The sequence below is a fragment of the Helicoverpa zea genome, chromosome 11 (assembly GCF_022581195.2).
Source record: "Helicoverpa zea isolate HzStark_Cry1AcR chromosome 11, ilHelZeax1.1, whole genome shotgun sequence".
In the NCBI taxonomy this organism is placed as follows: domain Eukaryota; kingdom Metazoa; phylum Arthropoda; class Insecta; order Lepidoptera; family Noctuidae; genus Helicoverpa; species Helicoverpa zea.
The window spans coordinates 12,786,409-12,930,587 of NC_061462.1; the positions used below are offsets into that span (position 1 = coordinate 12,786,409).

At 40.2% G+C, this 144,179-nt stretch overlaps 8 protein-coding genes and 1 non-coding gene across 14 annotated transcripts; 5 read left to right on the plus strand and 4 right to left on the minus strand.

Moving 5' to 3' along the window:
* Positions 1-2,235: 2,235 nt before the first annotated feature.
* On the plus strand, positions 2,236-23,258 carry LOC124634395 (pro-resilin). Its single transcript, XM_047169964.1, has 4 exons — positions 2,236-2,390; positions 3,869-3,910; positions 21,071-21,137; positions 21,324-23,258. Exons 2-4 carry the CDS (start codon positions 3,890-3,892, stop codon positions 22,784-22,786), a joined length of 1,551 nt encoding a protein of 516 aa, XP_047025920.1. The 5' UTR covers positions 2,236-2,390; positions 3,869-3,889; the 3' UTR covers positions 22,787-23,258.
* A 475-nt stretch (positions 23,259-23,733) lies between these two features.
* LOC124634394 (high-affinity choline transporter 1) lies at positions 23,734-56,899 on the minus strand. The gene is made up of 11 exons (XM_047169963.1): positions 56,364-56,899; positions 54,268-54,455; positions 51,445-51,552; positions 48,855-49,010; positions 36,510-36,653; positions 35,989-36,143; positions 35,606-35,735; positions 35,070-35,268; positions 34,741-34,875; positions 29,788-30,060; positions 23,734-26,356 (listed from the first exon to the last, which is right to left on the minus strand). Exons 2-11 carry the CDS (start codon positions 54,431-54,433, stop codon positions 26,038-26,040), a joined length of 1,785 nt encoding a protein of 594 aa, XP_047025919.1. The 5' UTR covers positions 54,434-54,455; positions 56,364-56,899; the 3' UTR covers positions 23,734-26,037.
* Positions 56,900-57,600: 701 nt separating this feature from the next.
* LOC124634719 lies at positions 57,601-67,395 on the plus strand. Its single transcript, XM_047170380.1, has 14 exons — positions 57,601-57,612; positions 58,043-58,166; positions 58,367-58,513; positions 60,541-60,716; positions 60,826-61,020; positions 61,300-61,515; positions 61,795-61,975; positions 62,217-62,433; positions 62,925-63,069; positions 63,960-64,088; positions 65,241-65,389; positions 65,747-65,987; positions 66,341-66,487; positions 67,110-67,395. Exons 1-14 carry the CDS (start codon positions 57,601-57,603, stop codon positions 67,176-67,178), a joined length of 2,148 nt encoding a protein of 715 aa, XP_047026336.1. The 3' UTR covers positions 67,179-67,395.
* LOC124634615 (salivary glue protein Sgs-3) lies at positions 67,225-69,765 on the minus strand. Its single transcript, XM_047170265.1, has 2 exons — positions 69,647-69,765; positions 67,225-68,078 (listed from the first exon to the last, which is right to left on the minus strand). Exons 1-2 carry the CDS (start codon positions 69,748-69,750, stop codon positions 67,505-67,507), a joined length of 678 nt encoding a protein of 225 aa, XP_047026221.1. The 5' UTR covers positions 69,751-69,765; the 3' UTR covers positions 67,225-67,504.
* Positions 69,766-85,275: 15,510 nt separating this feature from the next.
* LOC124634222 (RNA-binding protein squid) lies at positions 85,276-90,812 on the minus strand. 4 transcript variants are annotated; one of them, XM_047169667.1, is made up of 8 exons: positions 90,576-90,812; positions 89,510-89,550; positions 88,968-89,242; positions 88,641-88,772; positions 88,292-88,556; positions 86,955-87,017; positions 86,081-86,197; positions 85,276-85,918 (listed from the first exon to the last, which is right to left on the minus strand). In XM_047169667.1, the coding sequence occupies exons 1-7, from the start codon at positions 90,698-90,700 to the stop codon at positions 86,121-86,123; spliced, it is 978 nt and encodes a 325-aa protein (XP_047025623.1). In that variant the 5' UTR covers positions 90,701-90,812; the 3' UTR covers positions 85,276-85,918; positions 86,081-86,120. The 4 variants fall into 4 exon arrangements, with proteins under 4 accessions (XP_047025623.1, XP_047025622.1, XP_047025625.1 ...); XM_047169666.1 differs by having other exon boundaries at positions 86,081-86,209; XM_047169669.1 differs by lacking the exon at positions 86,955-87,017 and having other exon boundaries at positions 90,576-90,811.
* Positions 89,315-89,387, minus strand: LOC124634795. Its single transcript, XR_006984929.1, has one exon. It is a non-coding gene; the product is annotated as a small nucleolar RNA snR61/Z1/Z11 (small nucleolar RNA).
* Positions 90,813-92,110: 1,298 nt separating the features above from the next.
* On the plus strand, positions 92,111-102,667 carry LOC124634339 (ras GTPase-activating protein-binding protein 2). Of its 3 annotated transcripts, none has more exons than XM_047169882.1 (10): positions 92,111-92,264; positions 95,291-95,435; positions 97,576-97,717; positions 97,908-98,066; positions 98,136-98,358; positions 98,442-98,480; positions 98,586-98,657; positions 99,053-99,172; positions 99,333-99,598; positions 99,927-102,667. In XM_047169882.1, exons 2-10 carry the CDS (start codon positions 95,338-95,340, stop codon positions 100,065-100,067), a joined length of 1,260 nt encoding a protein of 419 aa, XP_047025838.1. In that variant the 5' UTR covers positions 92,111-92,264; positions 95,291-95,337; the 3' UTR covers positions 100,068-102,667. The 3 variants fall into 3 exon arrangements, with proteins under 3 accessions (XP_047025838.1, XP_047025841.1, XP_047025840.1); XM_047169885.1 differs by having other exon boundaries at positions 99,372-99,598; XM_047169884.1 differs by lacking the exon at positions 92,111-92,264 and adding an exon at positions 92,675-92,788.
* A 6,145-nt stretch (positions 102,668-108,812) lies between these two features.
* LOC124634544 (SPARC) lies at positions 108,813-125,228 on the plus strand. The gene is made up of 9 exons (XM_047170157.1): positions 108,813-108,964; positions 118,360-118,435; positions 118,535-118,681; positions 118,786-118,876; positions 120,000-120,115; positions 120,382-120,528; positions 124,381-124,583; positions 124,727-124,874; positions 124,950-125,228. Exons 2-9 carry the CDS (start codon positions 118,376-118,378, stop codon positions 125,004-125,006), a joined length of 969 nt encoding a protein of 322 aa, XP_047026113.1. The 5' UTR covers positions 108,813-108,964; positions 118,360-118,375; the 3' UTR covers positions 125,007-125,228.
* A 241-nt stretch (positions 125,229-125,469) lies between these two features.
* LOC124634729 (flocculation protein FLO11-like) lies at positions 125,470-135,407 on the plus strand. Its single transcript, XM_047170389.1, has 2 exons — positions 125,470-125,565; positions 134,207-135,407. Exons 1-2 carry the CDS (start codon positions 125,510-125,512, stop codon positions 135,285-135,287), a joined length of 1,137 nt encoding a protein of 378 aa, XP_047026345.1. The 5' UTR covers positions 125,470-125,509; the 3' UTR covers positions 135,288-135,407.
* The last annotated feature ends 8,772 nt before the right edge of the window (positions 135,408-144,179 follow it).

Sequence of the window (144,179 nt, forward strand, 5' to 3'; positions counted from 1 at the left end):
TTTTTAATATACGTCATAGTGTCTGTGAAGTTTTGTCATTTGATGCAGTTTGGCGTATGTATCGACTTATTAACATAATGCAGATGCAACCAGTGACGTCAATAGTACAGTTAATTCTTTAATATACATAATTAAAGTGACGTATTTCGAATGTATTTGGGTTAAGTTACTAGCACGTTCTTCAGCGAGAGACTCTTAATAATCATAATTCATTATTGTATTAAACCTCGCGGAGGGATGGTATCACAAAATCCAATCGTAGCGTATCCCTATTTGATTTTTGATTTTGATTCTGACTCTTTGCCCAGGCTGATTAGTTTAATACGAAATTTAAAACTTAGTTTTTCTAATAATGACCAAGGACGAGTTGCCATATAACTATAACGATAATGAATCCATAACCAGCCGTGAAATTGACGCCCATTAGTGAAATGGGGTAAGTATTTGACAACTGAATATGGTTCGGTTTTCGGTTATTCAAGTTAAATGGTGCAGCTCACCAAATTGAATTAGGTATGTAATAACAATCTGGACTCACTCAATTTCGATGCAATATAGGGCATATCTACACAAGACTTCATAGTCATATTGACCTCCAGATAAAAGTATATGTATTGAGAGGCTGTACATTTTTCTACGAAATGCATTGATTGCTTCACAGCATCAAATTCAATTGTTTTAGGTATCGGGTATTTTGCAAACCCACGAGTAGTTATTTTGCCATTACTTACAGAATCCACTTCATAAGGAAATCCCAAAGAAATCACGTGCATTCAGCTAATTCTACGTGATTTCTTATTTTGCAAGAAAACATTATATTTCCCGCAAACTAATGATAAGTATAGGCTGGTTTTATTGATAATTAGGCTCGAATATATTAGAACCAGGAAAATAATTAAATAACCACAACAAGGAGATAGAAATCTGCACGACTCAAAATATTGAAATTACTGAAGTGTTTTCATTGTATGCTTCGAAAAGGATGTGTTTTTAGGACTAACTGCTTACCGTGGCTTTGCTTGATACTTTAACTGTAAGGTTCAAGCAAAGACATGGTAAGCTAAACTGTCAGCCGACAGTTGGCTCGAGGGTTGTGTTTGAAGGTTGAGAATCCTATCAACGTTTGCAGTCGGTCTGATCTGATCTTCATAATGATATATGAGCCCAAACAAACTATCGGCTGACTAAAAGTTTGCAGTGTGTTCGAGCTCTTATAATTTCAACTCTTTGGACTGTCCACTGAAACAAAGCTTACCTAACGTTAATATGTTTTAAAGCCCATTCATTACCAACTGAACGTTAAAAGCGTTGACAAATATAATTGAATATAGGAACTAGCAGTCAAGAGTTGGACTATGCAAGACAAGCAGAGTTGCGTCACAATGGGCAGTGCAATCCACTGTGGACATAACGCGAGCTGGTCAGAATGGACTCCTTATCTCTTACCGAGAACTCTGACTTTGTAGGAGTTGCCCAATGAGCGGGAAAGTGTTCCTTGTATATACTTTGTTTTCAATTTGTTGCTTGTTACATAGTTTCCTTATCTAGCCATTAGAAGTCGAAATACTTTTATTTAAAAAATGCCTAAGTATGTCCTTTCTTCGGCTCTAGATGGTGTACCAGAGTTCATTTAAATCGGTACAGCAGTTCTGGCGTGAATGCCGTACATACAGACATAGAGTTACTTTTTGCATGTATGATAGTAAGGATTTGAAACTGGCTTCCACCCGCGTACCATGGGAATTACTTACTCTGCGAAATTATCTAGGGATAGATAAATCTATAGTTTCATTCACCTTAGATTAAACACTAAGCAGGCATAAAATCCGTAACATTTCAAGAGGAAGATACTAATTGTAGTATCTTCCTATGTATTGACATAAGACAATATGCTTCCGAAAAACGCAATTAATAGATTTAGGTGAAAATGCATTTTCGAGGTTTTCACACAAGATGACAAGACAAAGCACTCCTTGATGATGAAGATACGTCATGTAATAAGGAACCTCTACATGTCTTACCAAGAATGTTAGACTGTTCAGTGCAAAGACCTACCAAAGATACCATCAGAACCAAATAAATAGTGAAGAAGATTTCTCAAGAAAACTATCTGAAAATGATCTAAGAGTCTACCCGGTGACCTTTCACTTCCCTTGAAGCTTGGATCCCATCATCGAAGCACCATTAGGCCAATTATTAGAGCATATTTAGTGGCATTACCTATCCTCGCGGGAGGGGGGCTGCGTATAAAGCGAAGATGCGCGCGCAGCCCACAGCACAGCATCGGCGCGAGCGCACGTCACGCCGCGACAGTTACACGAACATTTTGCGAACTTTGTGAATTTCATCTGTTGACGTTTACTGTGATTTAAGGATTCTGTGAACTTTTGGTAAGTTCGTGTTGTGTTATTAATTAGTAGGTTTTTATTATTAGGGTTTAGGACTTAAGGGTTTAGGAGTAATTGTTACCAATTACTCCAAGCTCAGGAAAAGCTTATTTTCATGATAGTAATTGAGTTTTCCTTAAAATACTTACTGATATATTTTTAAAACATATAACTTTCCAAGTAATAAGTTATTTTTGTGTAATTTACTTTAGATAAATATTTGTTTTACATTGTAACAAACAACAAAAGCTTAAGAAACCATTTGTTTACAATTATAACTATTAAACATTGCAGCATGCGCCCGCGCAGACAACTTACCGCAAATTACTTTAAAATAATTTATTTTGTTTACTTATCTTTATGTAAAGTGTCACCACAATGTTATAGTGCCTAGTTGTAAAACCTGTAAGGGCTAAGTATAAAAGACAAGTTTTTTACGAAAGTAAACAAAGTTAAGCTCATCGTAATAGAAAATAGTTTCTTATCAAAATTCAATAGGTATATCTACGTATAGCTTTAACTTATAATTTTATTTAAAAGTAAGTTGGAAGTAAATTATTAAACGAATGTTTTTACAACTTGCTGCTACATTGTTTACTCCATCAATAATTAAGTTTATCATTTATATTGAATTATTAATTATTGCTAAATATTAATATTATTAATTGCTATTCAAAAGATATGAAAATCAAGAACATTTTAGCGTAAAATCTGAAAACGTCTTTCTTAGAATTAATTACTTAGATAGACAATATTAACGTTCAGTAGAACGGTAGGGAAAATTACAAAGAACATTTTTCGCGAAGATATTACGAGCTTAAAATTACACTGGATTTAATATCACGAAGCAACGTCTTATAAAGTAAACGAATAATTATCCTATATTAATAGTATATAATTTTCTTCTCAAAAATATACTGTGATTTTCTTTTAGTCTTCTGAAATATAATATTAAATAATATAATGCATATAAAATTAAATATTGTCCCTTCACGATACTAAAATACCTACTTAAAACTTAGTTTACTACAAAATATTATAACACTGATGTACCGTTAATTACTAGTGACTATCGTATTAATAACTGAAATTAAAGATAGAAATATAATATTGGTATAATTTTGTTTCCGTACCAATCGCCCATTGTCACTGAGCTTTTTGATCTAAGCCAAACAATGACAAACGATCACATAAACGTGACTTCATTAAGTTTAAACTAAAGCTAAGTATAAATAACATTGCCTTCACCTAATCCATTTTAATAAAACAACAGTTAAGTTGTTTCTAAGCTTAGTGTTACTTTATAAAAGTGAAACACGAGTACATTAAGCTGGGGTTAAGTGAGTGCTTGGGGCTTAATTCTCGGCCACGTGAGAGCTTCGCACTAATTAGCAACATGACTTAACTTAGTAATTACTTAGATGTAAGCTTTCAAGGTACTAGGTTTACGTTTGTTCATTTTGAATAATATTTTCTTTCAGACGGAGTCGCTGGCCACCAAGATGGTTCACTTTAAGTTGGCGGTAAGTAAACTGAAACTTGTAATAAGCTTTCTTAATGAACTTAATAATAAAATTACCTAATTGATGGGCCTGAAAAAAAACAAGAGTCAAAAAGCGCGACAATTACAAAGATGTTAACTTTCCAATGTAACTTCTTTAGATACTTAGCTTAATACGTTCATATGTAGGTACATCCAATATTTTTATTTTCCTAAAGCTAAAGCAGAGAAGGCTGGAGATATCAGTGAGAAATTCTATCTCTCAAACTGGTAAAAAGCTTTAACTTCACACATACGTCGTAATTCTCATCCCTGCAGTAATTTTTCACAATCCCAAGTTAGACACGAACGCCTGAAAGATCGAAGGAAAGATAATAAAACTTCCTCACAGTTCCATCAGGCTGTAAACATGTAGTATTAAAAGTTCGTAAAATTATGTAAAAATGTAAAAGGTTTTTTTCGGTTTTCCATACTTCGCACGTTTATGAGACAATATCCAAATGGCTTATAAATATGTTTCACACTGAAAGCTTTTAACCAAACCGTAAAATATTTACACTTTGTTGGCAGAAATTCGGTTACCAATACCTATCGAAAATTAATGATTGAATGTGCGAGTGATAAGACCACGTTCAGTGGTGTTCCCGACTGTCATCGCCTAGTTGACGGTTAGACATGCGGTAATGTTAATTGACATAGCGATTATCTTTACAATATAACTAACAAGTGAATAACCTGTATGTTGTAATAAACACACAACACATGCGGGTGACTCTCTCTGCAATCTAATCATAATTAGTGAATTAATTGCTTTCCTTTGATGCCGCGGTGAGCGCACTCACTCTACAAGCTGTTGATTTGCATCCGTGCCATATTCAAGGAGGTAATTATGCTAATGATTCTCGACCCAAATCAATAAAAAAATTGGTACGTAATTTTTTTTCTTTAATTTTTTTTTCGGAATTCCGTAAATGTCATCTAGCCTTATTTAAACTTGGCGCGTATGTTACTGGCCTTAAAACCGTGCTGCACCCTCAGACAAACGCAAACACAAAGCATACGCAACGATCACTCATAAATTTCATTCATAAAATTGGATTACTTCTGAAATACCACGACATTACAATGACAAAAAAAGCACTGCATATTACTTATTTCCCATCTACTGTAATTCCAATCGATTATTTACGTATTGTATGTCCTCCTCCTGAACTATGGCACAAATGCAAATCAACGCCTTGTATTGCTGTGCGGAATTCTACGACAACTTGTTGTCTCGGTTTTGATAGGAATAAAATACTTTATGCATCAAGTAAAGAATACAATTTCAGCTTGAAAAAAATTTGAACCTGGAAAGAAAATTTTCTAAGTATCTTTGTAAGATAGTAGCTTTCCTACATCCGAACATAGGGCCATAGGAGGATAATAGAGCTGCTATTACAGAATTATTAAAACATAAATACGTATTATAGTTTCCGAAGAACGTATTCGGTAAAATGTAGTTTGATTCATAAACATAAGGACGACGTCCCACTGCGGCAAGCAAGTTGCATCACAATCATTTGCTATCCGCACCGCACAAATAGCGAACTAGGGCTGTCTACAGAAATACCGTTTTGGATAAAAACATAAGATTGGATAAAAGTATCTAATCTAAGTACCTAATGGTCACTTTAACTGTAATTTAGAAAGAAAATGCATTAGGTTTAGGTAAACTCGTTGAGTTTTTTAAAGCCGAGGAAAATATTGCGAGCATCCCAATATATCGCTAAAGGCAGAACAGAAAGAGCTTAGCTTTTAAAAGCCCTTTAGTAACATCTTACACACTTCATACAGTAGTACAGTTTTCGACCATGACTTACATCAAAACAGTCTTAAGTACATGAGTACTAGACAGCATACCATAAGACACAAATACTATTTTGCCAACCCTGCTGTGACCGCAGCGTTGCATCACGTCACTTACCGGCACAAGACGCAAACACTCGCAGCCATTCATCTCTAGCGCACAACCCTAGCACAATACGAACACAAACCGTTTGACTCTCTTTACAAAACGCCTGTTTTCACACAAGCTATTGTCCGCGCGGTTTTTTACACACATTAAGCGTTTACGCGTTCTTAGTCAAATCTTAGTTAATTTATCAAAATATAAGTGTTTTGTTACAGTTTCGTAATGTTGATGTTTTTTTGCACTTATTTGGAATATTTCGGTTTTCTATTTGGCGAAATTATACTGACGTTTTAACTTTTCCCTTATTCTTACAAAGGTAGACAATTTTACCTAGAGATATTTTTTTAAACGCAGCTTTTTTCTTACTTTTTCGAAAATCACTCAAAATGCCTACCTTACATGTATCATAAAATCATAACATACATAAGTAATATTCACATAACAGCTGTAATCCAGATAAAAAACTATAAAACTAACAAAAACCTGACCACTAATTTCGCACGCCATTAACATAGAAAACTATGCAATTATCATAAAAGGCATATAAAATGCAAATGTTTGGCGCGTACTTGCGTCTCCGAGCGCGTGACGTAAGCGCGCGCGCCGGTAGAAAGCGTCAATAAGGTCAAGGTCGAATCTCTTCCGCGGTTTGCGTCACGCGGGTGAGTTAGGGATGACACGTCATTAGATGTGTGGTTGGAGATATATTTAAAAATAGTCTTTGTATCTAGTTCTGTTCTGGGCTTGCGATGATGACCATTCTTGAGTATATAATTGTGATTTTGAACGAAAGGAATGTCCCAAATACGTACCCAGTAAAAGGAATGTAAACAAGTGATTAATACGAAGAAGAAAGAAGAAGTTTTTGTTACAAAGTTGCATTCATAAAAATATGTAAAATGTATATTTTTAATAAATACATTTTGGCACTTAGACATTAAAATTCTTAGCCCTTTCTCCTTGCAATTGAAATTAGTAACATAATTTGATGACCTCATAGTCAACCCTATCTTTATAATGCGTATACGCATGTTAATAGCAATCTTTTGTTTGTTAGCTAAACCTTAAAGTACCGTATAGTACCGTGTAGTGCCACTTATAACAGTTATATAACTAGTTTTGTGAATAGGTGCAATAACCCATTGAGTTGCAAAACGGTTATGTCAATTGATGTCAGAGTTATTATTATCGAAGTTATTTGCTATTTACAACATACATGTTACCTAAATCTTGTAAGATGCGGGTCAACAATATCGTGGGTATGAGTTCAATCTTTATTTTTTCGTATAAACATATGAAAAAAATCTTTTACGCGAGATAAAAATGTTATCTTGCTTTCTCCAACCCACATCGTGTAATTTACACGTTCAGAACGCTATATATCGCAGTAATTTTTAGGTATATAAAAGTAAAAAGATTAAAGATTAACTTCAGCTTAATAAATCTTATTAAAAAGTCGTTCATAAAAAGTTCGTGTTAATAAATGTCTGTCAAGTGTCACCAACCTCATTGAACAATGGAAGACAAACGACATAAGTGCCACAACCCTGACAGCTGCTCGTCATAATGAACTCGTAACTATAATAACGTAGTAACTAAAGCTATTAACTAGTAACTATTAAGATTGTGCTAATTGAAGCTCCACCCCGCCGCGGTGCACACCGAACTGAAACATAATATAGGGCACAAGAGATCTAGTGCCAGTTACAAAGTGATACATGCAGGTTTAGGGGCTAGGATGATCTATATTGCCTTATTTATCATTTCAATTATAGTTAAGTAAATACTTAGTAAATTTTTTTAAAAAAAGCTTTACATTTTCTATCAACTCTTATTGCCCCTTCAATCATAAAAAAATAATACCCTCTTTTTTCTGAATAAGTAAGTGATAAGTAGATTTCAAAATTACCTATAATAAATTAGAGTACTATAGGTAAGTCTATAGTGAAAGAAAAAAATACTGGACTTCTAAATATTAAATTAATAACGAATGCACGGTGTGACACACAGCACAGACATATCGGTCAACTCATGCGCAGACATAATGACCGTGTGACCGGCGCGCTTTATGCCGCGTCGACGCACGCGCAGGCAACTGCCGGTGAATGGGAAGTGGAGACAAACAATTCGCTTTACTTATTGTTGCATCATTTCTATATCTTCGACTTTATGTTTTTTGTTGAACTTTCGATTACCTACCTATATTGTTTGGAAAGCTTCGACAAAATATTTACGTAGCTTTTGTTATGATTTTTTAAATCTTCTCAGTGGTCGGATTTACCTTATTTATTTAACGCCTTAGGCGTTTTCTACCTGTCTACCTTTGGGTGGTGGAGAAATAGCAGTGGTAGGTAGAGATGGGTAACTCAGGAGTGATAGATACAAATGATATGAATCATTCCATTTGAATCAATCACTCTTCATATCTTTACATATCCGAATGTGTCAGTAGTTCAGTATATCTTTCTTTACACCTCACTCACTCGTCGGTCATCGCGTCGGGTACTAACTAGGAGTGGGTGATACAAAACGTATATAGATATTGAATCTATATATTGGTGCAATATCTAAAATCCGATATCGGCTTAATCTGAATCTATATATCGGGCGAAACACTATATTGCTCCAAAACGTATCCGAGGGCGAGTATGAGCTTGTCGTACGTATCGTATTAAACCGATTTACCGAATAAAGACCGAGTATACACGATGTGACACGATCTCTAGTCTCTACACCGACGAAATAACTTAGCAGCCGGCCGAGAGAGGGAGCGCGTGATTAATAAAACCAACGTAGAACGTAGCTTAATAATCCGTAGGTACTATTCTGAACCTTATGTCAAATGCAATAAGTCTGTTTGAAGAATTGTTTTAGTATTTTGGCAAGATTGTTAAAGGAATTTCAACTTTCTTTTAAAGTAATAATGATGCATATTACATTACATAATTTGCAAGGATTTATTAACTTCGCGCATGACGCTTGTTGTCCTCTGGCCTTGAACTAGAAAGCAAAGAAATTTTAAAATTCTATTTTTTAGTTTCGTGCTAGCAATTATTGAGTGAGCGCATTATTGTTGTTCCTCATTATTACTTACTTACGATTTGATTTTCTGTTAATTTGTGTTAGTTTAGTATTTAAAATAGTTTAATTTCTTAACTTGAGTATTAATGTGTGTAGGTATTAAGGTGTAAATAAAATTTAAGTGTAAAAATTAGAGTAGGTTAGGTACTTATATTGAAACATTTTGTGACTCGTGTTAAAAACTATTTTTAAAAATGTCTCGTATAAATTCGAGTATTTTATGGGACTATTTTGACAAAACAAATTTAGTGGACAAAAAAGCCAAATGTCGTGTTTGTGGTGACAGTTATAGTTATAAAGGTACGACAGGCAATCTAAAGGCACATTTAAAAAAAAAGCATTTAGATGCATATACGAGAGTTGCTACCGGGCAGCAAGATATTACGACTTTCCAAACTGCCTCAGCAAGTCAGATTATTGCCGCAGATTCATCTGCAACACCGTCAACATCGGCTACAATAACTACGTTAGCAAACCCAATCGCCTCAACTTCAACAGCAGCGAATCCAACAGTTTCACCCCCACGTCACGTAAGACAACAAGGTATAGAAAGATATGGCGCCACTAAAAAAATATCAGGTGACTTGAAAAGAAAGATCGACAATGATGTACTAGACTTATTCATAGATAGTTATCACCCCTTTACATTAGTAGAGGAACGAGCTTTTAAAAAAGTTATGCGCTGGATCCCTGGCTATCAACTCCCGACTAGAAAAACTATTTCTAACGTCATGATTCCTGCCTTGTACAATAAAAACGAAGAAACTTTAAAAACGACATTGGGTAGCATTGAACATTTGTGTCTTACAGCTGACTTATGGACGTCAAGAGCCAATGAATCGTATTTGGCTGTTACCGGTCATTTTATCACGGAGGAGTTCGAGCTAAAGACCATCTTGCTGGACTGTTCTAATTTCGAAGATTCTCATACGAGTGAAAACATTCAGAGTGTGTTAAATGATGTAATGAGTAAATATGAATTAACATTAAACAAAATTAATTTTATAGTAACTGATAATGCGGCCAATATTCAAAGAGCGGTTACTAACATCGGTTGGAAGCATTATGGATGCTATGGACACACGCTTAATTTGATTTTACAGAATGCCATTACAAGAGAGCAGACTCTACAGTCCGTATTAGATAAAGTAAAAAAAATTGTGCGCTTTTTTAAAAAAAACAGTACCGCCTTAGAGAAATTATTAAAAGCACAAACTAATGATCAGCCAAACTGCGTACCAAAACGTTTGATTCAAGAAGTTCCGACGCGCTGGAACTCCAGCTTTCACATGATACGGCGCTTCGTGGAACTGGAACATTGCATTAGGTCTACAGTTGCAGTCATCAGAAAAGACCTTCCCATTATTACCAACGAAGAGTGGTTGCTACTTGCCGAAGTCACAAAAATATTGAAACCGTTCGAGGACGCGACAGAATCGATGAGCGGCGAAAAGTATATGACTGGTAGTTCAGTCATAGTCATGACACGGTGTCTAATATCATCATGTGATAAACTCCTGGACGAAGAATTCTGTGATGTATCTAAAGAGCTAATTTACACTTTAAGGACAGGACTAATAACCAGATTCTCCAATCTTGAAAGAAGTGGAACATTTTCGGTATGTACATTTTTAGATCCTCGATACAAACTGGCTGTCTTTTCTGACGAAAATGAAATTATAAATACTAAGAAACGAGTCCAGGACTTAGTAAGTGGTATTATAGCGCAGGAGAGAGCGCGAGAAGAGGCACCCGTCTCGGCATCTGAGGACCACAATGCTGATAAGTTTTCACCATGGACAATTTTAAACGAAATAGTGGGAAAAAAGCAAAATGTCGGGACACCGGTGTCAAAAGCCATTAAAGAAATAGATGGCTATTTGAATGACGACCTGTTGCCAGTTTTCACAGGAACTACGTGGAACTGCCCTCTCGAATGGTGGCGCAAACATAAGTTTACATATCCATACTTGGCGAAACTATTAAAAAGATATGGAAACATCATGGCGACGTCAGTTCCATGCGAGAGGATCTTTAGCAAAACGGGACTAATTATAAATGATCGTCGCACTCGGCTGACAACATCAAAAGTAAACCAGCTCGTATCTTTGAACGTAAATCTAGATGAAAACAGATTTAAATAAATGCTGAACAAACAACGTAAATAGTTGAAAATGTAAAAAGACAATGTAAATAGTGTAAATATAAAAAGTTTGTATATATCATCAAATGAACTGTTAAATACGCCTGCATTATTTTATCGTTCGGCACCTACATTTAGGTATAATTTATTATAAAACTTTTCATAACAGACAATAATGCAGCCAGTCCTAAGCCTGGTAAAAGTATGAAGGACAGTTCATTGATGATGACGATTGTATGTTTTCTCTAACTACGTAATAGGCTTTTTCATCACGTGAAATTAGTGATGTTTAAACTTCAGCTAAGTATCTAGACAAAACCGTTGTTTGTAATTTAGCTCCTTAGAGATACATCGTATTACGATATTTACAATATCGCATGCCTAGGTGGTTCTCACTCACAATACGCTTTATGGAATGATACAACATCATGAGACGGATTACGCGTATCTGTTAATATATAGTTTCAGAAAATATATAGTTTCGAAATCCGATATCAAATATCAATATATAGTTTCGATTTGATATTGTGAAAAAGCTATATTACCCACTCCTAGTACTAACTAATCTGTGGCGTCGGATAGCTTCGTCGCGCGCCATTGGTTGAACGTCAGGCGAGCCGTCTCGCTCGCACCCATACGATTACGAATATCGTTACTTTGACCACAATAAGTTGATAAGTTGTTAACTCTATTGCTGACGCATAAGGCTTATAATTGTTTGTCCTTAGTGAATATTTCGGTATTATAATCTTGTCAACCGAACAAACATGTTTTGACTCGAAATACACATTTTGAACTAAAATTTAATTTTCACGTAAATAATTACGTAGGTAGACAGTCCTAAGCCTGTGTAAAGTATGAAGGGAAATCAGAAGGCTATTTCCATTTTTATTTTCTAATACTTACTAAACTAATGCTTATACTCAATACTAGATTGCGATTGACTATTCATTGAACTAATTAATATAAAAGAAGTAGGTTGTACCTACAGTCATAAGAATAGTATATTTTTTAATTAGAAAAAAGTTGTTAAATCGCAACCGCTCAATATATCAGAAAGATGCAAACAACCAACCTATCACTATATCTGAATGATCTATTTGAATGAGTGAGCCGCACACGAGTTTCGAGTTTAAACGAGCTACTGAGTTATACTGAGCTACTGATATAAAGATATGAAAGAGTGATTCATATCCCAGTGATTGAAAGATGCATATCTATCTTTTCTTTTCAATGACACATTTTGCCCATGTCTAGTGGTAGGTGCTAAAGGTTATATATTATGATATTTAGTGTAAAAAAATAAATAATAATATATATTATACATACACAAACTATACATACCTACATACTTAACTATTATGTCGCCTTATATCCCTTGCTTGTTTAGAATATTAGTATAGATAGTATTTTTCCCTCAAAAACATTTCCGAGGTCACGTTTCACAAATACTTTCACAAATACTTATATGATTACACGAGTATCTTGACTGTGACCTATTGCACACATACTTAGGCCTCCAAATACAGAAGCGAAATTACTCTCAAATTATATACAAACAAACAATAGTAACCTCCATACTTGACAAGTTACAACAACCGCTTGTGCAAACTACACTTCAGTTCAATTAGTCTGACATACCAATTGAGTGACTTTGTGACCCACATCATGTTAACAAATATATAATTTGATAATGATGTGACATGGTCACGGAATAGTTCTTTGTGTTTTATTCAGAAATGAGGAATTCATCAGAACTTGGGAAAGCAGAAAGCTCTAAATACAGAACTATAGATTTTTCAAAAGTTACTATTGCTGAAGAAATGTGATCGTCGATTTGATTTGTAAGCCTTAGGTATTATATTGAATCAATCATTCACCAACCCTAAAATGAAAATTCAATTTAAAATTGCTGTTCTTGATATTCATTCATCCCCAATTATCATAGCAAGCTAGTCATTCTACCACAAGCCCTACAATCGGTTTAATTTCTGGTAGGTACCTATCTGCGTGATGTCCTAAATAACTAGATTCCACAATACGATGGTACTGATAGCATCAGATGAGCCATCATGGCGAAACTGTAGCAAACTTCGTGAGAATTCGTGACCACTCGTAGGTATTCGGCCGATTGAACACAAGTTAGTTTTGTTAGAGATGATTATCGGAAGGAACTTACAAGTATATCACGTTTATTATTTTGTTAGGTACAAGGGTATTAATATTATGTAATTGTTAAGCTCATCTTGTTTTCCTTGTAGAGCAAATTAACTGGTACAGAGCTCGTACAAAAATACCAGACTGGGTAAAAGACAGACCACAAGATATACATACGTTAATTAGGTTAAATAAGTTCATCAGATTGATGTTTAAAATATGGAAACGTAAAAATTGAAAATGAAAGCAAACTCCACTTTTCTAGTTATTTGATAGACTAATTGTTTTTTATAAATAAAGATAATAGCCCCGAAGAGATTTCACGCCTCCATTGTGTCGCTTGTCTCATTGTAACTATTATGTCGCCCGGTTTCACTCGCTTTCCTTCACAAGGCACTGATTATAGAGGTAACCTGCGTTTATAAGCTTTTTGTTTATTTACAGCTGGATTGGAAAACTCTAATAATTACGCTTATAGAAGAGACAATCCATCGCAAAACATGATCTGTCATATCGCTATTGTAGTTTATTTATAGCCAATTTCTTAAGAAAGGGGGAACTTACTGTCATACTCCACAGTTACTTATTATTTATTTATTCTTCTTATTGATTCACACTGCTTTAAAAGCCAACTACAACAACAAGACTAATAGTTCTGCGTACATTACAATCGAAACAAAACCTCTAAGTAAGTGCGATACAGGTCGTCTCCACAAAACATCGGGTCGCGATACCTTACATAACACACGTCACTAACGCTAACAGCGATATACATTGCTGGTTTACTTCTCCAACTGTTAAGCAATATGGCAGTGAGCCGGCAATGGACGCTGCGGTTACATTTCAAATGTATGACTTTTACTTTCGCTGTGGGAAATGTGTTTGTATGATGATTATTATGACTGAGTTATGCTGATGGAGGAACCAAATTAATGGCTTCCTTTTTTACTAGCGTCTGTGGCTCTTGAGACTAGTAGAGGCACTTCTATTTTGTAGTACTAAAATTATATTTTTAAACTGAAGTTACCGATTCGAAATTTTCTTTCATAGTTTCATACGTTTCAGTGTTACATAGTAAAATCGAAGGAGGCTATAGGCTAAAAAACTCAGTACACATATAGCTTCTTATGTTAATTTATCTTGATCAATAAGGCAATTAGACAGTGCCCTAATTAAAACGAATTACAATTTTACAGTAATTTGACCTGCATACAAATGTTTGAGCGATCGTGAGCTATGCTAATGTGTAATGTAAATTGCAATAGATGTTAAAAACTTAAATCATTGACACGAATACGTCAGCTATCACCCGCTGATCACCTAGTATTTAATAACAATTTGATTATCATTCATAGGTACATCAGTTACTGGAATTTATGGTCTATATGTCTGTTTATGATGTGTTTATGGTAACAAGTTTCTTCGGCATTGACTTTTATTGAATTTCACACATTTTATGCGAGCTAAATATAGCAAACCAGCCTGGCAGCATTATCACATTATGTACGTAACATATAAAAAAATGCCACAAATAAACAATCGATATTGACATAACGAAAATGGCGCGAACTTTTTATACAAAACATAAAGATAAATATTGTAGAAATCGGCCGCAGTGGTTGCTTTCCTCGCGAACTCAAATATTAAGTATTTATTACATAAAACTATAAGATCAGTGACAAATGTGCTCGCATAAGTTGTAAGTCGCCATTCCAAGGTGACAGGCCGCAGTATTACTTGTGACAGGCGATTTAAATGGATTACCTGCAAGAATGTTGACTTAAATACTGATGGCCTTACTACAAAAACTTTAACAACTGTTTTACACTGGTCTAAAAAAAATGTGGCTCCAAAATGAACCTTATGTCAACGTCATAATTTGACATTTTTTTAGACAAGTCTTAAACTGACGTTAAAAAGTTTTTGTGGTAAGATGGTCAAAGTCTCGTTTATGTTAAAAGTCGCATGACTTAAAGCTTAAATGAGCGCGTATTTATGCTTCAAAACTAACTACTATTTACTTTCGTACTTTACTGTAATCGACATTTGTGTTATCTGTTCGTAATATCGTCGATTCCAATAAGTAAAAGGTCACGCAGCTCTTATTTATGTTACGCTTCCAAATTCTGCCGAAAATATTTAACTCTTTTATTTCTTACACAGATTTCTCTTTTGATATAACATCGGGATATGAGGCGTGAAATTATTGCAAAATATTACGCGTAAATATAACAAAATAAATAAAGAACCACATTATATTTGCTTTACCTACTTATTTAATGGCAGCATTAACCGTTACATTTGTATGGGCAATTTGAACTTCCAACTGTGAGCCGATGAACTAGTAATAATATTGAGTCACAAGTGATAGGTCGCCTGTAGCCCGTCACCTATAAATAATACAGTCACCCATTTGCGTGAGAAGCGAATATGAAGCATTCTAATTCATTCCCACAAGTTAACGCATTTGCAACTTCGGTATTTCGGCTTTTTACGAAGAGTAAAGTGTGTAAACGTTCAACGCCTCAGCTCATCCTGCATCGTTCCAGATGCACGAGAACACGAACAGCCTATTAGCCTAGACATGCAACTTATCAACAACAACTCATTATTATAATTGCGTAACCTCCGCGGTGAAAATGGGCGGGAAAAACGTTGCCTCCATGTTGTATTCGAAAGTGTCATGGCGCGCACCGCGTCTTCCTCTGGGTCAGAAAAACCACTATTAATGAGGCAGACAATGAGGCGTGTGAAGTTTAAAAACGCCTTTTAAGATTAATAGATTAGTTTTTTGGCGAATCTCGTGAGGAAGTTTGTATAAGAATTAATTTTGCATCATTAACTTTTCGCGCGGTTATTAGTGGCTTTCAAATGTCAGGAAAGTACAATGAAAAATTGATTAATCTCTTCAAAGTTCACAATGCTGTGTAATTATGATTGAAAGCCGCATTCATAGTCGAAGCATCGGAAATTGTTCCGTATTAGCTAAAGATCTACGTGGACAATAACAATAAACACCAATTTCTGCTGTAGTTGTATTACGTAATGTGAAATACAATTCTTCACTCGTACAATTCCATATTCCAGGTATAGTGTTTTACACGCATATGTATCTTCTTACTAGATGCAAAAATACTTCAATGGGAGTAGCTATGATAGTAAGCGTGGTGCAGGCATCACTTGTAAAGTTTACTTCGCGCGTAATTAATCGTGTATACCTATGTATATATATAGCCCATATTATTGTACAATATAATTCCATTGATCTTGTATTTAGATTATATTCAATTAATGAATGAGAACAATTAACATATTCACACAAATAAAGCTTACCTGAACATGTTGAAACCATGGGGCGATTAACAATTGCGAATTAAAAATCCCATCAGAAATAATCATAGATGGATCTCCATCAAGTTGGCCAAGATCCTGGCTGTTGCAACCGGAGACGAGCAGCTGGTGTTCGCACCATTTTCTCGAGAACAATATGCTTGTTGCACAGTCGTATTGTCGCGTCGTGTTCCCGCGCAAAGTTCCCGTGACCCTTATGACGTATATGTGCCGCCATGTTGGTTTAGGGTTGCCAAATTATAGGCGGTTATTGGTGGTGTAAGATATTTGCATGTGGAACAACTCTGTTGTAAATAATTTTTTTTATGCTGTCCATTGTATAGTATAGCTGAATTGGTACTTATATATCTGGGTTGACTTAACATTTGTTAATGCGTCGAATGCATGTATTATGATAATATCTTATACCTGTAGATAAACTTGCTTATTTAATTTGCCAAAAGCTTTCAACTGAACTAGCTTGGACGACATGAAATGCTTCCTAATATAAACATTACCCTTGCCTTTCTTTATATCAAATAGCAAACTTGTCAGTAACAGCCCTAGTTCACAATCTGACAGATTGATATCCAATAAACGTCAGTCGCTCCGATACGTATAAGCGAGCGAAGTAACGAGTATCAGGCTAAGTGGAACTCATTTCCGTGACTTTGTGCCCGAGGGGAAGTCAATGACACATTCATGTTGCGCTGAGAAGACGGACGGTTAGGTACCTACATATTGGAAGCTGGTGATGATAGGATAAGGGGTGGATTGCTAAGAAATTATTGCTATCCTTTCAGAATAAAAAAATGATTGTTAGGTACTATTTCTGAGTACCTACAACTCAATTTGATAATTGGCACTGAGTTATGGATAGATTTTCCGTACCAGTAGCTAAAGTTTAGAATTCACTGTTTTGGGATAATCTTAAATTTTCCCTTATTAATTATTTCCTAGATTAAATAATGTAAGAACTACTTCGAATTAGGGATACCTGTATATATTATATAGATCGGTAATGGAGATATAGTTTTAATGCGACCTTTCCTCATATCTTTCAACGTGCAGTAAAAAGTAACAGTGAACTGTTGGCCATTACTCTCGCTGTCAGTCTACAGTGGACATCATTACCGCACATTATATCATATAACGCAATTATGGCCATTGTCGATTACATCATAATATTACTCTTTTATAACGTCTAGATCAACTGATAGTGAGGGTGCTGCACTCGACAACACGAATTTGATGCACCTAAGTGATTAACTTGTTTTGAGTTAGACAATAGAGTTAGTATACATGTTATTATGAATTGTTAAACGAAGCGGATAGAGGCTGTGAAACAGGTGAATTAAAAAGTGAAAAATTCATATAATGAATTACTTAAACAGGTAATGATGCAATATTAATAAAAGTACAGTCATTATTCCACATGAACGTAATTTCCGATTTCATAAAACGAAATTGTAACAATAAAATGTGATCCATTCATCTAATTAATGAGTTAACCACACTACATTACTAGCGTTAATAACCAACGCTAAACAGAAACAGTGTACACACGACACGGTAGTCACGTCAACACTCAGCGTGTTTGTACGTCACGTCAGACATTGTTGACGCGAACATAGTGACACGTCAGTGTACATATAACTGGACAGGTTTATTAACACCGTATGTAATTGTGTATTGTTTTACAATGCCAATGGAATTTGGTAATGAAATATTTTATTATTGTAGTTTTATATGTGAAGTATTACCTATATCTGGCGGCTCAGAACAGTCAGGCTATATTTTTTATCTGTCACGCATTGCCGATCTATCACGATAGTGAAATCATCAGTCCTATGTTATTTTGACTGAAATTTTACATAGAAATAAAGATCTAGTTAACATTTTCTTTGTAGATAAAAACTCACACCTCTCTTTATTCAAACAAGTTCCCGACCCGCTTGCCCACAAGCTGTGAAACCTAACGTTTAGCATAAACCACAATTAATGATATAATTAGATTAGTCGGTGAAAGTGCATTCATTAGTGCAGGATTATCTCGTGCTTATGTTACGTCAAGTGTCTTAATAGAACAGACGAGCACATAAAACAACTTAAAGGTTTATTCAGTACAAATACATGTTTGTAACTTTGTAGTTAAGATTTAGATGTCCTACTTACCTTTTTCAAAACTTGAAATGTTTATATCCTATGTTTATTTTTCTTGAAAATGAATATAATTTCTAAGTCAAAGCGAAAGATAACTTTTGAAGAACTTCAAGGTTTTGAAAAAAATGCCAAAATGGACCATCGCACTTCGGCTTAGCATTCGGGTGATGTCGGGTTCTTTACTCTACAAGACCGTGACATTATTACCTATTGCCTCTGTTTCAGTTAGCCAACCAACTCACTTGTATACAAACAGCGTACAGCTTCATTTGCTAGTAATAATGCTAATTACTAACATTGAGACGGCGACTCTTTCGTGTACCAAATTTTTTTAGTCTTTTTTGTAAACCAGCAGCAAAAGAGCATTTTTTCAAGATCTGTCTCATCGACTTGATATTCTCAGGATAAAGATACTTTAGTTGACCATAGATTTCAAAACGAAACTAATCACGGTAACCCATCACGGACCGACCTCACTAACGCCTTAACCTCATTACCTGACCAGAAATGACATGTTTAGCAAAAAGTACATATGAGTAGGTACATATGCCAGCTTTCCCTGACAGGTCAATACTCATCGCAGATGAGAGCACGTGCCCGCGTTATGTCATCTGTCGTTACATGCGCGCGCGCAAGTTTATTGTTAATCTCTTCCGGAAGATGGAAAATCATCGTAAATTATATGTCTGCTATGATTTGCTTGAGAAGGATACGAAATCTATACACATAATGTAAGAAGTTACAATTTGTATGTTTACGAGTATGGGGTAGGCAGTCCAGGACAACTGATACCCTGATGGGAGCCTCATGCTGCAGGTAAACGCAGTCATAGTAAGAATATTTTTCAGCAGAAGCTTAGTTAAAAGAACTGCACATAAACGGATAGAACCCTTACTTTTACCTAAACAACTTTACATTTAAAAGTGACAGGACTTATATGCAAAGGTGCTGCCTATTGAAAATACAGTAACATCGGTAAACAAGCACAAACTATTTCAGTAATCCTAACATGAATAAATCAACTGAAGCTATAATTACTTAGTAATGACGAGTGTGAATTACATGTCACGTGCATACACGGCTATATCCTATGATTAGTATGTGATATTACTGTAATTATCAGTAGTAATGTATGCGCATGTTCACGAATTCATTACTTATGTGTACAGAACAAGAAATAGTTTGTATGTTTAGTTAATGTCGATTTGCTGCTGTTGAGGTCAGCGAAATAAAACATAGGTCATGTTGGCAGTTGAGCAATGGGCAGATGACATATGGTGTCCATAATTAACTAACTTTAGTACACGTTTATTTGAATACTTACCATGCTTTCACTAGCGAAACGTTTCATCTCATTTTACCCGGTATATCGTAGAGGTACATAATATGATATAGAAAGACATGCTATTCAGGCTATGGATGAATCAGTTTAATAAGTGAAGTTCATACGCATGTCCCTATGTAAATAGATTGAAAGTAGCACCCAAATGCACGGAGATAACATCAGTGTGCGTGAAAGTGAACATACGACGAGTATTTACTGCGCACGCGCACCGACTGTGACATCTCTCGCCAGATTATCTATGCGCGGAGGATTTCGACCTCTCGCCGTGAGGAGGGAACCAAATCACCGGTTAAGAGTTATTTCGTACCAAATTGCTACATTGTGGAGGTTTATGATCAAAAGTTGGTTAAAACGTATGATTCGTAAGACTGTCACGAAATTCAGAGTCGTCACGTCGGAAGAATAACCATAAACTGTTTTATATCCACTGTCACTGTAAATACCTAAAGTAGAACGATCATTTCGGTTAAATTCGACATAAAATACTTGGACCAGGATCTGACCTAAACTTTTTAAAAATAAAGGACCTCAATAAACAATACGTTACACAATCCAAAGCCATCTTAACAAGGTACCAAATGCAATTAAAGGCCCAAGGTTCGCCACTGTTTGCCAACGAAACCGCGTCATTTAATTCAATTGCTAGGCCGGTGATTTGTCGCAAATCCTCGAGTACTAGGAGTGAGGCAACGTAACGACCACGGTGGGAAAGTGAAGCAATGCGGCTAAACGATGGAACATATTGTCTTGCAGCACACGTCCAACGTGTGATGGCTCTCCTTGGGCGAAGGAATTAGAATAGCTCGTGTTTTTATAATTGTATGTTAATGTATGACTATGTGGCTACAACTATGTACTCGTAGTACCGGCAGCGTCTGTGTGGTCTTTTTTTAGGTGAAGTTTTTCTTCTTAGTAGGTAGAACCAACTTAGGAAATATAGATAAGGATATAGAGAAGTAACTTGTTTACTTATATGCCTGTGTCTGACAGTATTCTTGTGTTGTTCCAGGTGGCGTCAGCGGTCCTGCTGCTGTCGCTGGCTGCAGCCACTCCGAGGAAGACGTACAAACGTGAAGGTAACAGTCTACCCATTACTATGGTAAACTAATGTCGATAGAGCTTCTGCACTGAAGCCTACTTAATCGATGACAATCAATGAATCTTATCAATAAACTTTGTAATGATGTATACTTTATTGCAGAGGCTCTATATGGGAGTTTTACTCACAATATGAAATAAAGCACCAATACCATTGTTCGCAGCTCCGCTGAGTTCTTCTTACCTTCCACCCTCGCGAGGCGGTGGTGGTGGCGGTCACGGAGGAGGTGGCCATGGAGGTGGTGGTCACGGAGGCGGTGGCGGCGGCGGTGGCTACGGAGGCGGCCGCCCATCCTCTACATACGGAGCCCCCAAGCCTTCCTACGGCCCACCGAAACCCAGCTACGGCCCCCCGAAACCGTCAAACAGCTACGGACCTCCTCCATCGTCGAGCTACGGCCCCCCGTCCCAAAGCTACGGACCTCCACCATCAAAGCCTTCAAGTACTTACGGAGCCCCCTCTAAGCCTTCAAGCACTTACGGAGCGCCTTCCAAGCCTTCCAGCACCTATGGAGCCCCGGCGAGACCCCCTGCGACTAGCTACGGCGTGCCAACCGGACCTTCTACGACATACGGCGCGCCTAAACCTTCGAAACCATCGAGCACATACGGCGCTCCTTCAAGCTCATATGGAGCCCCCGCACCATCCAGTTCATATGGTGCCCCAGCTCCCTCCAGTACGTACGGTGCACCGTCGTCCGGTCCATCCAGCTCATACGGCGCGCCTGCCCCATCCAGCACGTATGGTGCCCCCTCGTCCGGCCCCTCTAGCTCGTACGGCGCTCCCGCTCCTTCCAGTTCCTACGGCGCTCCCGCCTCTCCACCATCTAGCTCTTACGGTGCTCCCGCCGCAGTTCCTTCCTCCTCTTACGGTGCCCCATCCTCATCCTACGGTGCTCCTGCCGCTGTCCCATCCTCATCTTACGGTGCTCCCTCATCCGGCGGCGGTGGCGGCGGATTCGGTAGCAGCGGCTTCGGCAGCAGTGGTTTTGGAAGCAGCGGATTTGGCTCTAGCGGTCCTTCATCCAGTTACGGCGCCCCAGCCAGCTCCCCATCCAGTTCATACGGCGCTCCGTCCAGTACTTATGGCGCTCCTAGCAGCGGCGGCGGCGGCCACGGCTCTGGCGGCGGACACTCATCAGGCGGTGGCGGTGGATACTCTTCAGGCGGATCAGGTGGTTACTCGTCTGGCGGATCCGGTGGTTACTCAGGCGGATCTGGTTTCGGCGGCGGTTCCGGCGGCCATGGAAGTGGCTCGGGAGGCTACTCGTCTGGAGGCGGTGGTGGCTACTCGTCTGGCGGCGGCGGCGGTGGCTATTCGTCCGGAGGTAGCGGCGGCCACTCTTCGGGAGGCGGTGGATACTCGTCCGGCGGCGGACACTCATCCGGAGGTGGTGGATACTCGTCTGGCGGCGGTCACTCTTCGGGCGGCGGTGGATACTCATCCGGCGGTGGTCACTCGTCCGGAGGTGGTGGCTACTCATCAGGCGGTAGCGGAGGGTACCCGTCAGGTGGCGGCGGAGGCTACTCCTCGGGCGGTGGCTCGGGAGGCTACTCGTCGGGCGGCGGCAGCGTGCCGGCAACCATCAGCCAGGGCTATGACTCCAACGGTGGCTATGTGTACTAGGCCCTGTAGGCTCTTAGCATCCTAGCACTAATATACAATAGTCAATTATTAAGTTATCGCAGTATCTTCAGTAATCGTTACCAATGTCACAAATTATGTATGTATTGAAGTAGGGCTCTAGTGAAAACTATATATGTATTAGATATTAAAACTGACGGAGTACATGGAACACTTCGGAAACTCACTGAATGTGTGAAGCAATAGGAAATACAAAGGCTGCATTACTAAGAGATCGAAGCTTTCCGTGTATTCTGGTAATAAATTGTGATCTGCAATCGGTAAAATATTTGTGAACAGAGTAAGAGGAGCAGGATGTCTCTCTACGAGTCGTGTCGCACGCTGCTTACCGAGTAAGCGACGCTTGAAAGTATTACCATTTAATTTAACTAATTAATTATTTTGTACAAAAATTTAATTTTAAGGTCTGACTAATTATACTTTTTTGTATAAATTAAACGTTTTGTAAATATTATTTTTGTCATTTTATTTCAAACTCCGAAGAGCAACCTTAACCTTATATTATCTGGCAGCCTACTCATACATACACATTACCTATATTGTAGGTAAAGGTAAGAGTGTAGGAAAAGAATTTTCGCAATGAAACTCTTATAGCTTAGAACAGTTGAAACAAACTTCGATTTCCATGTCGTGTTTTTGTTCAACAATTTAGTTTGAATTGTGAATGTGGCAGTGAACCACCAGTAAACATTGAATCGATAAATCAATACCTAAATACCTACGAAATCAAGGTAATGAGTCCACGAAATCGAATAATTCTTGGAAACAACACTGCCACTAGCGAGTCGCAACTATAATCGTGTATGTGATTTGTATGTTAGTTGTTCGTACTGAAAGTGAACAGATTACGAACACGTACTTTCTTACCTGCGAGCCTTGGTCTCAGCTAAAAATGGAACAATAGGGTTGACAAAAACAAAAGAACCACGTCAACATACTATATGTTTTATTTTGATGTCGCTGAAGCGACCGCGGAATTCACAACGTTACACATTTTTTTACACATTTTTCTTTTTCAAAATATTCAACAAGAACTAGGAATAAGTCAATAGTAGGTATATCTACTAGCTAACAGTGGGGAGCCGCTGTCTGACCAACTGTCTAATGTAAACAACAAACAATATATCTTTCTTTATATTACAGATAATATTATATTACAGTAAAGGTTACAACATAATTAATGTAAACTTTTCATTAAATATGAAATAATTTATAGATATTTTTTAATTTTAATATACCTAATTATATACTTTCAATAAAGCATCTGATATGTCATATTTCATGAATAGCACTTAGTGCCTTAATACGATAATAAAATGTATATACTCTTATGCAATATAAAATTAAACAAATCTAATACATTCATCTGAATCTCAATATGCAAATATATTTGGAGTAATCAATATACGACTTAATATATCGATATATATAATATTGCGTAGTGAGACAGCGGCGCCGAAGAACAACAACGACCTATGCTACACTTACAGTAATGATATGTACCAGTTCACACTAAACTAAGATATCTTGTAAGTCACAGAGATGATATGTATCGAGTCCGTAGTCTTAGCAAAGGTTAGGCAGGTGGATATCACATCATATACTTTATATTCGCAACATATACACTAAATATATCCAACTTTATACTTTAAAACGATTTATATGTAAACCTTATTATCAAAAAACAATTCGAAAGCTTGGTTAAGTATCAAGTTTAGCAACTCTATCTTATATTAGTTTGTCGTCAAAGACGTGATATGTATCGATATATTTCTATTGCTTCTATAAACGTTACGTTTCTTTCCAAAAGGATAAAAGTTGCCAAAATTGACAATATTATCTACCCGCAAGATACACCTTGATATATTTAGAAACAGTACATCAAAAAGCTTCAAATATGGACATAGACACGCACATCGGGTTGCTCCGGGGAGGCCGGGGGGAACAAACACGATAATATATTGTGAACACCAATACATTTATAATTCCAAAAAGATTTTTAATATCAGCGATGCTGGCCACACCGGCTGCATCGCGAAGCTCTTTATTATTAAGTACCATAGTACACGTATAGTAATATACAGCATAATGTGAAGAAACTTCCACTTTGTGACTATAACTTGTTGCGCTTCGATAGTAACTCAGCTGATATTAGGCCAGTCCTCATCTTGTTCACACTTCGTGCCATTAAACCGTTCCCAACAGTGTATTCGTCTATATCTGGACATATGCATACGTATACATATAACATAGCGTGGGTTTACCTCACTCCACGCACATAACTGCTCTAAATTATATGATATAGGTATATATTTACTACATAAATATTTCGCGCTAGTAAATAAAACTATATAAACACATCTCCCACTAGATTGCATTAATTCTTAGTAAAACAATTCAAATATATATTTAGCGCGGACTTTTTTATATAAATAATCTGGATTACGTAGACTATGTTCGAGCCGTATAATTTGTGTATATATCAGGTAATGGTAATGCTTCTCAAGCGATATGTCTCATATAATAGTTTACACTCGTACGATGATATATAATGTTTGGTCAACATTGGCTACTACACGCACACATTTGCACTGTGTCACTATAAGCACATGAACGTGTGTGCTCTTCTCTCTACGTTAATTGACTTAAATAAGGAATCGTCATCAATATAAATTATATAATTATTATAGTACACATATATTTTTCTCTAACAACGAATATAATTCACATTTTGATATGTATGAGTTGCAACACTTCGTTATATTATTTATAATATTTTTCACTACAAAATAATACAGCTTAATTCATTTTTACATCGACTATTAAACATACATCTATTGCTTTTATGCATTTATTACTACACGATAATATTTATTCATTAAATATATATCAGTTTGCGCTTACGTCGTCATTAGTAAGAGTTAAAGAAATCGTTCGTTTCTACTGTCGTATGAAATATGTGACATTTACAAAATGGTTTGTTTATATAGGAAGATACGGATGATGAAGGTATTTCGTTTCGATCGTCTTGAGCATAACATTCTAGTCGTTATTTGGAAAAATACTGAAGTTAACTGTTCCACACTTCGATGTAACGATCTTACCGAATTTATTTAAATGAAAAAATAAGAAATATAGTAAAATTTTCGGAAAATATAATCCCGCTATGTCGCGAGCCCACTGTGGCAGCGTGGCTTGAAGACCGACAAAGAACTAAAAGTTTACTTATCGTCTCAGAAAGCCGTTTGCTTGCCGAAGGGTTGCACGGGGGGGGGCGCGCTGGAGCTGCCGAACAGCGGCGTGGGCCCGTCGTTGGGGTCGTCCAGGTCGTCGTCATCCGGCTCCAGCGCCGGGTTGATGCGGCCGCACTTCTCGTCCGGCCCCACCAGCGTGGACGCGGCGCCGTACAGCCGCCCCGGCACGCCGCCCAGCACCGACATCTGCTCGCCGGCCTCGGAGGGCTCGTCAACACGACGTATATCCTCGGGGATGTTCACAACACAGTTGAAGTAGTCCGACTCCGGACTCAGGTAGCCGCCGTTGAACAGGAACCTGCAACAAACAACACCTGATACTCCACTCTACTCAGACAAAAGCTCGTGAAATGATGTGTGATGTCCGCAACGAATAGCGCATTGACATTATTCGATAGGAAATGTAATACATTCTGTGGTAGATTGCTTCCTAATTGTTTGAAAGTCAATCAAACATCAATGCGAGCTGGTCTGTAGATAAATGTAATATACACGTAACAAATATATATATATATATATATATGTTATGTCCGAAGGGTGTTTATTGGTATTAAGATAAGAACTTGATCAATAGATATTTACAACACAAAAAGAAAACTATCCTAGTAGAACAATAAAAAAACTAAAATATATACACTATATCTAAAAGGCGTCAAAAAATTCATCCCCATCGCTGTCAACTGGGAGCGTACCCAAGAGGCTGGCAGCATTACCTCGTTGGATGGCCATGCTGATCCTTTGTCCGAGGTAATAGCCAGCCTTTTGGTCACGAGAAGCGTCAACCAGCCGCCTAGACAGGTCTTTAAATAGGGTATGCGCATTCGGACCCCACGACCCGAGGGTTGTATGTCCGAATAACTTTTCAAGTTACTTTGTTTTTTTAATCCCGAAATACGAGAGGTCACACTGATTAGTAATATCGAAAATATTGTATTGAAGTTGTCACTTAACGCTAACCCACAATCTGTAAGCCAAGTAATTTATATCGCTTAAACTTCGAAAACGAAATCTATCAACTTTACGAAATGTAAGGACAAGCCAATAAGCAATAAAACTATTTATGTTCAGAGGAAGCTGTAAATTAATATAAATAATGAGTACAGTGCAACAGTAACGTCTATTATAAATATCTATAAATTACATTACAGATTTCAAACTCTTAAGTTTTATTGCAATCCCCTTCATTAAATTCATCATATTCTCATTCGTTAATTGAACAAACTTACAAATGAGATTCAATTATTAAGCTATTTACACTACGTAATGGCTTTAAATGTCATACTCAATTAATGAATCATTTATCGTAGTAAAGCAGCCAGTCCAATTTCTATAATTCCAAAAATCATTACATCATCGAGATAAACGTGTTCCAAATAAGTAGACAATGCAGTAATGTGGTGCAGCATCATACAAGTCGTGATACACAATCACTTTCCCGTCATTACAAATGATTGTGAGCGTCCGTCTGTATGTCACGACTCCCAGCTGATGTACCGAACTGTCGATGATTTACTAATGGACATTTGGTGATATACCTTCCCTGTGTCGAATGGATATGGATTCGATTTGAAAGCACTGTTATATGATATCTACCGATTTCAGTTAATAGGACCGAAACCGAACATGGGTAAGGTTAATCCTTATTTATGCTGTCTGTTTATAGCCTAGTACTTGAGAAAGAAAGTAGGCTACTTTTTACCCGAATGCATGTAGTGGTTGCCCCTTGACGAGAGCCAACGAACAGCTAGTAGTTAATAAAGCTTGTCTCTACCCCTTCCGGAAAACAGAAAGAATGACTAAACGTCATAAGACTAAACCAGTAAATATTCGAGTAGCCATAAACCTAGAAACCCTAATAGCTAACAAACAAACTGAACACTCAAATAACATAACTGTCCAAAGTGATAATTATATTATTTCGAAATATTCCTCTGCATTGAAGTTTTAACACCACTGTTATGACACAGATTATGTAATTCTTTTCATTGTAATTATAATCTGTGAATGAATAGATTCCAATAGCTTTAATGACACCGCTATTTGGGTGGCCGGTGATTTAAAGAATTATACGAATTCGTTTTTATAGCACACTTCAAGCATGAATCAAATTCACTTTATGGGAAACTAAACTAACAAAGACAGCATTAAAATAAAAGCCCTTTTTCTGACTAAGACTATCATCCTTTCACGAAATAGAATATACATGTTATTATCCAAAGACAATTTACCAATGCTTGTAATTTAACCGAACCATAAATTACCCAGCTATTGATTATTTTGCATTACTCAAAATATCCAATTAATTATGAAAAGCACTGTAGTTAATTATTACCAGGCGGATGTCTAAAGTTACTTTAAGATGCTAGATCCCACAATATTGGCCTCATTACTGCGACCCTCTTATTCCCTGAATACGTAATTCAGAAGGCCTGAGCTGGCCTTAATACGGGCCACTCATATGACGGCCCAACAAGACGTATGTAATATGTGACGGATGACAGACGCGGCTAGCTCAAGAGGTACTTCATGAGGAAGACAAGTTTAAAGATGATGAATAATATAGATAATAAAGTATAAGAAAAGGAAAATTTACACAGCAGATTATTTTTTGACTCAGATTGACAGATTCAAAGACAAAGAAAATATTGAATTGAAATCGAAGGAAGAATTTTCGTAACACCAATAAGAGGTTTTTCGTGGATGTCTAAAATATTTTAAATACACTACAGTAAAGAGCAACTTCAAGAGTGTTCAAACTACGTAAATAATTTATGCCCTTCAAAAGCTCTGACCCACTTCGACGAATATTTGATAACTTCTCAAACATTTTGAGGCAACGCTTTCCTGGACATAAAGTCTTTATTCGTTAATAATTTAGTTGACGAACCCTCTATAGTAAACTTGTTAATTTTTACCTGGAGTATTATCTCAAAAGAGCATATTTAAGTATTTATATCGGTTATGTCAATACAGATTTATCCCGTCCATTCCCGTTGAAATTGGAACTGAGCTAACGTTTCGGACCAGAATATTAAACACGGGATGGAAGCTATATCCGTGCCGGGCATTATTCTCTCGTTTTATCTCGAACGAGAATAACCTGTATCAATAAAATATAAGCTACATCCAAGATAACCGCTGAAACAATCTGTGTTGTGTTTACGAAACTAGGGAAGTAGGTACATAGGTAATGGTAAAAAAATACTGAAGTTTTAAACTATGTACACAATAATATGAAAGTAACCTGTTAACAACAAGAAACATCAACAACATTTTATGAAATACGCCACAAATGCAGTAACATCTTCGTTTTGGAAAATATAATTCCATAAAGTGTGTGTCTGTTAGAATATTACATATGTCGGCAACTTCATAAAATACTCGAGGTACAACAAATTGAATCACTCAATTTGAACGAACGCGAACGATCGCTTTTACGATATTACGTCAATAACATGATGTATCTGAGTGTGGAAATTGAACAATGGTTAACAGATTTCGAACAGTTTTCAGATTACTTATTCGTTTATCTAATAGGATAAGAGCTTTTAAACTAACTTGATTTACGTGGATGACTGGACGATGAAGCCCGATTTGACATTTTTTTATGAATACTTAAAGTAACCATACCGATTTACTGGGGGTTGAACCCAACACCGATAACCAACCGATAAACCTGTAATTGAGAAATAAATAAATTTTAAAAAAAGGGAATCAAGATATACTCACACGGAAAGCCACGATATGAACGCCAGCGTGAACAGCGACATGGTCATCGCCATGGTCCTGAAGGGGAACAGCTGGACTTCATTCTCCGCGTCCCACCCCGGGTAGTGTATCAACGCCGGCAGGCCCAGGAGTTTCTCCCCCCCGGAGAGGCGCACCAGCAGCGCCACGATGTACGCCGCCAGCGAGCCGTACGTGTTGCAGTGCTTCTTGAAGTGCACCACCATCAGCAGTTGCGGGAACAGGATCACGTACACCAGGTCTGAACACATTGACCTGGGGAATGTTTGGGTGTTAAAACGGTGCTTTTTGATGAAGGCTTTTTAAGACATCTTGGACTGGATTTCTGGGATTTCTATAACCACATGCATTTTGTGATTTGCTTATTAGATTGTAATTTGACATTACTTGTGTGCAGTAATGTAAATTAGGTACAATAACAATCGCGGGAAAGTAACATATAGATAATTTATTCACTTGCAGTACGCCGTTGAATAAGCAGTCTTCCATAAATTAAGAATAAACGAGAACTTTCAGAAGGTATGTAGATGTAGGTACCTATATAGATGAGCTAAGGCAACATTAGCGAAACGACACACTTGAGCAATATTTGTCACCTGTGTAATATCAAAAGCTGCATCATAGAATTACCTAAACGAAGAGTAAGATGGCGTCATTAACAAAAACCGACACATCGTCGCGATGACATTAATATCGACGACAGTTTAATGTGCGCAAATCATTCCGTATATTCACTTAATGCTGTACCTAAGCCCTAAATGTTTTAAGTTAGGCCCATTGGTCATTGAGCAACTTTACGTTCCTTTCGACGCACACCACCCATGAGGGTAATTAGAGCGTCGGCCCTGGCATCATCACGACCCATAGATTGCGCGTCGCGGGTTTATGATACCATCGAGTGATGAATCGATGCTCGGGACCAACACAGCATATAAATTAAAGCTAATAGGTGTTCCAATATAAATCGTGCGCTAATATAAATTGGTGCAGTATTGTGTAATCTGTTTAATTGGGCAGGATAATTGTTTTTTTGAAATGGAAGCAGTGCAACTTAAAATATTGTCGTTATTCGTCTTCGCGGTTTGTTATTTCCTTTTTCCTTACTGTGGCTTCGTTTACTAAAGCACAATACTGTAAAGCGGCTCAGGGACCTTGTAAAAACCGTTCTTTATCCACAAAACAGGGGAAAGAAAATAAAGCCACGATCACTGCGGCAATTTTCTATGTCTTTGAATGCGGTTAGAAATAAAGTCCGGTTAGCGTAAAATTAAAAGTAAATGAGATTTTTATTTCCATTTATGTTCTGCTTTATTCGAACGATTAACCTGAATCCTTATTATTGAATGAAACTAACTTGCAATCTCATAAATAAAACAGGGCTTACTGTTACGAATTATTGATTAAAAGTAAAAATGAAAACAATTTGAAGCTCATTAAAAATTTACTTAATTGGGACTTGGACAGACAAACGTAACTTAAGTGTTCTAAAACAATATTGAGGTCAACATTGTATACGATCTCATTTCTCGCTACAAAACCGAAGCCTGCAAACTTCATTTCCCTCAGCTCAGAACTGCTAAGCCTTTAGCACATAAAATTCATAACAACAGTTTGACGATAAAGCTATTTGAAAAACAAACAAGTTCTTTCTCCGCCCGAGGCGAAGTAAAATTAGTTGGGTTTAAATTTTCAATCCCCTACGCCGCGCCTCTGCAGACTACGGGATCCAATTTCGATGCAGGTGTGAGCAGAGAGCTCAATCGACCGTGCCCCTTGTACCCTCCGGAAATACCTGTAGGGGTGTAGGGGCAAGTGGGGGCGAAGTGGGGGTGAACAGGGCTGTACCGAGCGCGAATACAATTACGAATATTCCGTCTGCATTCGAGCCGAGGAAATCTTTTTCAAACTATCGATTTTCCTATTTATAGCGCTGCTAGGCTTAGTTCGAATAGTGGTTGAGCTGCTCTGGTATCTGTTTCGTTGATTCAGTATTTTAGTTTCTCTTCATAAATTCATATACGGTAACCTTTTTTAAAAGCAGTCATTGAAATCTATTCAAATTAGGAGAACTTTGAGTTACAATAAAAGTCCATTATTGAAATTGGGCTAGTAATTTTCGAACAACTACATGTGTGTTATCAGTAAATTGATTCCGATACAATTTATGAAACCCTTTTGTTTTACCTTACCAATATTAAAGTTACAATGAGCCTAAATAATTTAAATCTAAACTTTCTTGATCTGTATCAGACAGAATTATATTTATAGGCTCGGCCGCCCCTGCATGCGGGGTGGGGTTGAATGGGGGTGTTTGCTCGTAGTAGTTCGGATTAAGTTTCAATTAGCACTCGCGCACAGATGTAACCGCTCAGTAGACTGAAAATCGCGAACATTCCTGGTCTTTGCTTTGTCTTCTCACTACAAAGATTTAATTGGAATCTACAACGCTTATTTGAACTGAGAATGTGTTTGAAGTTTGAGGGCATTGTTTTACTTATTGGATTAGGTGGATTAGAAATCCTAATATTTACATTACCTTATAGTGTATGAAAATGTGTCCTGACATAGGCATAATTTATTAGTCGTAGCAAATGGAAAAGGTTTATCTTACATTACATTGTACAATACTGTACTTCGAAATAGATTTTAGATTTCTGCCAAAACTGCACTGATGTGACCAAGTGTTCAGTAGATACATAAGGTAGGTTCATAGGTTTTGGTGTACTTAGAAGTGTGAACCAAATAGGCATATATCTCGAAGGTCCGTTGCATCAACTGCCCAGCGCAGAAATAATAACACCATCATGCAAGCATTACCCTATTAGTATAATGGTCGATTATTATATATTTTCGGTATCGGCCATTAGCTCCTCGGCGAGTGGCAATGGCCTGATCATGGTAATCGATGTGTGCAACACCATCGTCCTATGGTAACTGTGAACTGTTGGTTCGTCCGTCTGTGTCCTTACAACACTAATCGCGTGTACCTAGGTATGTAGAGTGAGGATAAAAGCAGTGAATCACACTGACATCTTGTCCAACCTTAATTTAGTCAACTGCACAGCTATTAGCCATCAGAAGAAGAAGTTAACATTTTATTAGCAAATCACCGCGCAAGGGTATAAACTTGTAAATACAATGGATCCCTCACATCTATAGGTGGAATACATAAAGTACTTATGTATGTAGCTACTAGCTAGTCTTTGTGAAAAAACACGAAAAAAAACATTCATTAGTTAGAGTTGAGCTCATCACGAACAGACAGACAGACGCTTTGGAGCAGTAAGCCGAACCAGTGAACATGCGTAGTTCATGAACTAGGTACAATATAGTGCGTACACTCATATGATTGCGGCGGCGGCCGTGGGGCGCGAGCAGCGATCATTGATTGCGACACACTGCTAATGACAAATAAATGTTTTCTGTGTACCCTCAGCTATGGCACTTGAGACATTGACACTAAATGCTTCCATAGCTGTTAAGTACCCCATACATAGTACCGCTTCAAGTAACTAAAAAAAAAATCTACAATCTCTTCCTACATAAGTATTAAAAACAGAAAATTTTGTAAACAATGAATCATCTCTGCAGGTCCTAGCTTTCACATTTATAATGACCCATTATTTCTTACTAGCTTCCGCCAGCGGCTTCGCTCATGTGGTGTGTTCATAAAAAGTAGCCATTCCAAATTTAAACCAAATCGGTCCAGCCGTTTTTGCGTGAAAGAATAACAAACATACATCCATACATTCTCACAAACTTTCACAATTATAATATTAAGTAGGATACTAAGTTATATCAGTTATGTTTAATATGTGAACACCATAGCAATCGGGCTGCCAAAGGCAGAAGTTATTCCGTAATTAAAATGAATGCTTCTTGTTCCTCCCTTGCATTAATCTTTCAGAAACTTTGGTGAGTTTGTTGTGGAAGTCCGCCATGGTTTCTAACAAATTAAAACAGGGGTGGATACGTAGATGGCATCGCATGGGGAAATACCAAAACCGCGTCATAGTATATTTTGTTAATGATTTAGTTTATGCCAATATTAATACAAATTGATTCTAGCTAGTAACAAAACGATGTATTCTACCATTGCCTGGTTCTTGATTTAGGCACTAATATTTGTAAGTTATGTAGTCTCCACTACAGTACCTACTTATTATCCTAACGAGCAGTCCACACTTCATATTCGTGTCTACAAAAAAACATAACTTTAATAAAGTAAGGACCATTACCGAACCCTCTAAACTTGTAGAATATTTATGACGCACAAAAATAGTGAAAGCCTTTGAATATTTGAGCGAGCATGCTCTTGCGATAACAAAAGGTACATAAAGCGATGTTTGCCGGAGGATCAAGTGGCGAATACTTGGCGATGTCAAGAGGGTCATGCGAAGAGGGCAGGTTGCGTGAGGGATGCAAATCGAGGACTTGGTTAGAAAAGAGGTGTCTTTTATAATGAGCCGTAAGATATGTATAATAGGGAGCAAGTTATGAAAATAAATGTTTTGTAATTATAACGTATTAAAATATTTGAAAACACTCTCAACAACTAAAACTGAAAGTGACTAGATATACTATAACTCAGCATGGCAAGCGCATATTTGGTCGCCTTACATACGCATCATAGCAATCTGTTTAAAGCGTTACTGCTATTCATGCGATGTCAGTGATCCACGCTACTCCGTTTAATTTATATCATACTACCTATTCCACACGGTTTCACCCACGTCCGCGAAAACTTCTTCCCGTACCCGGATAAAATATAGCCTATGTTCATCGGGGATAAAGTAGCTTCTCAACAAAGAAATAATTATTTTAATCCGTTCAGTAGTTCCGGAGCCTATTCGCTTTTTAACAAAAGCAATCAATTTTTTTTTGTATACAAAACAATAACTTTTCTTGGCAGTCGGGTAAAAGTGGATTACTTACCAGAGTCCGTAGATGGAGGGTATAGTGAGCGCCATGAGCGTGGCGAGCGCGCCCACGATGAGGATGGACACGCGCATCACCCAGATGATCTCCATCTCAGACGCGTTCGCGCGGAAGATCAGCTTGTACACGTTCCTGTGGGGGAGGAGCTGGTGGAGTTCTTCGTAGCACAGTAGTCATGGAGGAATCAGGAATAATAGAGGATTCCTCATGATTGGGATAGGCAGTCAGCGGTAGACATGCTGATGTATTTACTAATCACGGATTTAATTTACGGAGTTCTATCAACAGAACTCCGTAAAATATCAGAGATCTTCAGCAAAACTGACCTGGCAAACATAGAGCTAGCACTGAGCACACTGGAGTCAGCCGAAGACATGACGGCAGCTGATACGGCTCCCAGCCCGAAGAACGAGACGAAGTCGGGCGTGAGGTGCTGCAGCACCAGCGGGAGGATCATGGACGTCTGGTCAGAGGTCAACTCGCCTTCAGGTGTCAGGTCGCCGCGGTAGTCCGTTTCGTTCCACGCTACATTGTGGATGAGAAAATGGTATGAGTTTTTGGTCAAGGAATTTTCGAATTATGAAGGAATAACGTAGGTACGATTTTAGGACTTAAAATAAATGATATTAAATTATCATTTATTTTATCATTTATTTTTAGATAATTTAGCTTGATTTTATCTTATGTCATTTTCTGAGCAGAAACTATAACAGTTAAAACTTCAAGTTGTTCAGCTATAAGTATCAGAAGATTCAAGTAAAATGACGTACAGGCTAGAAAGTTCAGAAAATTCTGTTATTTAGCTCCAATATTTGTAAAATCCTGTGTCTACATACATTATTATATCTTAGGAGTGACTTACCAGTGCCCTTAGCGATAGCTCCGATGAGCACGGGCGGGATGGCCATGAAGATGCAGCCGATGGCAGCTACGTACGACAGGATCTGCGCGCGCCCCGCAGTCTTACTGCTCAGCACGCGTTGGAAGTATACCTGGTTATAGGAATAGCATTCTATAATGACCCAATAGCTAATGAAGGAAGGTTGATGGTGGGAATTAATAGCTAGGACAGCTCTATAACGTATCCAGCTTAAAGCGTTAGATCGATTACTGGGCAAGGTATTTAGGTATAGGGAAGGAATATGTGATAAAAAATGGAGGACTTAGGATCCCCTTAGCTTATTGTGAACTTTGAGAGTAAAAAAAATCGACGATATTTTCTCCAATGAATAAGTCAGTGCGTACCTGCCACGGGATCCCTCCAAACACGAGCAGCAAGCCGTAGTCCACATAGAACCAGTAGTACTCCGGATCTACGTGCCCTATCCAGTCCACCTCCATGGAGCTGAGCGGCTTCACATGCTCGTTAGCCCACGCGAATGGAATGCACATCCATAGACCTAGGAAAGAAAGGATCTTGACGTTGCTGGTTCTTTAAACTACTATTGATATCCCACTGGACACCTTTTACACACGGTCGGTTAGCCCCACGGCAAGCTGTTTATCAGCTTGTAATATGGGTGCTAATTAACTGCATATAGTTATATACATATTTATAAATAGATAGACACATATAAAAACACCCAGACCGCAGCCAACACACATGCTCATCGCACAAATGATGATCGTACCGGGGATCGAACCTGGCATTATCAGTTCGTCAGCCCGGCAATGGTCGTCGGACTATTGCGCCAACGAGGTCGTTATAATTATTATTAGCTACTGTTATAATTATTTATTAACACAGCAACTGGAGGTCTACTCACCTATGAAGATACAGAACAGCTGTATGACATCGGTGTAGGCGACGGAGTAGAGGCCGCCGAACAGCGTGTAGAACACCGCCACGCACGCCGAGAATATCACCGACGTCTTTTGATCCATGTCGATGATCACCGCTAGTGTTGCTCCTGTACATTGTCATGTCCGTTTATAGATAACCCCTTACTACGTTTAACAGGGGGGTTCAATATACTACATGTATATGGGGGGTTTATAAGAAAGTACATAAGTAGAGTACATCATCTCCTGAGCCTTTTCCCAACTATGTTGGGGTTGGCTTCCAGTCTAACTGGATTCAGCTGAGTAGCAGTGTTTTACAAGGAGCGACTGCCCTATCTGACCTCCTCAACCCAGTTCCCCAGGCAACACAATACTACATAGAGGGAGTATATTATGGACACGTGAGTGTATTTTGCCTCTTTTCAACGTAATTTCATTTTCGAGACCACACAATAAAATTATGAAAGGTAACGAATCCACCAGTTTTGTCATTATTAAAATTTTAACCCCCTACGGAAATTAAACACTTGTACCTACGCACTGATTGTGAGGGTACAAATATTCGTCGTCCTTCATACAATATTCATGTAATTTATTAGTAAACATACATACATAAGTGCTAGTTGAAACAAAGGCATTCATAAAAAAGAAATCCGAATCAAACAACTTTATGAATAAATGAATGTACAGTCCCTTTATATAAACATTGTAATTAATAAAAACAGTATGGACAAAAATTGAACTGTGAAACTTTACTCTTTTGTTACAAACGGAATTTTAATCATGTCTCTGAAATATTATTTGGTTACATTTTACATTTGAAACAATAACAAAATTATTTGAAAACAAGTAACAACAAAATAACCATTGAAATATTTCCAAAATGATTAAATATGTACTTAAAAGTTCGGGTTTTATTCTTAAAAATATCCAGAGGCAATTTTCTTAGCCTGTATTTGGAAAGCTATGTCTTAAATTCGTCTAATTATTTCCCCCGGCACGCCATTAGGAGCATTACTTGAATTGTTCACGAGTCACTCGAGTCCCTACAATTAACTCAACTATTAAGAAATTAAACACTCATAAATTCTGCATGCTTTAGGTAAATTGTTTCATACATATTTTTGCAAAGTCACATTTAGCCCTGCCGGTGCTGCGGGATTGTTAGAAAGAGCTACAAACAATCCCGCAGCAAATACATAATGGGCTTAAGAAGGAACATGATGGGTATTAGTCAGCACCACGTCAGCACACAGCGGGTCATTGATACCCATAAAAATATCATAATTTAGTGGCATATAATAAAGTACAAAAGTATTTTCTTCTATTTATGTTGGTTTATAAAATACTGAAGATACCTGTCGTTCAAAAGCAGCTAAATAAATGATGACATTATAAAACCATTTGAGAGCTCAAATCCGGCTCTTCCAAAAATAAAGGCTTCGTTCCGTAAGGACGGGCGCGAGAGTCCGACCTCCCCCGAGGCATATTGATCCAGCACGAGTTACCGAACTGACAAATGCCACACCGATATTAACATATTACCTATACCTAGTTACGTAAAGAAGACTTTGATACATTTAATATAAAACGCAATTTTTAATATGTGCTGATAGACTGTAATTGTAGTTAGTGAATTCTAGCACAATCGCAAACGACACAAATAAAATCCACCAACTTTTAATCAACTTACCACAAACACAGCTAAACTAATTATTTATTGAAGTCTGAAACGAAAACTAAAGCCATCTAAACTTTAAGAAAATAATCGAGAAAGACAAAGTTTGTCTTTAAAATGTATTCTTAACTCAGGCTAAGTTAAATTAACTTGGGTTTGCTCGGCAAGGAAGTTGATGATCCGTTAACAATTGAGCGGTTAGCTAAATAACGTTAAGTGGTGTAAGAACGCTGTAAGTCAATTACAGAGCTCAGGCCGTTATCCGATTACTGAGGAGCTGAACAAACCACCAGCCTATTTACTTCACCGTTGCTGAAATGTCATGACGTTAGTACTCATTTCTTTTTCTACACTTTTTTCTTTTGCATTTTGTTTTTCTAAAGTGCACTTATCGACAGAAATAGAGATTTATGTATATTTTAGCCGTAATGAAGATAATTACTCTACTTCATTCTTTATTGCACACTTAATACACGAAACAGAAATATCAAATAACATACGAAAATGTACAACGGTGAATTTAACCCAGAATTGGGTTCCCAGCTAACCTGAAAGCGATAGAGAGATTTGAAAGAGGTAATTTTGTAAAATTTCTCAAATATTTCTGGAGAAACATTGGGCGCAGACATTCAGGTCATCAGCTAGCGGTGCAGTTCTGAACTGATTTCTCGATCTACGTCACAGCTGACGTCATCATCCTGCGCCTGACGTATGTCCCTCCTCTATGTGTACTCAGCGCGGGAATCACGACAGGTGCATGAGTGTTCGCCGTTTATAAGCACGCATATTGATTCTAATCGCGACCTTCAGTAATGCACCCTGTTATTGCCTCCAAAATCAATGTTTCGTAGGTAACAGTGTTTACCGAAACATACCTAGTTGTAATTGTTCTTCGATAGCTTTTATAGATTTAAAATATTTTTACATCTTTCTAGAGTGAATGGAGGATTATCTCATATTTAATCAAGTGTACGCTCCTTATCTATAAAATGAAATAGGTAAGTAAGGAAGAACTTGAAGTGAATATTAACTTATCTATCTAGTGCAGAAAACCCTTTGTAATAGGAGCTTATTTCTAACCTCATCTGATACACGATACAGAATTTCAAGACACACTGGTGTTCCCTTCAAAGTTTCGGAGGTCACGGGCGAATTTGATATGTGCCTGTAATAAGGCTAGCCTTAAGCGCGGTCACCGTCGTTAACGTCCTAATTAACTTGTTAGATCTAATGGTGCAAAGATAACAGGGACATTCCCATTATCTTTATCTTTGGCTTGTAAAGATAACGGCTCATACAAGTTTTTAGATTATTTCTGCAATATAAGCTTTTTATTTATTATTAAGCTACCAGCTCGACGTTTGATGGACATTGAGAAGATAAAGAAACATTTTTCCCAAGATAATCATATCCATTATGCCTGTATGGGTACACCTTTATCTTTAGGGGAATACAGGCGTAGGTAATCCAATTAGAAGATATATATTTTACGTTATACGACATGCAATTTACCACAGACACTAGCAGAAATTAATCGTCAGTTTATGCCAAAAGGCAAAACTGACAGTTTCCTCGTCCAAAGCAAACGACGTGAATACTTCGCTCGTTTTTAATTGGCTCCCAACTTGTAGGGGGGACAGTTAGTTCACGTGCGCCGCCTTGTCAAAGTCACAGCCTCGGGTTGGTTGACGCTCTGACAAAACAGTTCGCTTGACAAACGACAAGCGTTCAAAGGCCTGGCTTCAGGACATCGTTTGATATTGTTGACCTATATTGGAGAAGAACAATGTTTTCAGGGAAGCGAAGCCTTTGTGTCCGACTTAAATGTTATTTCTTGCTTTTAACCTGTGAACCACCTTTTGTTTCGTGTTGCTTTTACACCTATTTGAAGAATACTCTTCAATTTGCTACGACTTCGTAAATCGTCATTCAATATTTAAAGAACTCAGTGTTTACGTCAATCTCATATGAAATTGCGATTTGAAAATAAAATACGCATATAAAAACCTGTCATTACGCAAATAACGAAGCCTTTTCAAGACAGACTTCAGCAATAAACGATATGTCCCAGAGTAAAGCAGTATGGACATAATAGGCGACAAAATGTCGTACCTAGGTATGCCCAATATACGAGGCCTACATAATAGATGACTCGAGGGGCGACCGCCGTCGGACAGAAAGCGCCGGGGGACAATCCACTACCTCGGATAAAAGTCCACCGATTTATACTTGTCTAGCTGACTTCTGATAAAGGATGGTGTATTTTGGGAACAGATTGAAACATGCGGGAATTTACCGCATTTTCACACCAGCGGATTTTCCGTTCGGTTTTTTTGAGCGAAAAACAGCAGAGAAAGAAAGCTGCTGTTCGTTGCTAGTGTGCTCTCCATTTTGCTACGCGCGACGCTTAAACTCCACCAGTGTGCAGGCAATTTTACACTGTATTTATTGTGTGTTATTACTTTTACAGTGATTGCGTGAATAATTGGATATTGCTTAAATAGTGTGATGAGCACATAATCACACAGTATTAGCACAGAGAAAGCTAAACCAATATAATTTAGAAACTAATTTACTGTATATGTATTCATGATATTATGCCTGCTTCATTAGACAATCCTATTTGAAGTTACAGCTTATATAATCCGCATAATACATAATGTATAACATACACATACGGCGTGTCACATCACATCGCACGCTATAAAATATTACCGCGGGTCTGCCGCACATAATAATGTGCTATTTTTGTACCTGTCACGCGGGGAATATTCTAGTAGCTGTCTGATGGAGGCAAATGTTGAAATATTGGAACTGCGAAATGAAAATGTAAAAGTTAAGTACAGCTCGTGAAAACCCAGAATTTTCGTTAAATTTGAATGTAGATATGTAACTTTTAATTTACCGAATAGTTAGTCAATAAAAGTAACTGTAGGTATATTTAACGATCATAGTAATTAAAATTAAATTACAACGATGAATAATTGTTTCACCAAAAACATCCTAACGCCCGTTTAAAAATCAGTTTAGCTATTAATCGATTTTATAAGAGAGGGCCGCTACAACGCGTTAATAATTAGGTAACCTCCCACCCTCCGACACTGAGGATATGGGGGTATCCTCCCAAACCCGTATACCTACAGGTAAAGCCTATATAAACCCACCTTGTTATTATTTATATTATAAATATGTTATAGCAATATTCAATTTCACCGAGTCATTTACATTTACAATGCCTGAAGGTAGAATTCAAATTCTGCTAATTATTGTTGTTCAAATATGTTTAGCTGTATACTTATTGAACATATTAATTTCTGATTTAGGTCTTTGGAAACAAAGCCTAATGCACTGTACTTAGAATTCTACTAAGTACAGAAAGCCTGAAACACGCAATGTCGTAATTTGTATGAAAATAGACAAATATTACAGGCATTATAAAACATAAGTACTGGGTGTCCCATAAGTCCTTTGAAATCTAAATTTCGAATAAAATTTAAATGGCGCGCGGGAATGGCATGCGGGGTGCGGGGATAGCATCAACGGTCTTTCGGAATTCATTCACCATGGAAAGTTTTACCGGAGCGGACCGTGGTTTTTGTGTGCTTGATTTTTATCACATCAATGATTCGGCCACCATTGCGCGGCGTAAGTTTAGAGAGTATCGCAATTTGCGCTCGTATAATGACTGTCCCAGTGTTCAAACGGTTAAAAATTGGGTTCAACAGTTCGAGGTGACTGGATCTACAATTTTATTTTGTTGAATAAACAACGATCGGGCCGCCCAAGGACATCACGGACGGAAGACAACATCGACGTAGTGCAAGAGTCAGTTCGTGAAAATCCTACTCAATCCATTCGTAAGCGTTCCAATGCATTAAATACACCCAGATCGACGTTACAGCGCATTTTAAAGAAAGATAAGAAATTACCATCCATAAAAAAATCTGTTAATACAGGAACAAAAAGATACGCCGCGCAATGGTGGCCGAATCATTGTTGTGATAAAACTCACGCACACAAAAACCACGGTCCGCTCCGGTAAAACTTTCAATGGCGAATGAATTCCCAAAGACCGTTGATGCTATCCCCGCACCCCGCATGCCATTCCCGCGCGCCATTTAAATTTTATTCGAAATTTAGATTTCAAAGGACTTATGGGACACCCAGTATTTAGTATTTGTGTAAGTAACCATGAAAGGTTTGAACTTACTTTGTTTAACTCACATCACCATTCATCATCCTACGAGCCTTTTTCCCAACTATGTTGGGGTCGGCTTCCAGTCTAACAGCATGCAGCTGAGTACCAGTGCTTTACAAAAAGCGACTGCCTATCTGACCTCCTCAACCCAGTTACCCGGGCAACCCGATACCCCTTGGTTAGACTGGTGTCAGACTTACTGGCTTCTAACATTATTGACAACACACATCACCATTGACGGAATGAAATTATGTTAATACGTAGGTACTAGCAGTTTCTCTCGGTTACACCTACTGCCAAAAATGCTTTACACATGCTTTTAAATACTTAGTAGCTGATATCCTATATACAGGATAATGATCGACGGTCACTCGCCATTCCTGACGGTCAATTTGACAACTAAACAAATTATTGACTGTCCAACCGACTTCTACAATCGATGGTCACGAACGTAACTATAATAAAATAGTAGGCTCCACCCGTCTGACATTTTACCATGAAAGAGTTACAAACAACAAAAGTAGCAAAGCTTAATCAAGACTCGTGAAAACCACTAGAATCGGCTATGTACTTGCCATGAACCTGTTTAATTCAATTAACACAACAGTAAAGTCGTGGTGGCCTAGTGGGTAAAGAACCAACCTCTCGAGTATGAGGGCGTGGGTTCGATTCCAGGTCAGGCAAGTACCAATTCAACTTTTCTAAGTTTGTATGTACTTTCTAAGTATATCTTAGACACCAATGGCTGATATAAAGGTAAAGGAAAACATCTTGAGGAAACCTGGACTATAAAGTCTGTAATCACCAACCCGCATTGAGCAAGCGTGGTGATTAATGCTCAATCCTTCTCCGTGTGAGAGGAGGCCTGTGCCCAGCAGTGGGACGATAAAAAGGCTGTAACAGTAACACAACAGTAATTCACAATAAACCATTAACCGCCATTAAATATTGAATGAGACTAGGTAATGTTCAGTGGAGGCGGGCTATAAATTATTCAGCCGACAAGCCCTCTCCGCAACCGTTCAATATCTACATAATTTACTTAACAAACGGTATCTGCCCTCTGACTACAAACACAATATTAAGCCTGTTTTTATACCTAGAAGATATGTATAACACGAAGCCTGTAGACATACGAAACGGTAATGTGTTCCAGGTAAAGAGTTTTTCTTGGTATTTTCCATCGATAAACTAAACCTTTATGTAGTAGGTACTAAGAATTTCGTACCAGTCAGCAGTCTTACGTGCGTGTCACAAATATTGCGAATATTTAATTATAATTCTTTTTCTCAGGGATCTAACTTATGTAACCATTTCTTTTCGATTTTTCTTTGAATATGTTAAGCTGTTCTTAATTAGTAAACCTCGCCATTGATTTCGGTAAGTCCCATCAAGCCTCAACGAAGTTTGAATGGGCTTTATTCATGTACCTAACTTTTGCTTCTTTGAATGACAAGTAATTCTGAACGCCAATTCTGTAGAAGCCCACAATGTATGAAGTACTTACAATGAAGCAAGTACAACATTCACCACAATTTGACGTAACATTGGTGCCAGTTTGGCTGAATCTTACAAATTGTCAAGTAACGTAACTTACGTTATATGTGTGTGTAAATACATACTGCTGTATGTATGTATGTGTGATAGCATTAGAGTAACAAGTTGGAAGCAAGTAATTACTTAGAGGTAATAACTTTCCGCGCCATCATAGCCGCGGCTGTTGTGTTATTTTTACACGCTTTTTATTAGCTTCACCTGTATGTTTGTATGTTTGTAGGTTTGTAACCGACTTCTTTGGGCGCGATTTTGACCCACTTTAAACGGCCAGATTTCGTTCAAACTTTGTAGATTTATTGAGGACCGATGACAATACACTAATTTGATAAAATTATTCCATTTTTAACCGACTTCCCAAAAAGGAGGAGGTTACACATACACATCGATTACTCCGAGGTTTATAGACCGATCTACGTGATTCTTTTTTTGTTCGACTCGGAATAGCTGCCAGTTGGTCCCATAGTCATCAGGTCAGGATCTGATGATGGAAACCCTGAGAAATCGAGGGCAACCTTCGAAAGTTGTAGGCACACATAGGGTAAAAACTTGACACTCAGGTGTACGCCTAAAAGCACTATTCAACTGTGAAGATTTGGAGCTGACCTGATGATGGAGACCAGAGAGGGTCCAGGGAACTCGACAACTGAATATGTAAACTACCTCGTGTTTGGGCTTAAATTATTTGTATTGACAAGACCTTTGCAACAGTGAAGGTTTGGAGCTGACCTGATGATGGAGACCAGAGAAAGTCGAGGGAACTCGACTATACCTCGTTTGGACTTATATTCTTTGTATTGATGAGAACTTCCCACTTGTATGGATAGTGACAACTATTCGTAATATCACCCGTGTCGTCACGTTACGCACCAAATCCTCAACCATCAAGAGACCAACATCCAAAATATGTATTTTACCCGTAGTTGAATAAGCTTTATGTTTTACGCATGTTATTTTAGAAGAAATTTACACTTTACATATGTTTAAAATCAAGTAAGTATACAACAAATATTTACTACTTTACTTTTAGATCAAATGTACAAAATCACAATATAGCCCGGTCAAAATAGACATTTGAAATAACAAAAATTCCCACAAAGCTGGTTTTTGGTGGAGAGCTAGATTTGATCATTATAAATAAAATACTAAAAGTCCCCATCGATCCCATGTGTGCGTCAAAAGTTATTCGAGGTCAAATGTCAAATTTTTTGGTTTTTTGTGTTTTTTTCGAAAACGGTAAGTTTTATCAAAAAAAGACACCAGACCAAAGTTGTAGATCTTTAAATTTTCTACAAGAATGGCATTAACAGTTTTCTCATAAATCTTACCATTCCTGAGATATCGCGATTCAAAAAGTCACACTACACATGATATGCACATACAAGCCACGTATGTACGACGGCTGCCTTTAAGTTTTGTCGTTTGAAATAAGTATAGACAATCTAATAGGTTAATACCATTTATTGTTTTTCAGAGAATTCTCCGCAATATTTAATGCACTTTTGCATGCATTAAACCCAGTTCTTGAAATATTTATTCCATTCTGAAGTGGGGGTAGTCAAATTGGCCGATTTGTATGAGTCAACAGCTTTTTCAGGTGTGCTGAAACGTTTACCACGAAGACTTTACTTAATTTTGGGGAATGTAAAACAATCGTAATGCCCACGGATCCATGTCACGGTATGTTACATGTTGGTCTGCGACAATTAACTGCCGCATAGCCTCGATATTATCTTGGGTCATATGGGGTTTTGAATTACCTTCACGTGGCTTGTCGCTAAGGCTAGATTGCCCACTTTTAAATCCTAAATATCAGCGTACTGCAGTCCTAAGGCATGGTTCTGCATTACTAAACACAGAACAAAATTTTTTCAACCGCTGAAGTCGCGCACAATCCGCTTTTAAAGTGTAGAAAATTATCGCATGCTAATTTTCCTTCGACATTTCCATTTTTATCCAGAAGACTGGGGTTGGAAATTGATACATAATATCTGGACCCTATTAAAACTTTACTCCCACCTGCTCCAGAAAAACTCCTGACATTATTTTTTGCAATTGCAAAAATGATTGTAGTATCAAATCATCCTCCAAGCCCTTTTCCCAACTATTTTGAGGTCGGCTTCCAGTTTAACCGGATGTAGCTACGTAGTCCTTTACAAGGAGCGACTGCCCTATCTGACCCCCTTAACCCAGTTACCCGGGCAACCCAATACCCCTTGGTTAGACTGGTGTCAGACTTACTGGCTTCTGACTACCCATAACGACTGCCAAGAATGTTCAATGACAGCCAGAACCTACAGTTTAACGTGCCATCAGAAACACAGTCATTGGTGTCCAAGATATGCTTAGGAAGTACATACAAACTTAGAAAAGTTTCATTGGTACTTGTCTGACCTGGAATCGAACCCACTCATACTTGAGAGGTTGGTTCTTTACCCACTAGGCCACCACGAGTTTTTGTATGAATCTGATAAATCTAAAACAATCACAATAATAGTTAACCCAATAGTTAATATCAATAATGACATCATATTAGAACTTGACGGCAATTATTCCCTTAAACTATCCTAAAATTGTCATGACAGTTAGTGGAGTAGGTCTACAGGGGAAACCACGATAAAAAAAACGCGCCGAGTATACTACCTCACAGGTGGCGTGGAAATGTGTGCATGTCATGTATGGAATATACTTTGAAGCGCGATATCTCAGGAATGGTAACATTTAGGACAAAACTGCTAATGCCATTTTTGTATAAAATTGTATAATCTACAATTTTAGTCTGATGTACTTTTTTGATAAAACTTACCGTTTTCGAAAAAAACACAAAAAACCAAAAATTTTGACATTTGACCTCGAATAACTTTTGACGCACACATGGGATCGATGGGGACTTTTAGTATTTTATTTATAATGATCAAATCTAGCTCTCCACCAAAAATCAGCTCTGTGGGAATTTTTGTTATTTGACCACTACTTTTATGTCTATTTTGACCGGGCTAATATTGTTAAATTGTCTTTCCATATCTATGTTAATTATTTTAAGATAATATTGTTATTCATATTTAAACTTTGTTAGTATAAGGTCAAATTGTTATATTTATTACGTATATATTCATTGTATATGAGTCATAATGTGTAAATTTTGTTCGAATTTGATGTATACAGTACAAGTGCAAATTATGTAGTTCAAATGTTTTTAAGTATAGTTCATCCTTAGTTCATTTTCGCCCACCAAGGACGTTCCTTCAGTAACGTCCTTGGTGGGCGGTATGTTTGCGACTAACATTTGAATGCTTCCTACTCGCTCGATAGATGGCGTTGTCGCGTTTAAATGCGCGCTATGGTTTCGTTACAAGCAAGACAAAATGTTTTTTTTTGTAAGACTTTAATATACCAGCTTAGAACAGTGCACAGAGGAGGTTTTATTTATCATCACCCCATCTTGTGTACTAGTAGGTCAGCAGATCACCTAGTAGCTTAGCTAGGAAACAACAGTCGATAAGGCAGGACTCGTTGTTAATTTTTATTTCCAATAATTATCTTTAGCCGTTTTCTCTAATATTGTCAAATTTTTGTATACTAAAGAGAATTTTAATTCTACAAAACAAATAATAGTTTAAAAAAAAACTAAATCTACTTTAAAAAAACAAAACAAACTAAAAAACAGAAAATGCAAAATATCTTGATTCCTTTAACTAACAAGGCTATAATACTAAAAATAGTTGCCAAAATAAGGCGAAAAATTTTTTTCGATCGTAAAGCACTCTCTGATGCTTCGCATCACGAGTCGTGCAATAGTTTAAAATTAAAAAGCTATTATAAATAATCCAAACTAAAAAGTAGAAAATAAATAATAGTTTAAAAAAAACTAAAAAACACGCTTTTTATAGAAAACCGAACTAAAAAATAGCAAATAAATTTTAATGAATTTAAATTAAGAAAATAGTGTTCAAAATTTCAATGAATATAAATTAATAATAGTGTGAATACAAAAAAAATATTTTAAAAAGCGTGGGGTGCATGGTGTCAATAGTTATAAATATTTTATTGACAGATATGAGTAGAGTGATTTTCATTTCGATATGACCTTAAAAAGCACCCCACGCTTTTTTAAATATTTTTTTTTGTATTCACACTATTATTAATTTATATTCATTGAAATTTTGAACACTATTTTCTTAATTTAAATTCATTAAAATTTATTTGCTATTTTTTAGTTCGGTTTTCTATAAAAAGCGTGTTTTTTAGTTTTTTTTAAACTATTATTTTATTATTACAGCTTCGTTTTGATAAGGCGTTAGTGTCCATCGTCATAAAAAATAAACATCATTACTGCGAACATTAGAAACCTTTACCAATAGTTACATAGCTTTTCATGAAAATGACTTTGAACACAGATATATTTTTAGCACAAAGCTGAACATCTAGATTCTAGATGTACTAGGTAGCTAGGAACAGTGAATGTCAAAGGTTCGCCACCCGGGTCCACGAGCGCACTTCACTCACCTGACAATTTGATTAAACCATTCCCGCCCACGCGACAATTTATTTAGCGGGATTTTTTTTTTTTTTCCAGCAAACAACGTGACAGTTCTTTTTTGTTTCAATATAAATGTCTGCAAAAAGAACTGTGTATTTCTAGACACATGACAATCATGAAGACATGGTTATTTCTGGGTTTTTGTTGAGCTTATTATACGACTGCTGTCCGTATGCTGTCCGTACTGATGACATATCTTTAATTTTAATCGAGTATTTTTTTTGCCTTATCCAAAAATCTTATCGACCTAACATTTGCACCACATTAACGGGGAGTTATTACACTGTACTATTGTCACATAAACAAAAGTTGTCCGTTATCATACAGGAGAAATATCACAGAGTAAACTAAGTACTTACCCAGTGCAGCCAGGATGCCAGCAGCCCAGAAGACCTCCCCGCAGAGCGCGGGCAGGAACAGAAGCCCCCCCATGCGGCCACCGAACGAGTCCTGCAGAGGGTCCAGCATCGTCACGTAGCCCTGCTTGCGCATCGGGTTCGCGAAGAATATGCCACCTGATGAAGAACAGACTCTTCAATAACTGTACGTGATCGGTAGTTGTTGCTTCAGCTTTCGTGTGGAAGGTAGCCTAGAAGGTAGGTTGTATTTCATGACCCGGCATTAATTTGTAGGTACATTAATTATTAACAATCTATATTTTCCATTTTATGGTATGGAAATTGGGGAAGTCAATATTCCAGAGTTTTAGCTCAGGTTTTGGAAGCTGATTAATCTGCAAATTACTTTATAAATACTACCATACAGGAGAGATTGGAACCGTTATAGTTGATATTATTCTTTCTCATTCATTTTAGTTTCGGATTCTTGTTACCTATCTATAGTTACTGTTATCGTGTCCTTAATAATGTCTGGAAAATTATTCGTTTCGAGTACCGATATAAACTTAATCAATATTTCTGAAAACTAATACACGACGAGGAGGAAAACCCGTCATTGATGACAGAACTTGAAATAGAGTACATTTTGATTATTGCACGTGTTGGGTACGTTAGTGTAATGTTGACTAGACGGATTTACGTTCATAAATCGCAACAACTTGCCAAACAGTTTGATCGATGGTGCCTGATGTTGAAGCGTCAAGCTTTACCAAAGCTATCAGTACAGGTGAAATCCGGCTATGAAAAGCATTCAATGTACTATCTCCCCAGGAGCCCGATTCTTCTAATTTTACTTAAGCGTCATACGATTCACTATTCGACTCGATTACTATTCGATTACGATTGAAGAGTAGTGGCATTCCACTATTTTTTCTTTGAAATAAACGTTTTTATCATTTTCTGTCATTCAATAATGAATCATTTTGTCTGCAAATGATTTACGATTGCAATATGATTGTAGCAAACAAAAAGCGTTTTGAGCAAACTACCGTATATACCAAAATAGCAGACCAATCGCAAACCAATCGAATGTCGTTGGAATACGATTGGTCTTATATTAGTAGCAGAATGCCCGATATGGTTAAAACTACTATTGCGATCATATTGCGATTCGATTTATATTCGTTTTTGACTTTATTAACTTAGGAGAATCGGGCCCCAGGGCACCAGTGACAGCTGATGATGGCTGCTTTATGTTGGTCATGGATAGCGTATAATTTTACCTTTCTGGAAAACTTGCAGCTATTTGAACAAAGATGTCAATCTATACTAATATTATAAAGAGGAAAACTTTGTTTGTTTGGTTGTAATGAATAGGCTCAAAAACTACTGGACCGTTTTTAAAAATTCTTTCACCATTAGAAAGCTACATTATCCACGAGTAACATAGGCTATATTTTATCCCGGTACGGGCAGTAGTTATGTATGTCCGTCCAAGTACAGAATCAGCAAACAAGGCCCATACCGTTGCATCGAGGAGTGAGGCAAGGGGATGTTATTTCCCCGAAACTGTTCACTAATGCAATGGAGGATATGTTCAAGACGCTGAACTGGAAAGGACGCGGCATCAACATCAATGGCGAACACATCTCTTGCGATTTGCTGACGATATCGTCATCATGGCGGAAACGTTGCAGGACCTACAACAGATGCTGAACGACCTGGCTGAATCTTCTCTACGCATCGGCCTACGGATGAACTTGGACAAAACCAAGGTCATGTTCAATGAACATGTTCTACCGGAACCGATTGCGATACACGGCGCCGTTCTCGAAGTTGTTCGGAAATATGTATACCTCGGGCAGACATTGCAGTTAGGTAGAAACAACTTTGAGGACGAGGTGAATAGGAGAATTCAGATGGGTTGGGCTGCATTTGGGAAGCTACGTCGAGTCCTAACATCGTCGATCCCACAGTGCCTAAAGACAAAAGTCTTCAATCAGTGCGTCCTACCTGTCATGATTTACGGAGTCGAAACGTGGAATCTGTCGGTACGGCTGGTTCATAAGTTTAAAGTCGCTCAGCGGGCTATGGAAAGGGCTACGCTCGGCATTTCTCTGAGGGATCGCATCAGGAATGATCCGTCAGAGAACCAAGGTCATCGACATAGCCCACCGAATCAGCAAGCTGAAGTGGTAGTGGGCTGGCCATATTAGCCGAAGAACCGATAACCGTTGGGGTAAACGAATTCTAGAGTGGAGACCACGCCTCGGCAAACGTAGTGTAGGACGTCCTCAGGCACGGTGGAGTGATGACTTGCGCAAGACGGCTGGCAGGAGCTGGATGCGAGAAGCCGAAAATCGATCTCAGTGGCGTGCACTTGGAGAGGCCTATGTCCAGCAGTGGACTGCGATAGGCTGATGATGATGATGATGGGCAGTAGTTACCACGGGACGCTGGTGAAACCGCGGGATAACGGCTAGTACTGTATAATTTTGTTAATAAAGATGTGTTATATGAGTTTGGGCGGCTATGTATTCTGTGTTTATTGGTTGTATAGTCCTTTAAGTTAAAAGTAAGTTATATAGTTTTCTGAAGGTGTAAGACTTACCGAAGACCAGCGAGAGCGCGTACCCGAAGGGCGCCTGGCACCAGACCAGACCTGATGTGTAGATGGCCTCCGCCGTGCCGTTGATGTAGCCGCCGCCCACCCATGTCGCTGGAACAAACATCTTGAATCAATATGCAAGCTATGAGCTACGAGTATACACCCCAATTAACATATGTAGTTTGGAACTTTTGGCGTTATAATGTTCGATAACACTTCTAGCACGTTTGATCAAGACCTGATTGGAAGGGACTACACTAGACTTCAATACGCATTTTGAAATCTGTCTTCCAATGTGAGCTTAGTTAAAGGATTTTCCGTTTTTCTAATACATTTCATTGCTTTGTTTGCCTATAATAAGATTAGTAATTTCAATAATTAACTCGATGTGTTATGGTAACCTCGTCTTACATCAGATAGAACAGTTTACACCTTCACCTATACATGTAACCCAGTAACCTACTGACCCTGTGGAATATAAGGGTGGTACACTTGCAGTGGGGCGTATAACCTCAACTCTGCTCATGTGCAGAAGATACGCAAGGATGCATGGCCCGTCTTTCTATGCTCCGCCATATTGCAGCGAATCGAGAATCTATTCCATATCATTTGTATGAATGACCACTTATTTAGATGTTTGGTTTAAGTCGGCAAAACATGCTGTACAGATATTTTATTGAACCTTTTTCCTACCATGTTTATTGCAAATTAATGATTTGATGACTTGGGTTACAACAGTCGTCAAATCTGCTCGTGGCTCGTGGGTACCATTTATGTGGGTTCATTGCTTCATATATTTTTACTTTATTGTCTGTATTTTTTAACTTGTTTATTATTTCACTGTAAAACTGAAGATCCTTTATTATTTAATTAAAATCTGTGTAATTTTTTAGTAACAGGGTGCTCAATATGAGATCAATTAATCATCCTAATAAGTTACTATCTACTAAAATAATTGTAACTGTTAACTGTGTTATTATTATTAAAATCGAATAGCATTGACTATGTTGTTATTGTGTCAATAACTTGATACAGCACTTGACAATCATTATTGAGGAAACCCACTTCAGCCGGTACACGTAATGAATGTACTCAAAACAAAAAAAAATATCAACACATCAATTGTATGAAACGCATGAATTGGTACTGTATATCCATAGTTATACGGATTAAATTAGATTGACGGCAATGTCAAATAAAATTTTCACAATGAAGTGATGCAAGGAAAACTGAACTTAAATATAATTAAGTTAAGGTTGTTTTTTAAATTGTGGCTTTCATTATGTTTAAAGTGGCCGTTACTTACGCACAAGTACGCGTAAAGCCAAACTGTTACAATATTAGAAAATAGAATCATTGAATTTTTTGTACCATCAACTTGCCTGCTAACACAACTAATTTAAATATGAACGAATTTTCATAGTGTTATGGTTCGTTAGTCTTTTTTTTATCGTCCCACTGCTGGAATAACCACAGCAACAAGCCTCCTCTCACATGGAGAACGATTAAGTAAGCGTTAATCAAGAAGAAGTGTTATAGTTAATTGATATAATTAGGTACCTTATTATGATGATCACTATGTTAATTGATCAAAATATATACATACGTATAAGAAACTGTACAATGTACCTACTTGCATTCTGAAATTAGGTAGGTACTGCACGTTTCAGACGGCGTTTTAAGTAATCGTAAATCAATTAGTTTTCCGAAGATCCAGTACAGTTTAGAAACAATAGTAACAGTTATCAAAACTATTTTTTTTTATTTATTTACTTTGAAGAAAATCGGGAAAATGGCGCGCTCATCAACAATACTTATTCGTCACATTAACCGTTCTTTGTGGCACAGGCAATACCGTGATACAGCCTCATGTTAGAACCAAACAGAAAAACTTTAACAAACATTGCTGGAGCACTGTAATGTTCCAAATTCAAAAATGCGCCAGCAATGGATTTGGTTTTCATTGTCCGTACATTCGATACTTCGCAGTTTGTTTGTTGAAAATGAGAAACAAACCAACATTTCCCTGATGTTTGAGAAAAAGTTACTCGCTCTTTTGTGCCCTGTTCTAATTATTAATCTGAAGAAAAAATTAAATTAGAATCAAAAGTCTGTACAGTTATTAAAAATATAAATAAATTATGAAACGTGGCAGATAGCTCAAAAAATATACCTCGGTAGCTAATACATATCCTTTCAATATGTTCTGTAATGAGGAAAAATTAGGTAAATGATGAATTTTAGGTTTAAAATCTACTACTTTCCTAATTACCTATATATGGAACAAAGTTTTCATCATAAGTGATATTCCGAGTACTAGATAATACGTAAGTACTCAACGTGTAATTCCCTATTTCAAGTGTCGAGGAGACATTTCTATTTATTGATAGTTACAGGAAAACTCGAACACGTGTTTTCCCACACTTTAGTCAATATAATAATTAGCTAATTTCTATAAGTACATATAACACTTTGCGATTTTCTATAAGTGTTGTAAATAATAAACTTAAGATAGCGAGCAGCAGACAGGTGCTCGCTGTAAGCATTGTTTGAATGAAATGTCTTTATAACTACGATTTACTATTCATATTTTTTATTAGTGGTGATTAACGCTCAATTCCGCTCTTCTCCGTGTGAGAGGAGGCCTGTTTCCAGCAGTGGGACGATAAAAAGGATGTAACTAGTAAATTTTTATTACTGCATTACAATTTCTAGTCCCTACTACTTAGTACCTATGTAAGAATTGGTAATTAAGGCAATTAACGCCTGTCTTATGTAGATGTTGTCTTGCATTACAAAACTTCGCCAGTAATGTCTGTTTCTTACCAGTCATAGTGAATATCCCGACGAAGAGTCCGATGGAGCGTCCTGCCAGCATGACTTCCTCCTCCGAATCATTGCCTGCAGGCTTCTTGCGCCCCGCCCAGATGCCCACGGCCAGGATCAGCACGTAGAACAGGATGATGGAGATCACGCCCGCTATATTGATCATCTTGCTTGATTATCTTTCCTCCCTGCAACAATCAAGCTATGTTTAAGTGATGCGTGGCAAGGAATGTGAAATCAGTGTTGAGGTCTTCTGAAATGGTATGGTCCTAGGTCATACAACTTTTTTTCCGGGTGTATGTGTCCGAAACATGCAAACCTATCCTTCCATGTTTTTATTTGTTACGCTGTACTACACCAGCTGTTTCTCCAGCTTCCTAAAGGAACTTCTTCCCGCACTCGAATAAACAGTAATCCGATGTCGTCATCATTAGCTTAGACTTTTTCCAACTATGTTGGGGTCGGCTTCCAGTCTAAACGTATGCAGCTGAGTAGGTACGAGTGTTTTACTTGGAGTGACTACACATCTGACGTCCTCAAACCGGGCAAACCGATACTCTTTTATAAAACTGGTTGTCAGACTTTCTAGCTTCTGAGTAGGTACCCGTAACGACTGCCAAAGACGTTGTTGTACGAAATAACGACTGCCAAAGACGTTGTTGTACGAAATAACGACTGCCAAAGACGTTGTTGTACGAAAAGTTGCTTAAACTTTTTTTGAATGATCGATCCGCGCGACATTGACTTAGCCACAAGCTCTTAAATATCATAATAATATGATATTCCGGTATGTAAGCAGTATTATAACACTCTTCAGCCGTTACATTGTGATTGAGGAAGAACACAAAGTTAGTTTGGTGAGCAATACCTCCGTCAACAGTACTGTGGTGTAAGTTACGATATAATTGGATCACATAAAATCCGTGTGCGAGGCAGATCCCCACGGATTAACTTTATCCTGTTCGTAAAGCACTTCTAAATTGGCTTTAAGCTGTCAACGCATGTTTATGACAAATACTAGGTTCCGTCCATGGTCTCACCTGCGTTTCGCGGATAAAAAGTAGCTAGAAGCAGACAAATGGGCCCTTGATTTAGAAATTGAAATTGGATCAGAAGTTCCTGAGATAAGCCCGTTCAAGCAAACAAACTCTTCAGATTGAGTATAAAAAACGGTAGTTCAGATATTTTTGAAGAAATGGACTCAGAACCACTTTCATAAGTCATCCTAATAAATTTTATGGGTAATATTCTATTGGGTGCTTTATGGCACAATCACTAGAAACGAACTAGACTAGTGCCTGAGATATACGGTTAATATTTGAGCCGGGTGCGGGAAGTAGTTCCCTCAGCATGCGGGTGAAACCGCTGGGGAAAGCTTGTAGCCTATGTTTTATTATTATATTATATTGTTTGTTATACGTAACTATATTACTACCAGATTCTATCAAAATCCATTCAATAGGTTATTGCGTCAAGAGTAGCATATGTACATACATTCATTCTAAATCAATAAAAACTTTCGCGTTTACTATGTAATTTTTGTAGGAAGTAGGCTAGAAGATTTGTATTAAGCTTGACAATGTTATTTATTCAAACCCATAGTGAATTGCTGCAATCGGTTTCCCCCGTCCCCGCTCCATCGTTAAGTTTGGCCGAAATGAAAGCTGAAGGTGTTGGGGGGTTCGTAGACACCACGTAGTGGCTACCTAATGATATTAATTACTGTACCGATGATTCAAAATATAAAACGTGACGGTAACCAAGGTTAAATCTTAAACTACAGTGGCTTAAAAGTTAAAATGATCAACCATTTAAAACACTGACGAGTTTGAACTATTGGTGAACTATTTGACGCTTACTGGCAGTAAGATGAAGTTAGTTTGAACAGGCACAACAGTAGGAACTTAAGTGTACACGGCTATTATGTCACTGGCAGGTGACTGCTGACAGCGGGTCAAGGATACTGTGTTCAGCTGTTCGTTCCTGCATGAACAGTTTGAAAACTAGAAGTACAAACAATTATCTAATACTTTGTTGCCAAATAGTTTATGACGATTGAAAGTAAACTTATGTAAAAGTTAAACAGTAATACTCACTTTCCTGTCAATAAAACTAGATGTGAGGGTCCGGAGCGACGTCACTCAGCCAGCATGAGGCCACAGCACGTACAGTAAGTATCACTACACACAACACTGTCCCCTCACTAGTCCGAGGTGTTAATGCTCAGCCTCGGAGGGCAACTGTCGCCCCATCGGAGGGAGGTTTTCTGCGAAGGGCTATTCCTGGTCCTGAAGCTTAGCCCGCACATGGGTGCTCGCCGGACATGAATACACGTGGTGTGGCCTTACGTGAGGGGTGGCCGCATCCTCGCAGGGCTGTTCACGTGCTCCGGACCTGACAGGAGCGGAGGAGCTGTGCCGAGGCGCGGCGCGACGCGATCGATGCCTCTGACGTCACCGCGCCCGCGTCGCGCGCATGTGCTCAGATAGCGCCGACCTTTCAACCGCGCGACCGAGCCCCGCAGCGTCCGTGCATTGCTGTTCCATTGCTACGGAGCCCGGCCGCTACCTTATGTACTAAGCAATGTATCAATCTTCGGAAAATGTCTCGCAACTATATAAAATAAGGGGTGGCAACGTAACGGACCGGTACCGACGTACACCCATTGACAAATTGATTGATGTGTAGAATTTGTAATGGTGTCCGGAGGGCTTTAAGGTCTCATAATGACTTGTCAAGCCTAGACTGGTGAACCCTACTCAGTCATGCCAAACAGCAGGATACCTATAGGCAGTTTCACGGATTGAAGATTTATAGATCATACCTTCTGTTAAAATAATATCTTTAAATGTAATTGCAACTGCAATGTTAAGAAATGTCACAGTACTAGTTGTGTGGCGTGGACGTCGTGTGGCACGCGTAGGCCTCTCGTAGCGGTCGCGCGTAGCGCCTCATCGTAGCACTTGTTAATAATACTATACCCCCCTATTAATAAACACAGATTAAAGTTACACCAAGTTGCTCCGTTTTAATTAATGTGGGAGATAATGTTTACAATTAACACAAACCTGGAACTTTATATAGTTCCTTTTTGGGACCGCAACCTCCTTTACAAAAAACATTTTTTTTAATTCTTTATTTGAATTTGTAAAATAATTAAGCAGTGTAGTGACAATGCACTTACTTCAGCTGTCAAATGTAAAATTTTGTGTTCAGTTTTAAATTATCAAAATTATCGCCAATAAACCTAAATTTCGATCTAAATTGTTTAGGCATGTGCGAATTAACAATTTACGCAATTAGTAGTAGTTAGTTCCGTATTTGGCCGTCACTATGCATGACACGGTAAGTTACGATGATATAAGAAGATCATAGCATATTCACGAGTCTACAGAACAAGCTACAAAAGCATGTACTTCATATATGTTTATATTCTGTCAGTTGTTTAGTTAGGACAGGTTTTCATCTAAATCTGGCTCCTGTTGCGTGAAGGCTAGGGCTTCTCGCACTTTTACCCCTAATACGACCCACTGGGCTTATATTCATGTGACTTCAGCACTTAATGCGACAACTTTTAATGTCTTAAGTAGAATGTCAAGACGAATCCTGTTCTTAAAAAGTCTGGAATCGCAGATCTACCCTAAACAACTGCAGTGAAGCTCTGAGCTCGCTCCTTCTTTGCATGTAAAGGCGCATAGTATCAGTAGCTTAGGGCCGGTACAATAGTAAATAAAGAAAAATATAACCTAATAATGTTGTGATATATCGCTCACAGATAGTCCGGTTGGCAGATGTATGGAAGACGTGCAACAAGATCCGCGCGGCCGCCTTCCGCGTGGGGCTCAACCTGTGGGACTGGTACAGACCCCTCGACCCTGAGGGCAACTCCCTCATATCAGGTACCGGCTACCGCTGAATGTGCCACTCAGTTGTAGGCGCCCTACACACTAATTACCTTGCGAAGGTCTAATTTGCTTTGTTCAGCTGTTCTAGCATTGACTCTCATTACCAATACCAACGTGACAACCAAGAGTAATTGCGAAGGGCGTTAGATAAAAAGATATTACGGCTGGAATTTGGACTATTTTGGTGTTTCCAGAGTCAAAGTTCGTGTCGATATTGGCGGGGCCGCTGCGCTCCGTCATCGGGCTGTCAGACTCGGAGATCGCGCAGCTAGCAGACTACTTCCGTGCACAAGATGGCCGCGTCCTCTATCATCAGTTGTGTCAGATTATACATGGTGAAGGTATGCCTCGACCACACTTCAATGCTAAACTCACCAGATTTTTTAGTATCTCTAGTATTTAATACTCGATGAATCTAAAGTAAAGCACTTAGGTATACTAGGTGCATATCCTGTATCATATCTAACACCTCGCCATTGTTGATTTGTTGATCGTTTTTGAGATACTTTGCCAGACCGATTGTAATATTATATAGATGTTGTATGTGTATCGTGATTAGCACGGGAATGTATTTGCGTCCTTTGTATTTTCAGAGAGCCAGATGTGGGCCAACTACTTTGACAATCGATTGAGAGCCACGTAGTACTCACCAGCCATGTCCGTGTTCATAGTCAATTTATTTTTGGTGCTTTTGCAAGTAAACTGTCAAAAATATTAATTTTGTTTGATTTCGTTTGTTCAAAGTGTTGTGAGACATCTCCCTCTGAGTTCTCTTATGGTAAACGCACATTTATCATCAGAGCCGAACGGTTTTACTATTGTATGTATACATAAAATGTTAATAATTATGAAATCTCTCACACTACCTTGCTTCAAATCATCCACACCTAGAAGAACTCCAGGATTGCCAGACGTCATATAGGACGCGGCTGACAGTTGCGTGCTACTGGGCCCTTTTCGGTTTGGAGGTTTTAGGTCACTTGGTGCTTTCGGCTGCAATAAATCTGCGTCTACCTTTAAGATTCACTCGAATAGTAGTACCTCTATCTATAGTTCATATATACAAAAAGATGCATAGAAGAAGTGAAATATTTACAACCCTAAGGACACAGTTATATCGCGTAGAGCGATAAATTACTGTCCTAGTAGGAATAATGGCGCCTAGGGATGTAATAATATTAAGTATAGCTTTTTCTTTTTACGACTTCTGCACAGCATCATTTTAACTTAGCAATAGAGAATAATTGCAAAGGAGACTGTTAGTCGGAGGCGATTTTAGACTGAACCATAAACTAACAAATAATTATTAAGTAGATGCTCACAGGTTTTTTCCAGAAGAATCATATTTGCGACGCATAAGGGTATTACTCGTGAGAGAAAGAAGCCTTTATCATGAATCTGCGCAGACGTTCCGTGAAAAATCATTATATTTGAACAAAAATGAGTTTACAGCAAAACTTTATATTGACTTCAATCGAAAACTCCAAGGGAAGTAACCGTTACTTTACTAGATCATACTGGCCAATTGGGTCTTTCTGTAGGTTTTAAATATAAAATAATCAAGTTGAGAGATATTTTTATATAAATCTAGGTATTGACGTAACTTAAGGCAAAAACAGATGGTTTAATTTAGCAATGGTAACCAGGTCAGGCAATCAATAAGAGACGACGCCCGCCGACCTGCTACTCAGCTGGATAACACAAATAAATCATTTCACATTACTGAATAACTAAGATAAAAAGTAATTCCATTCGATGGCTTCAGAAAAGGAATCTTTTCAGCATTTTTTTCGTATAGAAATATTCATATATTCTTGTTAAAACTGAATTAGGCCCTCTGAAATAGAATAGACGATAGAAAATCAGATGATCTATTTAGAAAAGATCGGTAATTGTCTACACTGAATAATTCGAGCCTAAATACACCAAATTGGGCACACCCGGCAAATGTGATGAAACAGTTTCAATCTGACTGCGCAATGTACGAAGTAAATGAAGGCACCCGTAACGTTTTAGGCGAAGTTGCGAAGCATTCATATTAGTTTGAAACTTTTCCAATAAGTTACAGTTATGAGCAAACGAGCTAAAACCGAACAAAAAAACTAAAAATAATACTGAGCAAATGTAACTAAGCATAAGTATTATCTGAACTTTCTACTGAAGCAATAAATCTAAAACTTAAATTATATTTAGCTTTGTTTAAAGCAACGCTGTGCGACATGGTAACATCTGTAACTTTTGTGACTACCTACTACACTATTTGTATTATTGCTGTCCTATGAAGCCTAGTTCCGCCTGATAACCTCGTTCTACAAAATGTAAGTGCAGTCGTTGCACGGTACGTGGTTATACAAAATGTGTGTGTCAGACGCGGGTGGTCGCGACAAGACGTCGGCCGACTGCATCCTGGAGGCGTGCCCGCCGCCGCCGGAGCCCGAGTGCCACAAGCTGGACCAGTGGCAGATCCGCCGCCTCTGCTGTCTGCTGGCCACCATCGCGGAACGGGACTTGCCACTCAAGCCCTACTTTCAGGACTATGAGTTGGTAAGTTCTACAAATCGAGCTATTAATCTGTTCACGCCCCGACTGTACTCGATATTACACTATCAGACTGTCTGCGTTTTCCTATCTCTTTACTATGTTGTTTTTTCAGGTTGCAAAAAATGACGGAAGAATAACATTTGCTCACTTCGCGAGGATCCTCAACTATATCGGCGTGATCGTGACGGCGGAGGACTTCAACCTGCTGGTGCGCAAGTTCATCAAGGACTCGTACACCATCGACTACGTGGACTTCCTCAAGGCTGTGGACGATGTCAAGAAGCAGGGCATCCGCGGCCTCGGTCCGGTAAGCACGAGAGCACACATCCTGGTGTAATGATCAATAATACGCACAGAAAAGTTTAGAAGAAAGAAGAAAGAAAATCCATTTATTCATCACACAAATAACGCAAGAAAACAAACAATGAACATAAAAAGAAGAAAAACGCTGTTTACTTAAAGAAACCAGAAGAGTGAGGAAAGTAAGTTAAATCCTTTTTATAAACCCATTACCAATTTAATTAAATCAGGTATACATATATGTTAAAAAGTTATAAGTATGTTGATTATTGTTGTATTGTCGCAGGCGTATCTGAACCCTAGTGCCGTGATCGACACGACGCTGCCCAAGCTGGCGCGGCCGGAGGTGGAGGCGGGCATGTCCACGGCGCCGCTCGGCTTCCAGGAGACCTTCCACCCCGCGCTCACGCAGCCACACCCCCCCAGGCAACTCGTCGACCTCATGCTCAGGGTCCAGGAGTTCGTCTTACAGAGACGCATCAGGGTGTCTGAGTTCCTGAGGGTAATATTTGATACAAGTAACATAGGCTATATTTTATTTTATCAGGGTAAGCATAGAAGTTTCCCTGGGACGCGGGTGAAAGCACGGGAAAACTGCTAGGAAAATACCAAAATTGTACAATGTAAGTGTAATGTATCACATTAGCGGCCATTTTTGTTACCCTATGAAAAACGTATTTAAGGAAAGATGCTTTATCCACATACACATTTAGCGTTGCATTTTGATTATGGTTATAATAGAAATGATTGAATGAAAATGGCGGTTTATCATGTACGGCAGGACTATGACCCGCTGAACAGCGGGCGCATAGCTCCGCAGCAGTTCCGGCGAGGGCTGGACGCCATGGGGCTGGGCAGCATCCTGTCGCAGAACGAGCTGCTGTGCGTGATGCGCCACTACCTGGACCCCAACGACAGCGAGCGCGTCTGCTGGCGGACCTTCGAGGATGACTGCGACCAGGGTCTGTGCTTACTCACTTTACGAGACCTTCCCATTCTGCTGATTAGTTCGTGTCCTGCTGTTGGATGCGGAGTTTGAATTTTCTGTACCTAAAAGGAAACTACTAGTATGTTAGTTCTTATTTATTTCCAGCAAGTTCTCCGCAAGGGATATGTCCACCGCTACACTGAGACTGCATTCTCCATCGCGAGATTTATAATGCCTGATTCATGAAGTGATGTCGTATGTCGTTCGTTTGTCAGTGTTCACGATCAAGGAGCTGGAAAAGCACCCGGAGGCGCGCGCGGGGGCGGCGGCGGCGGCCGTGCTGGAGCTGCCGGCGCGAGGCTCCGCGCCCGACCGCGCGGAGGGCGAGTCCCCCGCCGACCTGGACGCCGCGCAGGCCGCGCTGCTGCGCGTGCGCGCCGCCTGCACCGAGCGCGCCATCGACCTGCGACCCGCCTTCTGCGACCATGATGAGTCAGTCGCGCTACAACTATACACTAGCTAGATATTTTGAAACACAGACTCATTCCAATTACCACTACATCATCTCCAAAGCCTTTTCCCAACTATGTTGGGGTCAGCTTCCAGTCTAACCGGATACAACTAAGTACCAGTGTTTTAAAAAGAGCGACTACCTATTTGACCTCCGATACCCGACCCTTTGGTTAGACTGGCGTCAGAGTTACTGGTTTCTGACTACCCGTAACGACTGCCAAGGATATTCAATGATAGCTGGGACCTATATTTTAACGTGCCATCAGAAACACAGTCATTGGTGTAGAAAGTACATACAAACTTAAAAAAATTGAATTGGTACTTGCCTGGAATCGAACCCACGACCTCATACTTGACAGGTTGGCTCTTTACCCACTAGACCACCACGACAACCAATTACAACTACAAGGGCAATCTTAAACCACCTGAAGATGAAAACATAATGACTTATCCAAATGAATTGAATGCAGACACAACAATGGGCACGTGTCGCGCGCGCAGGTGCGGCGCGTGCTGGCGCGGCTGGGCGTGCTGCCGTCGGCGCAGCAGGTGCGCGCGCTCGAGGCGAGATACCTCGACGACTGCGGCTTCAACTACGTGCGCCTGCTCGACGAGGTAATCACCAAGATATATAATGCTACCCATCGTGAGGGCTGCAAAACGACAGCTTAACGAGCTCTCCATCCAAAGCACGAGTATGTCGTCATCACCAACCTCCAGTTTCGTTAATGTTTAAACCCACAGAGCAATAGACAAACAACAAAAGACAAACATAGAACAAACAGACAGCTGCAAACCCTATTTCCAAAAACACAAAATACTCACATTACCATGCATCTACATATTAGAAATATGTAAATTCGTTAGGAGATACTCAAAGTTCTTTACCAAACGCGGAGACAAACACACCAATAGATCACTGAGACACAAAAATATGCTGATGCTACCTACCTCCAACATGACACTACACTCCAACAGCCCCTACGTGATGTGCATCAAAATATACAATAAATTGCCCAACAAAATCAAGGACGAAACAAGTGACACAAAATTCCTTAACATCCTAAAACAAATTTTAATAAAAAAAGCATACTATACAATCAACGAGTATATTACCGATAAAGAAATAACTGAAAATTAAATAAAAGCAACATATAAAGAAAAATAACCATAAAATGTAGTTGTGCTACACAAAAATATACGCAATATTATAATATAAATAAATACTTGAATAATATACTACATACTACCTAATTTATTACATTAAACGCCTTCCTCTCTTCTAACTCTTTGCTGTGCCCATCAGGGTCCATAATTGTGACTACCTCTATTATTTATATTTTCCACCAAATGTACATTATGGAATGCAATAAATGATATGATATGATATGATATGATATGATAATGTTGGCCCGAGAAGCCACGACGCAAGGGAATCGTGCTTGCCAGCACTAGACCGACGGGTTACTATCAGCAAGTTAACCTCGTTGGTTTGGTACTTGCAGATGGTGGAGCGGCCGGTGGAGAGCGCCAGCATCGCGGGCCCCGCGCCCTCCGCGCACCGCCCGCGCGCCGCCAGCGAGGATCCGCTGCAGACAGACATCGTGCAGATACTCGCCAAGATCAAGGGCAAGGTAGAAATTATTACCTATTCCCTTCCATTCGATAGGGCTGAAATATTCCGGATGGTATCTATTGGGGTCAACAATGAGGGAGTATAAAGAGGTAGTGCATAGGGGAGTATATAAGGGCTAGTACATAACGAAGGATATAATATAAGGGATAAGGGAGTTACAAGGTAAAAATAGTACTAGTAATATCCATAAGGGAGTAGATAAGGGTAATACATTATAAGAATAGGTACATAAGGGAATATACATACATATAAGGAAAACTGTAGCTTTCCTACATAGGGGTAGTTCATGAAGCAGTACGTAAGAGACTACATAAAGACAATCAGTATATATTTATTTATTTATTTTCTTAGGAACAACAAACAGATATACAATATATTTTATATATGTAGTAACAATATATATATAAAAAAAAATAACAAAAGTATAGAATTATATGAAGCATTGATAACAAGGTTTAACAATTGTATATCCAACTACGTTATTCACAGAATATGTATACTGTAATCCTTAAAACTACGTCATGCAATGCGATACAAACAAAACAAATCAGTTAAAATAAAATGAAAACAGGCAAGTGAATGGAACAGTTACTAAAAGAGGAAATTGTAGGAACAGTTAACAAAATAAAAAAATAAAATAAGTTTATACATATTAATTAGATATGGAAAGGCACAAAATATTTATAACTAGAGAGATTCTAAGGCCTTAACCTATTGTTGCAATAACATTCTTTCTAAATCTTCCAACAGAATCAGCAAATAAATCAAGAGTCTTAAAGTAAACATTGAAATTATTTGTGAGTCGGCGTAAGGGCGCACGTACCCCTGCATTGGTCTTACATGATGTTACGGCAAATACAGGTCGTTCACGTACACCACGTCTTAATGTGTTTCTTGGAACTACATAAAACAATCTATCGGTAATATCTGGACAATCGTAGGAATTATTACAAATATCATATAGAAACATTGCATCAAGCTGCAAGCGCCGGCCCTTCAACTCCATGAGCTTGTATAAAGAAGTATACATATAAGGGAGTACATAAGAAGGAACAAATAAAATGCTTTATATAAAACTATTTTTACGGACTTTATCGCTTAAGAGTCAGAAATCAATATAAAATTACTTTGTCTGGTTCGGCGTGGTCAGATGGTGCGCGAGGGAGTGCGGCCGCGCGAGTTCCTCAAGCAGTTCGACGCGCGCAACGAGCTCGTCATCCCGCGCGCAGACTTCTACCGCGGCCTCGCCTCCGCCGGCCTCGCGCTCACGCCGCTCGAGATGGACACGCTCATGGAAGTGTACGTCTGGACTCTTGGAGCCATGAGCTCAACAATACGCGAGTTCATACACTATCCTACGTAGTTCCCCCAGCTTACAAAACATTAAGAGCTGTTCATTTGATTTAGGAACTGCTGTCAAAAAATTTTAGGCCATAACCGTTTCGGTAATCTCAATCGTTTTGAAAGTTATAGCAAAGAAAGATACTTTTGTGGATTTCCTGTACTTTGCGCATCAAGATAAAATAGCCTGTAGCCATCCTCTATAATTAATGGGCTATCTAGCACTGAAAGCTTTTTAGAAAGTTTACTTATACATTCAACCAAAGAACTACTTCAGAATGTGAATAATAGCTTAGCGTGATTGCGTGTGGTTAGGTTCTGCGCGCCGGGGCGGCGGCGCTACGTGGAGTACGAGCGGTTCTGCAGCACGGTGGGCGAGGCGCTGACGCAGGCGGGGCTGGAGCGCGCGCCGCTGCTCACGCCGGTGCCGCACGTGCCCACGCTCGACTCGCCGCTCAACTTCCTCAACTTCGAGGAGAGGAACGTCGTCTCCGGCGCGCTCAAGAAGCTCTCCAAGTTCCCTGACCAGCTCTCCAATATACTGGAGGTGTTCCAGGTCTGTTCAATAATGGTATAACTAGAATGTGCTTTCATTGTGCGCACAGCTAGTACCTACGTAGAATTCCTTGCCTGGGTATGTCCTGATAGTTATAGACCATCTAACGGATGGTTTACAATAGAGCTGACTCATGTCATCCAGTGGGTGCCGTAGAAGGCCGACCCTCTTAGTTAGACTAATAACAACTGCCAAAAATGTTCAAATGAGACAGCCGGGATCCAGCAATTTAGCGGGATGTCCGAAACACGGAGGAAGTAATCGTCACCAAATATTTATTTATTAAACTACTACTTTGAAGTTTGAGGATATATGTAGGTACGTAAAGTACATATATATGTTTGTGTGGTCAGGACATGGACAAGGAGCACTGCGGCACGATCCCGCGCGTGTCGGTGGAGCGCGCGCTGTGTCAGCGCGACCTGCTGGCGCTGGTGTCGGCGCGCGAGCGGGACCTGCTCTACAAGTGCTTCGGCTACCGCCGCGGCTGCGGCGACGAGGTCACCCCTTACACACTCATTATCCCACATTAACAAACTATCTATTGTCTATTGTATCGATGGCAAAAATCATCAAAAAAAAAACCTCCCCTGTGGGTTAGCAGCGGTGTCCCTCATCACACCACCCAGTGTCATACTTTCACTGACTAAAAACCCATCCTGTTCCTACATAGGCATTTTGTGTCAGGTCCCGGTAACTATTTCGAACAATCCCGCAGGCCACGAGATCACCCCTTACATCTACACTTGATATTTCCCCATCTTAACAAACTACCTATTGTCGTACTAAAGGTTTTGTCTCCATACGGAAGTTCCATTTCATCGGAACAGCTGTGAAAGTGTCAAAGCAGAGTTGCTACCACTTGTTTGTTTTACCTATGTATAAATAAGCCCGCCGTAGTTATTTATACTCTTCTTTGATTGGGTCTGCTCAATTCTATTGAAGTTATAACAAAATTCAATACTATGTCAACCTCGTATTTAATAATGTGTTTTTGAATTTCGTTGCTGTTATCTCGGTAGGGGTTTAGACAGAATGATCTGCGCTGTTGCCATTGTTACATTTGACTAGTGACCTAGTAGTGTATCTTTGTACAATAAGTGATAAGTCGATGTTGCGCAGGTGAACTACCGCGCGCTGTGCAACGCGCTGTCGATCCTGTACGCCACAGCCAGCGCGCAGCCCTGCTGACCTGCCCACTCATCCCAGCATTCCCCACCAAATAAATACCACTAAATGTTCTCAAACTTGTTTTATTCATAACATTATACAAATAGAGTTACACTTTACAAAAGCATTTTTAGAGTGTTACACCAAAACAATACCAATTTAATCTACGAAAAGCAAATGTTTATAAAATATTTGAATAGTTTAAAATTCAATCCTGTTTAGAGGGGTTTATTTTCGTCATGATTTTTACTAAGCTGCAGTGCTGATATGATGTCCCATTCAGTTGTAGAAACCACGTCAGTTGTAATTTAAGACTAATGCGATGCAGAATCGATAAGACCATTAGTTTATACAGCGTCAGTAGAAGGAGTGCCAGTTGAAGGAGCATCAGTAGACGGACGGTCAGTTGAAGGAGCATCAGTAGACGGACGGTCAGTTGAAGGAGCATCAGTAGACGGACGGTCAGTTGAAGGAGCATCAGTAGACGGACGGTCAGTTGAAGGAGCATCAGTAGACGGAGGGACACTTGAAGGAGCATCAGTAGAAGCAGTGCCAGTAAAAGGGGCGTCGGTAGGAGCGCCAGTTGAAAGCGCGTCGGTAGCCGGAGGGACACTTGAAGGAGCATCAGTAGAAGGAACAGGTGTTGTTGCGTTGTGGCAAGGCCGTGGGCGTGGTGGCGGCGTCGCCGTGCAGTTGACGTTGTTGGGCCAGTCGCACACCTGCAGCTCGGGGTTGAAGTGCAGGCCTAAGGGGCAGCGGCGGCAGGCGGGGCGCAGCACGGCGCTGCAGTAGTAGAACAGGCGGCAGTCGTGCGGGTGCGGCGCGAGCGCGGCCGTGCCGTTGACTTGCGCGCACGCCGCCCAGCCGGCCGCGCGGTCTGCGCAGCCACGTGGAGGTCTCCGGTTCCAGCCATCTCGTATCCTACAGATATTAGCATTATTTTTTGGAACTGATTCCACAATGCAGGGTAGTTTTCTAAAAATACAGTGACAAGACGGGTATCAACTTCACACCTGTAGTTACAGTGCATAAACATGGCATAAACTAATACCTAATTGACGAAGCAAAGCAAATTGACCAACAGCTCGTGGGAACTATTGCCATATCTGGATCAAATATCTATACTAATATTATAAAGCTGAAGAGTTTGTTTGTTTGCTTGAACGCGCTAATCTCAGGAACTACTGGTCGGATTTGAAAAATTCTTTCAGTGTTAGATAGCCCATTTATCGAGGAAGGCAATAGGCTACTATAGGTACTTTTTATCCGGGTTCGTGCAAAAGTTCCCACGGAATGGGGGTGAAACCGCTGGCAGAAACTAGTACCCTATATTACTCGGGAAAAGTGGAGACTTCCATTACTGAAATAATTTTCCAAATCGGTTCAGTAGTTTCGGAGCCTTTGTTTTACAAACATACATGCCCACTCGTATTTACATTACTTCATACACCTGCAACTAATCGTGGGAAGGTATACCTACAGTTTAAAACTAATAAAGTGCATCAAAAAATTGGTCCTCATCACTGTCACTCGGTAATGTACCCAAAAGTCCGTGCTGTGATGATGTGAGGGCAGCATCGCTATGCTGAATGGTAATGCTTATAGTTCGGCCATTCAGAGAATGCGTTCCTGACACGTCGCGATTGAACTGACGACGTAACTTTGCAATGGCGTTGCAGTTACGATAAAAATATTTTTGCTGGTTGTTTACCGTTTTAACAATTGAGGAGCATTAAAACAACATTATTATATCAATAATCAATGAATGTAGTTACGTCGTCAGTTCAATCGCGACGTGTCAGGAACGCATTCTCTGAATGGCCGAACTATAATCGTTGTGCGAAACAAACGGGTCACGGGAAGAGACAACCATGAGACAACCAGGGGCCCGATTCTCCTAAGTTAATAATGTCAAAATCGAATAGAAATCGAATCGCAATATGATCGCAATTGCAGTTTTAACCATATCGGGCATTCTGCTACTAATATAAGACCAATCGTATTCCAACGACATTCGATTGGTTTGCGATTGGTCTGCTATTTTGGTGATTTTGGTCTATACTGTAGTTTGCTCTACAATCATATTGCAATAGTTAATCATTTGCATTATTGAATGACAGAAAAGGATAAAAACGTTTATTTCAAAGAAAAAATAGCGGAATGCCACATACGTTTCAATCGTAATCGAGTCGGGATTGGATCGCAGTCGAACGTGAATCGTATGTTGCTTATGTAAAAATTAGGAGAATCGGGCCCTAGACGCTTGGATTTGTCCTTGGCAAGTGGTTGAGCGCTCGGACCCGACGACTCACCAGTTTCAACCCCAAACGGCTCAACCGTGTGTAGTTGCTGACGACAACAAGAGCGCGACGGATCACTTCCTTGATATCCGCATGCCGTAGTATGGGGCGGCGGATGCAAGACAGGCCGTGGTGGCCAAGGATGTTGACGGTCTAAAATGTATAATAACACGCAGGTATAAAACTCACCAGGGTGGGAGGTGAAAGGGTCCAGCCAGGACGGTGGCCACCAGATAACTCAGTACCAGCAGTTTGAACATGTTGATGGTGGAAGCCGCACTGTGGCGCACCATGCCAGACTCGCTACTTATTGTGGTGGTCGAGTGGCGCTGTGACTCACATGCGCACTTCATCAGATAAGCTGCACTTGTGCGAACACATACATGTATCACGTTGGGACACTTGGCAATTTACGTCATCGTAATTATCGTTATTCCGAAGAAAAACCTAAAACTGAAGACAGACCTGCTGCTTAATTACCCGACTGCCAGAAGGGTAATGTTTGAACCCTTGTTTACCTATCTGTTGGTCCCCCAACTGCGACTTTTAAGTTACCATTCGATTATAAGTCCCACCTTTTAGGTGCCAAGGCTTTGTTTTTGTGTAGTAATAAAACGAGTGACTGTAAATTACAATTTTAAGTGTCAAAATTAATTAATTTGGGTTATATAATTACTAAGTGAGCGACTGACTGCAAGTTACGAAAAATCAACAGAATTGTATCTTACAAACATTAATTTGAGTTACTTAAAATACAAAATGAGCAGCTTCATAATATTTGAGCGACTTAATATTTGTTTGAGTGTCAACGATACGACCCGCATTTTTTTTCAATATTTGGCAAATGTATTTTTTATACTTGTCGGATGCGTTATCAGGATGGCACTATCGTCCGACATCAGTTAGGGTAATCGAGCAAAGAGATAACTCAAACAGAACTCAAAACTTAGAAACGTTTATTCAAATTAGTCAGAACAAAAGACAACCCCCAAAACGCCCGCCCTTCGCCACTTCCTATGTGTTTTGGCTTGGGGAGAAGAAGTGGCGGAACAAACTCCCCAGCAACACATGTCTGTCTGTCAGGTTAGAAGAACCTTTACATTTGAATCTACAACGGTACTACAACGCTAGGCAATAACACTAGGTACACTAGACGTGACGTAGGGTAGTAACGCCACGAACACTCAATGAAGACTCGACCAAGACTGAACTAAGACTGAGCTCCGCGGACGCCGCGCTAACCGCCACGACTCCGCCAAGCGCGCCAAATTGTTGTTTCACCGAAAACGCCACCAGAGGGCGCGCTTGCGGCTCGTTCAGTGACCGTACTATTGACTATCTCCGACACGGCCATAACTGACATACACACATTGTATCTGGTGACAAAAGAAAACAAAACTGGAGTAACTTTTCAGCTCGGCCTACCTGACCACACGATTAGGAATGACAACATAATTTTAAACAAAACAGAAACCAAATGTTTAGAAAGAATGCCACAATCTTAAAATCAATCGAAATCAGATCACACAATCTCGAATCAATGCACCATGTAAATGATCCAGACAGACCTAAGTCAATCAGGAATCGATAGGCTCCAGTCCTTCTCACTGGGCGTGTCAAAGATGAAAAATGACGATATCTTTGACACAAGCATTCCAGTCCTTCTCACTGGAACACTCCTAGGGTCTACCCAAGGGATATCAGTCCTTCTCACTGATATGGTAAGGTAGGAATTGCATCTGAACAATGAACTTTGCAATGAAATTAGTAGCATTAACTTGAAATAAAATCAGCGAAATCAATTCGCACAAAATCAGTCGCAATCATCAGACAGATACAATTATCATGCGTGCATTAATTAGAGTTTGATGAAGTACCTTCGCCTGGGTCATCGACCTCTAAATCAACAGTAACTAAATCTAATTCAGTTGGAATCTCAGCTTGGGGCATCCTTACATCGTGGGCATACTTCTAGGTTCTATTACCAGTTAAAGATTTCAAAACATAGCGATCGTCTTTAAGTAACTCAAAAACTTTAAATGGCCTTTTAAATTTAGGGTCAAATTTAACTGGATTGCGCTCTTCATTTTTTATTAAAACTAGGTCACCAACTTATCAACGAGACAGATGCCTTTCAAGTTTAAAAATGTCGTAAAACAAATAACGTCAACATAAAGCAAAAATGGATCGGTCTCACCGGGTTTCCATTCAACGTGCGTGACGATGCGCACATCGCTATGGCCAGCAGTACAGCAAGGCTTTCGGACGTGAAGCCACGGAGATGCACGAGCACCAACGCTCCGACCTCACGATGACACGTTGGGCTCCTAGCAGCTGACATGCTCCATTCAACGTCGTAATTTTCTCGCCGAATTGCACAATAACCACCGTCATTGAAAAAAAAAGACAAATTCGGTTAATTTTGTAACATACCTTCAATAACTAGCTTGACATTTAACAATGGCAACGATACCATTACCATAAACGTGGTTACCATACTTGTACCTTCGTTGAAATTCTTAATTCAAATTATCGACGTTCCATTTTTTTTTTTTTATCAGTGGGTAGAAATTTATTTTCACGTGGCGAATTCGAAACGCGTGTGGGCATTCGGATTGCATCCCACTTCTGATGTCGGAAGGCGCCATGAGGATGGCTGGCACTATCGTCCGACATCAGTTAGGGTAATCGAGCAAAGAGATAACTCAAACAGAACTCAAAACTTAGAAACGTTTATTCAAATTAGTCAGAACAAAAGACAACCCCCAAAACGCCCGCCCTTCGCCACTTCCTATGTGTTTTGGCTTGGGGAGAAGAAGTGGCGGAACAAACTCCCCAGCAACACATGTCTGTCTGTCAGGTTATAGTTCGGCCATTCAAAGAATGCGTTCCTGACACGTCGCGATTGAACTGACGACGTAACTTTGCAATGGCGTTGCAGTTACGATAAAAATATTTTTGCTGGTTGTTTACCGTTTTAACAATTGAGGAGCATTAAAACAACATTATTATATCAATAATCAATGAATGTAGTTACGTCGTCAGTTCAATCGCGACGTGTCAGGAACGCATTCTCTGAATGGCCGAACTATAGAAGAACCTTTACATTTGAATCTACAACGGTACTACAACGCTAGGCAATAACACTAGGTACACTAGACGTGACGTAGGGTAGTAACGCCACGAACACTCAATGAAGACTCGACCAAGACTGAACTAAGACTGAGCTCCGCGGACGCCGCGCTAACCGCCACGACTCCGCCAAGCGCGCCAAATTGTTGTTTCACCGAAAACGCCACCAGAGGGCGCGCTTGCGGCTCGTTCAGTGACCGTACTATTGACTATCTCCGACATACTGATGTATATGTGCTGAGCGGCATTTTATCTTAAATGAACTGTTTCGAATACAAAATGTGTGAAATAAATTACATTAGACATATTTCCTAGGAAATCTATACATTTCCTAAATAGTAATCGGAAATGTATAATTAAGATATCAAGGGGTAAGCGGGGGATAGCGGAGCGGGGGAAAGGGATTGAAGCGAAGCATGCAAGCAGGCATACAGCATGGAAGCACAATGCAACATGCAGGAAGCATGGCTTCTGTCACGGCTCCAGCGCTGCGGGGCTCCGGCGGTCCCATGCGAGCTTATCGTCGCAGATGGTTTTCACGCTCACCACCGCAGCTTCGGCTCCTCAGCAGCCTTAGCCGCGGCGGCGAGCCTTAAAACTACCTGCGCCTCAGCTCGCAGGCCGCCTCACCCCTCCGCGTCTACGCGGTTTTGAATTGCACTCTAGGAGTAGGGCAAACAAGACTACGTGGAGTCGGTTTCACAGCGATTCGTTTTCAAAATTCTGCCATCTTAAAATAGAATATCAGGAACCAATAATCATTAATAAAGTGTGTGCGTTCGCGCAGCGGAATGTTGTTGAATTTAAAGATTTTAATTATGCAGATAATTAGTGTAAGACTTTCTATAATTGTGTATGGTAAATAAAAATTTGTGTATGCAGCCATTGTGGAGAAATTCACCAAAAACTGATTCCGCTGGGCGAACGTTGTCCTGGCGGAACTTTTTTTAATCCATAGACTTTAGAAGAAAAGAGATGTGTCCAAAAATTAGTGTGTATTTGTGTATAATTATTTATGTATGAATGAAATCAGTGCATGCATAAACTTCGGAGAAATTCAAGTTTCCGCTACGCGAACGTTTGGTCATTATATAGCTAGTTTTCATATAGGTAAAGCGCTTACATAGAGAGCTGTAGATTTTTACATACGTTGTTTTGAATTTGTTTATATTTGTTTAAAAAACAGATTTAGAAAAAGTCGTAGGGTTTAAAAGATAAAAATATAAACGTAAAATACACTTATTAGGTCTTAGTTCTTAAAGTATGCACTTTGGGGTCTAGATTTTCACGTTTACACAAACCTTGTAAGTGTCTGCAACATGTTGCCAAGTATCAATGATGTTCCGTTAGTAATTAAAAAGTTATAGGATAATTTACCATGAATAGATCACTGTTTACAAAGCAGTCGAATATCACGACGTTCTAAAGGAATTGCATGGTAAAATGTATGCCAATAATTTGTTTAATCATTCAACCATTCACTTGCAAAATTTCATGTCATTAAATTCAGTAATTAAAGAAAGACAATTATAATACTGACGAAGCATCGAAAACCTACATAATCCGACCAAGTTCGGAGAGCTATAAAAAAGCGGCAGTGTTGACGACAGGAACGAAAGGTGTTACCGAACGGGAATTACCCGAAATAATTAATAATAATGATAATGGCGTCCACGGCCGATTTCGGCCACGGCGGCTGTTCTCATTTAAGGAGATCAGCCAGCTGCGCAGGGCATATTATAGTGCACGAGCATTTGCGCAGACACAGGTGCACTCCCTATTCCTTCACTCTCATAACCCGATGGGACGGCAATCCGACACGACCGGAAAGAGATCAGGCACAGGACCGACATTTACGTGCTCTGCGATGCACGGGTGAATCAATCACCAACTTCCAGACTACGGGCTGCTTTGTGAAAGTTTAAGAAAACCCACAAAGCGATTTCGGCCCGACCCGGGAATCGAACCCGAGACCTCGAGCACAGCAGCCGCGCTTGCGACCACTAGACCAACGAGGCAGTCAAAAGTATTGTAGGTTATTATTGTAGGCTCAATCTTAGAATTTGTATTATAATAGTTCAAAAGTTATATGAACACAAAGGTGGCTCCTCAATCTAAATATTTGGACTGAGGAGCCACGTTGGAACACACAAAGTATACGATGTACATTCTTGAAAATTTTGTATTGTAGTAATTGAGCGCAATGAGTACTAAAAATTTAATTCCAGTACCTTTAATATTTAAGAAGATACAATACTTTTAATGTGGCACCTTAACCCATACAATGAAAGGGTGAATTCCCATGAATCGTAAGTGGCAAATTCAAATTACACCCCATAAACATTTAGTAGTAAGTGTGTCTGAATTTGTAGTACATAAACAAAGTACAAAAACTGAGTGAATTTAGTAAAAGAACGTATTTTAAGTGGCTCCTCAATCCTGACGTTTCTGAAATGAGAAAATGCTTGAGTTACCTGAAATCGGAATGGAATAAAAAAAATAAAGACATTAACATTTAATATAAATTTCTACTAAATATACATGCACAAATGAAAATTGTATGTATCCAATATCTGATAAAAAATCATCTTTTCCATGTTCCTTAGGACGTCGCCATTAGGGGGACCATGTAATATGAATAAATATCAGGATAAATAGGTAGTTCTCCGCTTTGCCGCCAATTTTTTATTAAACCTCTGTAGGCAAACACATTTATGGCTATTCCGCCTCTTGAATGACAAAATATTATTAAATACAAAAGTATTTAATAACCTTACTTAATAAAGTATTTAATAAACTTGCTTTGTCATTCAGCATTGCTGGAGCGGTGTAATGTTCCAAATTCAAAAAACGCGACTGGTTTTTTTTGCCCTTAGGGCAGGCTAAAGTGTTACGACCATACTGCCTAGTATTTCGTAGTGGCAATGGATTTGATTTTCATTGTCCGTAAATTCGATACTTCGCATTTTTTTAAATAATGACAGCATTACATATGAAACAGATATTTGCTGCGTTGTTGTAACCGACTTTAAAAAAAGGAGCAAGTTCTCAAGTCACTTGTTATTTTCTTTGTTACTCGCTACCTCGAAGACGCCTGGACAGATATGATTTTTTTTTTCTTTCTACTCGCAGTTTTGTTCCATAGCTAACAGGTTATTCGTGATATGACTATGAAGGTTTGGATCTTACCTGATGATGGAGGCGACAGAAAATCAAGGGAACTCCGTATCGGTATATTGCAACTGCCAAGTGTTTGGGCTCATTGGCTTCGTATTGACTAGATCTTTACACCTGAATTTGTTATGAGTACCATATCAGACCTGACAATGAAGACAAAGTGCGTTTAGGGAACTCCTTAACGGTTGATAGCAGCTACCTTGTGTTAGGCCATATTTTATTTATATTGGTAAAGAGTTTCCACAACTGCCACTGAGGGTACTTAAAATACACCCTTTTGCAAAAAAAGCGGGCACCTATGTCAAATCTTGGTTTTAAGGACTTTATGTGTGTTTCAAAAGGTTTTAATGACTGGAATATCAAAAAGTTTTGCCAAGCATGCGTATCTATTCTTAATTTTAATTTTGGAGAATTGCTAAGTAAGTTGTTAAAACCTTGTTCTGGACTAATTCCTAGTAGAAACTTTGTCGGTGTTTTGAATATCAAGTTTTCCAAGTGATGTTCAGGAAACTGACACTGCACTTTTAATAACTGATTGATAAAAATTTTTGCTACATCAAAACATTTTAGAAAAATCATGCACATTTAGTAAAATTGTCAGCTGTACTAAATGAGAAAAAGATCATACAGAGGAACTCAGCACGACGATTGACGACAATATTAAAAAAATTAAACCAACTTCCAAAAACACTAAAATTAGTTTGTTTTTTTTTTGTTTTTTAGTGTTTTTGGAAGTCGGTTTAATTTTTTTGTAAAAAAGTTTTTTATTTACAGCTTTTCAGTGATACGAATAGTTGTCACTATCCATATAAGAGGAAAATTCTCATCAATACAAAGAATATAAGCCCAAATACGAGGTATTTTACATATTCAGTTGTCGAGTTCTCTCGACCTTCTCTCGTCTCCTTCATCAGGTCAGCTCCAAACCTTCACTGTTGCAAACGTCTCGTCAATACAAATAAGATAAGCCCAAATACGAGGTAGTTTACATATTCAGTTGTCGAGTTCCCTCAACCCTCTCTGGTCTCCATCATCAGGTCAGCTCCAAACCTTCACTGTTGAATAGTGCTTTCAGGCATACACCTGAGTGTCAAGTTTTTACCCTATGTATCCCTACAAATTTCGAAGGTTGCCCTCGATTTCTCAGGGTTTCCATTATCAGATCCTGACCTGATGACTATGGGACCAACTGGCAGCCATTCCGCGTCGAACAAAAAAACAATCACGTAAATCGGTCTATAAACCTCGGAGTAATCGATGTACATACATAGAAAAAAAAAAAAAAACATTCCGGCCGAATTGAGAACTTCCTCCTTTTTGGGAAGTCGGTTAATAATAAAGAATATAATGGATGATCTGAAACTATTTGCCACCACAGAACTGCAGCTGATGAAGCTACTGAAGATCACTGAAAATTTCAGTAGTTGCATCAGGATGGAGTTCGGTGTGGACAAATGTGCAGTCATGCATGTAAAGCGAGGTGGAATTGTGGAATCTGAGGGAGTACAACTCTCAGATTCTATAAACCTGAGATCACTCTCCGCAAACGATACATATAAATACTTGGGTATGGCGGAGTATGGGTATGGATACTCAAATGAACCCAAACTGAATTGGATGCCCTGGATAGGAGAGTCCGCACACTGCTGACCGCAGAACGAATGCATCACCCACGATCGTCGGTGATGAGACTGTACATCCCACGGAAATGTGGAGGCCGAGGCTTTTTAAATGCAAAGACGCTCCACAACCGTGAGGTGTGCAGTCTCAGAGAATATCTTCTCAAAAGCGACGTGGGTATGCATCGTGATATGGTAGCAGTGGACAAAGGACTCACCCCGCTATCGTTGGCAAATGAGAACTGGCGCAGACCTGTGGTACTAACTACCCATGATCGCAAGGGAGTATGGCAGAGCAAACAGCTACACGGACGCTTCTTCGGGGCTCTTCATGGCCCCGATGTAGACTTCAATGCGTCCGTAGCTTGGCTACGCTTCGGTGACCTATTTGGAGAAACCGAAGGGTTTGTATGTGCAATTATGGACGAAGTTATCCTGACGAATAACTACCGGAGGTATATTATGAAAGACGGGACGGTTGACATATGTCGGGCATGTCACCATCCGGGTGAGTCTATCAGACATATTATATCTGGTTGTTCTCGTTTGGCTAACGGTGAATATTTGCACAGGCATAACCAAGTGGCCAAGATCATCCACCAGCAGCTTGCTGCAATACAAACTTGTAGATCTTGAGGTACCGTATGCGCCCGACCCAGTTCTCGAAAAGGACCATATCACGTTGTACTGGGATCGATCTATCATCACTGACAGGACTATTGCAGCCAATAAGCCTGATATAGTGGTGATAGATCGATTAGCGCGCCGCGCGATGATAGTCGATGTCACCGTCCCGCATGACGAGAACCTAGTGAAAGCTGAGAAAGAGAAACAAATAAAATATCTTGACTTAGCGCACGAGGTTGTCGCCATGTGGGATGTCGACACGGCTGTTATTGTGCCGATTGTCATTACGGCCAATGGTCTAATAGCCAAGAGCCTCGACCAACACCTCAGGAGGCTCTCGTTGGGCGGCTGGATCAAGGGATTGATTCAGAAGGCAGTACTCCTTGATACGGCGCGTATTGTGAGGAGGTTTCTGTCTCTGGGACCCTAACCACCGGTACCTTGGACCCTGTGCCCGATATCGGTGGCCCTCTATTTTTTATATTTTTAAATGTTTTTTTATTTTTTTTTTGTAATCTAATATTTAAAAAATATAAATAATATATGTTGAAAGACAAATAAATGCACTAAGAATATAAAAAAAATTGGCGGCAAAGCTTCTTCTTCTTTCGTGTCGATGACATGTCATATATATTGAGACTACACTATGTCAGCCCAATATGCCGCCACAGCGAGAGCACGGCGGCAAAGCTGAGAACTATTTATTACATGGTCACCCTTAATGGCGACGTCCTAAGAAACATGGAAAAGATGATTTTTTATCAGATATTGAATACATTCAATTTTCATTTGTGCATGTATATTTAGTAGAAATTTATACTAAATGTTAGTGTCTTTATTTTTTTTATTCCATTCCGATTTTAGGTAACTCAAGCATTTTCTCATTTCAGAAACGTCAGGGGCCCGATTCTCCTAAGTTAATAATGTCAAAATCAAGTAGAAATCGAATCGCAATATGATCGCAATAGCAGTTTTAACCATATCGGGCATTCTGCTACTAATAAAAGACCAATCGTATTCGATTGACATTTGATTGGTGTGCGATTGGTCTGCTATTTTGGTGATTTTGGTCCATACGGTAGTTTGCTGTACAATCATTTTGCAATCGTAAATCATTTGCAGACAAAATGATTCATTATTGAATGACAGAAAAGGATAAAAACGTTTATTTCAAAGAAAAAATAGCGGAATGCCACATACGCTTCAATCGTAATCGAGTCGGGATCGGATCTCAGTCGAATCGAGTCGAACGTAAATCGTATGACGCTTAAGTAAAATTAGGAGAATCGGGGCCCAGGATTGAGGAGCCACTTAAAATACGTTTTTTTACTAAATTCACTCAGTTTTACTACTTTGTTTATGTACTATACTATACTATATTCAGACACACTTACTGCTAAATGTTTATGGGGTGTAATTTGAATTTGCCACGTGTGCGTTACCCTGGCCAGATGTTGTCGAAAATGGTCATTTTAATCTTATAGATAATTAGTTGTGCGGCTTCTGTAATTGTTGCGCACATTTTTAAATTTGTTGCGCTTATAATTTTTTAATTATTTCACAAAAACATTTCCTGCTGGAGTAACGTTACCCCAGCCAGACCTTTTTCTTTCTGATGGGAATATTTAAATAAATATTACCTACTAGCTTCTGCCCGCGACTTCGTACGCGGATCCTGTCCCTTATGCCAGCGACTACGGGGTCAGCAAAATCAAAGATCTGAATCGTCTGATATTGAATTTTAAGGGCCCGTTGACTTGAAAACAACGGAATACGCATAGCCATTAGAAATGTTCCATATATTTAATTTTTGTACTTTAACGGCAAAAGCACAGCAGACTAAACAAAACGCTGAAAACTGAACTGCAATAGACGTGACCATAGGGATAAAAGTAGTGATTCTAATTAGTCCGCATTTAAGTTGTGTGTGGCAAAAATATTACACGTATTATTATGTAAAAAAACATTAAATGTTACTGAGATGACAAAGTCGTGATGACTTAGTGGAAGTCGTGGTGGTTTAGTGGGTAGAGAACCAATCTCTCAAGTATGAGCGTGCGTCTTTGATTCCAGGTCTGGCAAGTATCTGCCAATGCAACTTTTCTAAGTTCGTATGTACTTTCTACGTATATTTTGGATACCAATGACCGTTATTTGGAGGGGATGTTAAACTGTAGGTTCCGGCTGTCATTGAACATTCTTGGCAGTCGTTATGGGTAGTCAGAAGCCAGTAAGTCTGACCAGTTTTACCGAGGGGTGTTGGGTTGAGCGGTTAACCGGGTTGTGGAGGTCAAATAGGCAGTCGCTCCTTTTAAAACACTGGTACTCAGTTGCATCGTGACTGGAAGTCGACCCTAACATAATTGGGACAAAGGCTCTTGAGATAATAACGACAATAATAATGAGATATAAGCATCGCAGGACATCTGAGGCTGATGACGGGGAGTAGCGACCCCGCGGGGCATATATACTGAGTTCTCCAGGGAGAGTATACTGTCCCCCATCTCCGGCCGGTCGGAGTGAACCATGACGGGGGTAGGTCTCACGCCTCTGGCTTGGCTTGGCCATCCAGAGTGGAGTCGCTTGAGCAGGGTTAGTAGCCCTGCTCGGAGGATAGGTGTCTCGTGGTAAGTGACCCACAGGGAGCGCGTAATCTGCGTTTAAAGTCCGCCGAGGTATCCTCACACTTCAGCCGCTCATGTCCCTGTTGCCCTTTTGTTGCTATTCAGTGACAGATTCCCGGGGGCCCAGTAAGTGAGCTGGCGAGTCTCCACCTGCCATTTTTACATGTATCTAATACATTGTCATCGGCAGGTGCCAAAGTTCCCGTAGTTTCCCCATTCCTAGTTCATTAGCATCCCATCACAATAGCCCAAGTAGTATTCATCCACAGTTAGCAATGGTATAGCACAGATTGTCTTTTTTTTTAACGACGTTCACCGGGGATTGTCCTTGGGTTCATTTCTATAGTGTATAAAGGGATAATTGTCGGTTTTGTGTCACCATTTCATTAAAGTTGTCTCAAAAGGGCTTCAGCGTGTTGGCTTTGGCCTCACGTTTGCCTCCCAAAAATTCGGAACTCTGTAGTCCCGAGGTCTGGAAGAGACATACAAAATAATAATGAGATCTACAACATGTAACGTAATTAACGCACACCCTCAAACACCCTAATTAGAATATGATGTTATAATCATAATACATACACTGAATTTTTAATTTAACATGTATATGCATTGTTATTTACTAAATTAGTTATACTAATTCTTGGAGAACTTTTTGGTCATACTACTACGCACGCAAATATCGCGCCGCGCGCCGCTTGACTCGACACAACATAACGAAACTACGGAAAAAGCCGACAATACACGAAGTCTTATTACTTTGAGTTACGGTCTATTTGAATTTGTTTTGACTGTACAGGGTTAATATGACAATAATTTCCGTAGTTTTAATTATTTTTGGGATAAAAAATTACCTGTATTATAAATGATATAAATCCATTCAGTAAACGATTCTGAACAAACTAATTTCAGGATGTGCGTTAATTAAGTTACATGTTGTATATAACGCAAAAAATTCGGAGAGTGGGGGCTCGTGACGCCACGTCCAGGTATGTAAAATTTGTACTAAGCAGTGACTTAAAACAAAATTCAAGCGTGTTATATCTTCGTTATTATTTATTTGTGAGAAGGAGAAAAGAAAAAATACGTGTCCATTATTTTAGGGTTATCTAAAAGACGGACTAATTACTTTTTTTGATTCACCATACCTATTTCATAACATTCATTTCTATACATTTCAAGTGTAGTATTGCTCTTGAAGTTCCACATCAGGTGTTCCAGATCTTCGATGTTTATACGTCAAAATAGAGAGTGCTTATCAGATTGAACCACTGTTGCTAAAACGTCATATCTTTATAAGCTATAGTCTAGCTGGGCTCCTGGGTTTCCACATCAGGTGTTTTACATCTTCAATTTTTATAAGTCAACAGAGAGTGCTTATCAGATTGAACAACTTTTGCTAAAACGTCATACCTCTATATGCTATAGTCTAGCTGGGCCCCTGGAGTTCCACATCAGGTGTTTTAGATCTTCAATTTGTATAAGTCAATAGAAAGTGCTTAACAAATTGAACAACTTTTGCTAAAACGGCATACCTGTATATGGTACAGAGAAGCTGGGCTCTTGGGGTTCCACATCAGGTGTTCCAGATCTTCAAATTTATTATCTCAGCTGAAAATGCTCATCACATGAAACAATTTTTGCCATGACACCATTTTTGTATCTCTTATAGTTTTGATGGTCTGTTGGTGTTCTGCATCAGGTCTTCAAGTTTCGAAGATAAATTATAGCCTATATGTTGACCAGGCTTAATAATGACACAACACAGAAACACAACAAAGAAAAAATCATTGAAATCCGTTCAGTAGTTCGGAAGATTAGCGTGTACAAACAAACAGACATACAGACATACAGACAGAATTTTTTTTTGGATTTGTGCTCCATTACTGTTTCTAAACCCCACCCAATTATTATTTTTTTAATATATTCAATGTACAGACACAGTTTTTTTACAGATTTATTATATGTATAGATAAAATTAGTTGTAAATGTTGTGCCATATTTTGTATTTGTTCTTTCTTCGGTTGCGAAGTTATTCGAGATTTTGCTGGGGTAACGTTTTCGGTTTTGCTAGATCTTTGAAATGGTTAAGCGGATTCTTATCAAATTTTGTACATGACTTCCTAGGAATTAGTTTAAATTTGTTCGGCAATAATAAAACCAAAATAATGCATATCTTATGCTCCTGCTCCACCTGCGTCTTAACGCGTAAAATTTTGGCGTCACAGACAATAAATAATATACAATGTTTTTTTCAGTTAACACTAAACTTACGTATGTCTTATTTAACAGTGTATATTTAACAGTGTACGCGTCTGTACCTAAATTGTAAGGTGTATTATACTAAACATTTCAAAAGATGGTATAATGTTCTGCGTTTTCGCTTTTTCGTAACAACCTAAACTTGGTTGGGTAACGTGTTAACACACATTGAAGAGGTTAAACTTAGACACACAAAATAATTCTAAAAACTAAAGCTTTCTCATTTGACCATTCCATTATCGTGCTCGTGCTGTATGCAGTTACCCCTTAAACAAAGTATCTACACTCGTCCCTGCATGCGTGCAATGAGATGGCATTAATGTAGCCAACATCACTAAGCGCGCTAAACTACGCACTAAAACCCTTTGATGTGTCCAAAAAACCGACACCCGAGTTATCGCTTAACGTTTAATGCTATTAATAATGCCATTTGTATAATGGTACGTTCACACGCGCGCGTTCAAATCGACATTCAACGGGCACAGTCACGTTCACGAGCGTGTAAACGGTACGCCCGAGCCCGTGAACGCGCCCGTGCCCGTGAATGCCGCGAACCGGGCGAGTGTCGGTTTTTTGGCAAAGTTCAAAGGATGAATGTGCGGGCGCCCGGCGACTGTTTACACGCGCGCGGGCAGTCAGTCTCTCCTGCGCTTTCGTGACGATTAAACGTTCTAAGAAAGTCGCTACGATCGGAGATTACAACATGGCGGAATTGTTAACGTCGTTCATCATTTTGATTCTTTTTCCAATAAAAATAAGTTAAGCCAAAGGCTATGACAGCAACAACACCAAGATCCTCGCTGCTCGCCATTCTTGCACTGACTGACACGACGGCGCGCGTGTGAACAGCTTGAATGTCCGCTTGCCCGCGACGGGCTGCACGCCGCGCTGCCCGCCAGGCAGCCCGCCGGGCTGCGCGGCGCGCGTCTGAACGTAGCATTAAATGCCATTAACCTTTTGAACGCCAATGTCGGCTATAGCCGACATGAGCAAGCGTGCCCTGTGCGCCAACGACGGCTATACTCGACAAAAAACAGGTCGCAGAAAAATACAAAATAAACCTATTAAATCATTACTTTTATGTATTTTTTAGTAGATATTTAATTAAGATTTTCGGGCTTGGCGTACAGGGCATAGGAATACCGATATGGCGTGGCGGTGAAAAGGTTAAAACGTTGGCCACATCTGCGTAACGCCAAAATTTTACGCGTTAAGACGCAGGTGGAGCAGGAGCATCAGAAAGAAAAAGGTCTGGCTGGGGTAACGTTACTCCAGCAGGAAATGTTTTTGTGAAATAATTAAAAAACTATAAGCGCAACAAATTTAAAAATGTGCGCAACAATTACAGAAGCCGCACAACTAATTATCTATAAGATTAAAATGACCATTTTCGACAACATCTGGCCAGGGTAACGCACACATTTGCCACTTACGATTCAAGGGAATTCACACTTTCATTGTATGGGTTAAGGTGCCACATTAAAAGGATTGTTTCTTCTTAAATATTAAAGGCACTGGAATTAAATTTTTAGTTTTCATTGCGCTCAATTACTACTAAATCATACAAAATTTTCAAGAATGTAAATCGTATACTTTGTGTGTTCCAACGTGGCTTCTCAGTCCAAATATTTAGATTGAGGAGCCACCTTTGTGTTCATATAACTTTTGAACCATTATACTACAAATCCCAAGATTGAGCCTACAATACTTTTTAACTTACTACTAAATAAGTACAAAATTTCGTTAAGATACAAAAAGTGGCTCCTCAATCCTGATGGACATTTTTAAAATTCAAGTACCTACCTAGGTATACCTTCCTATTTTGGCTTAGGCTTCATTTGGAATATACCTATTCAAAACACATATACAGAATAACAGCCGTATAAGCCATAGCTGTTTAGGAGTCCCTCGTGGAGACAGCGACGCTAGCAGCAACTCCCTGCACTGGATCCTTCCGTTGAAATCTAGATGCTTATCCAAAGAAATACTGGGAGACAGACTTGCCATTGAATAAATTAAAAAATAACTCTTGTAACTCCAATTATTGGCATGTTTATTATTTAAATTGCTGGCAGGTTTTCAGTAGAATCAGTAACATTTCAGTTTCAACATTTAATTAATGTGTGTGCAAAATATTTCTACTTTCCAGTAAGTATACAGAGGAAAACCTAAGTAGATAACACGTTAAACTGCTTGTAGGTATGTAGCTAATTATAAAACAATAGAAAATCAACTGTCTCGCGTATATCTGTGCTCCGAAATACAACGGGTTAAGGACTACTGTGTAGGTAATGTTAATTATACTAATTTGTACATGTGCTGCCCACATACGAATGCGCACAAACAGCGGATAAATTGCTCAGTGACATAAACACAGACAAAAAGTCAATATTTTATTTACACATTTGTTTTATTCTGACATACACAACTTGGTATATCTCCAGTTTGTTCATGACCGATTACTTAGTCTAAAAATTTAATTTCATCCCTAATCAATGGAAGAAACATCTAATTTGTATAAAATACATGATTCTGATTGCTCGATCCTTTACCAAATTAGAGTACAAAACTACACATCTGCGATGAGATCCAGATCAATAACTGACAGTGACATGAGGGCTACGACACGTTCACACGACACACACACAGCTCAGACACACCACACGGCACAAGACGACTCGCCGGCGTACAGGGACACTGTTACAAATTTATAAGCTCTGTATTATAATTATTACTCATTATTTCTAGTTCAGTACGTAAGGTAGAATTTCGAGACATGTCATAATTGAATCTAATCAATCTGCAATAATACTCAGTGAATCTATAATTCATACTATATTATAATAAATTTACGCTAGAGCCGAACTAACACGGCTATATCGCAACTGACAGTATTTACCCTTAAAAAATCTTCTTAAAATGTTATCAATTACTTCCTTAAATTAATTATGTGGAATGAAATGACGTGCCCCCAGCGCGGCGAGGCGAGAAGCGCAGGGGACACTCATGACCGGTGACTTAACCTGCGGACAACAAGCTACGTTTTAAAATTGATTCTACAATTATATGACAAATCAATTATTATTGTTGGCTCAAAAATAATCAGACACTAGCAGCAAAAAGTACCCCAAATACAATATTTGTAAGTAAATAATCAGCTCTAGCGTAAGTCCAAGAATGCTCACCTCACTATTGGACTGAGATGACTATCGGCAGGTACAGTGTTTAATAGGGCTGGTGCCTCTGGTTGGCGCGGCCGCCGCCGCCGCCGCCGCCGCGCTGCTTGCCACCTTGGTACCCGGCTGTAACGTCACCTGTTTGTAACGCTAAACTCTACATAACTGGTTCTAGGTTATTTGTCAAGCTGTTGAATATGGAAAAAGATTAAGACTAAATAAATACATGCAATGGTAACACTGATTTCACAGTGCTTTATTGGGGTAATAAAGTGGAATGTGATTACATATTAGTAATACCTTATGATCTAAAAGTAGTACAAATTAATAACATCATTACAGGTACAAAATTCTAGCTCGAATGCAGACTCGTGAGGCGCCACGGTCGCACGACACCTACACGTGTCAACTCGAACGACAACGACATGGTAGCAGATGGACCACTGTATAGCCAATCCATGACTCTAAACTAAGTTAACAACTTAATGTAGATTTAATAGCGCATCTATTGCTTGTTTTTATCCCAACAGGTTTTAGTAGTAAGCAGGTTAGCGAGTTAAGTGTCATGCGAGCCACCAGCGGACGGTGACGGGCCCGCCTCACGACAAAAACGACAAACTACTGTACAGCCGCATGCGGCCGGCGGCCACGGCGGCCGGCCGCACGTGCGACCGAGCTATCGTGCTTCCTCCACGCTCTAGCCAACTATTTCAATCGCATGACACGTTTGGCCCACTGCTCGCTTATGCAAACCAGTAGAGCTTATAAAAATTGACATCCCCTATATACGCTTCGCTTCGGATGGAACAGAGACAAGAGTGCGGCGGCGGGCTTGGTGTCAGTGACCGCGCGAGTGCTAGAGCGCGGAGGCGGCGCTGAGTACCTTTGCCGCGCGGAGCCGCGCGCGCGCCGTACCCGCCCTCGTACCCTCCGTACCCGCCGTAGTCTGCCCGCAACACAAACACATTAGTCCGCCTCCACCCCGGCCGGCGCGCGGCGGACGGTGGTCGAGCAGGAGACTGGGCGACGTACACTCATTACACGCGGCCGCCGCACGCCGGGTACCTCCTAAATCGTCTCGGCGGGGGACTGTAGCACCTCTACTTACATATTCCTAGCTAAGGGCCAACTAGTCACTTCGATGTAGGGCAAGGCTTACGAGACGATTTAGGATCTACCCAGGTTTACACGCAGAATGTGTGTAGCGAGCTAGTTGTGAGGCGACACGTGCACAACCGTATCGCGCACCACTGTTCACTTGACCCTGGCTAGTACAGTGAGAGCGACTCAAGAATTCTCTTGCATGTTGGTAGTAGACTTGTAAGTATGTACTATATAGTATTTATGCAAATTTATATGCATGCGATTAGTAGTTCTATTCCAATTGGTGTAAAGTATGAAGCGTGTGGTGAGTCAGAAGGGGCAGGGAGTGGACTAGGGTTACATATGGAAACACATTGAGAATTTTTGTAACAGTGCTTTATTCAAAAGCTTCATCATATCTTTATCACTTTCACAATGTCTCTCCATATTTACCCCATTTCCCAAATGTAGCATGTGGCGAGAGCGTCGAAAGGTAAAATGATTACCAAAAAAAAGGAGAGAAACTCGAGCAACATTGCTACATATGTCAAAAGTGGTATTACAAACGAACGCTTATAAACATAAGGCAGGTAACATACATATGTACAGAATATAGTTTATACCCGTTGAAACAATGATAAAGAGCGATAGCCGAATGGGCAACTGCACTACGATCTACGCACGAGAGTACGCGAAGCGCTCCTCGTGGAAATAAACAAAATATGCAACTTAATAATGATTTTAGCAAAGTTATATGAGATGATTAATCCTAGTTTTTCAAAATTTAGACAGAGCTGCGATTATATTCAGATTATACACTGTCGCCTCGACAACATTCACTACACATTATCTCGATAGAACATTAAATATATAGAAAAATAAATATTTTCCTACACACTAAATTAAATACCTAAGCTTCGCGTGATGTCGATCTCCTCGTAAAATAAACGTTCACTATAATGTAAATAGGCATATCTCGAGGACGGAGTCGCGCCTCGCTCGCAACGCTAACCTAGCGCCTTACTCTACTACGTTTCACATCGTATCCTAGGATCAGGTAACATCAGTCGAGGTAATGTGTCGGTGAGCGGGCTAGCGGGGGCTCGCCACTATACTAGTACTGCTTGCCGCGTTTACCGTAATTGGGGTATCCGGAGTAATCGTAACCGCCGTAGCCCCCGTAGCCGTCGTATCCGTAGCCGCCGTAGCCGTATCCGTCGTAGCCGCCGCCGTAGCCTCCCTGTCCGTAGCCATAGCCGCCGTAGCCGCCGTTGCCCCAGGCGCCCTGGCCGCCGTAGCCGCCGCGGCCGCGGCCGCCGCGCAGCCCCCGGCCGCCGCGGCCGCCGCGGGCGCCCATGCCGCCGGGCCCGTCGGGCTTCGGCGTCGCGCGCTTCACGTCCACCTGCACACCACACACCGTTATAGCATTGCTATGCTCCACTCCCGCTACACACGCTGGCTACTGCGGTCACCGCTCATGACTCACCTCTTTGCCGGCGATCGTCTGCTTAGGTGTCTTGAGCAGTTCATTGACCACTTGCTCAGACTCGAATGTGATGAAACAGAATCCTTTCCTTTGGTTCTTGGTCTTGTCAAATGGCATCTCAACCTCGATAATCTGCAAAAGAAAAGAACATAAGTAAGTCCTGCAATTGATCAAAATTTTTTCAAATAATTGTTTTAAATCATCAGTGGCCCGGATTCCTCTTCAGCAAATGTCAAGAAATGTTATCTCACCAAAACCGGATTTGTCATCATAAAAACCTGGTTATACATAAAGGCTCAAAGAGAAACAAAGAATCAAGTCACTTACAGTTCCAAAATTACTGAAGAAGTTTTTGATTTCATCATCAGATATTTCACTGCTGAGGCCTCCAACAAATATCTTGCCATGTCTGGCCTTAGCCTTTTTAGGATCCACTTTCTTGTTGTTGATAGTGTGCTCGCCAGCAGCCATCACTTTATCAATGGAATCTGGTGCCTTGAACACAATGAAGGCAAATCCCCTGGATCGCCCAGTGTTTGGATCAGTCTTGACATTGATACTTTCGATCTCTCCATATGCACTGAAGTGTTCACGTAATTCCTCTGTGAATGAGAAAGTTGTAATTAAAAACACTGCATAGCATCATCAATAGTTCTTATGTTAAAATTAAGAAAATCTCAGAAATGTGGGTATAAGCTTTCTTCAATATTTAGTCAGAAGCAGAACTGAATTAAGTCATCATTTTAAAAGTTGGCATGTCTGGCCACCTGAACTGACATGATCAGTGTGAGTCAGAGAGTGATAAGGCTGTGCCTATTAATAATGCCTCGCATGTACTACAGAACAGGAAAAATAGTAATGACACTTACTGTCTGTGGTCTCCCAGCTCAGGCCTCCAACAAAAAGTTTTCTGTGGACATTACAATGTAAATGATTAAAACATGAAGAAATAGACCATCTAGGCTTGTCTCGATTTAGAAACTGACTTAAAAATTACATTTAATAATTAACACTATGCAGTACTTGTTTACAGTACTTTACAGCTACTATCTTTTCAAAACAAACTCCAAGCACTGCAGCAAAACAAATTGACAACCTGTAAGTTACAAAAGTAAAGTCTGGAAATTTACATTATCAATCAGGACAACGAGTATGAAACAAGATGTTACAGTCATATCGCAAGATTTGAAATTGGCAAAGGTGATCCAGGCCCAAAGTTAAGTGGCCGATACAACTAGTCAGTTTGGTCATAGCTTTACTTTAGTGTGAGCCCAGCGGATATATACCATGACGTCCTCCGGCGGCAGCTGCGGCGGCGGCGCAGGCTCACACCTGCAGAGAGACACAGCGTTAGTAGCGCCCCAAACTGACCAACGCGCCGCGCCTACAGGGCGACGACCCCTCACCGACGCACAATAGCGCTACCGATTTAAAATCTTGCAACTACCTACGTACGCTTTACCGCTAGCTTTGGAACCGCACAACACCGGCATTCACGAACCACAAGTATGCTAACAAAGAACCAAACGAAAAATCGATAACTGAACCGAGCCGGTGTCGGGTGCAAAAGAGACGCGCAAATAAGACGCCATTTTACTTCATGCGGCTCGAAGATAATCTAAATTTAATAAAATAAGCCTGGAAATGTTCTGAAATAAAAACTATGACTTCTGGGTCTTAACTTAAATCGTAGAGAATGCACTGTAAAGATGAGAATGGTAAATTTTGAAAAGATCTTAACGATTAAAATAGATTAAGCGCTATGCCGATAAGGATAATGGCAGAACGCCGCCATTGTAGCGGTCGCAGATAGCTACTGTAATAATTGCCAGAATGAATTTCCGAAAGTGTCCGGGTGATTAAAATATGATTACGCTAAGGATAAAGACATAATAAATACGAACGAAGTAATAAATATAACGTGAACCAACATACCTGTCGTCATCGCGTCCGGGCGCTTCGGCACTATTATGTTCCTGGGTGTCTCCGCCACCATTTTCTGCATTTCCATTTAGCTGATTATCAGTAACGTCTTGTGCAAAGTTGTCGTTATTGGCCATGACTTATGTTTAGGCTAAAATTAATAATAAACTTAAACCTAAGGTCCACACGCGACCTTTAACTCCGAATGCCAAATGCAGAAGAAAGAAAGGAAATGCGTGATGAGTCGGCGCGAAACAACTGTTATGTTGGTAGTACGCACAGAGACGCGGTTTTTTTTGCAAACAATTCATCCCCTCTACAAATAACAACCAATCACAAAATAGTACGCGAAGGAGGTCAATGGCGTCTATCCCGTTAGTGACAAGGATGAATAGCTAAAGAGACTAAGAGAGAAAGAGACAACATTTTAACAATTCATGAATTAATCGATAGCCAACTGCCAACATTCAGACATAACGTTTACCGCCTTTTTTATACATGCAGGCACAATACAAAATGTATACAGCATTATACAGTTTTTTTTATATAATTTTGTAAATTTTCTTAATAAAATTTTGATTTATTTCGTAACCAGCATGAACTATCAAAAAAATAATCAGCTCCACAAATTCGAAGATAAATGTATATTTTAAATTAATCTAATTTAATAGCATATATAGTTCCATGATAGGACTTGTGATATCATGATCATAATGCCAGTAACAAAACATTAACCCATACCGAACTATTATTTTCTCCTAGAAACATTAAGACCTATCTATCGATAATAGATACTTTCAGTATATTAAAACGTGTACTCGAGTTCTGTGATAAAGACCACGAAGTCCGCCATTATGAGTCACTTGTTTTTATACACATGTACAATAATTTTACCACATGGGTCATTGAAAACGAGATAGTAGGTAGTAGATGGTATTCTTAATTTATCGTGTTTTTACCACGGATCCTGTAAATTTAAATTGTTGTATTTTACTATTTATTTTAAGTTGGTTATCTATTATCTATCTATACTACTTAATAAAATAAAGATAAACTTTTGCTGCTTTTTGTGCCCAAAAGGCTCCGAAATTACGGAACCAATTAAAAAAAAATGCTAGTAAGCTAAAGCTAGACTATATCCAAGTTGCATAAGCTATATTTTGTTCCGATACGAGAAAAGGTTATTACGCGCCGTTACGCTAGCGAAATCGCTCATATTGATGTGTGATTCCACTGTACTACGCTTTTCGAATTTATGAGTAGGGGTTTGTGACGTATTGGCAGAAAATTAAGGATTAGAAACATTAATTGAATTTACATGTTGGGATAAGCATTGAGATGGGATGCCGTAATTATTCTTACTGATACAAGAAAGCATGTTGTTATATTTACACAGTTCAGAACAGTGTTTGCAACTGTATTAATTATTCGAAAAGAGAATTATAGCTTTATTTAAAAATAAACACAACGAATCTTGGTAAATTAGAATAATATTTAGACCGTATTTTAGGTATTAAAACTAAACCGGAAAAACAAAATTGTTTTTTTATTTTTACGTCCGGCAACATTTGCACTAAATTGACACCCGAACGGTGAGGTAGGCTCTTTTTCTGTTTTCAGTCCTTATTTATCGTGAAAATTACGCGAATTTCTGGATAATTGCTGCCGATTACTCTACTTTAATGCCTAAATTTTACTGAGGTAAGTCCAAACAGCAGCTAATTTATTTAAAAACGTAGTACGATATTATTTTGATTGTCGGCAGACGTATTCCTTTTTAAAGGTTAATGCTCATAATTTTTGTGTTTTAGTTGACGAATACTTGGTTCAGTCACAATTATATCTAAAATCGTTTATTTTGTGATATTAATCATAATTTGACAACATTTTGTGAGTTTATTTGATGCGAGGTAACAAAAGAAACGGATATTCTAAGGTCGGAGTCGCCATGCGTGCTTTGACAATACGATTTAGTTATTGGTGATATCCATGTCCCTAGTGATGAATTTAACGAGTGATTGTTTACATAACGCGTGATGCAAGCTCGCGGCACTGTAGGCACGATATCTGTCACTTGTTTACTGCATACACAAGTTCGTGCTGCAAGTACAGTACTAGTGCTGATTCACTTGCGCTACATCGCCGAGTTGAGCCGTCTTCTCTCAATCATAAATAAATATACACAGTAGCAAAGGTTTAATGCTATAATCCTGCGTCATATTTAAGTAAGGAAGTTTTTAAAAATTTTATAGGAATGTTGTATATATAAAATATAGCTTTGTGCAGTAGTATTATGAGAGGGTAGACATACCAGTCAGACATATCAATATGTAATGGATGGTGCTTTGATGTATGTATTATTAATAGAATCAAAATGACATCAAATACCCCCAAGCATGTATAATAAATGAAAATAAGACTAGAATTAAAGTTTCTGCTAATAATATATAAAAAAAGTTATACTTTTTGTTTGTGAAACTGCAGAGTACAGTTGCTGTGTAATGTTGATAAAAATTATAGTTTGACAGAATCATATTGATTGTATCTACATAAAGAGACATTCAAACATGTAAGAATTAATCAAATAAAGTATATAGTAATCAGATAAAGTATTAAAATACTATTGACAGTCATTGATTTCAGTTTTAATTTTGGTCTTTAATTTAATAATGTATTGTAAAATAATGTCAATGTTAATGAAATAATCGTCTTGTTATGAGCAGCTGTGTTGCTACGGCTATTTCATAGATTGGCCAGAAGAACAGTAACACAAATGTGCATATTTGTTTTGGTTTAATAACTTAATTCTGTAGTTGCAGCCAACTGTTTATAATAGACATTCAGTCAGACTGCTAGGCCTTTGACTGAACTACTACAACTTTACAATCACTCATCTGGTTTTATAATTGAATAATTGTGGTGCTCAAAATGTTCAACATTACAGCTAATATAATCTTATATCGGGTGTGTTGTACCTAATCACATTAAATTCTATCACATATTCTTTATGATATTCTATGGCGGTTTGTAAAAAAAAACACCTAATCCATTGAGTGGTTTAGCCAAAGGAGTAATTTTTCGTTTTTATAATTTACAACACCATGTGTAAAACAGAGTTAAAGTTAGGAGTATCAAATGTTTTGACCAGTTGACAGCTGTCAGTTTTCAAGAGAGAATTTCAGTTTGTTGTAATGACTGACTCTTATATGGTGTTCTAATTCTCGCACATTTTTATTCTGTTTACTGTGTTTGAAAAAAACATTTTTTTTTATTTTTACGTATTTTATTTTTTTCTTTGTGCTAATCCACTATATGTATTTACCAGTATTTTAACGTATTTTATTTAATTAGATACGACACACTATATGTATAGGTATAAAAGTAAATTATACACTGACTAAATTGCCTTATTTTGGTTTTAAATTCCACCACGCTGAATTGGCAATCACAGGTTGCAGCTTTCAGTCAGAAAGTGACCGGTACGTTGCGGTTCCTCTATCGCTTGAAAATTTTTCTCCCGGTTAACGTGAAGGCGACGCTTATGCAAACCTTAATCTTTCCCATAATCGACTATGGTGATGTTTGCTACTATGACCTGAATGCAGATCTGCTCAATAAACTTGACCGGCTTCTCAACAATTGCATTCGATTCGTTTTTAATCTCCGCAAGTACGATCATGTGTCAGCCTATCGAGCGCAACTTAAATGGCTACCGATAAGACAACGACGTGTGATGAGGACATTAACTACTCTTTTTTCTATACTATATACCCCGTCTTCACCTTCATACTTAACCTCCCACTTTCAGTATGTGTGTTCACAGCACAACAAAAATCTCAGCTCCTCTAATAATCGTCTTCTTCATTGCCCTGCTCACCGTTCAGATATTGTTCACTCTTCCTTCTTTGTGAAATCTATTCTTCTCTGGAATGAGTTACCTCTTGAGATCAGGATGGTTAACAGTCGTTATACATTCAAAAAGAAATTACGCGACCACATCCACAGGAAATTGGCAGAGTCGCTACCGTAGATTATTATTTTTCTTTTTTAATTATCTTGTCTCTCCTGGCAATTGTAATATGTATGTATTAAGTATGTATGTATAGTATGTTTATTTATAATATATATTAGTATTTTATTTTATTTTACACTAAATATCATAATATAACCTTTGCACCTACCACTGCTATTTCTCCACCACCCAAAGGTAGACTGGTAGAAAACGCCTAAGGCGTTAAGTCCGCCCTTGTACAAAATGTGCAGAAGCATTAAATAAATAAATAAATAATGTTACTCAATACTCAATTCTTTATTAGCATTCCATATGTTATAACAGGTGGTACATTTAGATTAGTGACAATGTGGACCCTATAGGGCACAGCTTAAAGAAGTAGGAGAGTTTTAATACTAGCTTATTATTAAATTACAATTGTGAATTTTCGTTTCTTCCTGATTAGAAAAACAATTCAATAATAAATTTATCTTATCCCAAAACCATAGTCTTATAAAACAATATTCAATGTCTATTTTTTTTTTCAATTTTTAATCACATTTTTTAAAATAAAAATCTCAAGTGAAAATCCAATGCCAAATTATGACATTCAAAAACCATTGTGTAAGCATGTCAAATAAAAAGAAAAAATTAAACTAAATTAACCTATTTTCTTTACATATATAATGTTGTGGGGCATGATATAAGTCAATAGTGAAGATGTTGTGTTTCCCAGGGCAGCGTATAGCAGAGGGCTGTATTGGCGCACTGTGAACAACAGCGATGGTAATGGAGGCGTCCCCGTCACCGCAGAGCGTCGGTCGCGAGTTTGTGCGGCAGTACTACACGCTACTCAACAAGGCGCCGGCCCACCTGCACAGGTTAGCATCATCACTATCTCATTTATTTATTTATGAGAGGTGGCTTCACAGCTGATACTACATTACATTAAATCATCATACCAAACATTACGCCAATTATAAAGTACACAAATATAACAATTATAATAATTTGTCGGAAGAGTAGCGGATGACAGGCATTATGCACTATTATTATTATTTAATTCACTACTGCTGACCACTTGTCTCTGCTTATCATACAGAGAAAGCCCAAACATATGATCAACTCTTTTGCTGAAGTTGGATCTACATTTCATGCAGATTGCAGACCATGCTGACTAACCAGTTAATAACATATGAAATAAATAAGCACCCAGGATTCAGAAGATATGCACATAACATTTATTTTATAAAATAAATATACATGTATTTATGTTATGAGCAACTAAACAAATAATAATGTTAATTCATAAAACACATTCTCACAAGATTATAGTAACTTTAATTATAAGTATTAAACAATACTAATGAGGCTGCGTCGACGCCCACAGATGTAGGTATGTATATGTTTGGTAGTAGTCTGCTCTTAGGATTGCACTTTCGTTTGATACCTAAGCAGATGTCCTGCTGTACTGTGGCGCCGTATCTGGCGCGTTAAATCACAACAGGCGATGACTCATCACTTGACTCGTATTCCCTGATCATAGGTCACTGCATGGTCGTATGAGTTTGCAATGTAATGCAAGTTATTGTAATGGTCATGTTTTAATATTCTCATTTTAGCTACAATAAGTCTAAGGTAATCTCAGGTCTTGATAATTTTGCAATGGTGTAGGCAACCTTTAGTTAAGTAATGTTCGGCTGGTGGTGTTGTTCATTAAAAGGATGTTAGTTAACTTGACAGCTGCACTGTCAGCATGTTATTGCTCCACTTGCTCTATACTCAGTTGTAGTTAGTTATCGTCAAAAAAGTCGTGGTGGCCTAGTGGGTAAAAGACCAACCTCTCAAGTATGAGGGCGCGGGTTCGATCCCAGGTCAGGCAAGTACCAATGCAACTTTTCTAAGTTTGTATGTACTTTCTAAGTATATCTTAGACACCATTGACTGTGTTTCGGATGGCACGTTAAACTGTAGGTCCCGGCTGTCATTAAACATCCTTGGCAGTCGTTACGGGTAGTCAGAAGCCAGTAAGTCTGACACCAGTCTAACCAAGGGGTATCGGGTTGCCCGGGTAACTGGGTTGAGGAGGTCAGATAGGCAGTCGCTTCTTGTAAAGCACTGGTACTCAGCTGAATCCGGTTAGACTGGAAGCCGACCCCAACATGATTGGGAAAAGGCTCGGAGGATGATGAGTTAGTTATCGTCAAGATAAGTAAGTAGCATCTTAAAACATTGACGTGGTAATGAGTGTTATCTGTTGCAAGATGCTTCATGTATTGATACGAGTGAAGAGCGCGACACATTGCGACACAATTACTGGGTCGTCAGATCACTGCCAAGTACCAGTACCACTCCATTGAACATGACAACTTACCGCATTCTGAGAGAATCATCATATAAGTCATTACTAAGTATCTAATCATTTTGTCTTCACAAATGGACTTGTTGTTTGGTGGTGACATCATAATACTAGCTGCATCTTCTTCATAATACTACTTTTAAGTTGGCCGTTCTATTTAAATACAAATAAATAAATAAGTTAACATATTTAAGTAATATATATATTGTATCATACCTTACATACTACAATATACATGAATAAACCTGACTGCTGTACTCAGATCCTTAAGATACAGATCCTAGTTTGAGGGTCACTGGCAACACTCTATTTTAATTCTTTTTGACGAATAAATAATGTTTAATTTAATTTAATATTTACAAATATTATTAACTAGCCGTTTTCCCGCGGTTTCACCCGCGTCCGTAAATACTGGCCGTACCGGGATAAAATGTAGCCTATGTTACTCGTGGATAATGTAGCTTTTGAATGGTGAAAGAATTTTTTAAAACGGTCCAGTAGTTTTTGAGCCTATTCATTACAACCAAACAAACAAACAAAGTTTTCCTCTTTATAATATTAGTATAGATGTAAAATTATTCGACTATCTGCGAATTACGGTGGCAGTTTGACATGATAGGATGCCTCCCAAGATATTAACGCTGAACGTCTCGTTGTTGCAGATTCTACAATAACTACTCGTCGTTCGTGCACGGCGGGCTGGACGCGCCCAACCGCGAGACCCTGCCCGTGGTCGGACAGAAGCAGATCCACAACCGCATTCAGCAGCTCAACTTCCGCGACTGCCATGCCAAGATCAGCCAGGTAACCTCCTCCATGCCGCACCCCCTCACTTGTCGCTGACAACTTATATCGGGATGAATTCATTAAAAAATACAGTTTTGTGAACGAATTTTTTGTGTCTAGTCAAATTGGGCCAAGCAATCAGGTTCTTCCATACTAAGTTTGCCACCATGTTCCACAGCCTTAAACATTACTTTCGTCAAAATCACAGGTGGACGCGCAAGCCACGCTGGGCAACGGCGTGGTGGTGCAGGTGACGGGCGAGCTGTCTAACGGCGGCGCCCCCATGCGCCGCTTCACGCAGACCTTCGTGCTGGCCGCGCAGTCGCCCAAGAAGTACTACGTGCACAACGACATCTTCCGCTACCAGGTACGTGTCTGCGCCTCGCGCCGGCCCCGACGTGTCGGCCTCCGTGTGACGCTCATGCTGTGTGCGCAGGACATAGTGTTCTCGGACGAGGAGGGCTCGGGCTCGGGCCGCTCGGAGGGCGAGGAGGAGGAGGCGGGGGGCGTGGTGGCGGCACCCGCCTACTTCCCAGTGGCGCCGCCCGCCTCCGCCTTCCCTGCCGCCGCCTTCCCCGCGCCGCCCGCGCCTCCCGCGCCCGCGCCGCACCTCAACGGCCACCCGCCGCCGCGCGACCATCTCGTCGCCGCGCTGCAAGGTACGCTCAGACATCCATACTCCTACTGTGCCCATACACGTAATGTTGTAAATGCTATACGCTCGTCCTGTACGGTGTTGCAGCTAGCGGCATATCGAGCGAGCCGGAGGCCGAGCCGGTGACAGCGGCGTCGCCCCCCGCGCCGGCGCCGGCGGCCGCGCCGGGGTCGCCGGGCGCGGGCCCCGGCCTGGCGCCCCCGGGGCTGGCGCCGGCGCCCGCGGCCCCGGCGCCGGCGCCTGCGTCCGAGCCGGTGCCCGAGCCCGAACCTGAGCGCGAGCCCACGCCGCCGCCGAACCCACGTTAGTATACAAAACTAATTGCTTATATAACTTGGTTTGTTTAATTTATTATCTTCGAAAAGTCACTTTATATATCTTCCTAGTTCAACTTGCATTGTATAATTTTCTCAGAGTCAACTCATAAAACATAGTAAACATTTTTTTTTTAAAGAGTGTCTATGTAGTTTATTGCCGGTTCTTCTCCATAAAACCCACTTTTTGGAACAGCGCAACTAGCTTGAAATTTTTTTACGGGTGTATCAATTACCAACTTCCAGACGAGTACGAGTTCTTTGTTTGCGAACAATTTGGTAGAATCTCGGTGTTATGAAAACTTACTCTCTATAAATGCATATATGATAACCTTCCTGTCTTAGATAAATATTTTGTATGTTTGTGTAAAATGTGGTACACAGCGGCGGCGCCTGAGCCGAAGACGTACGCCAACTTGCTGAAGTCGGGCCCGGCGGCCGCCGCCCGCGTGTCGCCGCCCGCGCCCGCGCCGCCCGCCGACCCGCGCCCGCGCCCGCCGCCCGGTAACTATCACGCATCTGTCACGACTATGTCGTCGTTCTTTCAAAACTTCCCTGTTAAAACTGCCTTTGTGGCGTTCGGCGCAAAACAAAACTTGGAATTATTTCTAAACAGAAATATACAGTTTTTTTTTAATATATTAGTTTGTGATGTGTGATGTAGTCGGTACGAATCGGTCACCTAACGCTGCGGTGTGTGCAGCGGCGGAGGGCCCGCGGCGCTACTCGGACGCGCAGCAGCTGTTCCTGGGCAACCTGCCGCACTGCGCCACGGAGGAGGAGCTGCGGGCGCTGTTCGCGCGCTTCGGGCCCGTGGCCGAGCTGCGCGTGCACTCCAAGCCCGCCGCGCCCGGCGCCCCGCGCCACCCCAACTACGGCTTCATCACCTACGAGACCTCGCAGGCCGCGCACGACTGCCTCAACGCCGCGGTACGCAGCCTTTACATACATACTGCAATTTTTTCTATATTTAACAGTTTTGGGAAGTCAATGAAAAGTTACGACTCAAAGACTTAAAAATATCCAAGTCAAAATCACTATTTGTCATCAGAGTTGCAAAATAGCTTTGTATGATTCTTAATGCTGGTAAGCTCAAAACGTTCAACATTACAGCTGATTGATAAAACGACTGTATTAGAAATATCTGTATCCTTTGAAACCTAGGAAAAGAAAAAAACCATAATGCATTCACAAGGAGTCGGTGATCTAAAAAAGGTGTGAGTGTGAGGGTCCCTGAGAATGTCCGTGCGTGTTGCAGCCGCTGTACTTCCCGGCGGACGCGGCGGACGGCGTGAAGCTGAACGTGGAGGAGAAGAAGACGCGCGGGCGCGAGGCGGCGCGGCGCCGGCCGCAGTCGCAGCACCGCGCCTTCGCGCCGCGCCAGCCCTACCGCCGCTAGCGCCCACACTCTAGATAGTCAATTAATCGCCCCGAGCGTGGCTAGAACCCCGCGCGACACCTATTTTTGTACATTTGATTTGTTCCGCGTCCCCCCGATATTTGCATTCTGTGATTTCACAGCCTACGTAGCTAGTCCGTGGGATCTTCGCTTTGATTCGACGAAATTAGGTCATCGTCCTCGCACAGATCGCGTCGCCGACGAGCCGGCGGACCTCGCCGACCGTCGCGTCCCTCTTCATCTATGTAAGATACGCTAAGCTTCTATGATATGTTTCGTTTTAATTCGATATTGAATGTGAATTTAAGTTATTGAACTTGTCGCGAGGCCGCCCGGCACTCGCGACGCTGCACTTATGCGCTCGTGTCAACATGCATAATTCTAACGTCAACATTTGTTCCCTCTCCGGCCGCCGGCCGAGCGCGGCCCGCTGGGGCCCGGGACCCGAGCCTGGGGCCCGGGGCCGGGGCCCGGCGGGCGGCTCGGTCGAGTTCGGTAATGTTAGTGAGTAGCGGCGCGTCCGACTCGCGTCTGGGCGCGACACCGAACGATAAATAGAAAAAAATACATATGAGTGTAAATAGTTGTTAGGTTTTATGTTAGACGGTGCCGCGCCGGCACCCGCCGCGTCGCCGACTTTACGAAATAATAAATTCTAGACTAGCTCCAAAAATCTTTCCAGAACTATAAATAACGTATTTTGTATTTAAAATAAAATGTATGTTATTGTATCGATTCGCTAAAACGATATTGATGCAGATGTTCTTATGCATTTACTTAGGTCTGTATTGAAGTAATTATGTGACGGATGTTGGGCGCAGTAGAGCTCGCAGCGGCCCAGGTCGCCGCCACGTGCCGCACCGCATCGCCCATGCCTACACTACTGTGTACCAACATCGATAACGATTTGAAACTGTATTATATTCTAATATTATTAATATTAGTTAAAAAAGAAAACTAAAAAAAAATGGCAGTGACTGTATTTTTTATTTAGTTTTTCATCGATTTTTTTTAACTGTACTACTAATATGTCGTAAGTACATTGTTTTTCTATTGAGTTGTGAAGTATGTGGTGTTGCCACATACTGGACAAAATTTCGTGTACTTATTTATTGTAAATAATATTCGAGAGTCTCTTTACACTGTAGAAGGACGGACATCGCGTTTGTACCGCGTCGAGCGCGGGCGGCTTGCGCCGGTGACGCCGACACACACACACACACACACACACACACACACACACGCGGCTTGTGGACTCTCCCAGGTCGGCTACTACAGTTTGGTAAATTCGTTATTGACACTCCCACATCCTTGTACACTCCGGGGGTGATTACATTAGCGCGGGACGTGGCATCTGATGGAATCGTAGTTGTAAGGAATGAATTCAAATTAAAATTTCCGCAAATTCAATATTTGATTATGGTATTGAACTTTTTTTGCTTATTTTATTATAATATTTTTCGTCATCAACATCATATCCCTAATGGATATATTTTTGACGGCACTGAGAACAATACTGTGCCCTTACTATTTACGGTAACGTCCACTGCATAACCGCGTAGACTTTGGGAGCGTTATTAACGAATTGCCAACATGATAATGTCTTCAATGATATGTCGGCTCGTACGGCCAACGTGTTCCTTACTATTTCTGTGAGGTCGATCGTCATTGTCGGAACGCCGCCGGCTCCATCCATAGTACAGATGTCAGCTACAATAATTTATTTATATTTAATGTAAACCAATAGTAATATCATCGTTTGTTAACCGTGCTTTGCACTTTGTAAGCCAGCGAAGAGGCGTGATTCAGCGGTGACTTTTAAAGTTCCTTATTTATATTAAACCCATTCGCTCATTTACCTATTTTTGCAGAATATGGTCCTTTTTTGTTAAACTTCACTTTCTTTTGCTTCGATACAAAGAAATGAAAGTTAGAAAGTTAGACAGAATATATGATGGGCATGGCTTTATTATGAATAAGACGGCAAATGCATGATTTGAACACGATTGTGCTGCCTTACAAGGTGTGCGGCTGTCACTGCCACCCGCGTGCAGGGCGGACACACCCTGGCAGCGCCTGCACGAGCCGCTAGTTGTACACCGATGTCGGTCCGCGAGTGGGCAGGCCCGCTCCTATCTTACTCTACGTCACACATTTGCTTGTAAACGTTGCCTTCACACTTCATTACGCGAGCCCTAAATCTAACACCTTTTGCCCTATGGAACAGCGTTTACAAGTGAAATGATGCGCAAATCTGTAAACAAAATTTAGATCCTACAATCATGGAACTACCATTATTCGAAGGTACCTTTCGAGTAGATCCGTAGCGCTCATAGTCAGTGCTACATTACCATGACAAATGTTCTGCACATTAGCCGATGCGTCACCGACGACGAAGCTTGGCACAGAGCGTTGTAACTCTGACTGAACTCCCTAGGGCACCTAGTAGTCGTACGCATGTAATGGGGTCTAAAGTTTGTGCGGTACAGTGTTGTTCAGTAACTATGTATGAAGCGCGGCGGCAGCAGGCGGCGCGGGCGCTCGCCCCTCGCCGCGCCGCTCGCGCTGCCCTCTCTAATAGAGATGTACTTTTTGTAACACGCCGAGTCTTTTATTTGTAATCCCCCATCCAACTGACCATTCTCCAGTCCATCCATATCAACCAGTGCGACTACCCAGACATACGAGATGTACGACTGCACTGCTGAATTGAAACGCACAGAAATGCTGACATTTCCCCGATAAGCGTTTACTCACGAATAGTCTTGTAGATTCCAAAAGAATATTGTTTTTCAGTGTCCAATAACCAAGGAAATGTTACCTATTTGGACATACATATATACCGCTGATGTAGATAATACAACTGCGTAATGTGATACGTTGTTAACAAATGCCATGCATGTAGGTAGGTATATTGCAAATCATCGGTTCAGCGAAAATCGCCAATCGAAACTAGCTAATGACCAAACGTTCGCGTAGCGGAAACTTAAATTTCTCCAAAGTTTATGCATGCACTGATTTCATTCATACATAAATAATTATACACAAATACACACAAATTTTTGGACACATCTCTTTTCTTCTAAAGTCTATGGATTAAAAAAGTTCCGCCAGGACAACGTTCGCCCAGCGGAATCAGTTTTTGGTGAATTTCTCCACAATGGCTGCATACACAAATTTTTGTTTACCATACACAATTATAGAAAGTCTTACACTAATTATCTGCATAATTAAAATCTTTAAATTCAAAAACATTCCGCTGCGCGTACGCACACCTTCACGGCAATATAGGTAGAAACACTAACTTCACGAAGAACAAGGTTTGATTTTGCAAATTTTACTTAGGGTCGATTTATACTAGCGCAGAGTCGAAGCGCATCGAAGCGTCTATCCAAAACTGAACATAGGTACCTAACAAATTCAACCTTAACTCCACGGCGTAACGCACACATTAGGTACTTCGGAGATTTTAAAGAGACGCGCGCATTCGTCGGAATTCGCGCGTCTGCGCGCACACAACACAAATTGGTACGCACGCATTCTCGTGTATCCACGCGCCCACTAGCGAACCAACGCAACGCGTCAACTGGCAAGTGATTCAATAGCTCTGCTGTTGATGCCCATTAGGTACTACACGTGAGAGTGCACGCGTATTCCGGCGAATACGCGCGCATTCGTGCGGCTTCGCTTTAATTGTAAAAAATGCGACGCTTCGATGCGCTTCGACTCTGCGCTAGTATAAATCGACCCAAGAATATTTGATATCCCAGGGGCCCGATTCTCCTAAGTTAATATTGTCAAAATCGAATAGAAATTGAATCGCAATCTGATCGCAATAGCAGTTTTTAACCTTGTCGGGCATTCTGCTATTATAATATAAAACCAATCGTATTCCAATGACATTCGATTGGTTTGCGATTGGTCTGCTATTTTGGTGATTTTGGTCTATACGGTAGTTTGCTGTACAATCATTTTGCAATCGTAAATCATATGCAGACAAAATGGTTCATTATTGAATGACAGAAAAGGATAAAAACGTTTATTTCAAAGAAAAAATAGCGGAATGCCACATACGCTTCAATCGTAATCGAGTCGGGATTGAATCTCAGTCGAACCGAGTCGAACGTGAATCGTATGTCGCTTAAGTAAAATTAGGAGAATCGGGCCCCATTAGAACTGCTATTGAGACTGCATTAATTGTTCATTGATATCTAATTGCCACATGAAAACGGAATCAGTCAGAAGAGGCAGTCACATTAAAATAATATATACCGATGACAGTGATAATAAAATGTACCTAATGTAAAATAACAATTATCTCGCCACGTACCTACAGCAAAGAAGAGGTGGAGCTGTTACCCTTGTCATCCAGTAAGTAGGCCGCCGCGCCAAGATGAGCGTAGGACGTAGCTACAATCATCTATGTGTGTCTTTTATTGCACGATCCCGTCTTGATATCATGACTGGAGACAACAAGTAGGTGAGCATTACGTGGGAATCAGAAGCGCATAGTAGCGAGAAAAGCTCACCATGCTTCAGCCAAACTATATTTATAACGAGTAGAAATTTAATAGAAAAATAATTGCTAAGTTGCCTGTAGGTACATATAACTGTACTAGCTTTTACCCGCGACTTCGTTCTCGTGGAAAAGAGACTTCCGGCAGATTTTTGGTTTGACCAATAGATGGCGCTGTATGTCCAGAATATTTTTTATTTTTATAATATCCTACGTTCTTTCCCAACTATGTCTGTACCAAATTTCACACAAATCGGTTCGGTAGTTTAGGCGTGAAGAAGAGACAGACGTAGATAGTTACTTTCGCATTTATAATAGGCTTATGTTTAACTGATCACCAGATATAGTAACAAATAGCAGACAAAAATAGTAAATGATCACCAAAATGAAACTCGCATTTTAATGTAAAACTATAACCAAAGTTTTAACACTTTACTATCCTATTTAAGTGAAATTACTCCAAAATAAATCATGCGTAAGCCAAAAATAGTAAATGTTCACCAAAATTAAACCACCATTTTAAAGTAAGATTATAACCAAAGTTTTTAAATTCTGCTATCCTATTGAAGCAAAATGAGTCCAAATAAATTATTGTTATCCCAAAAGTAGTAAATGATCACCAAAAGTAGTAAATGATCATCAAAATTATACCAGCGTTTTAATATAAAATGATAATCTAAGTTTTTACATCTTGCTATCCTGTTTAAGTAAACTGACTCCAAAAAAATAAGTTCGGCCTGATACAATAAATTTTATAACATTATGGGAACCCTTTTCCTGCACTAGGGTGGAAAATTGTCTATTGCATGCCTCTAAACAGTGCGATAAGAGTGTGTTTTCGAGGGAGTGTATTGAGAAACACATTCTTCTTCTTCTTTCTCCTGCCCTGTTCCCAATTTTACTTGGGGTCGGCGCAATATGTCATTTTCTTCCATTTTCCCCTGTCACTCGTCATACTGACACTCACGCATGCATTGCAAGCCGGACACATAACTTAATATGGCATCATAATACCTACATTTTATGGCAATCACAGTGACTTATTTAGGCAAAAATAATACATTAATTTGGTCGTCAAGTGTTGGTGATCATTTACTAAATTTGGTGGTCGAATACAATTTAAAGTGAAGTCGTGACTAAAATAGCTGGTACTATTACATTTTTAGACTTTATTTTTCTGGTGTTCAGTAGATATTTCTGGTTACAAAACTAAGGGTATCAAAGCATTTTATGGTGGTCATTATATTTGTTCCCTTTATAATATACTAGCCGTTTTCCCGTGGTTTCACCCGCGTCCCGTGGGAGCTAGTGCCCGTACCGGGATAAAATATAGCCTATGTTACTCGCAGATAATATAGCTTTCTAATGGTGAAAGAATATTTAAAATCGGTCCAGTAGTTTTTGAGTTTATCCATTACAAACAAACAAAGTTTTCCTCTTTATAATATTAGTATAGATATATTTTCTTTTTCCCTTGGCATGGCATTCTCATCTCTTTAGTGTGAGACGTATTTGGCCAACTAAGACGTTTTATTGAAAGTAACGCGATAATTTATAATATTAGTTTGGATGTATGTATGCAGGACTGACTTGTACGTAAAGTAGACATAATATATGTAGGAACTCAAGAAATATATTTCTTTGATCTGAGTGTAGGAATACGATTTTTTTTAACAGCTAATTTAGGTAAACTTAACTGCCTAGTCATTCTCTCAGGTTTTAACGATTCCGTATCCGAGACGGCAGTCGGCCAGCACCGAATAGATTTTTTTTAATTTTTAATGTGGTCCATCATCATCTGACTTACCTTTCCCAACTTATTATATACAGTTCTATAGATAGGTACCTACTATATTGGGGAGGGCTGCATCTGGTGAGACTGGTAGCTGACTTCATCATGGTTGGGAAAAGGCTCGGGAGATGATGATAAGGGTCTGCTTTATAAAAAAAAAACTATTTGGACACACTTGGCCATAACATACAATACTTTAGAATCTACAGTAGGTAGGTAAGGACTAGTAAGGAGTGATATCTCATTGGAATGACATTGCCAACTTACTTAGCAAACTAGAGGGGTTAATTACCAAACTGGGGCCCGATTCTCCTAAGTTAATAATGTCAAAATCGAATCGCAATATGATCGCAATAGCAGTTTTAACCATATCGGGCATTCTGCTACTAATATAAGACCAATCGTATTCAACTTCAAATATTTATTGCAATCATGAGTGTTACAAGGTGTTATATAATGTAGAGGTACATACATGATACCCTGTTAGGGCGCAGCAATTTTAAAATACAATTACACTTACAAACTATTTCGTTAATCTTAGTCTTATCTTAGTTCTGTCCTCGAAAAACTCTTTTATACTGTAATAACATTTTTGTATTAAGTATTTTTTTAATTTATTCTTAAATATATTGAAGCTGCAGGTTTCTTTTAATTGTTTTGGTATTTTGTTGTAAATCTTAATACACATTACATAGGGTCCAGAATGAAATATCTATATGTATAGATAGGTTTGATGTCGGTAGAGCAATTGAATTTTTATTTCTTAGGGTACGAGGTTGAGAGTAATGATCTTTCTTTAAGGAAAATAAATGAATATTTTTTTTGACAAATAGGCGGATTTCAAAGATGTACATGGATGTTAATGTTAGTATGCCAAGTTCAATGAAGTGTGGCCTGCAACTATCCATTCCGTCGATGTTTGCGAGGATTCTTATACATTTCTTCTCCAACGACATTCGATCAGTCTGCTATTTTGGTGATTTTGGTCTATACAGTAGTTTGCTCTACAATCATATTGCAATTATAGTTAATCATTTTCAGACAAAATGATTCATTATTGAATGACAGAAAAGGATAAAAACGTTTATTTCAAAGAAAAAATAGCGGAATGCCACATACGCTTCAATCGTAATCGAGTCGGGATTGGATCTCAGTCGAACGTGAATCGTATGTTGCTTAAGTAAATGTCAAAATCGAATAGGAATCGAATCGCAATAGCAGTTTTAACCATATCGGGCAGTCTGCTACTAATATAAGACCAATCGTATTCCAACGACATTCGATTGGTTTGCGATAGGTCTGCTATTTTGGTGATTTTGGTCTATACGGTAGTTTGCTCTACAATCATATTACAATCGTAAATCATTTGCGGACAAAAGGATTCATTATTGAATGACAGATAAGGATAAAAACGTTTATTTCAAAGAAAAAATAGCGGAATGCCACATACGCTTCAATCGTAATCGAGTCGGGATTGGATCGCAGTCGAACGTGAATCGAATGGCGCTTAAGTAAAATTAGGAGAATCGGGCCCCTGCTTCTTCCTGTTCCCAAGTTATTTGGCGTTGTTTTATTCTTCCATTTCTGTCCGTCAGACGTTATACTGCTCCTTTCTTCATTAATTACCTACTAGCTGACCCGGCGAACTTCGTACCGCCTAATTATTGGAGGCATATTTAGTAAGTCACAAACACACGACACTATACTTTTTTATTTTTTTTCCTTATTTGCTCACCGTTTTGACCTACCCTGGACTACGACAAACATTTTAAAACCAAAATCAGCTCAATCGGCCCAGCCGTTCTCGAGTTTTAATCAGACTAACGAACAACAATTCATTTTTATTTATATAGATTATTGTGCTCTTTCGGGCAATCAATTTTTCCGCAATAGCAGTTTAAACCATATCGGGCATTCTGCTACTAACATAACACCAATCGTATTCCAACGACATTCGATTGGTTTGCGATTGGTCTGCTATTTTGGTGATTTTGGTCTATACGGTAGTTTGCTCTACAATCATATTGCAATCGTAGGTAAGGCATTTGTAGACAAAATGATACATTATTGAATGACAGAAAAGGATTAAAAGGTTTATTTCAAGGAAAAAATAGCGGAATGCCACATACGCTTCAATCGTAATTGAGTCGGGGGGATTGGATCGCAGTCGAATGTGAATCGTATGTCGCTTAAGTAAAATTAGAAGAATCGAGCCCCAGCTCGAAATCAATCCATCAGAACTATAATCAGGCACTTTTCACTTATTTTCTAATTTACGTAAAAAAATGCAAGAGCTCATGTAAGGTAAAGGCATTCAGCAGCGCGATGCAAGCATTCTCCCATGTCCCTACTATTAGGTAGTCATATTAGTGATGCGTTGCAGTTTGTGGTTATAATAAATGTGAATGATCGTTGTAGTATGTGTTACGCAGAGGCGCGTTTTAGCCAGCTCTGTATGGAGTGGATCTTCTGGTGACTGGTTGGTTGCGTACCCGAGCCGGGGTGCGGGAGCGCAGCCACGCCGCGCCAGTCGGCCGCGCGCTCTCACCCCGCGGAGGACGCTCGCTGGCTACTTCAGGAATACGCACCGTGAGTACTATATCTTACTATACTATACAAATATGTATATTCGAGTTGAAACACCATACTTTATACATTTATCAAATTTATTTTTTATCGGTTTTGATTAATCTTTTTCTGTAAAAGGACCTCACTATTCATTTATAAGTAGTTAAAATAACTTCAGAAGCATAATTTTCTGGGCTATGAAAACGTTTTTGAAAATGTAGGATAAGCTCCAACTTCGCGAAAAATTGAAATGAATGCAAACCAGATGCAATGGCAACACGAGCAGCGTGTTTTAGACGTTTAAATTCTGAAAACAGGTTTAGGGTGTTCAGGCCACTTTTTGGGCTCTGGTTTGCATTGATTTTCGCCCAGCTTATTATCTTCCAGATCGGCAATTTTCTAGTATTACCATCAAACTTTATGATTACCATGAAAGATTTGGGTTAACGGGTCTTTGGAAATGATGTCAAATCGGAAAGGAAGTAGGACGCAGTACGTAGACATCTTCACACACTGACACACCACATCTTTTAAAAATACCTAGTAAGTAAAACATGCGACATGTAATATATTATTCCCTTGCATCGGAGAGCACGAAAATATCTGTCCTGCGCCTGATCGCTTTCCGGTCGTGTCATTGATTGTCGTCCCATCGGCCTATGAGAGTTAGGTTAGGTTAGTATTAAAATAGTAAGAATAGCTGTGTCTGTGCAATGCTTGTGCACTATAATGCCTATGTCCTGCGCAGTTCGCAGTTCACGTCTAATCTCCATACATGAGAACAGCCGCCATGGCCGATAATCGGCTAAGAGGACATCAATGTTTTATTCACACAATTCCAACTGTCTCATTTTGTCATCGGCAACACTAAGTATATTGATAGCTATTGTAGCAGATCATTCTATCGGAACTTTGATGGTTATTCGATTCCTCATCGCATCGGTATTGTCTTAAGAATGTTATACTATGTGCATTTGCATTCCTGTAATTATATATAAGTGAGCAGGTTGATTATGCATCGAATAGGCAGATAGACGTGGCGGACGACTTGGTTTTCATGGGTCCGTACCCAGAGGGTAAAATCGGGACCCTCTATAGGCCCCTGCTGTCCGTAGAGAAAAGTTGAAATCTTCAATGATAATGTAGGTACAAATCTATTTCTGAAAAGAATTATAGATAGGTATGTCTGAGGCACTGATATACCTATTATAGTATCTAATCTGTGCTGATACGAAACCCCTCGTATTAATATAAATAGTGGTGGAGGTCCTTCAATCCTAATTTTATTTCCGAAGTTTTTTATAAGAGGAGCAGGAGTATTTTTTTTTGGAATTGTTGGTATTCCTACCTAAATTGACACCACAAAATCTAGTGCGCTCGCAAGTCTAACTAACGTTTAGCTGCAATTCGGTATTAGGCTAGTCGGCCCGTAGATGACTAACATTATATCCAATGCTAGCTTCTGCCAGCGGTTTCACCCGCATCCCGTGGGAACCTCGACACGAACCCGGATAAAAAGTAGCCTATAGCCTTCCTCGATAAAAGGGCTATCTAACACTGAAAGAATTTTTCAAATCGAACCAGTAGTTTCGGAGATTAACGCGTTCAAACAAACAAACAAGCAAACTCTTCAGCTTTATAATATTAGTAGGTATAGATACGGGGTTTTGCCAGATTTATAACTGATTTATAACTGATTTACCATTTTGATAATATAGTAAATTAGTAGGTACTTATTATCAATTAAAGCCGCTGACGAATTGTGATATATATATATATATATAATTTATAACATTATTGATGACTTAAACGACATATGATGATGATCTGATTAAGTTGCGTACAATTAACTTGCCTAATCTGTCTGCAATAGCCTGCGTATCATACATCCATCATATTTGGGATATTTCCTTGCGGAACTACATACGTATTTCTGTTTTGATAATGAACCGGATTTTTGATAATATATACTTATTTTTCTGTAGTTGACTAGATATTTTTAATATTTGTTTTGTTGTTTGTGTCTCATGATTGAGCATCATTCATCTTTGATGCTTTTAAAGCATTGGCAACAATGCGGGTAGGTATGTATGTAGCGTAGTTAGCCGGCGCTTTGCATCATCCGCGATGAAATAACACTATTATGCAGGTATTTGTTACATATTATTAATCGGCTCTTGTTGACAAACATCATACTTATTTGTCGTTGCGAAAATATTTCATGAGCGAGTGTTCGTTGTAGTGGAGTCATCGTATAGTCACAGGATGTATTGATATGCAAAACATGATCACGTTATTATAGCTATGCATTTGTACACAATAGTACACAATTATTACTCGCAAAGGTATTCAGTTATATTTGGCATTTTGTCGCAATGTGATCGCCGCGTGATTGCCACTATGGCTCAGCGATAATATATCGTACCGGGTCGGGCGCACTGCACGCATATCGCGATACGATTCCGCATCAAAACCCTTTGCCTATTTATTGTCTTCATCAGTCATCGCAACTTCTTTCACGATTCCGATTTAGAATTGATGATTAAACTGTGAACAAACAAAATAAATGTCTAATCAAAATTGTATCAAAGATCCGGTTCGTTTTAGTAACAAAATACAAAAACAAAATTAGCGTCGAAAATACCGGAGGAGACTTGTTCAATAAATAAAGATGTCGGTATCGGGTAATTAATACTATCTATTTGATTGATATTCCATTCATGTTCGATATAAACTAAGATAAGATAATAAGGGAACGTTTTTTCAATCGAGGATTAGATGATAGGTTCTGTTAGGTTATTACATGTATAGTGTAAGGTTGCCTAGTTTTAAATTAATAGAATGAGATGGAGTATTTCATGCAATATGTCAATATGTAAAATATTCATTTAATTCCAGTTTTAAGTATTTACACTGTTGCACCGTTTCCTCATAACGATAACCAATACAAAATTAGCTGTAAGTAGGTACGGGTATTATTTAACTGTAAACTATCATGGTTTTTGAATTCAGCCAGGGTGACACGTAAGCTGTGAAGTTGTGAACTAGTAATAGGGACACGTTTTATCCTTTGGGTATAAAGCTCCATTATTAAATCTATCAACAAAATACAAACGGTTGCTTAGTGTACTAGAGCCTATTAGCTAATAATCAGATTGATCACAAGTTGAGAGGTTGCTCTCTTGCTGACCGCCATTGCAAGTGGTGCAAAAAGTTTTCATAACAATGTTGTGGATTATCAGGCTATTTTACAATATAACATAAAATACTTGGTAGTGGTCAGTAAGTGGCACAAAAACTGATGTTTTTAAATGGTTATCGCGGCAGGGTCATGTTATCAGCGGACACTGGCGCGAAGCTTCCGTCCGTGCTTAGCGAAACCGCTGCCAACAGCTATGACCCATTTACTCATTTATTATTCGCACGGATGTCCAAACAAAGGATTGCGAATCATCAATTATTATCACCTAGCGGAGCTTATTTCCTCATCATCCTCCGAGCCTTTTCCCAATCATGTTGGGGTCGGCTTCCAGTCTAACCGGATTCAGCTGAGTGCCAGTGCTTTACAAGAAGCGACTGCCTATCTGACCTCCTCAACCCAGTTACCCAGGCAACCCGATACCCCTTGGTTAGACTGGTGTCAGACTTACTGGCTTCTGGCTACCCGTAACGACTGCCAAGGATGTTCAATGACAGCCGGGACCTACAGTTTAGCGGAGCTTATTTCCTATTTCAGACAATAATGCTACCAGCGCATCTTTGTTGTTGTAGGCACTAAGCTATTTAAGAATTAAACCAACAGGGAAGTAGTCCGAAGCAGTGCTAGAACCAGAGCATTCTTCCTAGCACTGATTCCGACTTACCTCCGACTTTCACAGCATGTCAGCTATTGTTTTACAGTCGACTTATATATAACCACTATTACTAGCTAGCAATAATTCCGAGTGTGAATCCTGGCTGTTGGACGCGACGCATGCGCAGTGTCATGTTATGCCTCACATTCATGTGAACACGCTGACTCGACTAGTGACGTCACCTTCTAGGTATTGAACGTTTAAATGGCGCGATGCTCACACATTTAGATAGGCAGGATTTAACAATCTGTGTTCATAGATAACATATACAAGACATATTAATCAATCGTATAGCCAATTAAATTAACGAAAGTACCTAATCAGTTAGGTACTTATCCGTATTAAATCTGATTAAATTCGTACCAACGTCAAAATATTTTTCATCCCACCATCTCGAAAAGAGTAGTTTTACCCTTTGATATTTGAGTGCAAAAGCCGTTTTTATCCTCTAGAGCGGCAAAGTGATTTAAATTTAGAATATCGTGTGCAATACTCCATTTGTGACAATCTTGATAAGACTTTTCAAACAAATACCTACATATTAAACAAATAAAATAGTGCTTAAAATAATTATTCAATTAATTAAGTAATTTTTATTATTGTTTTTACGTATATTTTTAACCTCGTTTCATTTTTAAACTGACTTTTCAAACAAATGAACTTTAATAGGTACTACTTTTTAATTTGATACTCATATGTGCGCGCCATTTTGTTTTTTTTTTTGCATTTAGTAATTTCCTCGATGAGGTGGGATGAAAAGTTACGTGTTGCACTCGAGTGCAAAGATTTTTCACCTTGTGCTCTTTTGATTCCCTCGCTATCGCTCAGGATTCTAATTATTGAAATACTCGCTACGCTCGTGTTTCAATTTTAGAATCCTTCGCTTGCTCGGTCATCAAAATTGAGCACGCGGTTAAAAAGAAACTTTGCACTCTTGTATAACAAATAACTATTTTTGATCAGTAGGTATAAGAAGGTAGGGACACGGACCCTAAATTTACTTAACACTTACCTTCTGACCCTATAAAAATTTTATTTTACTACCATTATACTCCACAAGCATAACCCATTACCAAACCAAAATGCTTCAGAATGCTATTTTGTTGGTTTTATTCTCACGTGTATCGTCCAATCAAAGCTGAAAAACTGACAACTATTTAGTAGGGTACTGCCAGTATTGCTGTGTTGTCACGGTGTGTCGCTATAGGTAGTATTTATTACGATGTATTGTTTGTATTTATCACAATGTTTCTTTCATCCTCATAAACATACAAAGTAAAACGGTGTTCACAAAGTCGGTGACTTGTATCTGTGTTAACGTTTGGTCGCTGTTGTTAGTAATGTTATTCAGTAATGAGTAAATTCAGTTTGAGTTATTTCGCCGTTGGTCGTAAAGCCGGTCCCGACACACTTGGAGCGCAAGGTTGGGAGGCTATCACGCCAGATAGTGCGGGTTCAAAAATACTGATGACATTATAATCTTAATTAAAAACGGCGATTAAAATACCCGAATTGGGTCTCTATTGATTAAATGTTTTATTTATACTTACATATTTATTTCCATTATAACCCAGATTATTATGGAACAGCTCTAAAAACAAATAGATATATCTTAGCGTTATTAGGTATCTGTAAACTAACTACGTAAACTTTTTACATAAATGCTAGCAATAATTCTTTACAACTTCAAAGAGACCTATTATGGGCCTCTATGATTCTGGCACAGTACCTATAGTTAGCGATGGCGTTGAATAACTTTTAAAGATATCGGCGAACACTTGAGCAGCCAGGGTGCGCACGTGCGCTCACTTGGCCCGTTGTGTTGTGCCTTTCAGAAATTAATCGTGTTCCGCTCTTCAGAACCGTATAGCGGCACGTGCGCTCTCTCCTTACAGCTTGTGTTCTCAGACCTCAGGGGCTGCATTGATTAGAATAAGCTGGCATTGGCCAGGTGCAGCGCGTCGCCCCCCTCGTGGCGCGCACACGGCAGCGCAGGCGAGTGACGCATTCTCGCAACGTATTTAGGTCAATGGAAACAAATAGGCGCTCAGATTCAAACGCGCCTTCTAGACTGTTCCTCTCAGCCACGCGATGCAATTGGATCCGATTGCCAATTACAGTCATGTCGTAACAATAATGCATTGATTCCTCAGTGACACTAGCAACCAGTTTTCATGAAAAATGAATATTTCATAGAGATAGGTACAGTACAACCTGCTGCTGCTTTGAGTGAGCATAGAAACTGTAATACCCATGCTAAGTTGAAGTCACCTGCTGGGACAACGTATTAATTTGAACTTTACATAAACTGATAGGTTCTTATGAAGAATAACTATTGCTCATGCGGACCTGTTCAGCTGTTTCAGCGGTTTATGCGGTGATCAGCGGCTTATAAGCTGGTCAGAAAAATACAAACCTATTCCTGAGGAGTCACAAAAGGCTACTATATTTATAACTGATAGGTACCTATTTATAATCTCTAATAGATATTTTTTTTAAGTTTGTCATTTATTTATTTTTGAACATATATTTTACATTTTTAAATATTAAATATAAAAATAAAAAACATTTAAAAATATAAAAAATAGGTTGCCACCGATATCGGGCACAGGGTCCAAGGTACCGGTGGTTATTGTCCCAGAGACAGAAACCTCCTCACAATACGCGCCGTATCAAGGAGTACTGCCTTCTGAATCAGTCCCTTGATCCAGCCGCCTAACGAGAGCCTCCTGAGGTGTTGGTCGAGGCTCTTGGCTATTAGACCATTGGCCGTAACGACAATCGGCACAATGACAGCCGTGTCGACATTCCACATGGCGACAACCTAAGTCAAGATACTTTATTTGTTTCTCTTTCTCAGCTTTCACGAGGTTCTCGTCATGCGGAACGGCGACATCGACTATCATCGCGCGGCGCGCTAATCGATCTATCACCACTATATCAGGCTTATTGGCTGCAATAGTCCTATCCGTGATGATAGATCGATCCCAGTACAACGTGATATGGTCGTTTTCGAGAACTGGGTGGGGCGCATACTTGTAGTACGGTACCTCAAGATCTACAAGTTTGTACTGCAGAGCAAGCTGCTGGTGGATAATCTTGGTCACTTGGTTATGTCTGTGCAAATATTCACCGTTAGCCAAACGAGAACAACCAGAAATAATATGTCTGATAGACTCACCCGGATGGTGACATGCCCGACATATATGTCAACCGTCCCGTCTCTCATGATATATCTCCGGTAGTTATTCGTAAGGATAACTTCGTCCATAATTGCACATACAAACCCTTCGGTTTCTCCAAACAAGTCACCGAAGCGTAGCCAAGATACGGACGCTTTGAAGTCTAAATCGGGGCCATGAAGAGCCCCGAAGAAGCGTCCGTGTAGCTGTTTGCTCTGCCATACCTCCTTGCGAGCATGGGTAGTTAGTACCACAGGTTTGCGCCAGTTCTCATTTGCCAACGATAGCGGGGTGAGTCCTCTGTCCACTGCTACCACATCACGGTAATAGATATTAATTATTAATTAAGTCTCTTTATAATAAGTAATTAGGTAATGAAATGAGTAATGATAAGTGATTTAATCTCTGATGACTATAACTTGTCATCAGTCATCAGTGTCCTAGAAAGCAATTTTCCTCAAAGATAAATTCTGTCAGTTATCGTCGTGTATTTTGCTAACAGTTAGTAATAGAGAAGACCTGGTGTCGACAGCTTCAGCTGTGACAAGTTGCATCGCGCGGGCGAGCGCCGCGCAGGTCGATGGAGCGACGCTCCGCTTATGTTCTCTTTACAGCTCCTTCTTGCCCTCGATTGCATTTACGATGGTTTATTTCAATTTTCAGAAATTTAGATTTTAGTTAAACCTATAGTCACCTCCGTGATAATCTTGACTATCTCGTAAAGATACGACAACACATCAAAAAGTTCAAATTCATCGTTATTCATCGTTGCTCTTGCTTAGTGCTTACTTACGTAAGCTGATGACGGATGAAGCTTCTGTCAGTAGCGCGGTACCAAGCCGAATCGAGCGCTCGGCCCGTGCGTGGCTGTATCCAAGCGGACCTAATGTAATACACAAACAATATTATTGCTGCTTATCAACGTATTTCTTCAATGTACCTAACACCTAACACTTAATAATAGGGTTGCCAGACGAGAATTATTTTGTTTGTAAATTCACATTGATTCACATGATGTTTTGTAAAAAACAATACCTATGCAAACCTATGAGGTTTAAATATAAGTTCAGAAAGTAGCGCACTGCTTCGCTAGCATACCGTGACAAGTTTTGCGCAGAGATTTCTCAGAACGGCCTCATAAAACCCATGCGAGCTGAATTGTGCAGATGTGGGGATGAGGTCACCACCATCCGCTGTCCGCGATCCCTGCTACGATCGTTAAAATTGAATAACTGTGTTATATAGATAACATATCGTTGTTAGTGAAATCATATTTTTAAATAACTAGACCCCAGTGACCAACGATGGGTAGGTTATCGCAAAAAAATACGCATTTTTATTAAATATCTTTGAGTTTTGCTTTAGTTAGCATAATCAAAATACGATATGTAGGATAGGACATTAGGTAAAGTGTAGTTCATTAGAACAAAAGAACTATTCTTGCTACATGCTATGAGGTTTTTTCTAGAGAGACGGAAGATTGGTAACACTTTTCTTCAGACAGCAAATCTTTAGCTTTACGCTTTAATTTTGGGCATTCAGCAGGGTTGTTTAGCCGGCCTTTGGCCCTCCTGTCACAGTACGTAGATGACGTAGCGAGGACTGGCGCACGTTTCCTCGCGATAAGGTGTGACCGGCGCACGCGCAGCTTCCGAGTGGCGACACTGCGCCGGGGTGCGTTGCCCTCGCCCCCCGTGCCATTGACATCGTGAACCCAACCTGACTCCGTGCGCGAGCCAACGAGCCAGCGAGCCCTGCTCCTCACTCACGCTGTAGTCATGCACTCTTTGTGCAAACTACTTCAAGCTAGAAAAGCTTTTATTTTTTTAACCCCCGTAAAAATTACGGCCTCTGATTATTCATAAATAGATCAATTGAATCACTCAGAGCTGCATCACTCATTTTTCAGAGTTTTCTCTAAGTATGAATGAATTGCGTTAAGTTTTAGTTCTTTTTTTACTGCCGATAGGCTCGCGTTTGACCACTAATGAATATTCAACGAACAGGATATTCTATGATTTCTAATTTCATACAAAAAACCTGTAGATAGAATTTCATACAGAAAAGCTGTAGAGCTGCTGTAAATTGTATAGTAGTAACAACTAACAAGGATCAAGATTTTAATAATAGCTAGAAGATCGTTTCTTGTATCGTTTGGTCCACAATAAATGGGGAGACTTATGGACCTTATAGAATAAAGTGTATGGCGGGTGTGGTGCGCGCACCGAACATCCACAATAAAGCCGATACGAGCGTAAATAGCACGCTCATGAAACACTAGCTACAGCTATGAAAAACATTCCTGTAAATAACTCAGACATGGTGGCACTTATTTCCATTTCTCTCTCAAACTGGTTCATATTATGAATAATTGTTACAGGTAGTGCCGTTATAACATGAGGGGTCTTCTCGTGTTGGCCCTCGTGGTCGCAGTCATATGCACAGCCGACGCAGAGGTAAGCTAGCTCATCAGCTCAGTTGCTTCTCAGCTATCGGCTGTGATAAAACCTAGAGACACATGAGTGCAGATTGTGATTGACGTGGTTGTATTGCAGCGGCACCGGCGGCGCCACCGGCGACTGCGCACCACCACCACGGAGCGTCCGGCGCCGCCCGACCTGGCGGCTCCCGTGCGCGAGGATTCGGAGGCCGAGCATCTTGAGCTTGGCATGGCGGAGCGACTCGACGAGCGCCGCTTCCAGGTGACTACGATACCCGTGTTTTTTCCTGTTCACTACTTACCTACTAGCGAATCCTAACAGAATGTTGCTTTGAAAGTAATGATTGATATCGCATTGTGTTGCAGGAAGCTGAGAGATCCCGCGTCAACGAGATCATGAACGAGGCTTCTTCTCACGAGGGAGGCGGCAGCGACAACGAAGTCAACCTGCTAGATGGTAACTCGAATGTTTAGATAGTAGCTACCAGTGGCAATTTTGCCACCAAATTTTGCCGCCCTCGATTTTAGTTATATATTGTTCTTCAGTTATTTATAGAAATATTTTACCATTACCCAAGCGCCCGCTAAAAATTGAAAGATTATGACTAGTAAGAACCTATACAACATGTAACTTAATTAACGCACATCCTGAAATTAGTTTGTTCAGAATCGTTTACTGAAGCGATTTATATCATTTTTAATATAGGTAATTTTTTATCCCAAAAATAATGAAAACTACGGAAATTATTGTCATATTAACCCTGTACAGTCAAAATAAATTCAAATAGACCGTAACTCAAAGTAATAAGACTTCGTGTATTGTCGGCTTTTTCCGTAGTTTCGTTATGTTGTGTCGAGTCGAGCAGCGCGCGGCGCGATATTTGCGTGCGTAGTAGTATGACCAAAAAGTTCTCCAAGAATTGGTATAACTAATTTAGTAAATAACAATGCATATACATGTTAAATTAAAAAATCAGTGTATGTATTATGATTATAACATAATATTCTAATTGGGGTGTTTGAGGGTGTGCGTTAATTACGTTACATGTTGTATATATATACAAGTAGGTATTTAGAGCAGTTTCGAAGGAACTTAATAGAGAATGCCGGAGTATTTGTCTATGTTAGTTAGAGGGCTTAAAAACAAAAAAAAAGAACTGTAAAATTCATCAGGAATCATTGATATAGTCGCGCTACTTGTGTGACGTTTCATAAGAGCCTGCAAAGGCCTATTTGATTTTTTTCAGCAATTTTCCTGCTTGTCTACGTATGGGCTTACATTGGTGGTTAATAAAAAAAATATGTCTTCTGAAATTTTGCTGCCTTATAATTCTTTCATAAATATGCGTAGCTGTAGAGGGAGGAAATAAGGGAAGTATATAAGAGTACTTAGGAAAGTAGATAAGGAAATAAACAAGGAGAGTACATATGCGCAGTACATAAGAACATATAGGTATTAGGGAAGAGCACACAGGAAAAGTATATACATGGGAGTTTATAAGGGGAGTACATAAAAAGAAGAAAAGAGTGTGTAGCTCCGGCAGTGAGCGCGTTAGTCAGGTGACGGTGGTGTGTTGCAGACCCGTGCCTGCGCGTGCACTGCAGCGCCGGCCGCGTGTGTGAGATCGACGAGCACGGCGACGCCGTCTGCAACTGCATCAAGGAGTGCCCCTACGAGACCGACTCGCGCCGCAAGGTGCGCTCTTCTACATATTCACTTATTGCTAGCAAACCATCTATCTACAACATTCTCGCTGTTTCCAGGGCTCTATCTAGCATCAACGATCTTTTCAATAGTAAAGTTAACAACGTTGTCCAAGTATTGAGATTAGTTAGAAATGTTGTGTAAAGAGATATCTGGTACCTGTTCTTTAGACTATATAGCTAATTCCTGTTTCGTCACATGACGGAGGAATTCCGAGGAATGCGCGTACGGTGTGAGTTGACGCGTTGTGTGCGCAGGTGTGCACGAACCACAACGAGACGTGGTCGTCGGACTGCGAGGTGTACCAGCAGCGCTGCCTGTGCCTGGACGGCTCCGAGCTGTGCCGCGGCCCGCAGTACCACCACGTGCAGATCGAGTACTACGGCACCTGCCGCGAGATGCCGGTGAGTGCCCCGCCATTTCATATTATGAACACAGTTCTTCCAGAAATAATTCATCAGAATTCTTTTCCCGTTATCATAATTTTATTTGTCGTGGGTGCGACACGTTTTGTACTCCGTGACATTATACAGGGTGTTTGGCGCATGGACCGACACAATTTTTTGGGGGATTCGTGAGGCCATGTACTAGTTTTCACTCATAGACCCAATGTCCTATATGTCACTGTATTCGAGATACGATTTTTTTTGTTTGTTTTTAAAAATTACCGGAACTATCACCTTTAAAACGCTATAACTTTTCAGTCTGTTGTCGAATTTACACCAAATCACTTTCATTGCGTTCTCTGATGTATTATTATTCCAAATAAAACATAAATTCATAGCACTAGATGGAAAAAAAATACTTGTTGAGCTTCCAAAGTCTTAAAAATGAAAAAACGTATGAAAAATGTCAAATTCAAAATTAATTATAAAAAAAAGTAAAAGCTTTTATGAACTTCATTTAATAAAAAAAAAATGCCTACTTAATACCCTTTCCAACGATATGCCACATGGGTGTGAAATCATTAATAATGTCGTCACAAACCTAAAGGTACACATTAACCAGTGCCAGGGTAATGAAAACACAAAAATGTTTTAAAATGTTTTAATTAAATTTAAGTTATAAATTATGTTCAAAATGACTGCCTCTGTTGCGAATGCATGCACGGCATCTTTTTCTAATTTCTACAGTCGTCGTCCTCAGTCGCATTTCTGCTTTCATAATTTCAAAGGCGCAATTTATTCTTTCGATTAAAATTTCTCTTGTGGGTACTTCAGTCGCATACACAATTTCTTTTGCACGGCCCCAGACATAAAAATCCAAGGGCGTCAGGTCTGGTGAACGTGCAGGCCAAGGAATTGGGCCGCCTCTTCCGATCCATGAATTTGGAAAACAGTTGTCCAAATGTTCTCGCACGTCTCGCTGGTAATGTGCTGGACAGCCATCATTTTGGAAAATAATTGGTTCTCCATCTAATACTGGTAATACCAATTCAGGTAAATCTTCGAGTAAAAAATTCAAATAATTTTCTCCGGTCAGGCGCTCTGGTAAGAAATGTGGACCGATCAGGTGTCTTCCAATAACCCCCGCCCAAACGTTTACACTAAACTTAGTTTGAAAGGAACTTTGTCTTTTCTTGCGGGGATTTTGTCTTTTTTGCGCCCAATGGTGAAGGTTGTGGAGATTCACAATTCCCTCGTGATTAAAATTGGATTCATCAGTCCACAAAATTCTTTTTAAAAAATTTGTATCATCTACGTCCGTATGCATCATAAATCGGCAAAAATCGAGCCGTCTCCTGTGATCATCATCTATGAGACCTAGAACAATCCATTAAAGACTGGTAAAAATTCACTTTTTGAATGGCAAAAACTAACATAAATTTAAAAGATAAAATTAGAAAAAATAAAAGTTACTAGGTATTTATTTGAAAAACGAACCAGTAAAGCTACAAGGATATTTGTAAACGTTTAAAATAAGTGTATGGTTAAAACCATTTTAAAATACAAGTTTTTTGGGTGCAAAATTTCAGCACAATAAGGTCGAAGATAACTGGTTCAAAATTTAGTTTTACGATTTCGCCTGATAAAATAAATAAAGTACTTAACGTACCTTGAACAGAAGTGTAGTGATACGCATGCTTTCCATTTTCCCGAAGAACTGACCAAACTTTCCAAACCGACAAGTGAAGTCTTTCAGCTACAACTCGAATACTTGTCGTTGGATCCTCATCAAAAGCTTGCAAAATGCTTTCATCAATTACAACATTATGTTGCCTCACATTAACGCGAGGCTCTTGGAAATTTATGTTTCCAGTCTCCCTCAGACGTCGATAGGTTGTAGCAAACGTCTCGTGGTGTGGTATACGCCGGTTAGGATAACGCTGCTGGTAAATTCTACGCGCTTCACGAGCGTTACAATTAGCGCTGCCATATGCCAACAACATGTCAGCATACTCTTCGTTGCTGAAGTTAGGCATTGTAACAAGCACGGTGAATACACCAACAGTTTAACAGAAAAGTTCAACAAACAAAACTTAACAAAAACAAACTTTAACAAAAAACAACGAAATAGGAAAACGTGAAATACACGGACACTTCCGATAGCAGAGATAGTCAAATCTCGACTAAACAAGGATCACATAACAAACTCCAACCCAATGATAGACAAAGACAAGAGATATTTTTCATGCGTAAGAAAGAGACAGGCAGTTTACCTGCCAATTACCTGCTTACCATTGTTCTATCAAACGGGTTCGTTGTTAGAGACGTTAGAGTGCGTGTTCGTTCCTGCTCTGATTTTGACGACATTATTAATGATTTCACACCCATGTGGCATATCGTTGGAAAGGGTATTAAGTAGGCAATTTTTTTTTATTAAACGAAGTTCATAAAAGCTTTTACTTTTTTTTATAATTAATTTTGAATTTGACATTTTTCATACGTTTTTTCATTTTTAAGAGTTTGGAAGCTCAACAAGTATTTTTTTTCCATCTAGTGCTATGAATTTATGTTTTATTTGGAATAATAATACATCAGAGAACGCAATGAAAGTGATTTGGTGTAAATTCGACAACAGACTGAAAAGTTATAGCGTTTTAAAGGTGATAGTTCCGGTAATTTTTAAAAACAAACAAAAAAAATCGTATCTCGAATACAGTGACATATAGGACATTGGGTCTATGAGTGAAAACTAGTACATGGCCTCACGAATCCCCCAAAAATTTTTGTCGGTCCATGCGCCAAACACCCTGTATAATTGTCCATCACTTAAACCAACATCCATCATTTCATTGTCATCATATTGTCTTTAATTTATCACTTTTGTGGTTCTCGCCATTGCAGCATAGGTGATCAGAACTGACAATTATAATTTAGAGCAGTGGTTCTTAACCGGTGGTCCGCGGACCACTGGTGGTCCCTGGAGGCATTCCAAGTGGTCCGCGAAGCTTAGCTTCGCGACGTTGCTATACGTTATCTAACTTAATTTTTATCGACTTATAATTGCGAGCGGGGGTTTTTGCATGGACATATATCGGGTGTGTCGTACCTAGTCCCCCCATTCATAAAAATGTATGTTTGGGCTACATTTTACGTAATTTTGGTTTTGAGTCTTATAAAATAATTAAAATTTCGCGCTCGCTTCGCTCGAGTATTCAGAAACAGTACGTCCTTGTTTTTGCATTTGTCAACAAACAAAAAGTTAAGTACGCTTGGGCTAAATTTTACGTAATATTTGGTTGAAGTCCGATAAAAATTTCGCGCTCGCTTCGCTCGCGTATTTAGAAACTATATGCCGTTATTTTGCCATTTGTCAACAAACAAAAAGTTAAGTACGTTTGGGCTAAATTTTACGTAATATTTGGCTTAAGTCCAATAAAATTTCGCGCGCGCGTCGCGCGCGTATTAAGAAACAATATTTTTGCCCTTATTTTTGCATTTGTCAACAAACAAAACGTTAAGTACGTTTGGCCTACATTTTACGTAATATTTGGTTTAACTCCGATAAAAATTTCGCGCTCGCTTCGCTCGCGCATTTCGAAACTACACAGGCAACTCTTTCTTTATTTGCATTTGCTTACCTACACAACTGCTGACATGCGTTTAGCTTTGTGTAGAACTGACCCAAAAATTCAGTTTTTTTTTATTAATAATAAAGAAATGAGTGCTAATTTAGATAAACCGAAGAGGTGGTCCCCGGCAAGGCAAACTTAAGTTAAAGTGGTCCCTCATGTCAAAAAGGTTAAGAACCACTGATTTAGAGGATCTTTCCGTGCGGAAATAAGTTAAACATAAGTTTTTTTATGAAATCAGGAATGCAGTGAAAATGAGATGCTGGACTTCCCACGGCGCATGCGCGACTGGCTGTTCAACATCATGCGCGACATGGCGGAGCGGCGCGAGCTGACGCCGCACTACCTGAAGATGGAGCGCGAGGCCGAGTCCAACCTCACGCGCCGCTGGACCAACGCCGCCATCTGGAAGTGGTGCGACCTGGACGCGCACGACAATGACAGGTGCACTCCAATAACCAATCCACTAGTCAGAGAATCCTTCATCCAGTTAGACTGGAAGCAGACCCCTACATTGCGTAAATGCTTTACAAATGATAATGATTTATATGTCGATCGATACTGATGTGATTCATTGCATATGGCAGATTCGTGTCCCGGCACGAGCTGTTCCCGATCCGAGCGCCGCTGATGTCCCTGGAGCACTGCATCGCGCCCTTCCTCGACCGCTGCGACGAGGACGACGACCACCGCATCACTCTCGCAGAGTGGGGCAAGTGCCTGCAGCTCGACGAGGTACGTGTCTGTCCGTCCGCCGCACTCTAGCGTGGAACTGATAATGACATGTATTGCACACATGCATGATTCCAGTACGAGCTGGAGGACCGGTGCGACGAGTTCACCGAGGAGGCGCCGGTGGGCGTGTAGACGCCGTCCGCGACGCCCAGCGCTCGCGGGACTGCGCAGCCGCCGCGCACTCCACAGAGATTCATACTTTAGTTGACATAAACTTAATGTTACGTTACATAATTTACTTTAAAATAATTAAACTTTCAAGTAAATCGGCTGTTCTGAGCCTTTGTAAATACCAATTACTGTGATGATGCTACCAAAAGTTTGATATTTTACAATAAACTCCAGAAAATTGTACTAAAAGAGTTTTACATTTTCACCTGACTTTCCTCTTTCCTGTAAATATCATGGTACTCATACAGGGCTTGTATGAACTTTGTACGAACCAACACAACGTGGTCAAAGCGCGTCTAAAGTATTCAGCTATAGGTACCAGTAGCGCATATAGACAGACTACTTGATATTATATTCTTAGAAGTTGAAGTTCCACGTGACGAGCTCTTGTACTGATAACATTGTGTCTATCGAGTGGCTCGTGAGCCCCGCGCCGCCGGCACTGTGTCTTTGTCGACTCCAGCATGAGCGCGCTCGTGATGCTCGCCTGCCTGCTGGCGTCCAGCCGCCTGCTCGCCGCGTACGTATACATTATACATTCATCCACGCACTACTTTGGGAAAATCTTTGGGGAGGTGGGTAAAAACACTTCCCCAAAGAGGATTCAGGTTCCCTATGTTTTTTTATGTCCATCAGGATTGAGGAGCCACTTTTTGTATCTTAATGAAATTTTGTACTTATTTAGTAGTAAGTTAAAAAGTATTGTAGGCTCAATCTTGGAATTTGTAGTATAATAGTTCAAAAGTTATATGAACACAAAGGTGGCTCCTCAATCTAAATATTTGGACTGAGGAGCCACGTTGGAACACAGAAAGTATACGATGTACATTCTTGAAAATTTTGTATGATTTAGTAGTAATTGAGCGCAATTAGTACTAAAAATTTAATTCCACTACCTTTAATATTTAAGAAGATACAATACTTTTAATGTGGCACCTTAACCCATACAATGAAAGTGTGAATTCCCATGAATCGTAAGTGGCAAATTCAAATTACACCCCATAAACATTTAGTAGTAAGTGTACCTGAATTTGTAGTACATAAACAAAGTAGCAAAACTGAGTGAATTTTGTAAAAAAACGTATTTTAAGTGGCTCCTCAATCCTGACGTTTCTGAAATGAGAAAATGCTTGAGTTACCTGAAATCGGAATGGAATAAAAAAAATAAAGACACTAACATTTAGTATAAATTTCTACTAAATATACATGCACAAATGAAAATTGTATGTATTCAATATCTGATAAAAAATCATCTTTTCCATATTCCTTAGGACGTCGCCATTAAGGGTGACCATGTAATATGAAGAACATCAGGATAAATAGCTCTCAGCTTTGCCGCCGTGCTCTCGCTGTGGCGGCATATTGGGCTGACATAGTGTAGTCTCAATATATGACATGTCATCGACACGAAAGAAGAAGAAGCTTTGCCGCCAATTTTTTTTATATTCTTTATTATTTTTTATCTCTAATAATTTGTCGTCAATCGTCGTGCTGTATGATCTTATTCTCATTTAGTACAGCTGTCAATTTTACTAAATGTGCATGATTTTTCTAAAATGTTTTGATGTAACAAAAATGTTCATCAATCAGTTATTAAAACTGCAGTATCAGTTTCCTGAACATCACTTGGAAAACTTGCTATTCAAAACACCGAAAAAAGAAGACGGATCACAATCCATACAAAATTGCCCCACGTCCTATAACAATGTGACGTATCTCAAAAAAAAGATAAAAATGTTTAAAAAAATATGGCATACTCTCCAATTCATTTTTTTCACACCTTCATACGAAAAAAATGCTTTAAAAATTGTTCAGGCGCTGTTATGAAAACATCGTTCATGGGACTATTTATGGACTATTTTATTAAATTATTTTTTTGTTTGATAGGGTATACCTCACAGGTGGTCCCATAATCATCAGGTCCGGATCTGATAATGGAAACCCTGAGAAATCCAGGGCAACTTTTGAAAGTTGTAGGTATGCGCAGGATAAAAACTTGACTATAAGGTGTATGTCTTATAACAATATGCAACAGTAAAGGTTTGGAGCTGACCTGATGATGGAGACGAAAGAAGGTCGAGGGAACTCGACAACTGAATATGTAAACTACCTCGTGTTTGGGCTCATATTATTTGTATTGAATAGACCTTTGGAACAGTGAAGGTTTGGAGCTGACCCGTCGATGGAGACCAGAGAAGGTCGAGGGAAATCGACAGCAAAATATTTAAACTACCTCAGAAGTCGGTGTCTAATGGATGTACCTAAGTTTATTTCCCCAACGACTTCTAGGCCGATGCTCCTAAGACTAGTTTTTTTTGCTTTTCAGTGTTTTTGGAAGTTTTTTTATCGTAATAAGTTTTTTTTAATATTTTTGGCTTTTCAGTGACAAGCACAGTTGTCACTATCCGCAAGTGGAAAGTTCTTATCAATACGAATAATATAAGCCCAAACACGAGGCAGTTCACATATTCAGTTGTCCAGTTCCCTCGCCCTTCTCTGGTCGCCATTATCAAGTCAGCTTCAAACCTTCATTGTTGCATATTGTTATAAGACGTACACCTTATAGTCAAGTTTTTATCCTGCGCATGCCTACAACTTTCAAAAGTTGCCCTGGATTTCTCAGGGTTTCCATCATCAGATCCTGACCTGATGATTATGGGACCATCTGTGAGGTATACCCTATCAAAACAAAAAATAATTTAATAAAATAGTCCATAAATAGTCCCATGAACGATGTTTTCATAACAGCGCCTGAACAATTTTTAAAGCATTTTTTTCGTATGAAGATGTAAAAAAAATGAATTGGAGAGTATGCCATATTTTTTTAAACATTTTTATCTTTTTTTTGAGATACGTCACATTGTTATAGGACGTGGGGCAATTTTGATCCGTCTTCTTTCTACTAGAAATTAAGAAATTAAGAACAAGGTTTTAACAACTTACTTAGCAATTCTCCAAAATTAAAATTAAGAATAGATACACATGCTTGGCAAAACCTTTTGATGCTAGTAATATTTTGACGACCTCGATGGCGCAATGGTCATCATGCCGGACCGCCGAACCTGAGGTCCCGGGTTCGATTCCCGGTTCGGTCGACATTTGTGTGATAAGCATGCTTGTTGGCCGTGGTCTGGATGTTATGATATGTATTTATAAATAAGTATATATGTAGCTATATGTAGTTTATCAGTTGTGTTAGCACCCATAACACAAGTTAATAAATAACTTACCATGGGGCTAACCGACCGTGTGTGAAAAAGGTGTCCCGACATTATTTAATATATTCTAGTCATTAAAACCTTTTGAAACATAAAGTTCTTAAAACCAAGATTTAACATAGGTGCCCGCTTTTTTGCAAAAAAGTGTATTTTAAGTACCCTTAGTGGCAGTTGTGGAAACTCTTTACCAAAATAAATAAAATATGGCCTAACACAAGGTAGCTGCTATCAACCGTTAAGGAGTTCCCTTAACGCACTTTGTCTTCATTGTCAGGTCTGATATGGTACTCATAACATATTTCGGTGTAAAGATCTCGTTAATACGAAGCCAATGATCCCAAACATTTGGCAGTTGCTATATACCGATACGGAGTTCCCTTGATTTTCTGTCGCCTCCATCATCAAGTAAGATCCAAACCTTCATAGTCATATCACGAATAACCTGTTAGCTATGGGACAAAACTGCGAGTAGAAAGAAAAAAAAATCATTTCGGTCCAGGCGTCTTCGAGGTAGCGAGTAACAAAGAAAATAACTAGTGACTTGAGAACCCGCTCCTTTTTTTTGAAGTCGGTTACAACAACGCAGCAAATATGTTTCATATGTAATGCTATCATTATTAAAAAAAAATACGAAGTATCGAATTTACGGACAATGAAAATCAAATCCATTGCCACTACGAAATACTAGGCAGTATGGTCGTAACACTTTAGCCTGCCCTATAAAGGGCAAAAAAAAACAGGCGCGTTTTTTGAATTTGGAACATTACACCGCTCCAGCAATGCTGAATGACAAAGCAAGTTTATTAAATAGGTACTTTATTAAGTAAGGTTATTAAATACTTTTGTATTTACCCAATAATATTTTGTCATTCAAGAGGCGGAATAGCCATAAATGTGTTTGCCTACAGAGGTTTAATAAAAAATTGGCGGCAAAGCTGAGAACTACCTATTTATCCTGATTTTTATTCATATTACATGGTCACCCTTAATGGCGACGTCCTAAGGAATATGGAAAAGATGATTTTTTATCAGATATTGAATACATACAATTTTCATTTGTGCATGTATATTTAGTAGAAATTTATACTAAATGTTAGTGTCTTTATTTTTTTTATTCCATTCCGATTTCAGGTAACTCAAGCATTTTCTCATTTCAGAAACGTCAGGATTGAGGAGCCACTTAAAATACGTTTTTTTACAAAATTCACTCAGTTTTGCTACTTTGTTTATGTACTACAAATTCAGGCACACTTACTACTAAATGTTTATGGGGTGTAATTTGAATTTGCCACTTACGATTCATGGGAATTCACACTTTCATTGTATGGGTTAAGGTGCCACATTAAAAGTATTGTATCTTCTTAAATATTAAAGGTAGTGGAATTAAATTTTTAGTACTAATTGCGCTCAATTACTACTAAATCATACAAAATTTTCAAGAATGTACATCGTATACTTTCTGTGTTCCAACGTGGCTCCTCAGTCCAAATATTTAGATTGAGGAGCCACCTTTGTGTTCATATAACTTTTGAACTATTATACTACAAATTCCAAGATTGAGCCTACAATACTTTTTAACTTACTACTAAATAAGTACAAAATTTCATTAAGATACAAAAAGTGGCTCCTCAATCCTGATGGACATGTTTTTTTTTCTTTTTATGTTTGTTCGCGCGTATCGCTTACCAACCGACTAGAAGAATTAAGTTTATGTTTGACAGAATTAAGTTCATCAGTCCAGGATCTGATATTGGAAACCCTGAGAAATCCAAGGCAAGTTTTGAAAGTTGTGTGCATGCTTAGGGTGGAAACACTGGAAACAAAAGGGGGAATGCTTCAAGTGAAAGCGGAAAATTATTAAAATGTTTTTTTTTTTACCTATAAAGTTAACATTCGTTATGATGACGTAGTATTAACGTCGTAGTGTGGTTCTGAGACAGGTAGAAATAATATAGTCGGGACATCTTCTTTTTTTTTTGTCAGGGGGAAAATCCTCATGGACTGTACTCCACCTGGGGTAGGTGGAGGGGTGTGCCGGACTCTTAACGGCTAAAAACCCTACCTGGGCTCGATTCTCCTAAGTAAATAATGTCAAAATCGAATAGAAATCGAATCGCAATAGCAGTTTTTACCATATCGGGCATTCTGCTACTAACATAAGACCAATCGTATTCCAACGACATTCGATTGGTTTGCGATTGGTCTGCTATTTTGGTGATTTTGGTCTATACGGTAGTTTGCTGTACAATCATTTTGCAATCGTAAATCATTTGCAGACAAAATGATTCATTATTGAATGTCAGAAAAGGATAAAAACATTTATTTCAAAGAAAAAATAACGGAATGCCACATACGCTTCAATCGTAATCGAGTCGGGATTGGATCTCAGTCGAACCGAGTCGAACGTGAATCGTATGTCGCTTAAGTAAAATTAGGAGAATCCGGCCCCTGGTGTTGCGTCCAATTACCTGTTGTCGAGGGCACGGGTATCGCCAAAGCATTCTTCGGCACTCCCGACAGGTATTGGCCCGCCAGATGTTCGAAAGCGGGCCCCGTCACCCTCTGTGGCCGTCACCCAGCGGCCACAGTAACTCCACTAAGAGACGCGCGCGCAACACAACGCCAACGTCTCGAGGCCTGTTTCTAATCGGACGACAGACGTCCCTGTCTGTCGCCCGCAGGCCGCGCCCTATGGTGGTCGGAGATCAGCCACCCTGCGACGCCCCCTACGTCTGCTGCGGGCGGGGAGAGAGGTAGCAGATTCTCCCTCCCTTTCCGCCGCTTCCTTTAAAACCGTCACATCCTCGCAAAAGGAGGCGACGGCATTCCACTCTTCTTCGCTGCTGACCATGCATGACACGACGGCCGGCAGCGAAAGATTTCCCGCAGCATCCAGGGGCCCGATTCTCCTAAGTTAACAATGTCAAAATCGAATAGAAATCGAATCGCAATATGATCGCAATAGCAGTTTTAACCATATCGGGCATTCTGCTACTAATAAAAGACCATATGTCCAATTAGCAAAACAGTAAAAAACTACTCTTCAGATTACAGGAAAGTGCATTCTGGTGTACCTCAAGGAAGCGTATTAGGGCCGCTTCTTTTTCTTATCTACATTAACGACTTCCCAAAATCAATTGAACATCCAATGATTCTTTTTGCTGATGACAGTACAGTCATTTTCACAGATAAAGAACTAAAGTCGTTAGAGGCCGCTATCAACACTACCCTCAAATTATTAATAGAATGGCTAAGGAAAAATAATTTAGTTATTAATTTAAACAAAACTAAAATTGTCACGTATCCACAAGAAGTGCAACATTCCCTAAATATTGAATATAAAGAGACACAAATTGAAGAGGTGAACAGTACCAAATTTTTGGGAATTTGGATTGATAACGACATGAAATGGCAGACGCACATCGATACAGTATGTAAAAAGTTAAATCAATATTCATATGCCTTATTCAAATTAGCTAGGGTAGTGGATCCATCTGTTGTACTAACAGCATATCATGCCTATGTGGCATCTACTCTTAAATATGGTGTCATATTTTGGGGTAATGCCACTAGTGCAGATTATATATTTAAAGCCCAAAAAAAATGTGTTCGTGCTATAGCAAATATATATGTACCAGACTCTTGTAAGCCTCATTTCCAAAATTTAAAAATAATGACATTTCCTTGTTTATATATTTATGAGGTAGCTATTTTTGTTAAAACTAATAATAACATGTTCGCAAAACCGCAATCCAGGCGAAATGCGCTAAAAATTAGTTCGTTACCTCATAAAACCGCGCTTTTTGATAAAAGTTTTTTTAGCATGTCTACCAGAATATATAATAAGTTACCTGTAAAAATTTTGAAAACTTTAGATTTAAATGATTTTAAGAAAAAATTGCAAGCATTTTTAATTGATAAGGCTTATTATTCAATTTCGGAATATTTAGATGATAGTTTTAGTTATTTTTTTTGTTATGTTTTATTATTAGTTTAGTGGAGTTATTATAAGTTTAGTAGTCATTAAAAGTTTAGTTGGATTTATTATAGTTTTAGTAAGATTTGTTATTGTTAACTCAACATATTATAAACATAATGTAAATAACCATATAGAGTTAACCTAGTATTAGGTACCTACTAAGTATATCTGTACGCTCTACGAGCAGGGCATAGTGAAACATTATAATTACTAACACCTTGTAACCTACCTATGTTCACAGAATAAAGGGCTTTGACTTTGACTTTGACTTTGACCAATCGTATTCGATTGACATTTGATTGGTGTACGATTGGTCTGCTATTTTGGTAATTTTGGTCTATACGGTAGTTTGCTGTACAATCATTTTGCAATCGTAAATCATTTGCAGACAAAATGATTCATTATTGAATGACAGAAAAGGATAAAAACGTTTATTTCAGAGAAAAAATAGCGGAATGCCACATACGCTTCAATCGTAATCGAGTCGGGATCGGATCTCAGTCGAATCGAGTCGAACGTCAATCGAATGTTGCTTAAGTAAAATTAGGAGAATCGGGGCCCAGTACCGCAGTTAAATCACGGCGCTGCGTTGCCCATGCTGGGCACTCCGCCAACGTATGCAGCGCCGAGATGTCTGGACGGGACATCTTTCACACAAGGTCCGTCAGCCCCATGCTAAGTTATTCATTAACTTGTGGGGTGTTAACACATAACATGATGTACTACATAACGCTACATATATACATATTGTAACACTGAGACCACGGCCAACCTCAGGTTTGGCAGTCCGGCTTGGTGACCATTGTGCCATCGAGGTCGTCAAACCATCCATCGAGGTAGTATCGATCATATACCTCGAAGCATTTTTTGAAAATCTGGTTGGTTTAGATCCAAAAGTTCTTAAAATTCAAATACAATGCGATACATTGTTATATTAACATCGCGTACCGGCCCACTACGTATACTACCTCGAAAATTCGAGAAAAATACATGGCTTAAATGCATGATTTTCTTGTTATAATTTTTCATCAATATTTTTTATCGATTTTCATCATGGCCTCTCCCATTTAAATACTTTGTGGTGAAAAAAAATATAGTGAACCATAGATTTGACAATTAAGGTAAATAAACATATCAAACGTCATTAATCAATCACCATGACGACAGCTTAGGGCTATACTATAGAATAGGCGGTTCACCCGCCGCAAGAAACTCGATTTAATGTAGAAATTGTATGCATACTACACTGCACGGTTTCTCACCGCGTTTCAAAGGCGTTGAAAATACGACCGCTGAATGCAGCGTCCAACCGCCGCTTCAAACTAAACGAACGGTTTTCGGAGGGTTTTCGGCTATTAAGTAATTTTGCAAGGGAGAATGACGAGCCTATGTGAATGAACAATAGATAGCGATAAACCGCAGTCCGTAAAATTTGATGGCCTGCGGTAACTTTGTCGGACGGATTCCCGCGGCGGTAAAACTGCCCCTGTATAGTGTTTGCCTTACCGCCATGATGGGTTTTTGTTGTGTGTTGCAATTTAAAGTGTACAATTTGGTGTTTTACAGCAAAACAAAGCCAAAATAAATTAATTGAATCATTGAAAACGGTTTGAATTATTTTTTCCTACTTTTTAGTATGGTGTTCAAAGAGTGTGCCGGGGTTCCATACCCTTTGAAATATCTCCTTTTGCAAGTTTCGGAGCAATACAAAGACATCTCAAATTATTTTGAGGTATATTACTACCGCGATCGATAAGATCACGCTGCATATCGAATGTTAACTCAGGTAAAACATTAAAATAACCATTTTATTTTGAATTTCCCGCTACTAGGTAGGCGAAGCATTAACCTTAACACTCAGGTGTATGTCTCAAATAGTGAAAAGAAAAAAAAAGACTTCTAAAATTGTTTTCAGAAGTGTGCATTGTTACATAGGAAAGTACAGATGGATGATGTGTTGACAGGAGTTCTGCGGTTCGTGACATCCCAGCGGCGTGCGCGCGGAGCGCAGTGACGACGGTGCGGTGCGCCTCGCCGGGCCCGCCGGACGCGCTCATGCCGCACCCCGACCACTGCGAGCTGTTCTACTACTGCGAGCCCAGCGGCGCCGCGTGCCGCCAGTGCCCCGCCGGCCTGCACTTCAACCCGCGCCTGCACGTGTGCGACTGGCCCGCCAGCGCCGGCTGTACCGCGCATGCCCTCACCACCACTGCTACGGACATACCAGTAAAGGAGCCCACAGCTTTTGCCACTCAGTCTACCAACACACCAGAAGAGGAAACCACAGCGCGTGCAACTCGGTCTACTATCACGCCAGTAGAGGAGCCCACAGCTTATGCAAATCGCTCTACCAACACACCATTGGAGGAAGACACAACGTATGCAAGTCGGTCTACCATCACGCCAGTAGAGGAGACCCCTGCTTATACAACTCGGTCCACCAGCACAACAGTAGAGGAGACCGAAGCGAGTACAACTCGGGCTACCAACACACCGGTGGATGAGAACACAGACTATGTAACTCAGTCTACTAGCCCACCAGTAGAGGAGACCAAAGAGGTTGCAACTCAGTCTACCAACACACCAATAGAGGAGACCACAGCACATGCAACTCAGTCTACCAGCCCACCAGAAGAGGAGACCACAGAGCATGCAACTCAGTCTACCAGCACGCCAGTAGAGGAGACCACAGCGCATGCAACTCAATCTAAAAGCACGCCAGTAGGGGAGACCACAGAGCATGCAACTCAGATTAGCGATACACCAGTAGCTAAGACCTCAGCGCGTCCGCTTACAACCCAGTCTACCAACACGCCAATAAGAGCGACCACAGCGTTTACAAGTCAGTCTACCAGCACACCTGTAGGGGAGACAACAGTGTATGCAACTCAGTCTACCAGCACGCCAGCAGAGGACACCACAGCGTATCCGAGTGCCGCTACAGACACAGTAGCAGTGGAGAGCAGCAAGCCGGGCGGGACCAGCCGCGCCATCAGCACCGGCAGCTCGCGACGCACCACCGTCGGCTGGAGGACGCTCAACTAACCTGACACCAGTATAACTGACGCCACTACGCCACTGTGGATCTCCATTATACATAATTATAATATACATATGTAGCTTTTTTATAATCCCAAAAAGTATAATTTGTTGATTTGGTTTTCATTTTATTTTTTTCTTAGCCCGAACTGGCCCATTGCTGGGCAAAGATTGCCCCATTTGGTCTCCACACCCCTCCATCCTTTGATTGTTTCCACCAACCAGTTTTGTAGGCTTCGGTTCATCCCGCCATCTTTTCTCTCTAGTCTGCGTTGGCCTTCTTGTGGCGTCTACTTGGGCCAGTTTGTCACTTTCAAAAACAGATAGCAGAGGGAAATCGATCACCACATCGAGAACTGCTGGAGATGGATGGATCGATATTCGAGAACTGCTGGAGAAGCTACTGAACAGATTTGAAAAATTCTCCCTCTGTTGGGAAGATCGACGAGTAACATCGGCTATATTTTAGGCGGCTACGGGCGGTAGTTTCCACGGGACGCGGGAAAACAGCTAGCAACAAATAACGGCCGCGCCACGTACAACGACGAGGCGGGCGCTAGAGCGCCACCACGCCACGGGCGGTAGCATCGTTTGAACGCGGACATGACAATCTCGTAATCCGGTTAGATATTGGGTTTTCAAAACAAATAATTACTTAATATCTAAATTAATTATCCTGCAATCTGGAAACTGATTTGAGCGTCATAATCAGTATTATTTGATAAACGTAATATGTAGGTGCCGATGACGACACATAATATGGTATGTCACACGTATGATGCGGCTACAGAGAAGCGCCTGCTTCAGGCACCACGAGCGCAGTTATTCATTGCGCAGGGGCTGCATTGCAGCATGTCTCCTGACTTCCAGACACTCGTACTAGCAAATCGGAAATAACTCATCTAAATTGCACACTCATTACTATAAATATAAATTACCGATACTATAGTTTATCGTGATCTATCTATAGCCAAACTGATAAGTACCTCAGCCTATGTGTGCGAATATTTAACTTTATTAGATAATTATTACGTACAGTTACCGGCACGGATGTCGGGCTCTCGGCGGAAGAGTGGGGATCGCTTTGCGCACCCGTACGCATAAGGCAATAAGGCAGTAAATCGCTTGTGCGCAGATGAAGGTCAGGGCCCGACATCCGTGCCGGTAACTGTAAATGTAACGAAAATCTTATAACGTCAATAAATATGGGAACGTCCCATTCAAGCTACCGAAGGGAGAGTGGAGGGTGGTATCCTACAAATACATAAGTAATGTTCATGGCTAAAGGTACCTAAGTAATTAAATTTATTTAAGGCATATGTCATAGGCACCTAGGTACCTATCTATTAAACTTAACTAGCGACCCGCCCCGGCTTCGCACGGGTGGTGGATGCTATTATAATACATAATAAATCTTCCTCATCAATCACTCTATCTATTTAAAAAAAAACCGCATCTAAATTCGTTGCGCAGTTTTAACATTTAATAATTTAAGCATAGGATATAGGGTCAGGGAAAGCAACTTTGTTTTATACTTTATAGGTAGGCAGTGATATAGTATCTTAGCAATTACATAACGTGATACACACCAAATAAAATATGAGCACTTTTTTATTAAATAGGTACATATAGCAAAAATAATGAACATTAATTGCGGGAAACATATATGTGTCACCTGATTTACTGTTTACTAATTCCATGAACAAGAATATTGGGAAAGCATTACTATATGAAACAAATCACAGGTGACTAAACTGGTTAGGTACATTTTTGCAAATGACTACGGTATACTTATTGTGAATAGGGAAACTGGAAGGAACTGCCTCGCTGGTCTAGGAGTCACATATCGCGACTCGATTGTGCACAAGCTCTTGACGAGTCATTTGTGGGTTAAAGGAACTTTTACACAGCAGCGCGAGTGTAGAAGTTGGTGGTTGATACACCTGTGCATCGGAGAGTATGCTAATGTCGGTCCTGCCGGACAAGGAAGGCCACTGCCAAGGACATGGAGGTTAAACTGAATTAGCCCTGGAAAAGCTCAAAACGTACTATAAAATATCTAATTCTATTATTGTATAGAGCTTCCCAGAAAGAGCTTGTAGCTGCAATACATACATGCGCGCGCCGCAACAGCGGGCGCCCCACTGAAGTCTCGCGCGCCAAGCTACCCATATTTATAACGTTTCGTTCGAGCGCTCTCATTGGCCAGCGCGGATCGCGATAGATTCGCGCCCTATACTACGAAATCATTGTAATAGCATTTAAATAGGCAGGCATTTTAGTAAAATATATTCATTCTTACCTCGACTGTGGAGTTTGATTTATCTACACCTATCTGCGCTACAGTGGTGACCCCGACGTGATTCCGCCTGCCTAACCAGTGTTGTCTAACTACTCCATACCGAAGAAGACATCCTTCAGCATGGCGAGCAGCGGTGACCAAGCTCAAGCTCCGGCCACAGTATCCGGGCTATCAACGGCTCAGCGCATCCCACTAATTTGGCGCGATCGGATTCGTCTGTGGTTCGCTCAATTCGAAGCCATCATGTCGCCACAGAAGAAAGGTGATCAAGGCATGTACGAGGTTCTCGTCGGGCAACTCGAGAGACAAGACCTTGACGAGATCAGCGACATCATCCTGCGTCCACCCGAGAAGAACCGGTATGAAACGCTGAAGAGCCGGCTGCTGCAGGTATATGATGAGTCCGAGCAGAGGCAAGTTCAGCGACTTCTGTCTGAAATGGAGCTCGGCGACCTGAAGCCATCACAGTTACTACGTCGCATGAAAAATCTCGCCGCCGACAACATCTCCGACTCCACGCTGCGTGTTATGTGGACGAACCACCTGCCACAGTCCATACGCGCAGTCCTCGCCGTCAGTGACAATATCGCGAAGCATTCAGACCTTCACGAGCTCGCGGTGATGGCGGATAAAATCCTGGAACAAACTCAACCACCTGGAGCAGTTGCCGCAATTTCGGTCCCACCACCTCCCCACGCATCCACATCAACGTCATCATCCATTGAAGCCAAGATCGAGATGCTCATCGAAGAAATCGCCGAACTCAAAGCATCGCAATCGAGTCGCCGCGATCGCAGATCGTTCGACAAGTATCAATCAAGGTCACGCTCGCCTAGCCGCTCGCGCCACAAGCGCGCGCCGCGCATGCGTAGCAACACTCCGCGCCGACTTCAAGGACAAGCAAACGTCTGCTACTACCATCGTCGCTTCGGCGCAGACGCGCAGCGCTGCACGCGTCCCTGCGAGTTTGAAAACGGCGTCAAACCTACTTCGATGGCGGGAAACTAACCCGTGCGTTGGACGAGGCGGGAACCGGCGCAAGAAATACCTCATACCGCCTATTTATAACAGACAGAAACTCCCGTCTGTCATTTCTTATCGATACTGGCGCAAATGTCTCCGTGATTCCACGAAAAAAAGGCGGCAAACAAAAACCGAGCGACTTCTGTTTGTACGCAGCGAACAACACACTCATATCTACCTACGGTGAAAAAACGCTGCATCTCGACTTCAACCTACGAAGACCGTACAGCTGGAAGTTTATCATCGCAGAAGTCAGCAAACCCATCATCGGTGCAGATTTCCTGAAGCATCACCAGTTGCTTGTCGACATAGCCGGACAATGCCTAGTCGACAAAGTAACGAAACTCACCGTGAAGGCGCCAATCTCGTACACATCTGAGCCGACCGTGAGAAGTATCGACGTTGACCAACCATATCACCAGTTACTCAGCAAGTTCCCCGACATACTCCGACCATCGTGCATGAAGGAAATACCAAAACATCGTGTAGAACATCACATCGAAACTACTGGTCCGCCTATTCACAGCAAGACCAGGCCTTTACCTCCACATCGATACCTCGCCGTGAAGAAGGAATTTGAGACGATGATGCAGCAAGGAATTTGCCGTCCAAGCAAAAGTCCATGGTCCAGTCCGCTGCACGTCGTACCTAAAAAGAACGGCGATATCCGCGTGTGTGGCGACTACAGAAGGCTGAATGACGTCACGAAACCAGACCGCTACCCCGTGCCACGACTCAAAGACTTTACATACCTACTGCACGGCAAGAAGATCTTCAGCACGTTAGACCTAAATCGTGCTTATCAACAATTACCAGTCTATGAACCCGATATCGAGAAAACAGCCATCACTACACCATACGGCTTGTTCGAGTTCCCGAGAATGTGTCCCGGTTTAAAAAACGCCGGACAGACATTCCAACGGTTCATACATCAAGTACTCAACGGATTAGACTTCGCGTTCCCATTTATCGATGACGTCATCATAGGCTCCGAGAACGAAGCTCGCCACATGCAAGATCTACAGGAAGTTCTACACAGACTGAACGAGTACGGTATCACCATCAACCCGTCTAAATGTGTCTTCGGTCAAGAAAGCGTCAAGTTCCTCGGGTACGAAGTGACAAGCGAGGGGATCAAGCCACCTTTAGACAAGGTCAACGCCATCACTGCTTACCCCCGACCCGAGACAGTGCACGACTTACGTCGATTTATCGGCATGGTGAACTTCTATCGGGACAGCATACCTAACGCTGCCCGCATACAAGCACCACTCAACGCGTACCTACGAAATTCCAAGAAACGCGATAAGACGAAAATCGACTGGAATAATGAAGCATTGCAAGCGTTCGAGTTGTGTAAAGCCAGCATACAAAACGCAGCTTTACTCGCGCATCCGTCTCCTTCTCCCGCCGACGCTATCTCTCTCATGTGCGACGCATCGAACACCTGTGCCGGCGCCGTGCTACAACAACGTGTAAACAACAAGTGGATACCTCTCGGCTATTTCTCGAAGAAATTCACAGATACGCAACAGAGATATAGCACATTCGACCGAGAATTGCTATCCATCTACATGTCCATCAAACACTTCAGAAAAATGTTCGAAGGAAGAGAACTGGTTGTTTACACGGACCATAAACCGCTCACCTACGCCATTCGCAAGCCACCGTCCGACAATGATACGCAGCGACGCACGCGTCAGCTGTTATTTATCAGCGAGTTCACGACGGACATTCGACATGTGAGCGGAGTAAACAATGTTGTCGCCGACGCACTTTCACGCATCGAAACCGTCGACCTACCATCGCCAATCAACTACGACGACTTATCTCAAGCGCAAGAAAGAGACAGCAATATACCCGATTTATTGAAGCAAACAAATATTCAACTCAAGAAAATCGTCATGCCCGGTACAAACAAACCAATATTCTGCGAAACATCCACGTCACACGTTCGACCGTACCTACCAACCGACTTTCGTCGCATCGCATTCAACGCCGTGCACAATACAAGTCATCCCGGGGTACGAGCTACACGTAAACTCATGCAGCAACGCTTCTTCTGGCCCGCAATGAATACCGACATCGGCGAGTGGGCGAAAACGTGTACATCGTGTCAACGCTCGAAAGTATTACGTCACAGCCGAGCCGAACTCGCAGCGTTCCCGCCAAGCGAACGTTTTCAACACGTACACATCGACATCGTTGGTCCGCTACCTACTTCATCGGCTGGACATCGCTACCTACTGACGATGATCGATCGCTGCACACGATGGCCCGAAGCAGTACCCTTGCGTGAAATCACCGCTGACGTCATCGCCAACAAGTTGTATTCGACGTGGATAACACGCTACGGGTGCCCAGCTAGAATAACGACTGACCAAGGACGACAGTTTGAAAGTCAGCTGTTCCGTGACCTCGCACATCTCTTGGGCGCCGAACGTACCCGTACCACTGCCTACCACCCGCAAAGTAACGGCATCGTCGAACGCTGGCACCGAACACTGAAGACTGCACTTATGGCTCGCTTAGAAAGTGCTAACAACTGGATTGCCGAGCTACCTACTGTGCTAATGGGTTTACGAGCCGCCGTGCGCACTGATACCGGCACTAGCGCCGCGCAGCTCACTTTTGGCCAAGCATTGCGCTTACCCGGCGATTTCATATCACCATCACCGGCAGCGAAGGCAATGGATTATAGCTTCGTCGATCACCTTCATGACGTGATCACGAGGTTAACGCCTACATTTAGGCCACATTCAAGCAATCGTGGCATGTTCGTACACAACGACTTGACAACATGTAGTCACGTGTTAATACGCGACGACGCCGTCCGCAAACCGCTCCAGCAGCCGTACAAGGGTCCGTACAAGGTCATTGAACGCAATGACAAGCACTTCACCATCAAGCTACCGGGAAGATCCAGCACCATCTCGATCGACCGGCTAAAACCGGCGTACACGCTCAACATCGATGAAGATAACCCGCCTGCACCCGCTCCAGCTCCACCGGCATCAGACGTCGCCACCAGCCGATCTCCGAGTCCTTCTACGAGCAACGACGCCACTGCTACACGTCGCACGAGATCGGGCCGAGCCGTGAAGTTGCCGGTACGCTTCGCTAGGGGGGGATTTTTTTTTTTTTTTTTTTTTTTTTTTTGTGAATGGCATCTCGCAGTTCAGCCTAGGAGGCTGTTTACTGCTTAACCGGACAAATCCCTGTGGATGCCTAGAGCTTAAGGCCTCCAGCCAGGGGCAAAAAAAAGCTTATAAACTAAGCGACTGCGCTAAGGGCACCCCCTGTGGGGTACGAGCCTCGGCTTAGGGCGTCGCTGACTACAGCAAAGGGACAGGCTGGATCATGTTTAAGGGGCGTTTTAACTTTAACGCTCAGCTACGCGGGCTGGCTAAGCAAGGGTCGGGGGGGGGGAGTTTGACTTTCTACGCGTACGCGTACCTCGGCGGCGAGGTTTCGGAAGTTTCCGGATGTGTCTGTGTTTCCTGAGAGTGCTAGTGTCCCTACGGCTCTCTTGGAGCACTGTGATGGGGTCGTCAGGAAGGGTCAGGGTGTGTCTTGGCCGGCGGAGTTTACTCATCCGCGAAGGTTCGTATTGGACGGCCGATACGATCAGTGGGTTGCGGTGCTTGACTGCACCGTCGAAGTGACGCTTGGTGAGGCGTTTGAGAAATTGCGCCACGGTAGGCACTTTAAGATCGACGTGTAACATTTCGTTACGAACGTAGAAGGGCGCTCCGGTTATTCTACGGAAAAACTTATTCTGCAGGGTCTGCATTCTGTGGATGAAGCGGGGCTTTGCGTGGGCAAAAATGGCTCCCGCATACGTCATGATGGGACGGATCACTCCTGTGTAGAGGCGCAGTTTAGCCTTGAGAGCTAATTTGCTTGACGCATTGGTCAGGAAGTAGAGGCGGCTCATAGCGAAGGCGGCTCTGCCGCGGGCCGCTTTGATGTGTGGAGCGAACGTGAGATGTTTATCTAGGATTACTCCTAGATACTTGGCTTGCTCTTTCCAAGGAATAGGCTTGCCGTTCATGGTGACAGGGGGGGGAGTGCCAGGCTTGTGGCGTGGTCTGCTGAACAGCACCGCCTGGCTTTTGTCCGGGTTCACTTCAATTCTCCACTTCCGGAACCAGTCAGCTAAGTTATTGACTGCCTCCTGTAGGGTTCGGGCAATGGTTCTGATGTCACGGCCTGTATAGTATATGGCCGTGTCATCAGCGAAGAGTGCAAGTTTAACTTTTCGGGACTTGGGAATATCGCTCGTGTACAGCGAGAAGGCGAGTGGGGAGATGACAGAGCCCTGAGGGACTCCCGCAGTGATCGGGTGTGGGTCAGACAATGACTTGCCGATGCGGTAACGAAAGGTGCGGTTCGACAGAAAGTCTCGCAGGATGAGTACGAGACGATCCGGCACTCCTAGTTGGTATAGCTTATATATTAAGCCATTGTGCCAGACCTTGTCGAAGGCTTTCGCTATGTCAAAGAAGAGCACCCCCGTCGGGAGTTTGCGTTGGAACCCAACGCTAACGTCCTCGACGATACGGTGCACTTGATGGACACACGAGTGTTGGTTTCTAAATCCAAACTGCTCGTTAGGTATAAGGCTCTTTCTCTCGACATAATCTTTGAGACGCTTATGAATAAGTCTCTCATAGATTTTGCCGAGAGAGGTGAGGAGGCTGATCGGTCTGTAGCTCGAAGGCTCCGATTTAGGTTTTCCTGGTTTGGGTATGCCGATGACTGTGGCTTCTTTCCAGGCTTGGGGAAAGATGTTATTGTTCAAGGCTCCATTGAAGATGGCTACCAATAGAACAATCATTTGGGCGGGAAGGAGTTTGATGACTCTATTCGTGATTCCGTCCCTGCCGGGAGCTTTCCTCGGCTGAAGGTTTTTGATGATGTCCTCTACCTCGTCTACAGTGACGGGGGGTAGGGGGTCATCTGGGTCATCAATGGGTGGGAGGGCTGCTCTACGTTCGACCTCTGCGTTCACCTTTTCGAGGTGGCGCTGGTCGAAGGGTTGTGAGCTGGGGGAGCATTGGGACTCTAAGCTGTCGGCTAGGCATTCCGCTTTCTCGGCATCTTCGAAGGCGATGCTCTTATCGGGTCTGGTGATGGGAGGAATGTTATTGTCCTCGACTGAACGTAACTTCCTTTGGAGTTGCCAGAAGGCGAGGTGAGTAGGCTCAAGTTCGCTCAGCGTCTTGTCCCAGCGGCTCGAACGTAACTCCGCCATGCGTGTCTTGACAGCACGCTGCAATCTGCGCATGTGGGTTTTGTTCTCCTCGCAGGGAAAGGCGCTGTAGGCACGTGTGGCTGCATTCTTCTCGGTTAGCAGTTCACGTACGTCAACGGGTAGTTTCCATCGTTGATCACTCAACTCTGGGACTTCCCGTGAGCAATCCTCAATTATGGATTGCACGTGCTCTGTTAGCGAGTCGATTGCGACCGTCGTGTCTGCGACTGAGCTTATGTGATCGGGGATTTTATCAAGGTGGGGTGACGTGGTAGATTCCAGCTTTTCGCTTACTTTCTTCCAGTCAGTTACCACC

Excerpts from the sequence above, each read along its gene's own strand:
- LOC124634395 (XM_047169964.1), top strand. The coding sequence starts at position 3,890 with ATGGTTCACTTTAAGTTGGCG. Across the intron at positions 3,911-21,070 it reads TGGTTCACTTTAAGTTGGCG|GTGGCGTCAGCGGTCCTGCT; the intron begins GTAAGTAAACTG and ends GTGTTGTTCCAG. Across the intron at positions 21,138-21,323 it reads GAAGACGTACAAACGTGAAG|CTCCGCTGAGTTCTTCTTAC; the intron begins GTAACAGTCTAC and ends CATTGTTCGCAG.
- LOC124634394 (XM_047169963.1), bottom strand. The coding sequence starts at position 54,433 with ATGATCAATATAGCGGGCGTGATCTCCATCATCCTGTTCTACGTGCTG. Across the intron at positions 36,654-48,854 it reads TGGCATCCTGGCTGCACTGG|GAGCAACACTAGCGGTGATC; the intron begins GTAAGTACTTAG and ends GACAATGTACAG. Across the intron at positions 30,061-34,740 it reads CCCTCCATCTACGGACTCTG|GTCAATGTGTTCAGACCTGG; the intron begins GTAAGTAATCCA and ends AACATTCCCCAG.
- LOC124634719 (XM_047170380.1), top strand. Across the intron at positions 58,167-58,366 it reads GGGCAACTCCCTCATATCAG|AGTCAAAGTTCGTGTCGATA; the intron begins GTACCGGCTACC and ends TGGTGTTTCCAG. Across the intron at positions 65,390-65,746 it reads ATGGACACGCTCATGGAAGT|GTTCTGCGCGCCGGGGCGGC; the intron begins GTACGTCTGGAC and ends GCGTGTGGTTAG.
- LOC124634615 (XM_047170265.1), bottom strand. The coding sequence starts at position 69,750 with ATGGTGCGCCACAGTGCGGCTTCCACCATCAACATGTTCAAACTGCTG. Across the intron at positions 68,079-69,646 it reads CCCTTTCACCTCCCACCCTG|GATACGAGATGGCTGGAACC; the intron begins GTGAGTTTTATA and ends TAATATCTGTAG.
- LOC124634222 (XM_047169666.1), bottom strand. The coding sequence starts at position 90,700 with ATGGCCAATAACGACAACTTTGCACAAGACGTTACTGATAATCAGCTA. Across the intron at positions 88,557-88,640 it reads AGACGATCGCCGGCAAAGAG|GTGGACGTGAAGCGCGCGAC; the intron begins GTGAGTCATGAG and ends TGTGGTGTGCAG. Across the intron at positions 87,018-88,291 it reads CTCCGGATACCCCAATTACG|ACTACGGCGGGTACGGAGGG; the intron begins GTAAACGCGGCA and ends TGTTGCGGGCAG.
- LOC124634339 (XM_047169882.1), top strand. The coding sequence starts at position 95,338 with ATGGTAATGGAGGCGTCCCCGTCACCGCAGAGCGTCGGTCGCGAGTTT. Across the intron at positions 98,658-99,052 it reads CACGCCGCCGCCGAACCCAC|CGGCGGCGCCTGAGCCGAAG; the intron begins GTTAGTATACAA and ends TGTGGTACACAG. Across the intron at positions 99,173-99,332 it reads GCGCCCGCGCCCGCCGCCCG|TCGGTACGAATCGGTCACCT; the intron begins GTAACTATCACG and ends TGTGTGATGTAG.
- LOC124634544 (XM_047170157.1), top strand. The coding sequence starts at position 118,376 with ATGAGGGGTCTTCTCGTGTTGGCCCTCGTGGTCGCAGTCATATGCACA. Across the intron at positions 118,682-118,785 it reads TCGACGAGCGCCGCTTCCAG|GAAGCTGAGAGATCCCGCGT; the intron begins GTGACTACGATA and ends ATTGTGTTGCAG. Across the intron at positions 120,116-120,381 it reads AGACCGACTCGCGCCGCAAG|GTGTGCACGAACCACAACGA; the intron begins GTGCGCTCTTCT and ends TTGTGTGCGCAG.
- LOC124634729 (XM_047170389.1), top strand. The coding sequence starts at position 125,510 with ATGAGCGCGCTCGTGATGCTCGCCTGCCTGCTGGCGTCCAGCCGCCTG. Across the intron at positions 125,566-134,206 it reads TCCAGCCGCCTGCTCGCCGC|GAGTTCTGCGGTTCGTGACA; the intron begins GTACGTATACAT and ends ATGTGTTGACAG.